This window comes from Cyprinodon tularosa, unplaced genomic scaffold (assembly GCF_016077235.1).
Source record: "Cyprinodon tularosa strain WSP-4 unplaced genomic scaffold, ASM1607723v1 ctg37, whole genome shotgun sequence".
Classification (NCBI taxonomy): Eukaryota; Metazoa; Chordata; class Actinopteri; order Cyprinodontiformes; family Cyprinodontidae; genus Cyprinodon; species Cyprinodon tularosa.
Genome location: NW_024039085.1, coordinates 1,550,310 through 1,671,467, shown reverse-complemented (window position 1 = coordinate 1,671,467; position 121,158 = coordinate 1,550,310). Strand labels below are relative to the sequence as shown.

The 121,158-nt window shown below is 38.5% G+C and overlaps 4 protein-coding genes across 6 annotated transcripts in view; 3 read left to right on the top strand and 1 right to left on the bottom strand.

Moving 5' to 3' along the window:
- Positions 1-2,243: 2,243 nt before the first annotated feature.
- Positions 2,244-23,765, top strand: vstm4a (V-set and transmembrane domain containing 4a). Its single transcript, XM_038296329.1, has 8 exons — positions 2,244-2,507; positions 9,007-9,456; positions 19,365-19,418; positions 19,499-19,606; positions 19,718-19,751; positions 21,938-22,086; positions 22,554-22,621; positions 23,234-23,765. Exons 1-8 carry the CDS (start codon positions 2,459-2,461, stop codon positions 23,384-23,386), a joined length of 1,065 nt encoding a protein of 354 aa, XP_038152257.1. The 5' UTR covers positions 2,244-2,458; the 3' UTR covers positions 23,387-23,765.
- A 4,231-nt stretch (positions 23,766-27,996) lies between these two features.
- On the bottom strand, positions 27,997-99,633 carry wdfy4 (WDFY family member 4). Its single transcript, XM_038296454.1, has 64 exons — positions 99,456-99,633; positions 98,393-98,650; positions 95,023-95,134; positions 94,304-94,428; positions 93,984-94,112; positions 84,512-84,701; positions 84,171-84,360; positions 82,396-82,556; positions 80,964-81,196; positions 80,727-80,860; positions 80,393-80,523; positions 80,098-80,199; positions 79,393-79,583; positions 77,798-78,531; positions 77,589-77,682; positions 76,367-76,581; positions 76,185-76,288; positions 75,389-75,599; positions 75,208-75,284; positions 74,919-75,137; positions 73,045-73,223; positions 72,723-72,954; positions 72,275-72,426; positions 72,073-72,184; positions 71,796-71,986; positions 71,557-71,709; positions 71,028-71,101; positions 69,474-69,635; positions 69,293-69,387; positions 69,121-69,214; positions 68,785-68,984; positions 67,905-68,071; positions 67,704-67,823; positions 67,443-67,616; positions 67,209-67,358; positions 65,851-65,977; positions 65,616-65,764; positions 65,214-65,452; positions 64,435-64,550; positions 64,155-64,346; positions 63,969-64,075; positions 59,439-59,516; positions 59,147-59,338; positions 58,424-58,490; positions 58,026-58,240; positions 55,670-55,818; positions 55,471-55,585; positions 54,661-54,746; positions 54,517-54,579; positions 49,100-49,142; positions 48,854-48,973; positions 48,426-48,549; positions 48,245-48,351; positions 44,919-45,069; positions 40,855-40,946; positions 39,619-39,828; positions 39,388-39,508; positions 35,839-35,996; positions 33,281-33,439; positions 33,028-33,207; positions 32,708-32,890; positions 30,998-31,085; positions 30,240-30,369; positions 27,997-28,311 (listed from the first exon to the last, which is right to left on the bottom strand). The coding sequence occupies exons 1-64, from the start codon at positions 99,474-99,476 to the stop codon at positions 28,248-28,250; spliced, it is 9,711 nt and encodes a 3,236-aa protein (XP_038152382.1). The 5' UTR covers positions 99,477-99,633; the 3' UTR covers positions 27,997-28,247.
- A 6,306-nt stretch (positions 99,634-105,939) lies between these two features.
- si:ch211-223a10.1 (palmitoyltransferase akr1) lies at positions 105,940-113,786 on the top strand. Its single transcript, XM_038296366.1, has 10 exons — positions 105,940-106,220; positions 106,669-106,804; positions 108,174-108,284; positions 108,365-108,497; positions 108,703-108,881; positions 108,978-109,051; positions 109,148-109,310; positions 109,401-109,483; positions 110,799-110,989; positions 111,081-113,786. The coding sequence occupies exons 1-10, from the start codon at positions 106,070-106,072 to the stop codon at positions 111,567-111,569; spliced, it is 1,710 nt and encodes a 569-aa protein (XP_038152294.1). The 5' UTR covers positions 105,940-106,069; the 3' UTR covers positions 111,570-113,786.
- A 144-nt stretch (positions 113,787-113,930) lies between these two features.
- Positions 113,931-121,158, top strand: part of arhgap22 (Rho GTPase activating protein 22) — a 21,079-nt gene continuing 13,851 nt past the window's right edge. Inside the window, exons 1-2 of one of the 3 annotated variants that reach the window (XM_038296362.1) lie at positions 113,931-114,196; positions 114,429-114,528. In XM_038296362.1, the coding sequence (XP_038152290.1) occupies positions 114,194-114,196; positions 114,429-114,528 (103 nt within the window). In that variant the 5' untranslated portion in view covers positions 113,931-114,193. Of the gene's footprint in view, positions 114,529-117,283; positions 117,605-121,158 lie in introns of those variants that run through there. The other 2 variants (XM_038296364.1, XM_038296365.1) reach the window with 2 other exon arrangements.

Below are 121,158 nucleotides of genomic sequence, written 5' to 3'. Positions count from 1 at the left end.
GGTAGGACAGGAGCTCTTGAACTGCTGTGCTGAATCCATACAAGCTTCAGCCTTACAGAGGTCATTAAGCAGCAAATGTTAACATAACTGACACGGGTCAAAATCGGACTACACCCTTATAAAAAAGAACTACAAAAAAAGTTACATGAATATAAAAAAAATGACTGAAATGTCTCGTTATAAAACCCAAAATATATGAAAATTTATGAATTGGCTTGTGTCACGCGTATTACATGTGAGAAGATAACGTTTTTGTTAAACTCTTTGAGGTAGACTATGCTGATGCAATCTGTCTCATAATGGATTGTGTAATCTGTAAGGTTCTTAGTAGTGAACAGGGACAATAGGAGTTCCCTATGCTGATGTATTCTCGCAAGAAAGCCTAGTGCTTCATCCTGCTTGCTCCTTCCTAGCTGCATGCACTATTTGGATAACACTTATTATTGTGACTGAGGACCCACTCCCACTGTGGCTTAAGCGTCATTGCGAGTCTTGAATTTCATCCATTGTCCACTACAGTTATCCCTACCAGACGATTTGTTGTTTCCTTGTTGACATGATTCACCACCTTCAGGACAAGTAGTTCCCTTCCCAAACTGAGGGTGGCTGTAGTGATACTCTCAAGTGGAATGTCATAACAAATTTGACATTTTACCAGTTAGGCCTACCATTAACTGACAACTAAACACAGCATTAAATACTCACATCAATGTACTAACATTAAAGATGAAAAATACTAAATTAATTTCTTTTGTGTTTTATGGGAGAAAAGGGAAAGTTATGTTCTTCTTCAAGTCATGTATAAGTCTCCAGTGTAGCTAAAGATACAGGACAACTGCTCAACAACTTTCATTTGTCTATTATGCAGAAACAAATTGTTAAATTAGACAGCATACGTGTGTGGTGTGGCTATGGCACTCTGGGAGTAACAATTTGACTGTCAACATTTAGATAGGAATAGATACAAAAAGCCTTTGGCCAGTTACCTAAGTAGGTAGATGCAGCAAAGTAAAACGCTACAGAAAAATTAAAGAAACTGTTTACACTTAATAAAACAGTGAGCCTGAAATGTGTTCCATCATTTGTGGATTTAATTGAAGTTATACAATCATATTGCTTATAGGAAAACATAGTACAGCAGGAAACATCATGGGAGAACTAAAATATCTAAACTCACATGAGAGAAGCAATCTCAGACCAGAACAATAAAGTACATATAGTACTAAACAACCTTCAGACAGAACAGAATAAAATTAGATAATTTTTTAGGGTATTTTATCCTGTTTTTCTTTCGTTACAATTAATACAGTATTTAATTTCCTAACAGAAAAAAACAACTTTAGTCTACTTCAAAAAACAACTAGAGTAACCATACACATAAATAATACTGTATAAACCATATATTGTTATGGTCTTGCTTGCATATTACATATCCTTGTCTTACCATTAAAGGGCCTTTATCTGTTAAGTTTTATAATGGATGTGCTGTTGCTCCCCTGAGAAGTAGTTACCTGCTTTGACCACTGTAGGGCAGAGGAGAGCAGATCCCAAACTTGAGCATAGGATACATGAGAAGGATGTTACATGGGGAATCTTAAATTACGTATCACTTTAGCAGATTTAAACACAACCTTTAATTCGTAACATCTAAGATATTATGACTTAGGTTTAGGATCCATAGTGCACACTCTAGATAACATCTGTGTGTACATGTCCTAAAATTTAAGTTTAGATGGGATTAAAAACTCTAGGAACAAAGCCAGCACACTTTCCACTGATTCCATGCCTTTCATAAGAATCATACATACTGTCTGAAGGGTTAAATGTGTTGTGTAATTTCATTTGGCTTTGGCAGAGCTGAAAGCCAGCAGAAGCCCTGGCTCAGCAGTTTAGCCTGCCCAATAAAGCAGCAGGCTTCATACCACTGGGACAATCTGACGACCGCAGCCAGAGACAAGCCCATGCCACTCTGTCCAGCAGCCGGAGACACAAAGACGTCCCGCTTCTGTGTGTGCATGAAGAGAAAGCTTCAAGAAAAAAGAGTACATGTTGTGCTTAGACAAACTAAAAAAAATTCTTTTTGAATATGCAAGAGGGGCAAACCCTGGGATAAGATAAATCCGTCACCTATGTGTTTTTGGGTGTTAGGCCGTGATCCAACACCCACTCTCAGGAACACAGGAAATGACATTTCCTACGTTTAGGAGGACACACAGGGAAAGGCAAAGAGAGGTTGACTGAGACATTTAGAGGGGAGAGCGAGGGAGAGAGTGGGAGTTTCTAAGTGGGAACAGAGCTTTTACTGTTTCATATTACAGAGAAAAGAGGAGAAAGAGGAGAAGAGTTAATGGTGGGTAAGGGCTCTGGTGGGTTGTGCAGCCAGCCTCTGTTTTGAATGTAGCTGCTTGTGAAAGTGCAGGGCAGTTGTCTGGGTTTATGGATTCGCAGACTGTGGAAAATGTACTTCTCTATAGTGGTCCTTGTCCTGACTAAGACTCTAGTCACAGGTAAGTTTATTTTGTCTGCAGCAACAAAGCTCAGCGGGAAAGTAAGGTAGGGGGGGTTAAGAGTAGCATTAGTGCACACTGCAACATACAGTATGGATTCAGTTTTAATCTACAGTATGAAAATAGATTTTTTATTTAAAGTGCAAGAGTTAAAATCTGCATTTGCTCTGGTTGTTTTGGTTTTATGCATTTAAAGTGAACCATATGTGCTTGTTTTTTTTTTGTGTGCTAGACTTGTTGTTCTCCTGATTTATGACATCTGTTCAAACCAATCATCAAATACTTGTATATTTTACAGCCACATAATGTTTTGAACCATATGATTTGACCCTATTTTTAAGTGACCACATACCTAAAGATGGAAAAATGCCCTGTATAAAAAGGGATTCCTGATCAGAAAACATTTTTTTAGTCGTTTTAAAATGTTTGGTCTCTGTGATCTATCAGAACTTTTGAATCTTACAAACAGTCATAAACTTGACAAAAAATGATTTTTAGTTGCTTCAGCATACATTAACCTTTCTATAAACTTAGTTTCTGGTTATGATGATGTATCATGTGATGCTTGACATAACCAGAGACAGACTCCTAAATGACACAACAAGAACAACAAAAAGCAGCAGCAGATGTTGCCAGTTATCCTGCCTTTGTGGATCGGGTTTTACTGCACTGAGGATGAATGTTTCCCACCTGTAGCATTTCTTTGGTCATCCAATCGCTGATTCAAATTCTGTTTTACACACATATGTCCCAACTTCCATCAGAAGAAAGAAAAATTATGTAGAGAGAACCATGATAGTAGTGAGGAGAGTTTGATTTGTTGATTTCACTCTTGAGCTCTTTTGCTTTTTAGCGGTACAGACGAAATTCCCATCTGGTGATGGAATGAGACATATAAGCAGAAACAGTCATACTTTATGCTGTCAACAGCATAAATCCTACAGCCCACTGCTGGGGTGGGTTTATAACTTAGTTTCTGTTAATGCTACAATAAGATGTAAATGACAGGGAATAAATTGGTTTAAAAACAAACTCAGACACTTCCATGTAAGACATATTTTCAACTCCAGTAATTTCCTAATTGAAATAAAGCAAGAAGAAGTCACGCAAGCTGAGTCATTCTGTGAACATGAGGCCTATCATGGCATAGGGGCTTGTTTGGTGGATGGTTTCATTAAACAAGGGACACACACACGGAAAAACTTTCCATACTGATTTAATTCTTTTTTTAACTTGCATCAAATGTGTCAATTATTTTTATATTTATTTGAATGTAACTACAATGTAATTTTTGTAGGGTTTCTTCTTAGGTGATTGCTTTCAAAAGTGCTGATTTTTTGGAGGCAATTTCACATTTTTTTGCGTTTCTTAGATTTCTTTAACTCTTCTTACACAGATAAAAATAAAAAATTATGGAGGCAAATTGTTACATAATGGATTAGAAAAGATACAATTCCTAAGGAGGTTGATGAAATTAAAATAATCCCTGGACTTTTTATCAGAGGATGTTTCTGGTATATGGAAGCAGAAATATATTCTGGAGGTAACTAAATAGATGAACACTCTCCATGATCAAAATGCAGAGAAAGACATGAAGAACAGAGTTTTTGACCTAAAACAGTATACAAGGATAAAGGATAAAGAATGTTATTATCAATGCTTTAGCTTGGAAAAAGGGTTGGTAATCTTCTTAATGTCATACAAATATGCAACAGAAGCAATATATAGATCAATCATTTTAAAACAAAGCCAGTTTCAAGTCAAATTTATATGAGCCACATTCAAATGGCTCCACTTTTCTTAACTACAAGCATCATGGTGTTAACAGTGAAATAAAAATAACATCAAATAAAACATCTTGAAAAGCATGAAAAACATTTTAATAAGCCCAATATGGTCTCCTATTGTGAATTTTTCTTTTTCTCAGTACTAGGCCTGACCTCAGCAGGCCAAGGCATCTTTAGCCATATTATTTTACCTAGTGCCAATCTTCCCCCTTACACAGGTCCAGAACTGTAACTGGGATAAGCACAAAAACGAAAAAAAAAAAAAAAAAGTCCTAGTTATGGGGAGGTTTAAATGGGGCAAGTGGTGCCCATGCCTTCCTCTGTGGCAAAAGTACTCACTTTCCATACTTGAGTAAAAGTACAGATACTTGTGTTAAAAAATACTCTGGTAAAAGTGGAAGTACTGATTAAACTTCTTTACTCAAGTAAAAGTAACAAAGTACAGGCTTGTAAATTTACTTAAAGTATAAAAGTAAAAGTAGAAACCATTTTATTAATGCCGTTGCCTACATTTTAAATGGATGTCTGCCAATAGGACTAGATCTCCGTTGTGTTCATTTTCAATCATCTCGTCGTCCATGCTACTATGCTAACGCCACCACCACCAAGCTGCAATGATTTGCCGCCAATGAATACCGCCGAATCTGTCGATTCATCTTGTAGTGGTGCGTCAAATGCAACGCAGATTCCCATTCCAATTAGATTGAATTTGATATTGATGACGTGAAAAATAATAACGGTAACTCCATTGAAATGATTTAAAACTAAAGTAACGAGCCAATTTTTTAAAATGTAAGGAGTAGAAAGTACAGATATTTGTGTAAAAATGTAAGGAGTAGAAGTAAAAAGTCACCATAAAAATAAGTAGTAAAGTAAAGTAAAAATATCAGAAAAATCTACTTGAGTACATTAACGAAGTATTTGTACTTTGTTACTTCCCATCTCTGGTGGCCATCCTGGGTGATCCCATGTAAGCATAATTAACAAAGAGTACCTCCTCTAAACCAGAAAACTAGCCAACGCATGGTCAAGTGATTCATGAAGCGTTCAATAGTTTCAAACATTTCAGCACTGTCATTCAGTTTGAGTGGCTTCTGATGGAGCAGAATGCATAACAAAAACAACAACAATTTGCAGACATCTGTATGACAATAGTTCAATAAGTAATTAATGAAATCGTTGAACAACTGATTCATATCTGTAACCTCTCTTTCCAAATGGGTACATTTCCAAGCAAAATAAAAGCTGCAAAAATCACAATGGTATATAAAACTGGACATTGAAACCTATTTAGAAGTTATAGACCCATTGCTCTACCTTTACAGTTTTCAAATATTTTAGAAAAAACTTTAATTTGCAGACTGGAAAATTCTATTGATAAACTCAAATTACTTTCTGCAAGTCAACATCAATTTAGATTGCAGAAATCCAGAGCTTTGGCAGTCCTGGACTTATTGGAGGAAATGACCAGCCCTATGGATTAAAATAAGTTTTTCAATTGGTGTGTTTTTTTTTATTTTATTTAAAAAAGGAATTTGAAAAAAATGATAAAAAATATATTAATCAAAAAATTAAAGCATTATGGTGTTGTGGAGACAATGAAGAGCTATTAAAATAGGCAGAATTTTGTGAAAATTGGTAATTATCAATCTTTGTACTTAGACTTTGCTTGTAGTGTCTCCCAGGGGTCAGTATCAAGACGGATCCTTTTAATTCTCCACATGAAGTACATTTTTATGGTTTCAAAAGCATTCACGTTTGTTTTATTTTCTATAGATGATATCAATATTTTTGGTACAGGTGATTATCGCACCTGTATCGCACCCATTATTGCTTATCGCACCAGAATAAAGTTAATTAAAACTGATTTGACAAAAAAAAAATGTCCTTGAATCTAGAAAATAATAAATTTAGTTTATTTTTAAATTTTTACTAAAATATAGATGTGAAACTAAGAAAAGATCAGCTAGAGGCGAATGGAGTAAATTAAATATGTTATCTATGTCATTTTCTAGGTGTGATTATTGATTGCAAGATCTGATGAAAGCCATGCATTAAATATGTTTAGACTAAATTATCTAGAAGTGTTGCAATTTGTAGTAAGGGAAAACTTTTCTGAAACCCATACACCAGGTATGGTAAATTCAGTGTAGAAGTGCAGGGTAACACCTACAGAACCTCACTCAAACCGCTATGCATGCTGCAGATATGAGTCATCAAGATAATTCGTAAGGCTGTCTATCAAGACCACACTAATCTATTATTCATTCAGTACTGATTGCCTAAATTCTGCGGTTCGTCAGAATTTCAGACCTCACAATTAATGTACTGTATAAAGCTAAAAATAAACAGCTGCCAGGCAACATACAAAAACACTTCTGCTGAAAGAGGGACGTATACAGTAGTTACAGGGTTAATCTATATTTCTAAATATTACATTCTGACAAAAAAAAAATCCCTATCCATGTAGGACTAAAACCAGTCCAGTTATGTGCAAGAAATGCTGACTCAGTGTTCCAGGTGCTCTAATAATGTTTGGTGATCAACAGTCTGCACTAATGTCTAGTAATACTAGCACTGTGGTTTCTTCCATATTCTGCATTTATACAGATGTTATTGAACACCTTGATAAGGGTAGCCTTTACATCGTGATGGGCATATTAGCCTGTTTGGAAGGCATTGAAGCTGCTAATTATTGCTAGGAAGGTGTTTAGATGTTGAAATACAGGTTTTTGTATAATCTTACTTATGAAGGGGAGGTTTGAGATAGGCATGTAGTTCTGCAGCAGCAGCTTGTTCAAGTTGCTCTTTTTCACAAGGAGTTTGATAATTGCTATTTTTAAGGCCTGTGAGGAAGACTGAGAAAGGGGATGTGTTTATTATTTGAGTTTAATCAGATGTGATGGCAGGCAAAGCGCAAGGAAAGCGGTGTGGATAACCTCCAGAAGGCATGAGGAGACTCTTGGGGCCGGATTTATCAAAGGTTTGCGTGTATTAAAACGTGAGCTATTTCACTGCGCACGCTAAAAAATGTACAAACTGATCTATCAACAGCGTGCTAAAAGCATTTGATCTTTAAAACGTGCTAAATAGCGCCTGTGATCCATTTAGTACTTTTTCTGCAATGAATATGCAATATGGGGCGTTTACACGCTAAAGTGCGTCTTGTGGGAGGAGAACATGTAAATATATTAATTTAGCACTCGCAAAGTGATTTATCAAACTTGAACGCAATTTTGCTAACGGTATCTGACTCTATATTTAACACGTTTCAAAAGAAGGTGCAAATGGTCTGTATGCGTAATTGCGCACACATGGCAGCGGTTATTGTCGCAAGAAGGAGACATGGAAATGAAGCAAGGAGACGCAGAGAACGCATTTTTTCACTCCGTGTGAATATTTTTGGAATGAACGAGGAAACGATCATCAAAACATATCGTTTATCCAGCATTGCCATTTTGGAGCTGTTGGGGGAACTCCGAATGGATTTGGAGCCAGCCACAAGGAGGACCCACGCAATACCAGATACCACAAAACTCCTTGCAACATTGCACTTTTTTGCATCTGGGTCATTCCAGCGTACGGTTGCAGCGTGAGCTGGGATCTCCTAATCTCGTTTTTTCAGAAGTGCTGTCCGACGGGGTCGGGGTTCTCCCCCTGCGCCTGTGGAGCAACGTGCCAAATGCTGCGGGGATCTCATCCACAGTCACAGGCCAATACAAAACACCTGTTTTTTTTTTTGTTTTTTTTTTTTACTGCAGCACATACCACCTTAGGGAATAAAGGTTGCCAATTTATAAATAAATATATATATATATATATATATATATATATATATATATATATATATATATATATACTTATTTATTTTTTTTTGTTGGGGGTCACTGTAAGATTTAAATTTCTTAATGCACTAGTTTGTACAGACTACAAACTACTTTGCCGCAAACCACAAAACGCGCAAAACCATCATTTAAATAGGGCGTCTCCAACAGTTTTGCACCTTCCACCAGTTACGCAATCGCTCTTGTTAAATCACCCGCAAACCATGGTTCAGCCCCTCGCGCAAAATTCCACTTTGCGAGCGCAAATTACTGCACGCAAAATTGGATCTTGATAAATCCGGCCCTTGGTGTACTATTTAAATTTTTGTAGTTTATTTTTGTCAAATGTGGATTATTTTTTAAGATTAGTCCTAGCCGGAGACAACTTTGGTACTGGACTTGATATGGATGTACTTCTGTGTTTTTTCTGTGAAGAAATTAGAAAATTAATTGCAGTCCCTGGTAGAGTCCAGTTCAGTTTCTACAGTCACAGAAAGGCTATTAACCTGTCCACCGAGAAAGTTACTAATGATCTCAGAGAGAAAAAGAGTCTCTCCTTATAGATGTTATAGTGATGGGAAGATAGACGGCATTAACTAATGAAACACTGAAAAGGAATATTGTTCTATATTTCCAAACACAAAAAAAAGGGATTTTAGTCTCTTGAGCCTAACAGCAGCTTTGTTACAACTTACAGCCACAACTACATCAAGAGCTGGTTCCACAAAGTCCTCTCATCTGGATGGAATACACATTCATTGAAGACTTTTCTGATTCATGCTCATTTATATATTTTAACGACAAGGATCTTTTTCATGTTGTACACACTATTGTGCACATTCAAATGAAATGTGTGAATGACCTCTACTCTGTTTTTTTTTCCAACAGAGGTATGTCACGCTCTGAACGTGACAGTCACCCCTAGGCCTTTGGTCTTAGTCGCAGAGAGAGACAATCTGACTTTGTCTTGTCAAGTGTCGGACCGCAAGTGGAATAGCAGTGTCCTCATTATTCGCTGGTTCTTCTCTCCTTTGACTTCTCCAACTCTGCAGCCGCCTCCTCTTCCAACCACTTGTCCCACTGTCCTCTTACCCTCCCAGTTTCTGATTGTGAGGAGAGGCATAAAGAAAATAAACCAGTATGGAAACTACAGCCGTCGCTTCCCCAAGCAGAAATTTCGTTTCATTGACGATGTGGCAGGAAAAGTGTACCAGTTACTCATCGCCAACGTCACAGGAATGGATCAGGGCTTTTATAGCTGTAGAGTTCAGGAGATCCGAAAATACAGGAACACGTGGAGAACCTCCTCCAATGGCACCAGCACCACACAGCTATCAGGTAACTGAACTCTGATGTATTTTTTCCTCTCACTTAAACTTTGTTTGAGAAAAGACCAAAAGAAGGGTGCTGACTATAAGAATAGAATAGAATAGAATAGAATAGAATAGAATAGAATAGAATAGAATAGAATAGAATAATCAAGGATTTTAATGCTTTTTGTAAATAATGATATTTCATATATTTTAAAGGCAAGCGAGAAAATGCTGATGTGATAACTGCAATTTCCTCCTCCTAAACGGGCTCTCTAACTCTCTCACATTTTGCTGGAAACATCCCGCCTTACATATTTAGATCTGATCTCCTCTAGCAATATGAAAATCCTAAAAAAAAAAGGTATCTTCCATTTAAGCTACAAATTTAGAGGTATATGGCTAATTGAGTATTTCAAAGATATATGGGCATTGCATTTTATGATGTCTCTTCCTCTGTTTATTTAAAAGGGGTTTCCTGACTCTTTGTCTCATGTTAGATGAAGCCAAGTCCTCTAATTGGCTGATTATACTTGTCAGCAGATTTAGCTATTTGCTTTCGTTTAAATGTAAAAAGGAAATAATTTGGGTCTTTAACTGAAACCCAGGAAACCTTGAAATAAGTTAGGTGTCATTATTGGTAGAGAGATATTCATTTCAATTCAGTTCAGTTTATTTATATAGCGCCAATTCACAACACTTGTCATCTCAAGGCACTTTACAGTTCACCAGATCATCCAGTCAAATTGATTCACATTCCAGATATGTGTTGATAAGCTTTTCTTTGTTATTTTAGATTGTTTTAAATAATTTAAAGAATCACAATTTAATTCATCCATCGATGTTGAGGTTAATTAAGAAAAGTATGAAAATAGAGGATAAGTGTCCTGGAACTTTGAGAGTCATATGTCACATTGTCATATGCAGCCCGTTATGTGTTACCGGTAGTTTCCTTATCTTAAGCTCTGTTAAAGTTCTCCCTAACTATGTAAGAAAAATACATGTCACATTGGGATTTTACACCACTATGCACAACAAAATTTGATAAAATCCCTAATGGCCATTATTACTATTAACCTGTAACCAAAAATACCCCAAAGTTCAGCTTTAGTTCAAATAGCATGGCAAAAGATTCCTCATTCCTACATATTATAATAGTAAAAGTGCCCAGCACATCTGGCCTTTCTGCTCAAAACAGCTCTTTAACAAGCCGTGAAAAGCAAAGGGGGATTTCTGCGGTAATTATTCTAAAAATGCATTTCAAGGAAAATACTGTAACCACAAAATTCACTCTAAGCTTTATTTATACTGCTGAAAGTTATGATTCTTACATTATTAAAAATATAAAATCCATGTTTTTATCTAAAGAGCAGGAAATACAACCAAATTGTTTTTTGTTTGTTTTTTATGTAGAAGTATGAGGGATTAGGTGTACCTATAGTGTATGTCTGAGTGTGACCCCAGTCCTCTGGCATTTCCATCCCATAACAATGATCTCACACAGCCAACAAAATCACTTTGTATGAACACGTGGGGAAAAAAGGTAGAGGTGCTGAGCAGACAGTGTTCTTCAACTCTGTAACAAATTACGTCAGCACTTGGGGTTTACTGTTCTTTCATTCAAGTCACCAGTCTCAGAGAAACATTCCTGGAGAATTAAGTTTCAGCTGATCTAGTGAAGTTCAAGTCTCCTACAAGACTCAATGAAAAACACTGAGGAAATCAAATTATAAGATTCTCTGAAGAACTTACAGGAATTACTTTAAAAAGGGGTAGTTCAATAGATTTAAACTAAGATGATCTTTAGATAGTATTTATATGCAGAACATTTATTGAATTTCGTGGCTAATTGAGATGCTGTTTTCTCCCTGTAAGTCAAGTTTTTCACTAAACCCACACAATATACAGCCTTTTCTGAAAGGTTAGCTTTTAAAAGCTTTAATCCAGTTGGTGAGCTTAACTATATGGTTTGTACTGCAAGAAAACTACATCTTTATCACATCTGTGTTGGTAAACGTGACCCATTTATACTGTCATGCAGTTCCTGGCAACAGTTCTCATAGGGCCGGATTTATCAAGATCCAATTTTGCGTGCAGTAATTTGCGCTCGCAAACTGGAATTTTGCGCGAAGGGCTGAACCATGGTTTTCGGGTGATTTAACAAGAGTGATTGCGTAACTGGTGGAAGGTGCAAAACTGTTGGAGACGCCCTATTTAAATGATGGTTTTGCGCGTTTTGTGGTTTGCGGCAAAGTAGTTTGTAGTCTGTACAAACTACTAGTGCATTAAGAAATTTAAATCTTACAGTGACCCCCCCCCAAAAAAAAAAAAAAAAAAAAAAAAAAAAAAAAATATATATATATATATATATATATATATATATATATATACACTATATTGCCAAAAGTATTTGCTCACCTGCCTTGACTCACATATGAGCTTAAGTGACATCCCGTTCCTAATCCATAGGGTTCAATATGACGTCGGTCCACCCTTTGCAGCTAGAACAGCTTCAACTCTTCTGGGAAGGCTGTCCACAAGGTTTAGGAGTGTGTTTATGGGAATTTTTGACCATTCTTCCAGAAGCGCATTTGTGAGGTCGCACACTGATGTTGGACGAGAAGGCCTGGCTCTCAGTCTCCGCTCTAATTCATCCCAAAGGTGTTCTATCGGGTTGAGGTCAGGACTCTGTGCAGGCCAGTCAAGTTCATCCACACCAGACTATGTCATCCATGTCTTTATGGACCTTGCTTTGTGCACTGGTGCACAGTCATGTTGGAAGAGGAAGGGGCCAGCTCCAAACTGTTCCCACAAAGTTGGGAGCATGGAATTGTCCAAAATGTCTTGGTATGCTGAAGCATTCAGAGTTCCTTTCACTGGAACTAAGGGGCCAAGCCCAGCTCCTGAAAAACAACCCCACACCATAATCCCCCCTCCACCAAACTTTACACTTGGCACAATGCAGTCAGACAAGTACCGTTCTCCTGGCAACCGCCAAACCCAGACCCGTCCATCAGATTGCCAGATGGAGAAGCGCGATTCGTCACTCCAGAGAACGCGTCTCCACTGCTCTAGAGTCCAGTGGCGGCGTGCTTTACACCACCGCATCCGACGCTTTGCATTGCACTTGGTGATGTATGGCTTGGATGCAGCTGCTCGACCATGGAAACCCATTCCATGAAGCTCTCTGCGCACTGTTCTTGAGCTAATCTGAAGGCCACATGAAGTTTGGAGGTCTGTAGTGATTGACTCTGCAGAAAGTTGGCGACCTCTTCGCACTATGCGCGTCAGCATCCGCTGACCCCGCTCCGTCAGTTTACGTGGCCTACCACTTCGTGGCTGAGTTGCTGTCGTTCCCAAACACTTCCATTTTCTTATAATACAGCTGACAGTTGACTGTGGAATATTTAGGAGCGAGGAAATTTCACGACTGGATTTGTTGCACAGGTGGCATCCTATCACAGTTCCACGCTGGAATTCACTGAGCTCCTGAGAGCGACCCATTCTTTCACAAATGTTTGTAAAAAACAGTCTGCATGCCTAGGTGCTTGAATTTATACACCTGTGGCCATGGAAGTGATTGGAACACCTGATTCCAATAATTTGGATGGGTGAGCAAATACTTTTGGCAATATAGTGTATATATATATAGATATATATATATATATATATATATATATATATATATATATATATATATATATAAAAACAACAAAAAAAAAACAGGTGTTTTGTATTGGCCTGTGACTGTGGATGAGATCCCCGCAGCATTTGGCACGTTGCTCCAGAGGCGCAGGGGGAGAACCCCGACCCCGTCGGACAGCACTTCTGAAAAAACGAGATAGGGAGATCCCAGCTCTCGCTGCAACCGTACGCTGGAATGACCCAAATGCAAAAAGTGCAATGTTGCAAGGAATTTTGTGATATCTGGTATTGCGTGGGTCCTCCTTGCGGCTGGCTCCAAATCCATTCGGAGTTCCCCAACAGCTCCAAAATGGCAATGCTGGATAAACGATATGTTTTGATGATCGTTTCCTCGTTCATTCCAAAAATATTTACACGGAGTGAAACAATGTGTGCTCTGCGTCTCCTTGCTTCATTTCGATGTCTCCTTCTTGCGACAATAACCGCTGCCATGTGTGCGCAATTACGCATACAGACCATTTGCACCTTCTTTTGAAACGTGTTAAATATAGAGTCAGATAGCGTTAGCAAAATTGCTTTCAGGTTTGATAAATCTCTTTGCGAGTGCTAAATTAATATATTTACATGTTCTCCTCCCACAAGACGCACTTTTGCGTGTAAACGCCCCATATTGCATATTCATTGCAGAAAAAGTACTAAATGGATAAGAGGCGCTATTTAGCATGTTTAAAAGATCAAATCCTTTTAGCACGCTGTTGATAGATCAGTTTGTACATTTTTTAGCGTGCGCAGTGAAATAGCTCACGTTTTTATACACGCAAACCTTTGATAGATCCGGCCCATAGTGTTTAAACTTTTTCACATTTTTACCTACAGCGACTAACCTATTGTTTTAATCTTTTAATAGTTTTTTTTCCCCTGATGGATTAACACACTTTTTTTGCTTAACTGTAAAAGTTAAAAGGATTTATATCTGGTTTTGATTTATTTTGACAAAAAACACATTTCATGAAGTGTGGCAGGGAAAATACCTATGGGGTTTGTGGAACCACCGACTAATGCAGTGATAGCTGAAAGCCCTTTTAAAGTATGTCTATCAGTTTTGATCAAGTGATATTTATGCCATTTCTTCTTCTAAGAATAGTTTAGGCTGTCAGATCGGATAATGTCTGTGAAAGGATGTTTTTTTTTAAAGCCTTGGCTCTATTTGTGGAATTATGTTTTGACTTTGACTATTAGGGTTGTTGTCCTGAAAACAAGTGAACCAGTAGGAAGTTGTATAGTCTTTAGCAGCTTTTCTTCCAGAACAGCCCTTTATTTAGCTCTATGCGTTTTCCCCATTGCTTTGACCAGCTTAGTTTCCCTGCTGAAGAGCAGAATCCCCAGCCGGATGCTCTTAACGCATTTCACTGTCAGTATGGTGTGTTGAAGATGATGTGCAGTGTTAGATTTGCAAAAGACAAAGGATATTGCTTTTCTGTGTATGCCAGTTGCCACTTTAAACCTGGGTAATTTTAGAGGTCCTTAATAATAGGATGAGTCTTGTAGAGTGCAAGATCAGTTTACCAACCTGAGCTGTGGGTATCTCAGAATAAGGTTACCAGATTTCTGAAATCCAATTTGGGGACATTTCCAGCTCACAGATGAAAAGAAATACATATAATACATATAGAAAACGGGCAAAAGGATACTTTTACCTATTTATTAATATTTAAATAACAAAAATTGAAGTGTAAAATAATTTTCTGTCTAGCTTCTTCATGCTCTGTGTTTTACTCTTCTAAGTAGATTTTCCCCCTTCTCTTAAACTGCTCTTTCTGTCAGTGTCCCTATTTTCCTCCACTCTCATTCAGTCTCCTTCCTCTCCTCTCCTATCAATTGATATATCAAATAATACAATCAAAATCCCTTCCAAACACATATAATCTCATCATACATATTATGATTATTATTATTGTTGTTATTATCTCATCTGATTAAATACTAAAAAGGCCGATGTCACCACAATATTTGGAGCTAAAAGTAAAAATAGCCTAATAAATGAACATTAAACGGGTGGTTATCTCCTCCTCCATCATTCTCAGATCGTGCAGATCTTGTCTCATTCAGTTTCCCTGTTACTGTCTCTTATCTTTTATAATGAGGAACTTTCATATATCCAAACTGAGTGGTAGAAAAGTAGACCTAAGGCTAGAAGTCTTTGCTCATAAATCACAACCATTAAACAGCAAAACAGTTTATAACTCTACTTACAATAATTATTTAAAAAAATAATCTAACAACCCACTCATTGTTCACGTTCCATGTAGCGGAGATCAGCAATGACTGTCCTTCCAGATCTCCTAAATATGACATATTATCTCACAATTATGAGATAAGATCTCATAATATAGAGATCAGGATCTCATAATTATGAGATAAAGATATTGTAATTACGAGAAAAGATCTCGTAATTACGAGATAATATCTCGTAATTATGAGATAATGATCTCATAATTATGAGATAAGCTGTCAGAATTTTTTTTTTTGGTGAATGCAATATGCTTCCGTACTAAAGATCATCGATCAGTTCTAAAATCATCTCTAGGCCAACCCTTGTTGATCCCTGGAGAATCACAGTACCAGCATTGTACCTTACAAGGATTTTTCGATCATTCTGTTATACTTTATCTGAGTCTATTTACTCATGCAAGCTGCAGCCAAAGTTCTGTCTTACTTTTGTTGATTAGCTTGGTTTATGTTACATTTCCGGTCCTCCTCTTTAGTTAAACAAAAAAAAAATCAAATCCCTATTTTTTAGTAGCCTGGAACCATGAACCAAACATTTATCACAATGATCATTCCGATTCAAATCCAATGAACGAATTAACACACCATAACACTGGGCAGCTGCGTCCGGATGTGATAATTAACTTTCTCGTCTTTTTTAAAAGTGGTGCGCACTGCTCCTCATCTATACGCTAACAGCTGCCAACTAGCTAGTTAACAGCTGTTTCTGCATGGTCACTCTCTTTCTACGATAATAACAGTCTACACACTACATTTTCCTCCTCATTTTTAAAACACTAAAATCGGGGACATTTGCAGGGACAGCTTTAGCTGGGGACAGGTGGTCCAAAACGGAGAAAATCCCCAGAAATCGGGGATGTGTGGTCACCGTACTCCAGAATTAAACATGGGTCTAATGGCTGTTCATCTGATAAATTCTCTTCACACCAACCAATCATTAAGCAGATAGCCACCTGGTTTGCAGCAGTGCCACACTGTTGAAAAGTTCAACAAATATGAACCCTTTTGTCAGGGTTTACTTTCTGCTTGCTTTAAAGGAGAAAAGCATAAACTTTCAGGTCCAGCAGAGTTGTCTGACAACGCCCTGCCCTATATTCAGGGCACACGAAGGAAGCCACGGAACCTCAGGCATCTCAGGGATGCATTGGCCACAGAGCCAGGGAACACAAGAGCTGACATTATAAAGATAAAAAATGGTGGTGGTGGGGGGGGGGGGGGGGGGGGGGGGGGTCTACAAGTCAGGGAACCCCTCAGCCTGCAGTTTCCAACCTTTACTTAACACTTGAATTGATTAATTATTCATATTCCACAGATTCTGCCAAAGGAGACGGTGGTTTGCTTTCTTTCACATCTCTTCATCCCAAGTCAAATCATTGACTCTCAATGATTGTCTCTCAGCTACAGCAGATTTTCACACCACGGGGTTACTGGGTATTTTCCACATCTTTAGTTTTCCTTTGTGGTTGACTGCAGATGAGCACACAACTGTAACCTGTTCATCCAGGGCTGTATATGTATATATATTTAGCATAAATCTGGCATAATTTCATGAACCGTCAGTATTTTGCAGCCACATCTGCATAGCATATGGAGGTATAACAGCTTGCATAGTCAACCTGTTGACCTCAGACTGTTTCTCTCAGCTTGCTCTGTTTGTGGTAAAACAACAAAGCAAGTGTTCTCAGATCTGGGATTTGTTTTTATTAGTCTATATATTAACTGTTCAGCTTGAAAAGAGACACTCACTGTTTTAGGTGCTGTTCTTGTAGCTCAGTTTGTCTGGAGATATCTATTTATTGAGGACAATAAAAATATCTATTATTTCCTCTTTTAACACAGTAGTATCTCAAACTATAAAATGCAGAAAAATCCAACCTTTAATCAATAACTGTTAATTTAATGGGTGAACATTTGGCAGATATGACAGGGTTTTGTCCTCCAGCATTTCACCATGACTGAAAATACACAATATATTTTCTCTTGCTCATCAAGGGTCCTAAATTGTACATTTCTCTCTTTTGCTCAGCTTTCAGGTTTTCTACTTGGTGTAGGTTGGGAAACTGCAATGACCATAGAAGATGGTTGATTTTATGGTCATGAACCACTCTGCTTTAACTTGGTTTTATGTTTTTGATCAAAATGCAATAGAAAGATCCAGATCCACCTTCAGACAAAGACCATCAGGCTTATATTATGAGTTCAACATACTCTTTATATTCATCCTTTAAAAAAAAAGAGCTCAGTTTTAGTCTAATGTAACTAAAGCACCTGATTTTTATTTGGAGTAACTGGTAGTGTTTAGCAAAATGGATAAATTGTATTGGTAGAATAGATAAAGATCTCTCCTATTCATGGAGAGCTGGGGTTCCCTAGATGATGCTCTTTGTTGTAGTTCTCAAAAATCTTTGAAATCGTACTCACTGTTTGTTTGGAAAGATAAACACATCTCCCTGTCTTGCCTTGGTTGTAAACACTGCACTCAGACAGATATGGACAAGTTCAGGCCAGATGCTATTATTTTATAAAAGTTTTCTGAATCATGAAGATCAGGTCATCACTTCCTTATCGGTATGTGCTCTTGACGTACCCATTCTGAAGAGTTCTATGTAACTAAACAAAACCATCAATTTCACAAAAGTTAGCAAAATCTTTACTAATTGCAAACTTTTTCTCTACCAACCCAGGATCTAAGGAACTAAAATTCTCATAAATTTTATTACAAGGAGATTGACCATTCATCCATCCATCCGTCCGTCCATCCATCCATCCATCCATTCTTTTTTTTTCTTAACAGTGTCCTGTCTGGCAATGTGGCAATAAGAATAATTGTCTTGATGCCAAAAACAGCCCAACAGATTTTACTTTCACAAGTGTGGCAGTATGGCAATTGCCATATTGCTCCAATTGTTTCATGCATATAAATTGCTTTATTATAATTATGCAGGGAGTTTTACAGTTTATATGGACACTGCAATGTAAATAGAGCAGAAAAACAGAAGAAGAAAAAAGGAAAAAAAGAAAAAGATGAAAGAAAGAGGAGATAGAAAGGAGACAATCCATCCATTCTTTCATTCATCTATCTATCCATCCATCCTTTCATCCATCCGTACCTTCGTCTGTCCATCCATCCATCCTTTCATCCATCCTTTCATCCATCCATCCATTCATCCATCAATCCAATTGTCCATTTGTCTGTCCGTCCATCCGTCCATCCATCCATCCATCCATCCATCCATCCATCCATCCATCCATCCATCCATCCATCCATCCATCTTAACATTTTGTAAAATTAAGATGGATTGTAAGCTGTTGTGAAGGCCACTCTAGGTTATGGAAAGGATTTTTTTTTGCAGTTTTTAGGTTTAATCATTTAAAAAAAATCTAATTTATCATGCAAATTAAAATATTTTAGGAGGTTTTTTGTTAATCATGGCTTTTTATCACTGATGTTTGCACAGAACTCATTTTTGCAAGTTCAACTCTTCTATTGTACCCGATGGGAAATTTAGTTTGTAAACAGCTCCTTAGGAAGGAACAGCACAGCATTAAAGAACCCACTCACATCATTCATCACAGAGTTCCTGAAACAATATGTGACTTTACATTAAAAACACAGGTACGCTTTTGGACAGGGAACTAAGCAGTTTTTTTATTTCAAATTAGGTTTAATGTGACTTGAATTCACTGAAGTTTAATTTGATACATTTTCTACTTGTTTATATTTATCAACATATATCTATGAATCCCCATGCAGAATAAAGAGACATCTTCGCATTTTTATCCAAGCACAGTTGCTCTGATGTTTGTGGGTATCCCCACTGTGGGTCTGGCTGATGCCTGAGCAGTCACAGCAGTGGTTTGGTTATTTCCAGAAACCACTAAGGTTGCTTGCTTCATTGGGTCAGCACCCACAGAGATCAGCAATTTATAAAGGCAGACATGGAAATTTTATATTCTTTATGTGCTTTTTTTGCTGACTTAATGCATCATTTTTTCCTACAGTGCACTTTAGTCCTGAGGATGGCAGCAGTGAGGGGCTGTGGAGCTTATTTGCAGGTATTGCCTTAATATCTGTTTTTTTTTCTTTATATCTTTAATCATGCATTGCTGACATGTCACTTTTGTCTCTGAATTAGATGTGTATATGTGTGCTGTGTTGATCTGCTCACTGGGCCTGCTGTCCATCTTCTTGTTCTCCCTCTTCTTAACTGGCCAGTACTTCTACAGGCGACGCAGGCTCAAAGGTTCACCCCCACTTTTTTCTGTGCACTACCGTCAATTTGAAATTTTACTGTCACCTATAGTTGTTGTAACAACTATTAACAGAGACCAATGTTCTTCTGATTTTTCCGCAGCCAGTTATCTTTTCGTCAAATGTCCAGAAAGCAGGTAATACGAGTGTTTATTAAAACATTTAGAAAACATTTTATTAACAGTGGTAAACAAAACAAAAAATTACATTGCAAACCTTGCCCAAGAGGAAAAAATAGCATCAGGAAATGTGACCTCTTGGTTTTACAGATTAATTTTCCAGTACTGCTCCATGACATCAGGAAGACCTGCAATTTCAATAGAGTTTTAAATAATGTGATGACTTGTGTTTCCTTCATCAGAATATCCTTGCAAAATGTTGGTGAAGATTCTCAGTTATTCAGGTCATAGTCATTCCAAAGAAGTTAAAAACAATCCACTGGACTTTGTTTCCAAGTTTGCAGATGTTTCGCTTCCTATCAAGGAACCTTTTTCAATTCATAATCGAAACCCCTACTTAGAAAGAACATAGAGATATTTGTTTTTAATCTTCAGTACACTTCAACTATGAGAGAGAAAAAAAATCCAGAAAATCAAACTGTTGTATTTACAAATAATGTAATTGTTAATTATAGTGGGAAATATTTAGTCATAAATGTTCTATAAGTCTCCACCAGTTTTGCTCACACTGTAGTTGGTGTTTGGACCCATTCCTCTATGACCACCTCTAGAGCAGTGATGATTTGATGCTGTCGCTAGGCAACGTAGACTTTTATTTGCCTCCACAAATTTTCTATGGGGTTGTCTGAAGACTGGCTCGACCACTCTAAGATGTTGAAATGCTTTCTACAGAGCCACTCCGTCATTGTCTGAGTGTTTGGGATCATCTTCATACTGAAAGAACCAGCCACATTGCATCTTCACTGCTCTCACTGATGAAAGGAGGTTTGGCTTAAAATTTCACAATATATCGCCCAATTCCTGATTCCCTTAACGCAGATCAGGTGGCCCATCTCTTTTGTGGGAAACCAGCCCTAAAGAGGATGTTTCTACCTCTATGCCTCATTGTGTTCTTGGGACGAAACTCAGCATTCCTCATCCTCCAAAAAGCACAAGCAAAGTTTGTGCCAAAAAGTTCTATCTTGCTTCCATCGGACTCCATGATATTCTCACAGTCCAATTCTGGATCATCCATACTCTCTATTTTACACTACAATGTGATTTCTTCATTGTTTTATCTTAATTTTGTCTCTCATAGTTGAAGTATGGCTAAGATAACAATTATGGACCTCTCTCATCTTTCTAAGACATACTTCAACAATCAGTGACTGAATAATGCAGCTGTATTTATCTGATTGTATCATCATAAGTAGTAACCATTTTAGCTTTTTATACGTCAATGTAACACTTATGTTACTATAATATCTTCTCATCCTTCAAATGCAGTTAAATATTTTCAGCAATGATAGATGTCAGGAAAAAAACCCACATGTGGTTCTAAATTTGAATATATAAACATTTTTAACCTCTTAAAATTCACTTCAAGTCTGATCCCTGTTTGTGCCACTCTTTCTACAAATTATGACAGCATGACTTATGATTAAAAAAAGACACATTGCTTAAAAGAGCAGCATCCTTTTTGTAGTTCTATGTCATGTAATTTGCCATTAAATAAATCAGCATGTGCTCCGAGATGCCATGATGGAATAAATGAATAAAACAGGAGTTATGTAGAAGTCAGTGAATCAATGCAATCAGCGGGTTTTCCTTAGATAGAAAATGTTGAACCAATCTGGTTGCATGATCTAGTTAAATAGTCTCTGTAAAGTGCCTTGAGATGACATGTGTTGTGAAATGAAGCTGTATAACCAAACTGAATTGAAAATTAGATTAAAGATCTACAATTTTTGGTGTGAAAGATAATTTGATAATATATAAAGAAATATTTTTTTTCGTGTAATTCCTTCACAAATGATTTTTTTTATAATTAAGATGGTACAGCAGTGTAGATCTGGGTAGACAGAGACTTTATTAATCTAACCAGGGGCAATTTGTTTGAGCAGTACACGAGACAAACAAAACAAAGATATTAAAATAAATAAATTTATTAAAAATACATATATAATAACATAACAAATAAGATGATTAAACAAGAAAAAAATGTGAGATGGAGTTTTAGGACCACAATTATTAATATTAATAATCAATTAAAAAGATTAATTAATAATCTTTTTTTATGCGGGGGGAGGCTTTATCTTTAATACAATAAAATGACAAACCAAGAGCTCCAGGTAATCTTTGTTTGCATTGTGTACTCTTCCCAGCTCTGGAGAAACTGTTACTAGCTCCAGTAGTTGCTCCAGTTCTCCACCAAGAACACAGAGAAAAGAGACGAGACAGCAGGTTGACAGAGGACCACCAGTGACCCCACCTAGACTAGCTGAAGAGCCACTGTTTCAGCCACCAGTCAGAGGTATGAGGCTCTTTTCTTAGAAATGATCCCTATGCTTTCTGTGTTTAGCCTCTTTGCCCTGCAAATTCTGTTGAAAAGCTTAAATCTCAACAGCAATGGACATTAAAAATAAACACTTGCAGCCCTAAGTGTATTCCCACATTTACCCCATTGCAAAAATAAGTTTGGTTCAGTTTTCCCTACTTTCTTTCTAAAGGTTAGGTTTCAAGTCACATTCCAAACACAGCTGGAGGCATTATAAAGTCTCAAAGGGCAGCAAGAGGTCAAAGCGATATATTAGTGACACAGAGCAGCAGTTAAATCTAAGCTCAGACTAAAAGATCAAATGATTTTTTTTGTTTTTTTACTGCTCTAAACAACATCTCAGTTCAGTTTAACTCTGACTTCCAACACACATCAGCATTTGTGGATTAAAATCTCCAGGCTGTTGTTTTCACTAAATTAAGTTTCTCACATCTTTCTTGCAGCGCCTGTTGCAGCAAAGAGGCCGCAGAAGCCCAGAAGGTTGAAGACTCAGCCAAGGAGATCTGCCACTGTAAGTACTCAGTCTGCTGGATGCTTTTAACAAGCACCCACAATAAAAGTTGGAGAGTGCCTCATTACGCATGTTTTTACTCGTATTCTGTTCTTCAGGAGCAGAGTTATTATTGAAATCCATACAAGGGGGAATATGTTTGACGACTGCATGATTGTCTACCAGAGTTTATTGCCATCTCCTCATTCAGTTATGAGCTTGATAATTCTATTTAGTATTGCTTCAGAAACTCAATTATTTACTTAGATTGCTTCATTGGCTTTATATCTACAATAAAAGCCTCAAATGAGTATGTACAGGGGCAAACCAAGAACCACCCCTGTCTCTGCTAGTGTTGTCCTTAAGATGTTGTTTTGACAAGAAGCATTGGAGTTCCCATGCACATATGGATTAGATTAGTGCAATTAGGCAGATCTGAGGATGCTGAGTAGGACGCCTTTGGCAGCAAATGTTTTCAAGTCAACTAAATGTTCCCAAAGCTCCTGAAAACACAGTGAGGCCATAGTTTCTGTAGCTGAGGAGATATTTTGCAGGGAATGCTGAACAGACTGGTCCTCATTTGTGGTATCTGCCTGTTAAATTCCTCTCCCATTTTTCCTTTTCTCTTCAAAGTCTCGAGTATCACAAGAAGACAGCCTGACGTATGCAGAACTGGAGTTGGTCCGACCGAGGCAGGAACCACCAGCCTCCTCCGGCCCTGATGCCACACCCACCAGCCCTGACACTGTGTATGCTCAGATCCTCTTCCAGGAAGAAAAGCTATAGAGCTGGCAGCTCGGTTCCTCCTGGTGAGGGCAGAGGTCCAGTTTTCCACCCAACAAACGAACAAAGCAGCATCTAAAGGAACATATTTATGAACTATGAGTATGATATTTAGCTTCTTTAATGAAAGATGCCACATTTGTGGGTAAGTTTGTGGGTTTTTTTTTTTTTTTGTTGGGCCTATGTTTTTTTGATAGCATTGCTGGTCTGTGAGTCTGTTTTTTATAGCCCTGATTTAGTGTTAACTTCTATCTATAAACCTATGAGACTGTGCTCGAATAAACTATTGTCCGTGAGATTTTTATGGCACCATCTTGACACTTTAACAATCAGCTTTTGAAGTTAATTCCTTATTACTGTATTAAAACTCAGTATTAATAAATATGCTGTGGTCTGAGGTCTTTCATTTGTAGAAGTGTAGATTTAAATGTTAGTATAACCTGGAGCCAAAGTTAAACTGCCTTGCCTTTCTATGGTGAGACAGATATGCTGCAAAGATATATAAAACTCCAGCATCCATGTTCAATATACTTTTGTAGTGGCATATTAAGCTCCATCTCTTTATAAGCGTAGCAGTAAAATGTGCATAAAGCACTGGTCTCACAGTGGAAAGTCAGTAAGTGTCTGATAGTCAAAACAAGCAAAATAAAGAGGAAATTTAACTGGAACTAAAAACATCAAAACTACATCTCACTCCACATACACTAATGAGCTATAGAGTCCTGCTAATAGAGCAAAATTTTCATAAAAAATATTTCATTAGAATATTATGTGTATATATATATATATATATATATATATATATATATATATATATATATATATGCACTTTTTACTGCTTCGCTAATAAAAAGATGGAGCTTAATATGCCACTATAACAACAGTGTATTGAACATGGTCTCATAGTGAGACTGGATAATCCCTGCAGCCGGTCTTTCAGTAAGACAATTACTAAAAAAGCAGGATTGAGACAAAGGAGGCCGAGGAATCTAAATAAGAAACAACCACAGAAAAAAACATGCATGCTTGGTTCCCTTTTTTTCAACAAAAAAGCCCACAGAGGAAAATCCCCAACCCATGTTATTCTGCTGCAGCTAACCACTAGAGACAAAAAATAAAATAAAATGAATGGAGTTTTTTTTAAAGCAGATGTAGGACAATTTTATGTCTTCAGAAGTATCAAGAAAGACAATGCTCTTTTTATAAAAGTTCAGATCAATATTGAAGTAACCTAGGACCTGAAACCAGTGACATGAGGTTTTAAGATGGTGCAGTTGTAAGTACTATATAGCTTTTAAGGTGTAAAGGACAAATTTCAGTTTTTTGTCTGTATTTGTTTTGCGAGAGATCATTAATTTCAATGTAGAATTACAATTTGTACAATTTTGTACACCTCATCCCTGTAAAATATTCCTGGCTTATACAAATAAAGTGAATACTGAACATATCCTTCACTGCTAAAGAAATTTTATTTTTGCTGCAATAATATAATTATAATACTATTAGTTTTAGAGTTTTTAAAGACAGTCTCTGTTAAAATGTTGTCTTTCCCACAGCAGAAACTCTAGTGACATCTTCATTAAGTATACATCCAGAAACAGCTGCACCTGGATGGTAAACCTGGAGGCTAGACAGGAAGAAATCAAAAACTTCTCTTCATCAAAACATTTACATTTAATGCAAACACTACTTTATAAACCTTTAAATTTCTGTTTGCCTTTGTTGTCATTTACACAGAAGCCAATGATTATCTATACTGAAGCTGATGACTCTACATAGCCAATGGAGGACAGAGGCGATACAATAACCTGTGTGAAACCTATAGAAAATGGATCATGTAATGATTTGATCATGTCATTAGTGTTGTAATTAAATGAGAAAAGATGCATAAAAACCAATAGAATACACCTTTTTTAAAGTATGTTTGCTCTTTATGCTACAGCACTTTTAGACTGCACTTTTTCATGTTACTGTTAATTTGTGAATGTCCTCTTTCTACTGAGCTACTTTCTCTCTATCACAAACATGTTGCAATGGCCCTACATCTACAACCCCATCACTAATGAGAAATGGTATCAACATTTAGCTATTTGCTTGTGTGTATGAGTGTGTTTGGGAGTGAAGGTGGGTGAATTTAGCTCTACACTTTGCATTTTCTTTGTACTGAATTGTGCTATACAAATAAATTTGCCTTGCCTTACTGTAAACAAGCTTTCAGCATAACTAGGAAAGTGCTAAATCCCTTTCGTCCATTTCCCATTTTCAGCACAGTATGTGTTAAACAGTCATTTTACCAACTCCTACAACCATTTTCCGTAATGACGTCTTTGCAAAGAACTGGCTGACACAAATAAGATGCTGCCTTAAATGTTCAAGAAATAGAATTTACATACAAAATTATAATGTTTTGGAGATTGGAGTTATTTGACCAGTCCAAATTAATCTTGATCTAACCTATCTTCCTGTTAGGTTTATGTAGCTTTAAATAACTAGTGTCAACAAATAAATGTGGCAGGATTAGATACCCTTAATACACAGCACTTTGATAGTTAAAAATGTTTTATGGCAGTACTTGCAGTTCTTCATGATATGCATGCTCTGTTGAGTGACATTGCAAATATAACATTGTGTAGTATAACATGCAGCCCTAGTTTTCTGCCTTATATTTAGACCCAAAGTGCTGACATACAGGGAGACAGCAACTTAAAGAGATGTGAGTGCAACTACTAGCCCTACTCTAAAAAACAGAAAATATTATGAATCTGGCAACCTTGTTATCAGGCAAATATATAATAATAAAAAGAAAAATAATAAATCACCCTCTGCTGTTTTTTTTAGTTAATTATTTCATTTATATTTTTAAGTGGATCTGACATTTTAAATCCAGAAAGCACTTAATACAGAGAAGGTGGAGGGTGTGGGCCAGTTTGTGAAGGTCACCATGAAAAATGGGATGAAGGTGGAGGTGTCTGCAGAAAGAGAATGATGCACATCTACACCACTCCTCTAGCAAGTGAGAGGGACCCTCATCCCCCACAGTTCATACTCACTGACTGGGTTGAACCCACTAATGACTACATTTATTCAAATTAGACTAATTGTAATCATGGTTAATAATTAGCTTTACAGTGCATTATAATTGGGTTAGGCTACAAGATGGTTCTGCCTAGGTGCAATAATTTATTTGATTTAATTATTCTGAGGAACCCAATGGTCTGACATCTCATATCATAAAACCAGTGGTGTAGAGAGAATGGAGATGGCTGTTGTCTTTAGAGAAGGTCAATGCCCGCTCTCTGGGAAAATTATGAGGATTATTTTCTACTCTATTAAGCCACTCCACTTAGCACAATTAGCCACACACAGAAAGGTTAAAGAGAGGGACCCCGTCCTCTATGATAAAGAGGAGCGCTTCATTTGCTTGAGAGTCACAACAACAGAAATAACACAAGCAAGACTCCAGACTCTGTAAGAGTTACCTGATTATTAAAATGTAGATGTGCCCAGATGATTGGCAATCATCAAGAAAGTATAACTTCTATACCAACGGTTTGGCATAAGAAAGAAGAAATTCCCTTCTGTAGTTAACTATCCAGAGCATCTCCATTCACAGATTTACTGCTCCCATCCAGAGTGGCTTAAAGGAAACTGTAAACATGACTTGTTAAGGCTTTCTTTTATTCTTTTATTAAGGCAGTCTCTGTAGAGTTACCATGTGCAGATGATCCTGCAATGTCGTGTGAGACGCTCACAGCTGGGGAAAACATTTTATATCCTAACCTCATTTTAAACTTTCCCAACAACTAATAACTGACCCATCTGTGGTGTTACTGTATATAAAGTGTGAACTTTCACGTAGTCTTCTGTCAAATGGGTGAGATCGTACGATGATTTTGTGGTTATTCCCTCAGAGATAGATCTAAAGAGACGTTTGTCTTCAGGAAACCAGAAACATGCAAAGAATCTGCAACAAGCATAAAACACCCCCCGCCTCACTCCACACACACACACACACACACACACACACACACACACACACACACACACACACACACACACACACACACACACACACACACACACACACCACACACACACACAACTTCTCATCGTCTTCACCAAGAATTATGATCTGAGGAAGTAGTTAAATTCTCCTGAGTACAAAATTACCAGGCAAAGTAAAAACACATTGAGAAAAATATCTGATAAACATCCTGAACTCCTCAAAGCAGTAATCTAAGAGGAGAATGATAACTTGCATTGTTTTCTAGTATCCTGAAAAAGTATCCTGAAAAACTACATATAATTACATAATATAGAACTTTATATCAGTTGTTCTTCATTGGGAAAACTACTTTACTACTGTAATATTTTGTGCTTCCTTTTCACAAAATCTGGTTTCAGTTTGAAGCTGACCAAGTTTGTTATGAACTTAAACTATCATCTGTTTTCAGTCCTGCTATAGCAAGAAAAGATCATTTTATTTTTCATTTGTACTTTTTTTTTATTCATGCCAGCCTTTCCCCGTATCCATCAGGTTTCAATTTAAGGAAGCCTGACCTGTCTGTTCTTGATCTCCATCAATCGGAGGCACAAGAAATTATCTCAAAGGATGGTGCTTCATTATTTCATTTACATTCATTGATATGCATTATTTACACAGAGAAGAACAGAAATAAAAATGATTATAAGTGGGAAACGTGTTTTATGTGTAACTTCTCCCATTGTAACTAGTGCATCTACAATCCAGTGAACGTGAAGCAGTTCCCACTGTTCAGCAGGTTTGACACCTGAGATTGTTGAGGAGTTTTTCTGTAAGTCTATTTTCTCATGGGAAAACAGAAATATGGGCTGCAGGCGCCAATCATTCACAGATCCATGTGAAAACTCTGCCCCAAGAATCTCCAGCAAGCAGGGTTGCATGAGTCCTGCACAGAAGAAATTAGGGATTTTGTGAAGCATTCTGGAATTTCCTTCAAACAGCATGGAGAACATTTTTTACGGCATTCTGGTAAATGCCTGATTTCACATAAAATAAATTAAAAACATTTTATTACTCAAGAAAAATTTATTTAAAGTTCCACATATGTTATAACTGAGCAAATCAGATGTCTTTGGCTTTTCAACAGATTTTGTAAACAGTGCACTTTATAAATATGAATTTTGTTTTGTTTGGTTTTAAAGAACGGTGGTCAACTTTTAAAATAACCATAAAGGTAATAGAGGTGATTCCAATTTATTTAGATGCTTTTTATCACAAAGAATCATGAAAAAAAGATTATGCTGAAATTGATTTATGATTTATCAGTGTGGTGGAGGACTTTTATGGCATTTGCAAAAAAAAAAAAATGGATCTGCTTGATTAGATGCAAATGTCATATTAGATTAGGCTCTGCTGTTTTTACAGACTCTTTTCTTTAACTCTGTGGCTTCATTATGTCTTCATTTTCCTCATTACGGATAATTACAGTTTGAATGATCAGAAAAAACTTTTTTGTGATTTAAAAGCAACAGTTTGATTGACCTTTAGTTCATCTGTAGTCTCAAAACTCATTTATCCACACTTAAATACACTTGATATTTAAGCTCCATTAAATTATCTCCTTCTGATTTGCCATTAGGGCCCTGTGGAAGTACCTTCCACCAATAAAGTCAGAATTCTGACACACATCAGAAATAAAAAAACATTTTTTTTTTAAGTGGTCATAAGTGCACATGTGAAATAAATACAGATATTAGCAGTTTTTTTTCAAACACACTTATGTAAACTATTCTCTGGGCGTATGTTTCATGTGCACAGATTTAATACCAGGAGCTACCTAATATATTAAAGCATGAGTGCTTGCTCCTTCTCTGCACTTGGGGCTTTCTTTCTAAACGCTTGTAGATTATCTTCTGCTCATGTGCGGATATATTTATTTGTGCTCATGTCAAATTTTTGTCGCTTTTGAGAGTGGAACCAACCAGAGAATGTTAGCTGGCTCTGATTGGCTACTTTTTAGGAAATCTCACCCCTTCAGACAGAACAGTTTTCTCCCTCAATGTGTTTAACAAAGCATCTTCCAGTGAATGGCTGTATCGCAAGTATTTATTTTAAGAATTTCGGCTGAATTCTGATTCATTTGCAACTAGAGCAGATATGGAAAGCCAGAAGGGCCACATTTGTAAAAATATTAAAATGTCAAGATTTCTATTTGCAGATGTCAAGATTTCAAAGCTACTTGGAATGCAAGGATCTAATGAATAAAAATGTATTTTATCCTAAATAAAGAATAAAAACATTCTATTTAGCTTATTTAGGTTTTAAGTCATGGTTACCATTGACTCTTTCTATCTCTGGCTTTACAAATCAAAATGTTTTTTGCTCCCCAAAAATGTCAGAATCTGCATTTTTAGGCCCAATTTGACCAAATGCTTAATTTAAATATAAATCAGACAAAATGGAAATGTGAGGGAAGGGGGCCCTTATCTTGTTATTTTGTCTCAGACCCAAGCTGCAGTCAATACTGCATAAAAATATGGCTAATCCTAGAAATGCCAGTGAAAATAGGCAGCCTGTCAACGGTTTTCAGAAGGCTGTGATTGTTATAATGCCTAAAACTAGTTTTCATTTTTAATGAGATATTATAAAAATATATAGATTATAACAGACTTATTTTTTTTTAAGAAATGGTGCTCCTTTGATTTTGTTTTTCATCTTTTAAGAAACCCATCTCATTCTTGATCAAAAACAAACTTCTCAATTGAATTCAAATAATTTTAAAACAAAACCAGCCAAAGGTATGAATAACAGTGTCGATCACAGCAACCAGCCACAGCAGAAACATAATCAGCTGAGAGTTTGTCTGCTCTGTACCTGGATATGGCCAGAGCAGTGATGGCGGGGCTATCGTTGGGGCGGCGTTGGGACAAGCTTGGACCTCTGCTCAACTCCCGACATAACATCAGACATCTCCTCCAGCCTTTCCCCTGGCCTGAGGCACTCCCTGCAGATTCATCAAGAGAGTGCATCCACTTACTCCAAAATAACAAGTAAGCTTAACGTTGTGGCACCCAGATGTCCTCACAAAACAATTAAACTGTACATTAACGCCTGTCCATCTGCAGTCAGCGGGCAGTAAAAGGGAGAAAATTCCCTCAAATATAAAAGCTTCAGGGTTACGTAAAGACTTGTCTCAATGTAATTGGAAAGCATAATACTCCTATGAGGTGACGTGAGGCTGTAACCAACGTATGCTAAATTGGATCTTGGTATTATTGCTTTCTAAATTATACAAACACACACACATGCAAACAGGCACGTCAGCAGAATTATTCATCAGTGTTTACAGCCTCTATGTTTAATAACTTTATAACAACATAATTCTTGCTAGCCCTAATGCTAGTGAGGGATAGGGTGAGCACTATCGTCTGGAAAAGACGGCTGTTAGCTCTGAGATGAGCAGTTAAACTCCATCATAAAGATTTATTTAATTAGGATGAAGATGACTTCTTATTCCACGGCTGCATATGAGCCGTTTTCAGAGCTTTCTTACACTCAACCGCAAACGTTACCTGAGCCGTTATGAATAAAACACACACGCTCATTCTTTATAGGGCTGTCAGTAACATTACCATCTCTTTCTATCCGGTCATGCCCTGGGGACATGGGCTCTTCTGGAGGGCCAGGTAATTGTGTTCTGGTGTACTCTGTCCTCCATATCTGTATGAGAGACACATAACGAGTGGCAAAATTATAGACATAATTCAACATAATCACAAGAACACTCACACTTTCATGCACTCACCTGACTCCACCAGTGTAATGATATATTAAGGGTGGTGTTTGTGCATGCATTGTGTGCACGTGGCATGGACACACACTCCCCAAGTAAAGCACAATTCAGATTTTGTGGCTTTGATTGCGAGGAAGGAAGCAGCATGTGTTTATATTAATCCTGAGTTAAAACACTCAGCCGACACACACGCTACCTTTATGCTGTTATTAATAACCTCAGTGGACATTCAAGCAGGCATGTGTGAGAATAATATCAAAGTAATGACTACATAGCGGAATAGTAGAAAATACACTATATAAAAAGGAAATAACTCGGACGTACTTTACTGTGCTTTACTGTGCTACTTTACTGTGCTCTTAATGCTTTCATGAAGGTGGAGACATTATACAAAGTTTTAAAAACTTTTAGCAAATAATAACCTAAAAATTCAGACATGCATTTTTAGTCAGCTTCCATCAATAGTTTTTGGCCTGCAAGTTTTCTGGGAGGAGACCTTTTGCTTTAAATGTCGAAAAACTGATATCTTCAGTCATTCTTTTTAAATTTAGCTCAGTGAGATTAAATGGAAAGATTTAATCTGACTCAGCTACATTGCCTCCGATTTGAAACTGGATTTAGATCTGGGCTTTAACTAGGCCATTTTAAAACATCATTCGATTCAAGCGACTTGATTGCAGCTCTGGCTGTATATTTAACAACTAACTGAACCTCTGCCCCAGGCTGCAGCACCCTTTTCTTTCAGGACTGTCATGAACTGCATGTTGCTTTATATAATATTATTATTATTATTATCTTTTTTTTTACTTTGGTCAGTTTCCCTGACCCTGCTAAATAAAAACATCCCTACATCATAATGCTGCCACGTCTATGGTTTAGCAAAGAAAGCATCTATTGAGGGTGATGTACTGTTTTTACTACATTGAGTCTTTGCATGTAGGTGAAAGATAAAAATGTTATTTGTCCAGAGAAGCTCCAGATGCATGCTGCTCCTCCTCCATCAGAGGGTCCAAAACCTTTCAACCTCTGGGTGATGTATCCATTCTAGTTATGTTCTGAGGGTCAAACTCCTCTATAAATAAATTGTTTATTAGCACATAAATTAGGGTGATTACAACAGCATCAACAACCAACCTATTCTCTTTTTATCCATATATAAGTGGTGTTTTTTTTTATATTTTAATACTATAGCAAATATGATACACCATAATTATCCTTAATGTTTTATTTCTGTAGAGGTTTTTAGACTCCAGGTCCAGTTTCGAAAGCAATGTCGTACATAACCTACTGCATGTAAAACTGCAAACAGGACTGTGTCTCTTCCACAGTGGCCAATTTTTTAGATTGCTCTAATAATAGTTGTTGTCTTAATAAATTATCTCACTGGAGTTAAATCCATTTTATAACCTAAGCCTGCTGTAAACCCTTCCACAAATGTACTCTTGGTCTGTCTGCTGTTTTCCTTGATCGTCATGTTGCTGTTTGTTTATTTAAACGTCATGCAAGGGGTATAGATACTGCTGCAGAGCATTATGCCGTCAGAACTTACCCGAATAATGCCATCAGCACATCCAGTGACAATAACATTCCTGGAATCCCACTCATGTCGCTGTGTGAAGGTGACACACAGGATGCCTGCTTCAGGTCCGCAGGAAGTTCCAGTGCATGCCAGCAGCTGTCCCTTCATGGTCCATAGGTAAAGCAAAGGTCCAGCACAGGACACGATCTCACCCTTGGACAAAGAATCAAGGTGTTGATATTCAGAGACATACGCACAGGAGTGCACAAAACACATACAGGGTATGCTTGCTGTCAGCATGGAGGTTTTCCTCCCTTCTCCATGACAACAGATAGAGAGAGAAGACTTACGGTGAGATCATTAATAGCCAGTGCAGAGATGCTGCTTGTGTGTCCTACTAACTGGGTGACATAACTCAGCTCCTCCAAATCCCACAGGATGCAGGTGAGGTCAAGGGAGCCGCTCACAATCAAGCTGTGGCCCTCAGACACAGCAAGGCATGTTACAGCATCTGTGTGACCGTATAAGGGCTATGAAACACAAGAGAGTGAGAATAAAGCACTGCCACTTTCCCAGAGTGTAAAAACAGGCAGACGGATTCACCTGTCTGAGTCTCATGTGAGTGAGTTTGTCCTTGCTGATGGCCACTTCCCACACACAAAGAACAGTGCTGCTTCCAGCGGTGATGATGGTGGTAGTGTTGGGGCACACGGCGCACAGCGTTTCACCCCAGTCACACAAACACTCACTTACTGCAAAGTACTGATGGAAAAAATCATTCCTCTGTTATTGATACTAAATAATCAAAAATGAACATTATTGGAACACATTGTGAGACTACCTATCATCAAAGACAATTTAAACCCATTAAAGATGAATGTATAAAAGTAAAATAATAGCTTTACTATGTGTATAGGGATGTTTTTTAAGGATAAAAAAAAGGATTTAGCAATAATACAGTGGATTATAATTTATTGGATTTTTACAGTATGTAAAAGAAAATGCAATTTGCTTTATATACCAGTGTATTATTTATTTGCAATCCCTGTTGAAATATATTTAATTAAGGTGAAAACTTGCTTCTTTTCTATAATAATGCCTCTTCCCATGGAATAGGTCGATTACATTTTCTGGATTGTCCAAATGCAAATAAAAAGGTAATCATTATCATAGCTCTAAATGTCAAATCTAATCTGAATAGTCTACACCAAGATACATACAGTTTGTCATTAGCTAAACGTTTCCTGTATCTAAAAGCAAAAACTGATACTATTAGTTTTCCATAAAAAGAAAAAACACTGTTAAGATTATACTTTATTTTCTGAAAGGAGATTTCATATAAACTCTCATCTGGTTTGCTGAATAACAATCTAACAATTTATTTCAGGTTTAATGGAGAAAAGAGGATATGAAAGGGGTCAACTCACATGCCACCAAACATAATATGAGATATATATATATATATATCCATGATGTTTATTAGCAAGTCTTCCACCGTATGCTAGAAAAAATAAAATAACTATAGTATTCTTTAATTACCTAAACCACATGTTTTTCTCTTTGGTCATTTAATTAGTAGAAAATTCACATGCACAGCTTTATGCATCTCTAATAAAGACAGAGTGGTTCTTTATGATGTCAAGTCCATTGGAATAATGTTTCCTATATGTATGAATCTACATCTTTACAAAAAGATCCTAAATGCTGCTGTATGTAGGGTGGATACAGAAAACCTCCATACCAAATCATCTACCCAGCCATTAAACATTCCTATTGTATGAAAGATGTCTATATATTTTTCCTAATAATTTCAGCATGAAGAGCAACCTCTGGAACTTATGTAATATCAGTAAATTAGTTCCAATTAGAAAGTGCAATTATGGTAATAAATTTGATTTCTTAAACCCTCATTTTATGTTTTAGATATTTTTTATTACGCGTTCAATTATTGTTCTATCATTTTTGTATTTTTATAGTCAATTAATCTTGCTATTTTATCACCTCATAGGATAACGGCCAAGACAAACAAAGCCAATAAAAAAGGAAAAGAATAATCTAAAAACTCATGCCATTGAGCTGGCATTGAGTGGAGCTGATTAGAAGAATTTAAATATTTCTGAAATCATGAGATCTTTTATGTTGCTGTGCCTGCTGTCTTTATCAAGCTCATTTATCTATGATTAAGTGTAAAACATCTTTATGTAAAGGATTCTAAAACAGTACGGTAACTGTAAGGTTTTTTCATTTCAAATCTCTATCGCAAACCAGAAAAGAGTGTTTTTTTATTGTAAGAGTTTGCCATAGCATGTAAGTCAGACATGCAGTAAATGCATCACTCAACTTATACAAATCAAATAACCGTAAGCCATGGCTTTACAAAGGTGTGCAGACACCTTCTAAAAGGCCAGATTTCTGCATCTTTATAGATTATAAAATCTTCCAAATCCCTTCCACCTTTAATGCAACATTTTATACACAATCCAATGGGCTCTATGCACAGCTCCACTACTTCCTGAATTTAAAGCAGCTCCTTTGTTTCCTGTCTTTCATTACTGGACGAACTGATTAATCCAGGTGTGTCTGGCCAGTTACTTAGGTCATACACACCTGGATTAATCAGTGCATCTAATCATGAAAGACAGGAAACAAAGGAGCTGCTTTAAATTCAGGAAGTAGTGGAGTTGTGCATAGAGCCTATTAAAATACGAATTGAAGGACATCCTTGCCCTGATGAATATCTTTGTAGAAAGAGTTAAATGTGATTCCTTCGTGCCCTACTGTTAAAAGAGCTTAACTAAATGATGAAAATTAGTATATTTTTTAGAGAAAATCCTACAGTGAAGTTTAATTTGGAAATCCGATTCATTATAACTGCTATCAGGAGTCGATAAAGTTAATAAAAAAACAATGTTTACTGACACTGAAACATTACTTTAAGGCAGTGGTCTCCAATCCTGGTCCTCAAGATCTACTGTCCTACAGATTTTAGATGCATCCCTGCTTCAACACAGCTGAATCAAATGATTGATTACCTTTTCAAGCCATTCATTTGATTCAGCTGTGTTGAAGCAGGGATGCATCTAAAATCTGTAGGACAGTAGATCTTGAGGACCAGGGTTGGACACCACTGCTTTAAGGCCACTGTGCAATACAGAACACACCTTCTCTGTAGCATAGTTTCCGAAGGCGCAGCTGTTGTCTGGGAATCCCCAGCTGAAGAAGCAGGCAGATGAAGGCAACACCAGTAACCGTTTTTTCTCCAGGACCAGGACTTCTTTTTCCAGACATAATATCTGACCTACTGGACCTCTTGGCAACTCTGCAATAACAATGGTTCCATCATTAAGAGAAGAATGACTTGATTTTTTTTTTTTTTTTTTTATAAAACCACCCGTTGTTTTGCTGAGCATAAAGTGTTACAGTATAAAGTAAAGAGTAAATGTAAAGTGATTACATTATAGGTGAGATTCTGTACTGTAATCTGTGAACTCATATGGCCAAATAAAATCAAAAGCTCTTCAAAAGCATTACATTAAAAAGTTCAGAAGGTCCATGAACTTGTAAAGAATTTTATTAAACTGACCAGAGAAAATTAGATAATTAAAACAAGATGCAAAGGCTTTGTAATAGGGGCTGCCTGCATCCTACACAGAATTAAAGCAAGCAGGTGTTAGTGAGGAAACTTAGAGGCAGTAATGGTGTCTCTAACTGACCTATATGAGCTGGAAAAGGCCGAAATCATTAGATCAATTTACCAGATCCATGTCTAAAGTCCCTAGAAAGAACCTCCGTCTGCACTGATCTTAGTGTTCTTCCTCCTATTCATCTCCATCTCCTTATTGATCAGATCAGACACTCCAAGATTTAATATGAAATGTAATATGCAGGAATCTCTCCCTAAGCATTCACAGATTCATCTCCTCTCTCTCAGTGGGCCTGTAGGGATATTCAGATTATTAAATAGAGCTCAGCTGAAGAGTCATCTCCATATTGTAGCTACAACAGCCAGCTCCTTCCACCCTTCTGTAGGATAAATTAATCTATGTGCATTCTCGATGCATTTCAATCATTCCCCGGAGACCTGAGTATATCCAGTGTATAATAACAGACATAATGGTAAGGTTAAAATTAAAAGAGGTACGGCAAATACACTGATATATAGTATATCCAACAAAGATGGATTTAGTTTCATTATATCATGCAGAATATATCCAAGGTGCGGTCCATGGGTCATTAAAGGCTAAAGAAGTAACAAAAAAGGCTAAAAATATGCTGCAAAAAATGTAGATATAAGTAAGTCATTTTTTTCTGAAAATGAGTGATTTTCTTTCTTGGTGATAAGTGAGACCCTTCGTCAATGGAATAAAATAATTGACTATTGGAATTAGAAAAACAACTGCAGTCACTTATTTCAAGTGCATCATATCTAATTATCTTATTTTAATGGTTAAAATGCTCATTCCATTTGCAGATCAACTTATCTTCCAACTCAAATTAAAGGTACACTATGCAACCGGTGTTGATTTTCCAGCGAGGCTCCCCCCAGAGGGTGAAAGTAAAAGTGCACTGTCGTAAATATGCACAGCTGTTCTCCTGGTTTCTCCGTCAAGCCAGGCGCGGTTGTTTTGAGCTTAGCAGACAGGCGAACGCAACGAATGCACACACTGGACGCAGCTGGCGCAACAGAAGCAGCGAGTTTACATGCAAAGTCAATGGTTGACGCGTGTCAAGGCGCAGCAAAAGGTCCCGCGGCGCGTTTTGAGCAGCAGGCGCAGCGCATCTGAGCAGCTGAAGCAGCGCGTCGGGCGCGTTTAATGCTACGTTCGCTTTTATTATCCTGCTGCCTGCAGTTTGGATTATTTAGATGAAAAACACCTACCAGCTGCCGCGTACTTTATTCCCACTGATCACAGCAAATATAGCTGCAAGGCAGAGAAAGGATAGTGAAGCTCCGCCCAACGCGCGTCAGACACACTTTTGCACCGCGCAGCCAGAGCAGCAAAGCTGCTTCAGTCGCGCGTCAGAACTAACTGGTACAAGCAGCAAAAATGAAGCAGCAGACGCGATTTTGCTGCGTCCGGTGTGAAAGCAGCGCTGCACAAAGATCGCCACTGTGCTAGCAACGAGCATGCTTTTAACTGGGGGCGTGTAGCAGTTCTTGCCGTAAAGCAAGACCGACTCTCGCGAGACTTCTGAGCCTGTGGGTGCGGGTCGGTGCTCCTGCAATTGCAAGTGCGGTATTTCCCCCACAGACCACCAGGGCGGCCGAGAATACCTTTGTTCAACCTGAAATGACTCATTTAATCATCCAAAACGTTATGGAACACATTAATTAACTGAAAAATGTTGCATAGTGTGCCTTTAAGGGTAAACATACATAATTAAAGAAATTTTTACTCATTTTCACAACGTTTCTGCAGAAAGAATTTTTTTGATGTTAACAAAAAAAAATGCTTTTTTTTCCTAGACTAAGGTAATGGAAAAGAAAACGTCTGCTTTTTTTTTTTTATAATGCAAATTTGTCAAACTCTTCTTGGCTTCAGGTTAAGAGTAATTTAGCAAAACCATCCCCCCCCAAAAAAAATCTGACCGCTTTGCTTCAACAAAATACCATCTATTTAGTTTACTGTTGTTTAGGTAAAAGAAAATAAGATGTTTTTTGTTATCAAAAAATTACAAAAATTGAAATTTTAACCTCTGTAGCCAAACAGTACTTTAGACCTGTCAATGTTGTTCTACAAGACAAACTTTATAAACCACTGCTCCATACTGTTAGGACAGAAGGGCACAATGTTAAAATAAGGGGTCAGAATAGTTGGAATTAAAAAGTTAAAAAAGATATTTAAAAGTAAAACAAAAAGTGTCCAGTTAAGATTTGAACAAACAACAGGAATGACTGTATATTTAGATAATATGAGTGTGAAATTATCTCACAAGCTGGATAAAACTGAACTCCAGGCCTTCAGTTTAACAAGTCAGTCCTACAGCATACAGACAGCCCATCATGATCTAACAGGTCCGCTGAGGAGCTCAGAGCGAACTTAATATACCCTTCATACACGATCCAGAGATTTTTATGTGTCTCTTTAACAGAAGAGTTTTGTTCTACAGCTACAGAGACCGACCCAGGGTTCGGACCCCTTTCACACTTAATTTAAGCAGGACACTGTGTTGTGTTTTTTCGTGGCATCACAAATTTATTCTCTGAAGCTCCAAGTTCATCTCACTTTGCAGTTCAGAGACTTTATAGGAGTGGTTGACTTTAACCCCATTTCCTCACGTTATATACAGAGATGCAAGATGGTCCCCTGGTCCAATTTAAAATGTTTCCTAAAAAAAGGGTAAAATAACCTGACCTAAAGATCAACAGAAATCTGTGGATAGACTTTAAAGAAATGCAGTGGACACTGGGATAACTGATTTTGCTGAAACTTGAAGCCTTTTCCTGACAAAACAGTCAAACAAAAAAAAAACATACAAATTTGGAGCAACAAGCATCAGCAAATTTTAATTAGTACCCAAAGGAAATTACTGAGCACAGACAAGAGTGCCAACACTTTTATTCCTACTTTAAAAGTAAATTATGACAATTAAATACAATTTCCTCTGAAGCAAAAGCAAGCACGACATTCATAATAACACAAGCCCAAACCCAATCTGCTCCTAAAGCTTACAGCCCACCTGACCTGACTGTGGTTGTATAGCTGTACCTCTGAACGGTTCTGCAGATGTCTTTAGTTTATCCAGTTGGAAAAAAAATGGAGTCGAATGCGAGGGTGAAGACCCATCTTTCTTTGAACCACTGCGAGGAGGATGAGGCTTGGTAAAAAGCTACGGGAACAGTATAAAATATGAACCACAAAGACATTCTATTTGCAAAAAAACAATATGCATGAATTATTATTAGCAAGAAATAAGTAGATATAATATAGTGTTGTTACCTGTCTGGGAATTTGGCCAAAGTTGCTAACATATCCTAAGATTGTACTCTTGATCATGGGGTCTTTTGCATATTGTCGTCCTCTCTGGGCATAGAAATAAGGGTGGAAAATATTCACACTTTCCACTGCAGCTGAACCTTGTTGTCTGTAACCAAAGATCAGGTCGATCCACAGGTGGAGGCGAGAGCTCACATAGTCACTTTCCAGGGCCTAGCAGGAGTTGGAGTACAGCAAGCAACTAGTTAAGCCATATTACAGAAGTACTGATGCAATCTGCAGACATAAGAATCATTGTGGGACAAAACAACACAACGCACATTTGTAATATCAAAGTTTACTCCATGCAAGAATTCTTTGCAATAGTGAAGGCGATTATATTATACAGGTGCACAATGATTTCTTCTAAAAGTCAATTTAGCAGTCCAGAAACTGGAGAAGGCTTAAGAGCTGTGTTATGAGCTTGTCTTCATGTTGGAATTAGAGAATGATTTGGCTGGAATTAGCCAGAGATTGGTTTCGAGGAGTTAATAAGGGAAAGTGGGCATTATGACCAGCTACATCCTTGCTGTAATAAACCCATTCTGAAAAAGAAAACATAACAAGGATATTTTGTCCTGAGTTAATTTGTCTGTGGGAGAAAAAAAAAAAAACAATCTTCTGAAGTCACTAATTTTATGAGAATGTTAGAGAATACGAGAGGTTCAGTAGATTATAGAGTGATAAGCATCATAGATGCCTCAGGAGTGAAAACAGGGAGGGTCACACACACAAAAAAATCATAGCAACAAAGATACACAATAAAAGAGTCTGACAGAGAAGAACAGAGAGAACATTCAGCCAATTAACAGCTGAAATAATGGCTTTATGAAAAAAGAGAATCCTTGTGCCTGCATGAATCACTTTAAATAGCAAAGCTGTCAGAATCCAAACCTTACAAACATGGCTATTTAGAACAACACTGATCATATTCACAACACAGCTGAAAGAATCTAAAGAATAAAACCGTGGCTGTTAGGAAAAAGCTCTTCTAGTGTTGCTGAAAGAATGAGAGCAAACAGCTATGCTGTCATGTATACAGTGGACATTTGTTTAGAGATACCAAAATGGAGAACTTTCTTTCTAAATAAATCAGACTGTATTGACAAACATTAGTGCCTTTTGGGAAAAGTCTCACTAAGAACTGGTCAGGCTGACCAATGGGAACAAAGGAGCCTAGTGAGGTCAGGTGTTACTGACCTCTCGATGGATCCTAATGAACTCCTGGGGGTCACCTTTCGCCCAAGGAGGCAGTTCAACATCTCCCAGAGCAGTACCGTCCTCCATACAACCTGAAATCATGTAGACATATCACATCACACAGTGGGAGCCTAACTGCAAACTGTGCAGCTTTATAAAAAGATGTAAAACATGTTTAAAACAGTCAGTCAATGTAGAAAATAATGCCAAGAATACTGATGTAAAACATTATTTGGATTTTTGTTCATATTCATGAAACAGAACCTAATGTACATCATATTTGACGCATTTATTAGCAACTCTGGTGAAAATATGAGAAAAGCATTCAAAGAAATTCCTCTTTTATTGGAGATGCATAATCTCACTTTGAAACTTTTTTTGAAGAGCACTTCAACCTTTGGTTATTGCTTAGGGTTATCAACCTGAGAGATCCAATAATGATCCTTTTTTAAATTTTACTTATGGAGGTCTATACACTTATCTAGAACCGTATCTTCTAATACTTCAAAGAGTCCATAATACCATGTTCACTAGATCCTCAATACTAAACGCTACACATAAAGTGCATTTTTATTGCCTCAGTTTTACACCAATCCCACCTGTAGTGTTTCTTGTCAAAATGCTTAGCCCTACAACCTTGTCAAATTAAAGCCTTTCCTGTGCTTAGTAGAGAGAATGACACACTCACATTGCCTTCATACTACTACACTGCAGCAAATGAAATGTTATCGCCACAAAACCCAGACTGTCATTGGTATTTTGCAAACTGGCCTGCACTATTCAAAAGCCCTATTTATATCACTATAACACAATCAGCACAACTGCAACTCAAATTTTACAGTCGTGACTAAAACACAACATTCCTGTATCAGGCAGGCAAAATTGATGAAAGGCTTTCTTTACCTTAGAATGCTGGACTATTACACTGATAAAACCTGACCTTCTTCTGAGAACAGGACACGTTTATGACAAATACATGTCATTCCCAGATGGTCAGTTTTTAATCAAAAAAAGAGCGAGATGCTTAATTCATGAAAAAGCAAGATACCCACTCACACCACATCACAACAGTTAATTCCACACCACTGATCCCAATATAGGCACATTATTCCGAACCGATGGAATTTAAAAGTTTACAATTTAAAAGTTTCATAGGTAAAGACAAGAGGGCTCGATTTTCCTTATAGTACATTGATTTCTTCATCTTTAGACCTATGTGACATGTTTTTAATACACCGGTTTACATGGCAAGATACTAAGCGGTGTGATGCGGACTTCAGTCTCATCTAACTCAAGCACACAAGTTCAGTTAAAGTCCAAAGAGATTGGGAATAGTCTGAGGTTTGTATTTGCAAATGTTTTTTTTCTGTTGTGCTTTAGAGATCGTGTGTTAGAAAGTGTTTAACTATTTGAGACTAATCCATTTTCTATTGAAAATCAAGGGGTTTAAATAGTTAGGACTATTTTTACTTTGGTAAAAAGAATCTGGGTATTTTGTGTGCATTTGTTTCCATTACTCTGAAAGGCTATGTAACATTTATTTAAATCATCCTAATGACGTATGGGCATGTGGTGAGAAAACTACCCTTCACCTCCATCCCAGTGGTAATAGAAAACAAATGCAACTTCTGTAATAACGTGCATGTAGTATTCAAATTTAAGTAAGCATTTTAACCAAATAAATCCTTAAAAACTATACATATGATTTTTTTGTGTGTATAGTGTTTTTTTTTTTTTTTTGGCATGATGCTTTCACAGCTAAGTTGCTAAGATCTTTGCGGGTGAGGCATTCATTAAAATCAAAGTTTGCAATTTTGCATGTTTTTGTGTTGTGGGATGATAAACCCCAAATAAAGGAAATAACGTTAATAAACACTTTAAGAAGGTCCTGAAGTCAGCGGGTGTAAACTGCTGCATTGTTTTCAGCCCCGGAAATGAACAGCATCATACATAGGATTGCGGAAGTACATTTACGTTGCCTGGTGCAACAAGCCAATTGGAGCTATATAAATTAACTGAATTGAACTGAGTTTTAAAACATGAAGAGGAAGATGCTTAGACTCATTTATGTGGGTGTAACTTTCAAAAACCATAACAGGACATAGAAAAACAATTATGTTAATAAAATATGTCTACAACGATGTTTGGTCGGGCTGTTTCCTGTAATTTGAAAAGATTTTTCCCTGTTGGTTTTGGGGTGTGTTTTTTTTTTTATAATTTGTATTTTAATAACAGCAAACACTCTACATTTTAGTGGTGGCCTAGTTTGGTGTCCATGGAGAGAAGAGTGATGTCTGTGATAGAACACAAAAGATCTGATTCTGTACAGAGCATCCCCATCTGAGTATTTCCTAAAGTCAAGATTTTTATCTCAGAGTGACACCACTGCCATTATTTTAGAGTAAATCTTTCTTAATTTATAAAAGAAAATCAGATGATAGATTCCATTGGTCAAGCTCTTTCTTTGAGGTTCTATTGACTTTCGCTTTTTATATCTTTCAAAAGTCGGCAGACAGTAAACAGGGTTAGAGAGAGGGGGGAAGGCGTGTGTTGTTGTTATGTGTTCCTTAATAGCGCCCAATGGCTCAGACATTTCTACCAATAACTTCCTTTTCTCTGCCACTGATCCCTTTGGCCCATTGCTTCTGTTTTCAATCCTTACCTTCTCACAGTGAAAGAGCTTTTGTTCCCAGTAACTATATCTACTCTGTTTTTACACCTAGCTTGTACTGCTGGCTCAGAGCAAATCTGTTAGAAATTGGATCTATTTGTCTTCTAAAGCCTTAAAGTGCTCATACCTAAAATGAATGTAGCTCATAAAAGAAGTATTATTTTTATGCAAGTGATGAAGCTCACTAAATATAAGTAAAGCCTGTTTGTGTTTGCTGCTGTTTTAATGCTGTTTCAAGCTTATTAGCTGCAAAATCTTTGTAGCAAACTGTGTTAAATACAGATGTAAACACACAGTTATTCTAAAATGTAGCCTGATCATGGATTTAAAATTAGGTTCCTGGGGTTTAAATCTAAAGCTTAGACCTAATCTTACTCTCCGTTACAATTTTATGTTGTTCACATTGCAATATCCAATTGATTTAGGGAATATGATACATTTTTTATATATGGTTGCTATTCTGTGATAATTTGGTTCTCTTTTGATCATATTCTGTATATTATAGGCAAAAAAATCAATGGCTTTTTGACATCATGTCTGGGTTTGAATATATCTGTTCCATTTACCTGTAGATTAAACTGACTAATAGTATTCCAACAGTATTATTTCCTTATATACTTTTTAAAACATCTTTGATAGGGTATATCAGCTGCAGTCTCTGACCAATCTATTTGTGTTAATTTACCATATCCGATTCACTTTGGTACAAAATCAAAAATGACACATGACAACATTTGGAGCAAATGTGAGCTTTGTGAGACAGTTCAAAAATGTATGTTATGTTTGAATTAATTAAAATATATTTAGCATCCTATTCAGTGTCTTTAATGAGTGAGTGAACTTTTTTTAATTTCCAACACCCATGTATCAAATTCCAACAAAGTTAAAAAAAAAGTTAAAAACAAACAACTGGACTTTGTTTTCCAAGTTTGAAGATGTTTCGCTTCCCATCCAGGAAGCCGGAAAATGTCTTTTGAATTTCAATTGAGAAAGCTTCCTGGATGGGAAGATGAACACCTTCAAACTTGGAAAAAAAAGCCCAGTGGTTTATTTTTTAACTTTTTAATTTCGTTGAAATGACTATGACCTGAAAGACAGAATCTTCATTAGCACATGTATCCAATATTACTATGAAAATATATAAAACAGATATAAAAAAAAAACTTAAATGATGATCAAGGTTGTGTTAACAAAAGAAATTTTAAAAAGACCAAAAGCTCAAAATTATATCTGTTGACAAATCTCTGCAACCAATAACAAAAGTTTGAATAAGTTGATGAAACTTCTCTGATGCCTTAATATTTTACACGTTTAGCCCCCTGCCTTTTAAAATCAAGAAACAACACATGTAGGTTTGGTATTGTAAACAAAGAGAAGCGTTTAAGAGCCTGACCCAGCTGGATGTGGTTGGAGTTCAGCAGAAAGTCTGGCAGGTAGAAGAACTCTGGTATCAGTTCCCTGACGTCTCCCATGTTGTCTCTGGAGGAAGACTCCCACTCTTTTCTTATGCTGTAGAACATCCGTTCAGGGATATCAAACCCTCCCTGTGATGGGATGAAAAATACCACTGTCAGACATCCAGCACGCTGCCAGATTCAACTTTAAGACAGGCAAGCTGAAAAAAAAAGTGAAACAGTGTAATTTTCTAAAATGAATCAAATATTACATTGTCCACATAAGCACTGGATATGTGCTGCTATTAGAAGAACGCTTTTCATCATCATGTAAAATTCTATAATTCCAATGCAAATCTCATGAGAAGGAATGTAATTTGAAATAAAACAATTACCTCAATGAATGAAAATAGCATATACAGCAGTAAACTCAGTTAAAGATGCAAATTCAGTTATGGATATTACTGCAAGCCCGTTATGTGCTTTAGAAGGCAAAAAGGCTTCCCAGTTCACCAGATGAACATCTTTATTGCTTTATTCAGACTATCAAATATGCATGCCTTTTCATTATAATCAACCGGATGCTCGACTTTCAATTGCCAACATCTGTGGCTATTTGGATGGGCTTCTTTTATGTGCTGTTTGTAATTATTTGCATATATATTAAAAATATCTATAATTTGCTTTCAGACTAAAAAGTAGACGGTTGAAAATTGCTTATATTAAATCCATGGTATTAGCAAACTAATGTTGGAAAATAACTTTAAAAATAACATGATGATGAATGTCAATAAGAATCCAGAGCACTTTGTTTCGAAGACAACACAAAACAGACTTCAAATGTTCCATTAATCCAAACAAAACATGCAGATAATTGTATACTTGTTTTCTGTATATAATTTACTATTACAGCAACTTATAATTAAGTCAAGTAGACAATATTTATTGCAATTAATTTTATTTCTCTTAAAGGAATAATACACCCAAAACATGATTAGCCTTCATTTTCTACTCACCCCCATGCTGAACAACACTCTGGAGTACTTTTTTGATATCTCAAATGCATCTGGAGATCTGGGAGGCTTCTTGCTGTCTGCTGACATTCAAATAATGGAGGTCTATGGTGCCCGAGACAGAAAGGTCCATAAAATTCCACAAAAAACGTGTCAATATTCTTCCATACTGCTCGTCCAATGTATTCCAAGTGTCCTGAGTGGGTAGCATCCAGAATTTACTCGAAACGAAGTCATTTAGAATGTTTTTAGAGCATAAACAGTAGTGTATAGGATTTCCTGAAAGCGCGCCGGCGCGTTCATGACGCTACGGTTTTTTTACGGAACTTTCAGGATGCGCTTTCAGGAAATCCTATACACTACTGTTTATGCTCTAAAAACATTCTAAATGACTTCGTTTCGAGTAAATTCTGGATGCTACCCACTTAGGACTTTTGGAATACATTGGACGAGCAGTATGGAGGAATATTGACACGTTTTTTGTGGACTGTTATAGACCTTTCTGTCTCGGGCACCATAGACCTCCATTATTTGAATGTCAGCAGACAGCAAGAAGCCTCCCAGATCTCCAGATGCATTTGAGATATCAAAAAAGTACTCCAGAGTGTTGTTCAGCATGGGGGTGAGTAGAAAATGAAGGCTAATCATGTTTTGGGTGTACTATTCCTTTAAATTGTTTAAAGCTTTCCTTGTAAGCTTTATCGCCTTTGATACTATTATTTAAAAATGGATGTAAAGTCTTGCACAAGTATGAGTACTTTTATACCTTTTTACTAGAAGAACCACACATAATTGTATACTAAATTAGGATTTCAAGTGTTGTGCTGGTTCTATACAATTGTCAGCTGCGTTGAAAGACAATGATTGTGAGGAGATTTTGGAGAAAGGGTCTTATGTCACACAGTGAGGAAGGATTAAGGATGGAAGTTTGTAATGTCTTAAGACCAAAGATACCTTTAATAATTATTTGACAGTTTCAGAAGTTTAGAATGATAGGCCGTTTCTCAATATGCGTTCTTGAGCGTTCTCGTGTGCTCGTGTACTCGTTACACGTCATCAGCCTCAGCCCGAGTACCGTTCCAATTCTCGAGAACGCCAGATCGAGAACGCACCAAATCCCTGGATGTTGTTCTCGCCCCGCCCTCTTTATCAAGCATGCATCAGAGCAGACTTGTGCGCTCTTCAAACTGACCGCTTCCCCAGAATGCCCCGCGGCCGCAGCTTGATTCGAGACAGCGCTCACAGTGGTAGGTTAAACATTCCCTTTTCTGCTGCTGTTGTTCTTCAAAAGTACGTTTTGAAATCGTTTGAGGCGATAACATTATACATTTAAGCCTCCCTGTGTGGCCTGTTTACAGAGTTAGTACGAAATTTAAAAAAAAAAGTCCGACGTTGAGCGGACCAGAGTGACCAGCAGACCTCTGAGGGTAACCGCAGCCAGGGCTAATGTTACCCCATCTGTAGTGCACTTCTCTCTGTCTAGTTATGTGTGAACTACCGCTCGTTCTGATGGCGGTTTTTTACTTTAAAAAAATTACAGAAATTGGCCGAATTAAATGTTTTTTAAGCTTTAGAAATTAAAAATATTGTTTTCAAAATGTTTTGTGTAGGGAATAAATAGTTTTGACTGTTAAAGAAACGCTCAAGAACGTTGCATGTGATGACGTCACGAGTACGCTTCTGTTCCAATACACATACGTGCTTGCGTGCTTGCGTTCTCGTCAAGTCCGATCTTCCTGCGTTCTCGCCAAGAACGGACTTGACGAGAACGCGAGTACATACTCGCGTTCTCGTGAATTGAGAAACGGCCATAGTGTCACAGTGGGATGCCTGCTACAGGCCATCCCTACCTCTTTACCTTCCTTGGCCGGGAGAGGTTAAGAGTAAAGGATTTTACCTTCATCCTCCAGAATCCCATGTGGCTGTCATCAGATTTCAGCAGCATTACAGAACATGCTATTTATTTTCTGTTGATTATGACTAGCTGTTGATAGCAATATGCGTTGTTACTGTTTTATTGCCCAGCCTCTTTGAGTCTTTTTATTTTGAAAAACATTTGACAAAGTGAAACGGTTATAAATACAATTGACAGGAGCAGTTTATGTTAAATGAAATATGTGCATTTAGAAGAAAAGTGAAAGTCTGAGCACTTTTTTTCAAATTTGTTAAATTACTTTAAAGGATCATCTGCTTCTAGATATATAAAAACGCAAAACTTTCTAATTTGTTTGTTGCATTGTATCATGTGAGCTTATAGGTGTAAAGAACGTGAAATTCTCAATTTCAACCTTCCCAGATATGTTTGGCCTCACCTGAAGTGCCTTAAAAGTGTGGGAAAAGGGCTCCATTCTTACGAGGAAGGAGGCCACAATGATGGCAGAGGAGTAGTGGGTACAGTAGTGGCAACGTGTTGACAAAGCTGTAAGTGAGAGACAGCCATATTAAAACAGTAAAGAAAAAAAAAGGAAGAAGAAGAACAAAAAGTAAAGACACCTTCATCCTCTGTGTTTTCCACCTCTTCATATCTCTCCACAAACATCTGTTTCCTCTTCTCTGTCTGAGCTCCCATTGGCTTGGACAAGTCACGGAAAGTTGAGGCATTCGACAGATCCAGTGTCTATTGACGATGGAAATTAATTAAAACTAATGCACAATAAAAATGTGTAAGAATGGGGAACTGCAATGATTATAAACCAAAGGGTCATTAATAAAACAATCAGAAATAAATTACACAGATCAGTCATTCTTTAAATATTACTTTTTTTGAGAAAACTATTAGCAGAAAGGAAAGAGCTTGATAGTAAAACACTTTTTCAGTTCATGTTATTTCTGTTCCAAGTTAAAGGAGAGGGACTGAAGCCAAAAAGCCACAGTTTGCAGACCCCTGGTCTAAAACAGCAGTACCATGGGTTGGTTTCTACCTCTGATTGATAGTCAGCCACGATCCAGGGGAAAACTGGATACTGCATCAAATCATTGTATGTCCTTCCAGCAATAGTGTTCAGGTGCATTAAATACTCAAAGTTGCTCATCTCGCCTTTCTAGAGAAAATCAAAACCAAGAAACAGACACCAAACTTTGTAAAATACAGGTTCTTAAAGTACTGTAAGTGTAAAAAGATTTAACTATTATGTAGTGGAGATACGCTTCATGCGTTTTTACTTTACCTGCCATTTGACAAGGGCTGTCTTTTCAACCACTGGCATTTTTCTGAAGCACAATACAAACAAACACTTTGAATTAGCAATAGAGCCAGAGCAGCCCTTTCAAGCACACAATTGCATTGCTTGCCCTGTTGCCTAGCAGCCAGATTTAACCAAAGCCAGAGATGAGAAGCAGCAGCAGCAGGAGCAGCAGCACTTTAAGGCTTTAAGGACGTAAGAAGTTTGTGTACACATCTGTAGGAGCAGTTAAAGAGGTAAGTTAGCAGGAGAATCTCCACCAGCGTAAGTTAGAAGGATTTCACACGGACATAATTGTGGTGTTTAGTTAAACCCGGTCGACTTATTCCTTCAAAATGTTTCCTGCTTAACAGCTCAGAAAACAAGACATAGCTTATCATGGATTTTTGCCCTGTCTGTAATATCTTACCATATATTTAGTAGAACAGAAACTAAAAAGTGCAGAATTGGAGCAGTTAACATTCACTGTAAGTAACATGGCCATAAAGTCAAAGGACCTCAAGTGCTAAGCAACAGTAAAAAACAAATAAGGAGGGTTCAGCATTCAAATTTCAAGTGTTTTTAGAACTTAATCAAATTCTGGACACAGGGAAAATTAAACAGCTGAAATTCAAAAAAGTACAACCTTTATGTGAAACATTTCGAATTAGAATTGCAGCTGAATTTTAATATGAATGTAAAGTTAAATCTAAATATTTAAATGCATTGCATAAACAGCTTTTTTTTTATTCTATTTTAGGTATGTAGGATAACCAAAATGATAAAATTTTGCACTTCACAAAAAACATATATATATTAAAAATAATATAATCTTTTGTAGATATTTTCCCCTGTTTTCTTTAAAACCTGAAGCGGATAGGTAATGTCAATGTCAATGTCAAATTTGTTTATATATAGCACTTTAAAAACAGGTATAAAACTGCACCAAAGTGCTTTACAGAAAAGACAACAACACCAACAAAACAGAATGTAAAACACTGCTTCATTTAAAAGAATAAAAATAAGTTTTAAGAAGCTATTTAAAATGATCCAGGCTATGGGCGGATTTAATTTGAAGAGGTAAATGGTTCCACAGAATTGGAGCAACAACAGAGAAGGCCCGAACTCCTTTCCACTTAAGTCGTGTCTGAGGTACTGTCAGTAATAATTGATTATTAGAGCGTAGACTTCTCGACACAGACTGGAATTTTAAGCTGTTAAGGTTAAGCCCAGTGTTATCTAGACCTCTGACAGATTCAGGTTTATATTGGTTTATCTATAGCTATATTGACTGATTATTCCAACTTCAAACACCTGGAACTCCTTAACAATGATGTATCTCAAAGATATAATATCCATAAAATAAAGGGTTTATTGAAATGCAAATAAAAAAAATCCCACTGATTACTGATAAGGGTTTGAATAACTTTTGACAAAATATTATTTCATAAAATGTAAAATAACATTTATTCTTTTGTTATAAACTTCATCATAAACACAGTCTGTCTCATTTAAATATGTATCAATAAATGTACATTCAATTATTTTGACTTGGATTTGTAAATCCCGAGTTTAAATGACAGGTTATGAGTTCACAGGGATCACCGCTGTCATCATTTCATTGCAACACTGAGCCGTTTTTGTAAAAAAAACATAAAAAGATATATTACCAACAACACACATTGGGGCTAGTGTTAAGCATGCAAGCCATCAAATACTATGTCAACGAAAAAGTACCGGGTAGCAGCGTCATACTGTGTGCATGTTTTGAGTAGGAGGAAAATAGTTAAATAGTTTGCATCATTATAAAAGAACATAGGGTCGTAATATTAAAAACAACAACCCAAGACATGAGCTTGAAAGATAAAGCTTGGGCCTAAACTGGACTTCTAAATGCACAATGAGCGTTAGCAACAAACAGACACATTACTTAGAAAGTGGCTTTAAAAAAAATTATAACCAAGACAGAATCAAAACAATGTGTGTGAGCAAGTCACAATTTTGTCTGGAAAAAGGTGCAAAATGTATAGAAACTACTTGAAAAAAAAATGTAGAAGGATACTAAAATCTCTGCTATGTCACAGGTATCTGCCATGCAACCGTCCCTCACTGCAGCGTCTTCAGCTTGATTCCAGTTCCTGGTACAAATAAGATGTTTCTTGTTCTCTTTGCCTTTCTTCTGGCTACCTACTTACTTTACAAAAAGGCCCATTAGTGCCTCAAAGACCTTTAAAAATGGCAATGCTTGCTAATTTTATTCTGACATTTATCAAGAGAAATAATTTTGGTAATGTTAACTGAAATCTAAAAATGATATGAATGATTTAACCCAAGACAAAAAAAAGTGTAAATATCTGTTTCAAAAAAAAAAAAAAAATTAGTTTAAAAGGTGAGTTTGTATTTTAAATGTATCCACCGTCTAGCAACGACCAAATTATTTTGTAGCTCTGCACTAAATCAATCATTGCATTTGGCTCGGTTTGTGTTATCTAATTGGAGGCAATAATTTCATGCAATAGTTTCCTATAGGAGGTTATAATAGGAACAAGCACCAGCAGATAACCTCTCTCATCCTGAGGATGATGAATGAGGCAAGAGAGGGCCTTGGGGTGTTACGCAGACACAAACAGAAACACACCTTGCTCTTTTAGACAGGGAGGGGAGAAGAGCAAAGCCCTCATTAAACTCCCAACATTCCCCAACTATCATTTATCAAAGTCCTGATTTGACTCTTTGTGTACACAAACACGCATATAACACACTGCATGGGTGACTGTCCAAATACACACACGCTATTTATGATCGAAAAGAGCCCAAAAACAAAATCAGTTGAGTGTTGATAACATCAGAGCACTGTGTTTCCTTGCTGTCGCCTCACTCCTATTGTTCCCCTGCATTAGCCTTAATTAGAGAGTAGTGCTCTTAAATAGCCCCATGGGCAACTGAGGGTGAGCACACTAATGCAGAGACAACGCTGTGACACACATGCTGCTCAACTTCTCATTCCTCAGAGTGCATGCTTTCCCCGCTGCCCCCGGCCATACAAAGACCCTTGTCTTTGAATAAATCACATCAGCCAAACATGCACGTAGTTACACATTAACATACACAAAACACATTCATTTCCTAGAGTACTGCACGCATGCTGTAGATCCGAACATGGTGCTTTAAAAAAAGTAATGTCCAATTAAAGGTTTCTTCTGTTCTTCTATTTCTAGCATAAAAAAAATATGCTCAGTAAATAAGAAATAAAAACATGTTCAAGTGACGATTCTTTTTTCATAATGATGAAAAAACATATTCATACTAACCTCATCCTGTGCAAAAAAAAAAAAAAAAATGATTTTAACCCTCAAACCTTTAAGTGGACATTGCTACCCTCAGTGGTAACAACTACCTAGAAGCAGTTCTGATGGCTATCACAATTTTGGCCCAATTTATTTATCTAACTTGTTTATACTCAGTCGCATTAGGGGATTTTTAAGCATAACTGGCCTTTTAATAGTCACACCACAGCATTTCAATTTGATTTAAATCTGTATTTTGAATAGTCCAATGCAAAACCTTAATTCATCATGGGATTTTCTTTTTTGAATCAGATCAGCTTCTTAATCAAACTTTGGTAACAGCCTAATTTTATCAATAGATTGACCAGAAATTCTCTTTCAGGATTATTCAGGTAGATTTCATTGTTTCTTTAATAATGGGAATTTTCCAGTGGTAGCAAATCAACCTCACACCATCATACTACCAGCACAATGTTTCACTGCCAGTGGGATGTTCTGTTTTATGTTTTTGTTTTAGGTGAGTGTTTGTTTGTCCTATGACACCTCGTTTCCCAATTGTCTTGTTGAATCTGGCCTTCACTGAGGCAAGGGAGGTCCTTAGAGCTTTAGATGTTTTTCCTGAGTTTTTTTGAGCTCCTGAATAAATCTTTTAGGCCTACGTGAAAAGGCGTTTTTGGCCAGCCAGTCAGAAAGATGCCCTACTTTTCCATGTTTTCTCCTTTTCACTGTGGTCGTGAGCCTTGGAAACTGCTTCCTAACCCCTTTAAGGCTAATATATAGTTGTTGATTTTTCTAGATATCTTCATTTATTTTTGTTTTTTCCAGTCACTTTCCTGTTATCAAACATCTTGGACTAAATCACTTCTTGACTCTACAGGTCCATCAATTATCAAGCCTAAGGTGAGTACCGATTTTTTAAATTTTATGACATAGCTTGAAAGTAATTACTGTTTCACATGGGCCAGGTTGGTTTAGACAGATGTATTCCTTTCATTATGGGTGTTTTATCTACTCAGTTATTTTTGTCAAATATTAAATTTGGTTATAATGAAATATTAAAGTGTAAGAGCAGATGTCAAAAACAGGAAGCTGAAGTAATCTGCCGGATGCTTTTCTTTGCTTTTCAGTACGATGCCCAAAAAAAAGCAAACAAATAAAGAACAGGTGACCATGAAGTTTGCCAGGAAACAATTGAAGATAACTATGGACGGAAGCTATAGACTTACACTTAGCAAGATGAGATTAACCACTGCCCCAAGATGTCTCAATCTAATCCAGGTATCTGAGCTGAACCTTAGTCGCAACTATATCAAGAGGCTTCCTGATGACATTGGGAGGTTGACATCACTCAAATGGCTTGATCTACACACCAACAAGCTGGAATCTGTGCCCGAGTCCATAGGCAAGTTGGTGGGACTTACTCACCTCAATCTATCAGACAACTGCCTAAACTCTGATGGCTTACCATCCTCACTGGGTTTTCTCTGCAACTTGAAGACTCTCAACCTTGGACTGAATCAGCTAAACTCTCTGCCTCCCACCTTGGAGCGGTTGGACCAACTCCAGGAGTTATCTCTGTTTGATAACCTTTTTACTAAAGTACCTGATTTTGTAGAAAAAATGGGAAACCTCACCAAGTTAAATCTCAGAGGAAATCCTTTAACATCTGCTCAAGCCAACACTGAGAAGACGAGCAGGAAGCAGGAAGCAAGGAAGTAAGGAAGCAAGACAAGTTAGTGGTGTTTGACAGCAGCTGTGAGAGCATAGGGATGGATTGATGACACCAAATTCTGTTGCTGCATTGACCCAGGATGTTCTGAGAATTAACGCAAAGAAGTGAACAGTGAACTCATCAACCATCACTGATTTGACTAAAATTGAAGAAGCAATTTTAAAAGCAGTTCATTTGAATTTCTAAACAATTCATTTGTGTTTTTTACACGAATAAAACTGATCTGATACACCAAATAAAAGCAGTTCTTTTTACAACGTGATGAGTTTTAACCTCAGACAGAGCTGGCTGAATGCCAAGTGTTTCTCCTTGGAGCATTTAGGAAGTCTCAATGTTAGACTCTACCAGCATCATCAAAAGGACAGTAGTGAGTTTATAAGGAAATAAAGAAAGATAGTACTTACTTTGCATTAGCGATGACCTCAGCAACTGCTCTGCCTTTTAATGCTGGCACCACAGTGCTAAGTCTGAAGAAAAAAAAAATTAAAGGTCTAAGTGAATTGTCTGACAAAACCTTTACCATCCATGTTTAATTCAAACCTTGTTACCTTTTATATGCAGAGACGTGGTCTTTATTCAGGAATACAAGGAATGCAGAGTGTCCATTTTTCATGAAAATCTCAATGGCATTGTCCTGATTCAGCAGACAGATACATTGGATTTTTAACAAGAACATGATAATATTTGTTATCTTATGTTCATGTGGAGCATCTGAAACAGCTGCACTTTTTCCACATTTTTTATTATTTTATTATATTTCCTTATTCCAAATGGTTTTAAATTAATCAAGGATAGGGTTTTGAAAAAATATGGAAATGTGACTTCTTAATTTTCGTTTATATTTTTTAATTGTTTAATTTTTGTTCGGATTTTTTTCTTTTCATTTTTTAAAAGGTTCATAATTTTTCTTGAACTGTTTCAAGAAATAATTTTTCATGTAAAGATTAAAAAAGCAACAAAAGATAACTTGTAAGTATTTAATATAGATTCATGTATAGACTATTGCAGGAGTGGTGGCTTTGTGGGGCATATACTGTAGCTTGGAATCCTGAGGTTCTGAGTTCGAGCCCCACTCCCACAGACTGCCACTCTGAGCAAAGACCCTTAACCCCACACTGCTCTCCGGGCACCTCTCAATGGCAGCTCCCTGCTCACCAAGGGGATAGGTTGAATGCAGAGGTAAATTTCTCCAAAATTAAATCAATAAAATTCAATGAAAAATATATATATTTTTTTTTTCTTGTGTTGATTATGCTCCAAGTTTCTTTTAACCAATGTGTAATACGTGGAAAAATTCTCTTCAAATTTGTGTTGTTGTGATAAGAGGAAATATCAATAAGATTAATCTGATGACTCACCTCTAAAAGGAAGCGCATGAAGCGAGCCTCCTTTATATCCTCATAAAGCCAGCGCCTGCAAGTGGCTGACGGCAGCTCTTTGCTCAGCATGGTGGAAATAAAGGAATCCTTTACGCTGGCAGATGTGGACATAGAAGAAGCCCTGTTTACTACATTATGTTGACCTAAGAAAACTGCAGCACTAGGAGGGTTGATGTACCTGCTCTGGAAGTGTGTCCTGCAGCAAACATCTCCAGCAGAGGTCAGAGTGAATCCCTCACACAAGAGCAGACAGTCCTTCCCAAAGAGCAGCAATCCTTCAGTCACCCGGAGGCCACTCACCATCACCACAGACATCTTTGCCTGTATCTGCACAATGGGAAACACATAGACACCAAATCTGTTCACAACTCTGCTAAGTATGAATCTGAAGGCTTAAAATAATAGGTTTTGCGGATATGACAAAACTCAGTCTTCTCCTAAAGGTTTTCATAAGCTTGAGTCACGCAGACCGAAAGATCTTTGACTTCTAGGGGTAAGAACTGAAATAACATGACAGAGTCTGATTTACCTATTCAGAATTTTAGCCTAAATAAAATTTCAGTTTTGGTTCAATGGTATTGGAAGTTTCTTCAAAATGCTACATACACTCCAATTAGATTACCAGGAAAACAGCTGTTTTTCTACTTTATTATCCTGTGTTTTTTACCCCAAAACCCATCTCAAGCTTTTGATGCAGAATAGCTCCAAACTAATCGTCTGACTAGACCAACAGTTCAGTAAACGTCTCAGGACATATCTGATAAACTTCCTAAGCTTATGTTTGCTTCTTTTTTTGGCATCACTCACAAAACCAGTACGCATAAACAGACAAATGTAAACATGTGGGGATCCAAAGACGCCTCTCTTTGCCGCACTTTAAACATTTTCTTCCCCTGTGCTACCATCCTGTAGGTGCTGAGATGAAAGTGGATTGTCTAGCCTGGCTACTAGAGATGGAACTCAGTTAAAAGTCAGATTTAAAGGGCGATTTTGCTTTCCCACACTAAATACATGCACTTCGATGGAAAAGTACACAGTTAGTTTGAGATAATGCAGCTGCAACAAAGATTTATCTTTTTAAGGTCTCATGCATATCTTTATTGAGGGTACCAACAGATGTGTCTATACACTGAGCCCCATATAGGAAGCTCTGTGCACACAAGAGCATTATTATTCTCTGAGGGCATTACACGGCAGACCTGCAGGAACTTCTTTACTTGATTGATCGTTTTAATCATTATTAAAAAGCGAAGTTGAACACTTCATTATCAGATCTGATTGATGGGTAGGAGAAGGACCAGCCCCGTTTCTTCCTGGGCCACAGTGGATCCACATACTGCTCTCAGGGCTGGCTGTAGCTAATGCTAACTGCATCGTGATAATGCGTGGCTAATCTTATTGTCTCTCTTGATTTCACAATGAGTGGATGCACCTGGGTGGCTTAATGCTGCGAGTCCACTGGGAGGCAAGCATCCTAAAAAAAAAAAACACCCAAAAAAACATATGGGGTCCCAACAAACCCGGAGGGCCCCCACAATTTATACTAATCAAATCAAAGTCCCTTCCCCCAGACACGCAGCCACACACTTTGTGGACAAGGAGGAGGTCCTGCTTGGCCTTTATTAGGAGAATTAATCACTGCCACAAACACAATAGCAAAGCTGATAAGTGATCAGAAGCTGTTGTCTTAAAGCACGCAGAAACACACTATGATGGATGCGATCACTTATCATGTGAAGGTGTTTAACAGGAGTCAAGGTGAGTGAGTCCTCACTGGACTATATCGTTTAAGATGACATCAGACAGCACATGCTGTCACACATAGCAAGCAGATTAAACTAGCAGAATTTATTATGAAAAATTAAATCCAAAACAATAAACTGATTTCCTTATCTTTGGTCCAGACAGATACGCACTATCAGCTTGCAAGCGATTTAGCTGGCGATGTGGAAGGAGGGAAGAGGAGGACTTTTATTGACTGAGAGCCTAATGTCAGACCATTGATTTCTCCCCACACACATTATTGCCATAATCACACTATTGGCTCTGGCAAGCTAATTATGAGTGGGTCTCCCTTTGTGTGAATGTTCGGCTGTGAGTGTGTGTGCATTTTTCAGAGCTAATGACTGTGTTCATTTGACAAGAAGCTCAGCGGGAGACGAGTGCTGAACCACTGCAAGACAACAGGACACACCAGCACACATCACACACTCACTAAGCGGATGGAAGACAGCTTGCATCACCTCCTACTGCTTTTATTAATACTTCTGTCAGAAACATTAAAAGACGCGGCTGGTTGCCGGAGCGATCAGAGGGCCCTGTCAACATGCGCATGGTTTCTAACTCTCTGTGCTGAGCCTCAACATTAAAATATTTTACTAATGAGGAAAGATGAAGTCCTGATGGCAGCGCTGAGCTTCTGGAATCCCTTCGTCTGCATCAGATAATTATGAATGTGAGTATTAGAAGAATTGGGAGGAGATGCACTTGTATTTAGAGTTGGCAGACCGAAACGCCATCCAACGCCACAGTACCTTCTCTCCAGAGTGCAGCTCTTGGAGGATGATCCGCATGTAAGGGCAGTCTTGTGTGCTTGAGCAGGGTTCAGGGGTGAAAAGGTCAGGCGAACCCTCCACGATTGACGGTGTCTCATTCAAAGCTGGGAAAAACGTCAGACGCTCACAGCTCTGTTGTCCCTCTGCTTCATCATCTTTAACCTCTGTGTCAATGTCACACAAGATCTTTGGTTCTGTAAAAAAATACATTAAATAATTCATTTTTGAGGGGCCAAGGAGAGATTTGAATGATAATATATGTAGGTTTTAGTGGCATCTTGTGGGGAAATGTCAAAATGCAAGCAAATTTCTAATCTACCATGGTGCAAATGTAATTCAGGTTTTTAAGCTGATTCTAAACTTTAAATCTTCTTTACCTGTATCGTCATTTTCCCCAGTATAGGTCTCTTCAGATCTTAAACCTAGACCCAGTGCTCCAATCAGCTGCAGTCAAAAAAAAGACGTTTGGCAATTTTAAGTATCACAAAATCAAAGTTAAAACTTTAAAAATAATATCTCAAATTACAACCACAATATCCAATGTATATCTTCGGAACTTTATGAGATAAATCAACAAAAAGTAAAACATAACTTAAAATGAAAGGAAAAGGTAACATGATTTTAATGCATGCTGATACACCAGACAAGAAGAGCATTTATCAAAGAAGGAACCAGAGGCTTGATGATCCCCTTCTATTTGGAGGATCATGCATTTGTTGTTTCAGTGTCATGCTGTTGTTCAGCAGGGAGCTAAAAAGGAGCTAAAAACCCTACAGATTTAGAGATTCTCCTTCTCATCTGACAGTATGACTCTAAGCAGTCAGCTAGAAAATAATTAAGTATAAAACACATACCCATCAAAGTTCAGACCTAAATTTTCAGATGCACTGGAACTAAAGAATGCAAATAGTACTGATGTTTAAATATAAAAATGGTCTATCTGCTTCTGTAGTTGTACTTTGTGTTGGTCTACTGTTTACAAATAAGATATAAAGAGATATTTAGGGTCACAATGTGTAAAGATAATTATGAGTGAATACTGTTGCAAGCCCCAGTTCTTGTTCTGAGTAGGACCTCGAGTCTAATCTGAGAGGCTATACCCGTTTGGATTGTCTCATGGCTTTTCTTCGTATGCGTAGCTTGGTCCTATTGGGTCCTTCAGCAGAATCTTGTACCCAATCTTTGCTCAGCAGCACCCCAGGGCCTGGGCCGAATATTGCTCTCTCCCTCAGCAGCTCGGCCTCCAAATGCAGCCACTGAGAACTCACACGTTCCCACATGGCAGTTTGCATCTGGGGCAGAGAGGAAACAAAAAGTGACAAAAATCACTGGATAGAAACCAATTTTTTGGGTGTCTGAAAAAAACCCTAAAGGACAGATTTCATGCCCAACCTGTAAGTGGTTTGTCCTCATGTTTTCAAACATACTGTGGCCTTGTTGGCGATGACCCTCCATGTAGGACAGAAACTCCTGCAAAGAAAAAAAAAAAGAGCAAAAACAGCTGCAAATAAAAAGAGATAAAGCACAGTGATACGTTTAAGCAAAGACTGCGCCCACACTCTCAAACAAATAAATGCAAACACGCATAATGGTGTTGTTGTCTCCTCATGCAATTACAATGCATTCATACAATTACATCTGTGTTAAATTGCATTCACTGGGCAAAACAAGCTAGTGGCAACAGTCCCACAATAACCTTGTGTTCAAATATAATCATTTGTTGGTGTGATCTAATTAACATTAACATTAATATCACCGATCCTCTCCACAGCCAGAGCCAAGGTTAGTTTCTATGAGCACCTTTATTGTGTGTGTGTGTGTGTGTGTGTGTGTGTGTGTGTGTGTGTGTGTGTGTGTGTGTGTGTGTGTGTGTGTGTGTGTGTCTGCGGGTGCTTTTCTTTTCTTTTTTTAAGGTCGATTAAAAGAGAAAAGCAATGAAAAACTCCCCAAACAGAGCCGTGTGTTGACACTGCACAATGCTCTTGTTCGACACACTGGGATCATATTCCGACTGTTAACTGCTTCATTAAACCCATCATCACAGCGGTGTTCGCTTGGAGACTACTGAAACAACATGTGTCCATCTTCACAGCTGACCCAGGAAAGCCGTTTAATTGAGTGAGCGAGTGCGCAGTAACTCTTTATATCGAGTATTATTTACAAATGATACTTTTTTTTTTGCATAGGGTGGAATAAATAAAAGGATTAAAAAAATTATTCATTTATTTCAAAGCAGCACAATAAAGGAAAAACACTTCAGGGGAGCAGATGCACCAGTTTTAGATGACTTACACGGTGAACGTGTTCATAGAAGTGAACAAACTTTGACAGGCTCTTTGTTGAAAAAAACAAATTGTTTTCTTAAATGGCCGGCTGCCTATCCAAATGAGAAGTTGCACCGGGAAGGAAAATAGAAGATGAATTTAAAGTGAGATTACAGAAAAATAAGGAATAATGAAGTTTGCAGACTAGAGGCACGTTGCGACAAACAGCAAGTTGGCGTCATCGTCTCTAATTTCATTCCTTCATTTGGACAAATATAAGTAATATATAGCATTAATTACCCTATTTAGCAGATAGGAACCTCATTGGCTTTTTAAAATGCTGCATTAAATACATAACTCATCTCTTCCCTCTGCAATTAACATCAGAACATCGCGCTCATTTCCATTTTAATGACTTCCCAACAATACGCCACCTTTGACGATAAGGCAACATAATGTCAACTTCATTCTGAGCTGGCAGTGAATGTGTAATGAACTTAACGTGATCATTAGTGCTGTTAATTATCTTTCTAATATGAGGACACAGATATGATTATGGAAACTGCAATCGCTGATGAAATAAATCTCTGGAAGGATTGCACTGAAGCTTAACTGAGGACAAAGTCTGCTTATCAGTTTTATATCCTCCTTCATTACCTACAGTAGATCTATTGAAATGGTTATAAAAATAGGTGCTCTAAAAAGACCCCCTGTCAAAATGCCAGCTTTAGTTTAACTTAAAAAAAAAACTTTGAGAATTATTTTGCAACTTACTCTGCTTTTAATTTAAAATAAATCCTATACAATTAGAAAGTAAATAAATAAACACACAGCTGGAAAAAACTGGCTGTCTAAATCTGCACATCCTCCAGACTAGAGTTACTCTGATACTCCTTTTCATTTAGTTTTATTAGCTTCAAATTTTTCAGAGCTAAACTGGATGTTATAAATGTTTTACTTTTGGTTTTAAACCTTTCTATAGCTCCCGGAAAGCTGAAAATCCAAGCATATCAGAATAATTGTGTCGATCTGAAAAGGACTTTTATAAAAGGTGCGTCCTTCAAAAAAGGTAGAGTGGACAAGAGTTACTTAAAAACCGAAGGAATGCTACTTAAGATTACAATACGTCGAATTGAATCATGGTCTGCATAGTGGGGCAGTGGGTATTGCTGCTGCCTTGCAGCATGACGGTTTTGGGTTCAATTCCCAGTCTGCAGCCTTTCTGCATGGAGTTTACATGTTCTCCCTGTGCATGCGTGGCTTCTGTCTTGGTACTCCGGCTTCCTCCCACAGGTGAAAAACATGAGGTTAATTGGCTTCTCTACATTTTCCTTAGGTATGCATGGTTGTTTGTCCTTGCGATGGACTGGTGACCTGTCCAGGGTGTACCCCACCTCTCGCCCCAACAGTTGGAGATAGGCACCAGCGTGTCAGAAATGGATGGATGGAATTGAATCAGTTCAGGGTATATACCCTGTAAACCAAGTCATTACACATTTTAATTTTTACCAGATTTGTTTGCTTTAAAAAAAAAAAAATTTACAACTAATGTAGGACAGGCGTGAAATGATCAATCAAGGTCTCGTTTTAACAGGAGCGGGTTGAGAGCCACCATAAGCTGGACCAAGAGACTATGTTACACTTTACCGCACATCATAAGCTCACAAGTTGTTGAATGGAAGTCATAAGTTTATGATCCACAAATTAAATAATGGCTGTTATAACTTCACAGTGGGGGATGAATGAGAAGAGAGAGGTGCGGCTGACCATAGCAGGTGATCATTTCCACACCTCTCATTTAAACACAAGCAACATTCTGCAAAGTTTAGGCTTCAAAACTGTGCCAGGATGAAGAAATAAAACCTTCCGCCATCCTCTTCCCTCCGTCTCAGCTAGAAAAAAACAATTCATCACCTTCTCTGATAGCCTGTCAGGAACTGATATGATAAAGAACAACATCAAATGAGTAATGTTTTCATCAGATTGCTACCACTGTAATTGCCAACATGATTTCTGTGGGCAAGAGACATGCACAAACAAGAACGTACACATACACTTTTTTGGGGAGTGCAAGACAGACACACAGACGCTGTAATTTCATGCCTGTGTGCCTGAGTAATATGTCCCTGCTCCCTGCTCCAGATGGCTCAACGTCTTAAGCGTTGTGGGGGAACTAATGATGTGGGCCACGTGTTTTTGGGGGGGAGGGAAAAAAAAACCCTACAACAATAAAGGCGTCTTTAACCTTCAGCAGCAAACAGTGTGCTGAGGCTAGTGTTCCCATGGATGGGCCTAACAGATATCAATTACAAAGCCCACTCAGGGGCAATCAGCTGTGATAATCCAAATCTATTTAAAGAAATAACCCCCCCACCTCCCGCAGGGCTGGACGGCCCACAGCACAAGCAGATATGTGTCTCTCGATGGGATTTTGCTGTAGTCTTTTGGGATCGTAAGGCACATGGGAGAACGTAACAACCCCTGATAAGTTAATAGAGAGACAAGTGTGTCCTGTGTGGACAAAGACCTAAAGTTGACCTAAGTTGCCCTGCATTAGCCCCAAAGGTTGATACTGGGCCTATGGTCTACCTGTTGTTTTTGTTTGTGTGTTGTTGATTTTTCTGAAATGATGTGATTCCTGTATATGCCGTTTATATTACTGGCTTGAAAATATTTTTTTTGTGTTATATCTCTTTTGAAGCCTTTCAACGTATATGTAGTTAGTTAGTTATTATCAACAAATTTAACAATTAATTAATATTGCAATCTATGTTTTGACTTTCAGTAGTTAATCAATAATCTAATTTATTAACTAATTTCTAACATGTTATATATAATAACTGAAATTGTAGTTATAGTTAAAGATCTAATAAAAGGAAAGACATTCAGATTTACCAACATTTAAGAACTTAAAATTAACTGCATAGTAACTTTGATTGTACAGTAACTGAATTACTAACTCTGTAACTGTTTGGGAAAGTAGCTGCACTGCAAAAATATTCTGAAAATGAGTTAAATTTATTAAAATAAGTGTGTTTACCCTTAATTTGAGTAGGAAAAATAAGATGATCTGCCAATGGAAAGACTCTTTTTACCCTTAAAATAAGACACATAGATATTATGCTCTTGAAATAAGAGACTGCGGTTTTTTCTTATTTTAAATGTAAATTGGCTTATTCCATTGGCAAAGTGTCTCACTTACATGCTCAATTTAAGGAAAAAAAATCATTTATTTTCAGAAAAAAATTACTAAGATTTACATTTTTTGCAGTTGTGTAACTATAACTGTATACGGCTTTGCCTAACACTGGTCACAGCAAAAAAATAAATAAATAAAACTACAAAAAAAACACACAAGATGATGATGCCCCCATAATGTGTGCCTATCTTTACAGTGATGTGCAGTTAACTTTTTTAGAAAGCATGACTAATAGCCTAGTTTGGTAACAACAGACCAAAGCATCCTCTTTCGTATGTTTTCTGCGTCTCCTATGTGACTTTCCGGCTTTTGTTTAATGATGATCTTTTTTTCATACCACTTTATCATGAAGAAAAGATTTCTGTACAATTGAAAAAAATAGCTGACCTCATTTGAAAACCCTTTAGCATATTTCCTCTGCAGTAAAAAAATGTTTTTGTATAAAGATGGAGAACACACCTCTGTTTTTATTGACTCTTGACCTTTGCCCAAAGCAGAGCGAAGAACACTACTGATGGCATTAAGTGTCCTCTGAGATCTACTGGCTGCTTTCATCTTCTGAGAGTCTGAGAAGACATAAAAAATATGAATAGCACTCAGTCAGCCTTTATCACCCTCGCTGCTTTCTGTCAAGTGCAAGCTTACCTTTATATAGCTGCCAGGCTTTGTGTGCCATCTCCTCCCACAAAGGACTAATTTCCGTCATGTTCACAGGTTTTGTCTCAATCCTAGCGCTTGCTGAGATGTCAACCTTGAAGCTCTCTTCAAGCATGTGCTGCCTTTCTGATATTACCTTTGACCAGCAGGCCTCGGCTAAGGACACCAACTGTTTATCACCTAAAAAAAAAATTAACGATATAAAAAACAACTTTTTATATTTTGTAAAGAGACAGATACTTAAAATTTTTAAGAAAAAAAATCAAACCTGTTGTGATGTCTGCTCCATTGCTGAGGGTGGACGGGGATTTACTTCTGTGAGTTAATGGGCTCGACTTTTTGATGTGACCCTTTTTTGCCACACATCCGAAACCTTCTGGATAGCTATAAAGAAAAAGTGCATTCAATTTGCTAATCAATCGAGGAGTAAAATACAATCATTAAAGAGTCAACAAGGCATGGTACAGTTTGTGGTATTAAGAGCCTACCAAGGTTTGAATCAAAATTGATGCCCATTGTTATTTTGGTTTACAATTGTTTTAATAAGGGACCAGATAGTTTATCAAAAAATTATTCTGCTCCATTTAGTTTAAATGACATATTAAATCAACACAAATAAAAAGGCTGGTCAGTACAGGAACAACTATACAAAATTAAAACAAATATCAAGGGAACCAAAAGGGTTCTGTTTAAAACAAAAAAAAGTTTTTAATATTTATATTCTTAACTGTGTGTATAAGCATGCTTTTATTTGCCTGAAACTTCACCGCCATTACACCTAAATTTCACTACAGTGGGACAAGAAAGGATCTCTAATTCTACAGACAGGAAACAAAGCCGTAATAAAAAAATTTAAAAACAAAATTAAATTTAGGAGCCGTGTTACATAATTGTTCGCAAGTTAATCTATGTGCAGCAACATATATTTCTGTCTTAAATTAAATTAAAAACACTTTGCTACTGTGAAAGGAGGGACTTTTTATTTGGGAATATTATACAGTAATAATCTAACGCTGGCTCATGTCTAGATTTCAATCCTTCCGTTACCTGCCGGAGCGAATCTGTAACAGACAGTGAAGAAGGCAGGTGATGAAGTTCACGTTAGCGTTGTAGGTCGCCATGAACACATCCCATCGTTCCATGAAGGTCTGCAATGCCACAATGACATTTTCTTTCCCTTCTTGGGATTGTCGTGGTTGGGACAGAAAGTAAAGAAAGACTTTATTGGTGCACGAGTACAGAGAGGACACCGTTTTCTCCCTTTGAGAATGGGCCTTCCCCACAGCCTAGAAGTAATGAACAGAACAATAGGACAGAAAATGCTTCAAAATTCTGGTCAATATCAATTTTAATTCCAAATATGGGTAAAAGGGTATTCAAATAGACCCAGAACATGTAACTTTGAATTCATCTAATGAAGTCTGTAATTGCCATTTGTCTCCCTCTCACCACCATGATCTGATCTGCAAGGAAGTCGAGTAAAATTTCAGAATCTCCGGTAAATATTCCATTGTGAAGTTTCTGCAGCAAAATCCTAGCGAAGAGCACCACGTTCTCCATCAAGGTACCCATTTCTCCCTCAGGTCTCTGATTGCCGTCTAACAGAAAAGGCAAAAAATTATGATAATTTTATTTCTGTTTATTTCAGATTTAGATGAAGAACAATAAGTTGTTCTTCTGTTACCTTGTGAGGTGAGGTGGGTGTTGTTATCATCCTCATGGCTGAGCACATGGATGATGTTCATGATAAGCTCCACCAGCTCAGACTGAAAACTCTGTCTCTGCTTGGGAGACATGCCATCAGGGTAAAACTAGACCAGAAAAACAAAAACAAACTTTCACTAAACATCAGGTGTAAAGATGATTGTAAATGCATTGCAGGTGAAGCTTGTTACGATGAAAACCCTGATGAGGGTTTGAGCAGTTTTTGAGCTTTCTTGCACCCTGATTGTGAATAACTTCATAAGAAACATATAGCACTGACTGGTTTAGTAAATGAGCATAGAGTGGCACCTTCTGGAGAAAAAAGAGCTTTGCAGAATTGTATTAAACTGAAGAGGCGTCATTATTAACAGAAGCACATTTGTGGTTGTGAGCATCACTTGATCCTGACTGGGATGTGCAGTTTCAATACTACAAGGTAAATACTGCGCAGGCCAGATCTTTACATACGCCAATATTAAAAGTAACAATTGATTATCAAAGAATTTCTGTATTAGTCTAAGTTTTAATATTTAGTTATATCTAAAGGCTTAGGCAATTACACTCCTAATAGAGACACATTTATGTTAAATTACACTTGTCTGTTGGTTAGGTGTAATTAAGCTCATCTATAGTTTAAAACCACCCACAGGGAAATCTACATTTTGTGATTTCAGGGTTCAAGTGTTCAGATGACACAAAAGCTGAGATATATCAATATACAAACATAAGATCAATGCTTGTATGCATTTGGATCTGATAACTCTATAGAATCTGTCAGTTATGGCAGTGGTAGCATCATTCTGGGGATTTGCAAAGTGGGTGAAATAATGATGGAGGACTTTCTCCCGCTAATAGAGGAACTGTTACATGGAAGACATATTAACAGTATAGAAATGTTAAAATACTGCTGATACATCACAGTTAAAATCAGCTATATAGCTGAGACGTAAAAAACAGGACAGATTACATAGGAGTGTGATTTAATAAGCATTTACTTCTACATAATATTTTAAAAAGACAAAATAGGCTCGTTTTATTTCTATCAGTTTTTCACCCACAGCATAGCCTTTGTTAAAACGTTTAAATACCATCGTTCTTCCACACATTAATAAAAGAAATTGCAAAAGAACAATTTCTCCAAATATCGGTTTTAATGTGCATTGAGCCATTATCAGTATATCTAATGAGATCTAATTATTTAAAATAGGCCGAAGCTGTGTTGCATATTTATTCTATCCTGGAAAAATTGATCCAAGAAATCATTAAAAGTCCCAAATGATCCAAGCATTTACTGTTTCTGTTTAGCTCTGTGAGCGATTATGTCGGATTTGAAGTTACCTCCAGCAGTAGAACTACAGGATGTGTGCTGGAGCCTGCAGACACATTAAGAAGACTGTCCATCAGCAGAATACGCATAAAATCGAGCACTGGCTTCCTGGTTTGATGAGTGCTGGGTGCGTTTTCTCCCTCACTTGTTGTGAGATTAACCTGAGGTAAGACAGAAAATAGGAATTAAACCATAGATATTACAACATGAAGACAGTGTGATCTAATCACAGTAACACAACACACCTCAGAAATCTCCACAGGATAAACAATGCTAGCGAGTGAACGCAGGAAGTCAGGTGATGTCCACAGAGAGTCTCTTGGTCGCTGGTTGTGGAGGAGACAAAGGAACTGCATCACACTGGCCGTTAGCTGCACCTCCCATGGTGCATCGCCATCAGATGGATCTGCAGAAAAAGGCTTGAAAAAAAGCAACATAAACATTCCCTTTATTGCACGTCTCTAATAATATCAAATATTCTGGAAGATGCAGGCTCTTCTTTCAACCTGAGATATAATGACTTTAAGCAGCTCCAGAAGTATTGTAGCAGCTTCAACACAAAGCTGCTGAACAGGACCTTCCAGCTGGCTCTCAATGAAAGACTGCAGAGCATCATCCAAGCTGACCTATACGTAAGATTCAATGCAACATAAAAAAGAAAAAACTGGAAGATAGAGGAGAATTCACAAGCATACATCGGAACCCACCTCTCCCTCTGTATGGTGACTCGTAGTCCTCCCAAGCAGAAGAGCAGCTAAAGCTTCATAAACATGTGGTAGGCGAGTGTGTCTGACTAAGAGTTCCTGGAGGACATCAAAACCTGGACACGAGACGCTGAGGGAACCTTGGGACCAAGTTTGAGCTCGAAGGTTGTCTGATAAGAGGCAAAGAGCCAGTGATAGGAGTTAGACTTTTTAGCTTTTAAGATTTATGTTAAGAAAGAACAATTAGTTGTTATTTTTGAAAATATGAGCTGGCCTACTCTCTGTATAGAATCAATGATGTATCATCAAGATAACAACACTGTAAGTATGCTGCATAATGTTGGAGTTTTACTGTTTAATTTTACCAGAATTTCCCCATTGTGGAACAATAAAGGGACTTTCTATTATATTCTCTAAATTCTACTCTTTGAGATACAAAAGTAAAGCCTAAATAAATATGCTGCTATTTCTATCCAGAGGATTTAAAGCATTTATGAACAACTGACTTTAAACCACCAGCTGTTGAATTTACAAAATGGATCAAGGGCATAGTAATAATGCAAAACTTATTTAGAAAGAGCCTAATTGTTTTGCCTTAAAAGATTAAAGCAGATGGATACAGAAAACTGAGCACAAACAAAATGGTGCCATACCCGAAACATTTGTTTTCCAAAATAAAATGTTAATTTTTGTTGTTTTGGGTGGTAAGAAATTAGCTCGTGTGTTTCACAAACAATAGTTAATTTGACTCTAAGCTTCATTAATCAGAACAAAAGTAACACAAGCAGGGCATTTTTTTCATAAGTTGAATAAAATCCAAAATACATCAAATGGAAGAAATTAGACAATACAGTAAGTTTAAAAATGATCAAAGTTTGTTTACCCATGACAACAAATGGTTCTACACCCTCTAGCAGTGTTCCTGGGATCACACCCTCTCTGAAGCGGCTCTGCTGGCCTGGACTGGTCAGAAACTGGGTCAGCAGGATGAGGCCCAGTTTCAAAGTGGAAGGGTGGAGGTGGGCCTGAAGGAAGAGCAGGAACCAATCACTGCCGAGGGACTGAATTACAGTTGCCTGGTGACTAATTGGGTAACAAAACAAAACAAAAATATTGTATTAATAGATTAATATTCCTTCCATGATATGATTTAATGTCTAAAACTATATTTGATTGTTTCTACTTATGTTAAGCAAAATGTTAAAGTATTGACCCTTACTTTTTTTGAAGGTTGTCTGATTTGAGGACTTCACTAAGTACAAGCAGCATCTTGTTGCGTATGCAGATGATGTTGGCTGGGCCTGAGCCCTGAGCTACAGAACAGAGAAAACAAATCTGGATCAGTGACAGATTTCCATATATCACATATAAGTATTTCTTTAACCTTTTACCTGACATGTCATTTGAAAGTTCCCCATCCAATATATCAGTGCCTTCAGATTTTTCACAGCAAGTAGGGAGGGTGTAGACCAGGAAAAGCCCAAGCCTTATAACGCATGAAAAGAGAAATGTAGAAACAATTAAATAACAATATAGGCTGTTAGTATTTAGCAAATACATTTAATAAATTACCTGCTTATGTCCAAAGAAGTCAAGTGAGCCTTTAGCAGTGAGCTGACAATGTCAGAAATAATGTCAACCCTTTGAACGGTCACAGCTGGATCACACAGCTCAAACAGTAGCTTTGGCACCAGACCGGCGCTGTGGATGACCGCGGCATTCCTCCCGTCACTGCTTGGTTATGATGAGGGAAACAGAAACAGCACCGATATCAATCACAATCTGTTCCTGCAGACAGAAAATCTAATTCAACAATCCATATAAGCGTTTAGTCCTCTTCTCAGCCTTCCTGGCTGATTCTGTTGAATGTTCCCTTGACTATTTCTGCTCTACAGTTCTGTGACATTGATGACAGGATTCTGTGTGCATTGACAGAACAGGCAATAAAGGCTGTCAATTCAGAACAAGGCACTATTTATCGCTTTACATGAGTTGTTGGCTGTGAGAATGGACAGTAAATTTGAATAAGGCTCTCCAACTCCGGTCCTACCGCCTTCTAACATTTAGATACATCTCTGTATAAACACAGCTGAATCAAATGATCTATCTTTCTAGCATCTCTTCAGGTCTGACAAAATACTTTTTAACTAGACGCTCATTTGATTCAGGTGTCCTGGAGCTGGGATGTATCAATAAACGCAGGATAGTAGACTCATTTAATCTCGCATGTATCCATCCATCCATCCATCCATCCATCCATTTTCTTCCGCTTTATCCATGGCCGTCTAAGCAGTCTAAGCAGAGATGCCCAGATTTCCCAATCCAAACACACCTCCTCCAACAGCTGTTGTTGGACCCCGAGGCAACACCAGCTCAGAAACATAGTCCCTCCAGCGTGTCCTGGGCCTTCCTTGAGGCCTCCTCCCAATAGTGCATGCCTGGAACTCCTCCTGAGAGAGGCGACAGGGAGGTATCCAGGAATAGAAGCCCGAGCCACCTTAGCTGGCTCCTTTTGACGTGGAGGAGCAATGACTCTACTCCGACCTCCTCACCCAATCTCAAAGGGTGCACCCAGCCAGCCTGCGAAGACAACTCATTTCGGCCACTTGTATTCGCATCCTTGTCCTTTCATTCATTGTCATTTCCCAGATCTCATGACCATAGGTGAGAGTGGGAACTTAGATGGGAAAAGCAAGAGCTTAATCCCCTGACTCAGCTACCTCTTCACTAGGACAGTCTGATACAGTGATCGCATCACTGCAGACGCCGTACAAATCTGGCTCAAGCTCCATCCATCCCTTACTCGTGAACATGATCCTGAGATACTTGAACTCCTCCACTTGAGACATGCTTCACTTTTGCTAAATGTATTAAAAAGCGTTTTTCTTTGAAAAGGGTGGAAAACAAAAATAAAGCAACATGATCTAACCACAGAGAGTTTGAGCATAGTAAGAAAAGAGTTGGAAGTATCAAGCTCCTTTGTGAGTCATTGAGAAGAAATTGTAGTTTTTGTGAGGCCTGGAAGACTTCCCCATGATTATCAATGTTACAAAGAATCTGGTTTGCCATGAAACTTCCAAAAAAAACACAGACTGACAGTCACATGCTGTTAACAGGGGGAATTACCTTGAGGAATTCAGGAGTTCAGCAAAGTAGTTTAGGACTGAGAGGTCTAGACTGTCTGGTGTTTTCTGCCACACCTGAAATATGGAAAAAGGAGAGATATATCACATCAGTTATTGTTCCGTTTTATGCAGTTAATAAAAAGTTTCATGTTGTTGCTTTAAGGTATAGTGGAGGATCTTCGCGAATTTCTGAAAAGACCCGCCCTCTCCACTTTAAAAAAAAAAATGCACATGCACAACCCTGTACCCACTGCCAAGAGGGAACGACTATTAAATACGTCTGAGAGCATGCACAATTAAATTTCTCCCCATGCATGCTCTATTTAAAAGTTGCTGCTTGCATTGCTGATACAAGCTTACTTTCAAAAAGAAGATTTGCAAATTTTCCACTATGTCAGACAACCACGTAGGATGGCCTCACCTAAACATATCACCAGAATGATTTTACTATTAGGAGGACGCCTTATTTTGATGATCCGACTAGTAAAAGAACATCTTACTCTATATTTTTAACTATTTTTTATCAGTACCTCCAGGTCACACAGCAGAGCCTGGAAAGCAGGTGTGTTCTGCAGGTAACCAGTTCCACAGCTCATCTCCAATGAACTTGAGAGACACATAGCAAGCTGAAAGGTTCGATGGCTGACAAGACTGCTCTTCGTCTTTAGTAGGAAGGCTAACAGCTAGAGGAAAACATCAGAACAGTAAGCACATGTTAATGCAGACAAAAAGCAACATTACAGCATTGCATCACTACGCTCAGATAAACCTTGTATCCTTCGATGCGGTTCATTTCTTCCTGCATTGCAGTGTTAGTCTCGAGCACTGAAAGAAGAACTTTAATGGCTGCATACAGCGAGCTGTCATCTGGCGCCATTGCAACAAGACTGAGAACAACAGCAGGCCCACCTACATAAAGAAAACCACTGGAAGCTGACCTGGGGATAAAAGTTCGAACACCTGGCAAAAAACAGGGAGATTAAAACATAATGAACATCAGACAGAAGGACTTTTTAATGGACTCAGTAAAACCTTAGAGTGTTCACCAAAATGTCCAATCAGGGCAGCTCCTATGGTGCGAGCTGTACCACTCAGGTGCTTGCTAATGTTTTGTAGGAAAAAAATAGGAGTGGTGTGATCTCGAGATGTTATCCCCATCTGCAGTTGTACATAATTAAGGCAATTTGTTTTTTTGTTTTTTTTTTAAACAACAGAATCGTTATGGGGAAGGTTCTTCCTCAACCCTACCTCTTTAGCAATCAGTCTGGAATCCACCTCATTGTAATCCTCCCTGATTTGCACCACAGTTGTTAAAGTGGAAGTTACGGGGTTGATGCCAAAAGAAATCCGCTCCTCCGGAACCAGCCTGAGTGGAAAAGTCTCTGGATTCGGATCAAGACCTGGACACAAGGGCAAAGACATGTAACGTAACAATGTTCTAGATCAACACTTCTTTTCATCAACTCAGTGATTTCATAATCAAATTTTATCAACTTTAAAACTAAGAAGATTGATTACTGTTCCTGCATTGCAAAAGAACAAGAACCTCTATTGAGAAAATAACAGAAGGAAGTAAAATCAATGTTTAAACAGACAAATATTCCCCATTACTAAAAGAAAAGTGAAAAAGAGCAAATTTAAAGATTTTACTTCCTCAAAACAAAACAATAGATGTGCTCCAGAAGCACAGACTTACCCGTGTTGTGCAGAGCCAGGAAGTTCCCTAAATATGCGGTGCCTTGTGTGTAAACAACACCCACACCCTCTACGTTCAACACCTCTTCGAACAGGTAGCAGGGACCCACACGCCAAACTAGAGCTGCGTGATCTTTCCACATTACTGGTGTTCCTATCAGACCATACACATCGATCACAGCTGTGGGATCCATGGAGACAAACTGACCTGGGAACGGCTGAATATACTTCATCTGATGATAGCAGGTATAAGGGAATGAGAAGCTATGATGGAATATATATATTCAGACCATGCACCCCTCCCCCTCTCTTCCCCCATCTACCTTTCCTGTTCCCACTGGCTTTCCATTGATGTAGGCTGAAGTCACGCAGCTTTTCTTCACATCTTTGGCCAAGACGACAGCCAAGTGGTGCCATTGGCCAGGGACCAACATGCTTGAGCAGCGGAACCTCAGTGACGAGGGCAAAGAGGTTGGAGTGCAGACCTCTGGCTCCATCATATCTGCACATACAGGTGCTGGTCATAAAATTAGAATATCATGAAAAAGTAGATTGATTTCAGTAATTCCATTTAAAAAGTGAAACTTGTATATTATATTCATACATTACATACAAACTCATATATTTCAGATGTTTATTTTGTTTAATTTTGATGATTACAAATGACAACAAATGAAAATCTCAAATTCATCATATCAGAAAATTAGAATATTACTGAAGACCAATAAAAACAAAGGATTTATAGAAATGTTGGCCAACTGAAAAGTATGAACATGAAAAGTATGAGCATGTACAGCACTCAGTATTTAGTTGGGCCTCCTTTGGCCTGTATTACTGCAGCAATGCGGCGTGGCATGGAGTCGATCAGTCTGTGGCACTGCTCAGGTGTTATGATAGCCCAGGTTGCTCTAATAGTGGCTTTTAGCTCTTCTGAATTGTTGGGTCTGGTGTATTGCATCTTCTTCTTCACAATACCCCATAGATTTTCTATGGGGTTAAGGTCAGGAGAGTTTGCTGGCCAATTAAGAACAGGGATACCATGGTCCTTCAACCAGGTACTGGTAGCTTTGGCACTGTGTGCAGGTGCCAAGTCCTGTTGGAAAATGAAATCTGCATCTCCAAAAAGTTGGTCAGCTGCAGGAAGCATGAAGTGCTCTAAAACTTCCTGGTATGTGGCTGCGTTGACCCTGGACCTCAGAAAACACAATGGACCAACACCAGCAGATGACATGGCACCCCAAACCATCACTGACTGTGGAAACTTTACACTGGACTTCAAGCAACGTGGATGAAGTGCCTCTCTTCTTTTCCTCCAGACTCTGGGACCTTGATTTCCAAAGGAAATGCAAAATTTACTTTCATCAGAGAACATGACTTTGGACCACTCACCAGCAGTCCAGTCCTGTTTCTCTTTAGCCCAGGCAAGACGCTTCTGACGCTGTCTGTGGTTCAAGAGTGGCTTGACACAAGGAATGCGACAGCAGAAACCCATGTCTTTCATACGTCTGTGTGTGGTGGTTCTTGAAGCACTCACTCCAGCTGCAGTCCACTCTTTGTGAATCTCCCCCACATTTTTGAATGGGTTTTGTTTCACAATCCTCTCCAGGGTGCGGTTATCTCTCTTGCTTGTACACTTTTTTCGACCACATCTTTTCCTTCCCTTCGCCTCTCTATTAATGTGCTTGGACACTGAGCTCTGTGAACAGCCAGCCTCTTTAGCGATGACCTTTTGTGTCTTGCCCTCCTTGTGCAAGGTGTCGATGGTCGTCTTTTGGACAACTGTCAAGTCAGCAGTCTTCCCCATGATTGTGTAGCCTATAGAACTAGACTGAAAGACCATTTAAAGGCTTTTGCAGGTGGTTTGAGTTAATTAGCTGATTAGAGTGTGGCACCAGGGGCCATCAATTTTGAACCTTTTCACAATATTCTAATTTTCTGATATGATGAATTTGAGATTTTCATTTGTTGTCATTTGTAATCATCAAAATTAAACAAAATAAACATCTGAAATATATGAGTTTGTATGTAATGTATGAATATAATATACAAGTTTCACTTTTTAAATGGAATTACTGAAATCAATCTACTTTTTCATGATATTCTAATTTTATGACCAGCACCTGTAAGCTACAGATAATCTCTCTGCACACTTCTGAGAGTTAGAAAGACAGACAAAGACAACCTCTGCCTTCCTTACCCAGATATGTGAATGCTTCCTCCTCTGTGGAGATAACCAGGCAGCCATCATAGGCTGAGAAAGAGATTGACAAGCAGATGAACTGTTGTTCGGTTCGGGACATGTGGCGCACTACTGACAGCAGACGGATCGGATGGGAATCACAAGCCGAGCTGAATCTGTTGATCTGGAACCAGCAGGTAAACGACAGGCCGGCTGTCGGCGGGAAGCCTCTGCATTCTTAAAAATTAAAGGGAAATATTTCACATTTTGTTCACAATTAGTTAACGTGAAATGAATTATTGCTTACCTCCTCCAATTCCACCGGTTGAGATGGAATCAGCTGTAACACCTTTCACCGTAGCTAAAGACGGCAGGAAAAGACACCTAAAGCAAACATTAAACCATGTTAAAAAGTGTTGGTCAGCACATATATTACTAAATAAAAATAAATATATGTACCGGTATGTACTTTTTTGAAAACAACTCACCCATATCCACTCTCACTCATATCAAACTCTACAAAGGCAGGAGAAGAAGAGACCCGGTGGGGTCTGAAGGTGCGCGGTGCTGTAATGGAAACCAGGCTGACAATCTGGTGGACAGGGATGGCAGAACCAATCGAAGTTGTAGGCTGCAGCAAGCTAAAGGTCCGTTTCAGTTTCTTTGGTAATGATTGAGCATCAGCCTGCGTGTTCTGATCTGGTTTAAGAAAAACTTTCAATAACAACTTGATTTCTGTATCATTTCTGAGAGGCAAACAAGAAAAAGGGTTTTGGAAGAAATCTGATGTGGGCCAAGCTGCAAATTGGTGGATGGTGTTTCCCTGGTCTATCCTCTCAGCTGGCAATAAGATTTTAAGTTTGTTAGAAGAGTAAAAACAAATGGTGTTTAAGTCCAGAGTTTTGTAAAAAGTTTATTCACACAACTAATTAGACAATTTTTTTCAGTGTTCATGGTACTATTTATTACTAGATGATTTATAGCTTGTAAAGAGCCAAGAAAATCCAAACATTTAATTCAAATAATCACCCTTGTAATAATGATTTAAGAATTATTCTTCTTGCTGCTCTTGTTCTGTAATGTATCAATATCTGTTTTTTTGCTATTTTAAATTAATGAAATAAAATTAAAAAATATTAATAAAATAAATGACTGTAAGGCCATTAGAAAAGTCAGCTAATGCTGAAGAAATGTAAATCAATGCATGAAAGAAATATTTTTAGGTGCCTTACAGAGGCTCAAAAAGTTCTACAACAATAGTGTAATTGTAAAAAAGATGTCTACCTTTTGAACATGATGTCTCAAGCGGTGGGTTAGTTTCCATAAGAACCTGCTTGGGCTTTTGCTCTGCCAAGCACATTAGAGGATCACCTAAACACAGGAACCGTCTAAAAGGAAACATACGCTAAAGTTTAGCAAATACAGCACACTAAAAACTTAAACCACAGACACGGACTGCACCTAACCTGAAATCGGAACCTGAGATGGCCTGGGAGGAGAGCTTCTCAAACATCCGCGTCACGGGTAGATGCAGGGGGTGGTTTGGAGACAGCAGCATGCTGCGGCAGTCGGTCAGGAGAGTGGACACCAGTCCTCCCTCACACATGATCTGTCGGTTTCGCTCTGATTTGAACATGGCCAGTATGTGGTGAGCCAGTGAGAACTGGACTTCCATGGAGAGCTGAAAAAAAGAAAAATGGGGCTTTAATGGAAGATGGATGAAGAAAGTCAAACATGATGTTACATTCAAGTATTAGCACTCGGATTTTTATAGTATTTTATTCAACTAAAAAAACAGGCTTCAAATGTTTTAATTGAGATTTAAAGTGAACGATTAGATAAGTATGTAATATACAAATCTGCATTTACAACAGAAGGTCTCCTTTGGTGTGACCTACTCCTACATTTAGAGTGCCTTTTTTCTTTTCTTTAAAAAATCAATAGATAAATCCCTGCTCTTCAACCTTGTGACTATAAACTGGTTATTTGTTGGTATATCACGTCTAATTTCTATAAACCTGCAGTAGATATGAGCTATTAGATATTAAAGTGAAGTTAATAGATGAATAGATGTGAAAGATCAAATATGATTACTAGTGAGAAACTACCATGAATACAGGCTCTTGTCCTTCATGCAACAGTCCAAGTGATTTATAAATGTTAACCTGTTTTTTATTAGAATATTATTCTTTTCTGTTCATATTTGTAATTAGGACTTGTTGGGCTCAACCATTTTGCCAATACTAGATAGTTTTTTCTATTCCGACCAATATTATGATTATATTATGATTTTCCTGTGCACTATATCAATGTGTTACATCAGACTTTCATTGTTTTCATGACCTTAAAGTTTTTCTTGTCTGGTGTCCATTGTTGCAGGACTTTACTGTTACTGATGTTTGGAAAAGGGCTTATTCCTTGCCTGAATGGAACTTAATGCTAGGTGCAACTTTGTATTCCTTGTCAAGCCTATTTAAGTCCATTACTGCCACCTAAAAAGTGGGAAAGTCACAGTCTTACTCTTATTAAATATGATGTGATCAAAACTGAGTGCTGCTGTAAACTTGAAATTTCATTTGTTAATTTGAGATTATATTGCAATTAACTGTCGAGCCCTATGACAATTATGTAGCCCCTCTAGGGATTCATAAGCAAAACAACTGGAGTTACCCTTGAGAGACAAGTTACCTGTGGATCTTCTGGAGCAAAAACATGAGGAAGGAGAGTCATGATCACTCGTACTGCCCCTGGATGAAGAATCACCTGATCGCATGTAAACCTACTGTAAAACATAAAAAATAAAAATCAAGTCTCAATACAACTTGATTAACAGCCTTTGTTAACTTGTCTATTAAAAAAGTTAACTTGTAAATTAAAGAGCGTATAATTATATCTACCTAAATTGGGCCACTGTGCTAACTGTTGGACTGGGTGCCATGGTTTTGGAAGTTCCAAGTTTCTCCTCCAAACACTGTGGACCGAATCCTGAGAGGACTGACGGAGGTCCAGAAATAAAAACTGCTTCACATCCTCCATGAGGATGTGAAGGTTCATGAAGTGTCTCCCTATTTTCAACACACTCACCATCAGATATTTGCCCCAATTGTAAAACCTGAGGAGAGTAGGTCCCTGTGGCAAACTGGTCGAGGTAAGAGAGCAGCCGGATACACGTCTGAAGAGTCTTTGGCAAATTTTGCTGCGGCGAACTGGAGCAACTGCCTGGGGTTGCCAACGTTTCAGCTAACTCAACAAACTGCACAAAGCTCTGCCTTGGACCATGGTTTTCATCTGAGACCATGGCACTGGAGAATTCTTCTCCCTCCCACTGATGACCTTCAAAGTGGAAGCAGCCCAGCTGGAGAAGTGCATCTGAGAGCCTTTCATAGAAACCTTCTGTTTGAAAATAGTGTGCATTTACAATGTGAAGATGGACAGCCAGAGCCATGATATGCAGCGTGAGAAGGAGGAGTTCCAGCAGCTGGGGATGCCCCAGAGTTTTCCATATTTCTCCTTTCGGAGGGTCTGAGAGAGCTCCTTCCATGTCCACCAGCAGAGATAAGAGTCCAGAGAAGCCCCCTGCCTTCCTAAAGGCGTCCCAGGAGTTGGGGCTCTCCAACACTCGAAGCACAGACTGGAAAGAAAGAGTAATAAAGACAAACATTTAAAATACAAACATCCAAGCAAATGAGCCCAAATTGATTTGACTGGGCCTAAGCTTTCCTTCAAGTCTTGACTTTTGGAAAATCTTAGTCAATTAAAAAAAAAGTGTCATGAAAAACAGATGAAACATATAGATAAATCATAAATCATTTCTTGTAACCAGTTTTTGGTGGTGAACAAAATCACATTATTTCTATTGAATTTGGAAAGCTAATCCATCAGGTAGGTAATGTGGGAGACATAACGCAGGGAAAAATGTGATTAAGTGAAACTGGAGTAATCACAATGGCTCTCAACACTCGCCAACCCAGGTCGTAGACAATCTGATTGCCACCTGCTATAACCGTGTTAGCACTAAGAATTGCTCGCATGCACGCGCCTGCTCGTGCACGCCGGCACACGTGGAGAGACAAAGAGCATCCGTGTGTGAGCGCTCCTTTTCTTGCCATCTATAAAAATGGACACATACAGTAGGTGTGTAACTTAGTTAGGCTTTAATGAGATCTTTGTCCCATTCACTGATCCGATAGAGGTGGTAATCTTCACAGCGCCACAGCACAAAACTGCCGGCCTAATCAAATCGGTCCAGAGTTAACAGCTAAATCAGTTTTAGCGAATCAATCTGCATTTGTCTGTAATTTCATCAAAGTCCCACATGCGCAGAAAATAAATTCACAAGCTTATCATGCTTTAAGTGCATTACAAATTGTTACAATTGAATATGGAGCAAGACTGCATTTAGAGTTTAACTCGAACCTCTGTACATCTGAGTTAAGTGTGTGCGGGAGGCCGGGAGCTGTCATCTATGCTTGTCTGGGCATGAGCAACATACCGACAAGAGGTCCAGCTTTAACCTGAGCTCCTGCTGCATGGAGGAGCAGAGGGATCCAATGGCTGTGCTCATGAATTCATCAGGGTTGATTTCAACGAGCTGCTCCAAAATGCTGAGCGTCGGAGCACGATACTGATCATCATCCAAGAAGATCTTTATGTAAGGCACCATTCCAAGATCTCGCAGTGACACTAAAAAACATGAGGAAAACGCTTCAATCAATAATTATACATTATTCTATATACAGGTGCAAAAAATGTTTTATTGAAATTGTATACAATGAATGAATGGAAAAAACACATATAAAGTGGCTCTATTGATAAATATACCTGCATGATGAAAAAACAAAGTGCTACACAATAATCTGTCAGATTAAGCAACAATAACATAAAACATAATTAAATCAACTCAATTTGTAAACTGCATTAATTAAAAAAAAAGTTTTACAACCTAAAGAAGAAAATACATAAAAATAAGTTAGGCTAAATATATACTTGTATAAAAAAGATACTATATACCTGTATGCAAAAAATAGAATGTGTAATCCTTTGTTTACCTCTATGACTAAAACAAAATTAATTATACTTACTTGTATAGATAAAGAAATAATTAAGATCATATCCATTTTTATTTATTGAATTCATCTCTATATTAAGGATTCATTAATGAAATTCAGTAAATGATTGAATGAATCAAATTAAATACCTGTATTTTTGATAGATCTCAAAGTAAGAGTTGAAACAACTTGAAGCATGCAGGTAGTTAGTTGCCTCTCATTTTTCTCCACACACTGAAGATGAAAAGGATCTAAAGAGCAAAAGAATTGTCCGTTGAGAAATATAACCTTGTTTAGAGATTTTTACATCCTAAGTGCACAGAAATTGGTGTGTATAAATAAAACTTTAATATGAGTATGAAGGAAAAATGTTTTGCTAAAGTTTTCAGATGTTATGTTTGAGAATTGTTTCAAAGGTCAAGAAATTCAAATGCTGGCTCTCACTCTCTTTGGACGGAGAAACAACGCCAGCTTTCCTCAGGATCTTAGCCCTCCTGCGGAGTTCTCCAAGCAACAGTTCGAGTATTCCCCAATCACTTAGCACCTCTGTTAGCATAGTGCTATGCAAAATCATCCTACAAAACAGTGAAGAATTTAAGTTTTTATTCAAGCTTTTCAGATGAGACAACGAGAAGAAAGAAAAAGTGATGTTAAAAGAATTAAAAACTGGTCACTAAAATAATCTAATAAAATAACCTAGGTAATCTGCCTCAGCCATGAAAAAGAAAGAAAAAACAAGAAATAAAAAAAATAATCTGAAATTCCTTTCACTTCTCACTTGTAAAAACACTGGAGCGCAACCAGACTAAATTCTGTCCCTGCTGCTCCACCTGTCCCAGCCCAGTTCTTCTTCAGTACACCCAGCAGGGCTCGCAGTGTCTCATGGGGTATATAGCTCATCTTAAACACCACCTGGAAAACAACGAACAAAACAAGCCGTTAAAACCAAGAATAAGAGTTTAATGATTTAAAATATATATATATATTTTTTTTTTGTAAGATTAAAAGCTCATACCTTTTCCAGCATTGAAAAGAAGATTTTCTGGACAGGCAGTGGTTTATGGGACACACGGGCAGCTACCTGGGCCAGTGACTGGACAGTCCACTCTAAAAGGAAGAAGTTAGCAGGATCCTTCTCCCAGATCGACTGGAGGGTTCGAAGGAGCTGACAGCAGAAAAGAGAATCCTGGGAATGCAGCAATGAAGCCTGCAGCAGGTGGAAGGCAGGGAGGTTCTTTACAGCCAGACCTGGGCATTTTAAAATGCATCATTAGAATTGTTTTTTTTTTATGGTTATTTTTATATATATGTATGTATGATTTCAGAAATGGTAATGGTTTAAAACTATATTCTGGGGCGTGCAGGTGGAGCAGTGGTTAGTGCGCATGACCTATGTACAGAGGCCTGAGTCCTCAACCTGGGTTCGAATCTGACCTGTGATCCTTTGCCGCATGTCTCTCCTCCTCTCTCATACCCCCTTTCCTGTCAGCCTACTGTTGAAAAAATGAGCCACTGGTGCCATAAAAACTCAACAACAAAAATGCCCTCTAACAAACTATATATAAAAGTTTTCTGTAAAAAAAAAAAAAAAAGCGCTTTTTAATCCAAAAATACAAAGCATGAAGCCTCAAAAAACTAAGTTTTCTCTGCTTTGATTGAATAAAGCCAAACAGATTTCAGCTACAAATGCATAGGATGTATCATAAAGTGCCCTAATAGCATTTATTTTGTGCATTGTAAAAAATATTTGTATAATGTTTTACATTTCATGAACAAGAAAACAAACATTGCTTGTTTTAAGTAAACAATAAATCTGTTTAATAATGTGATTCGTTTCCACTCCTAAAACTGTATTGCATTAAGTTGGTAAAAACCGCAACTCATCCCTCTGCTGGAAACAGATCTCTGCTCCTTGATGTGATGGATGGCTGCTGAGTGGCTTGATCTGTGTATGTATATTACAGATGCTCTATTTATGAGCCCTGGATGGAAGTGTGTGTGTACGTGTGTGTGCGTCGATGATAGATGACTAGCTGCTGTAGGCCAGTTGTGAATGGATGTGGGGCAACCTAACAGAGTTAGGGGGGGAGCCTCCACTTCATCATCCCAGACATAATCACCTCAGCTTCCTGTTAACCTGAGGGAGGCTGCAGACTGCAAAGGGGGCAGCAGAACGAGGGATGAGGAGTCAGGGTCTGTGGGAAATCAGCCGAGGGGGGTTGATGCAGTTAAGCTGGATTATACGAGGGCAAAAGTGCAAAGTAGGGATGAAGTGTGTGGTTCCTCTGAGTGGGCTCTCCCCTCCCTGAAACCATCTTTGCTGAGCCATGCATGTGAAACTAATTACTACTTAGTTTGGAGAACACATTTGTAAGGAGTAGCTGGTAGTTTATCCTCATGGTACAAGAAGAGATAATAAGGTAGGGTTTTAGAAAGACCTGACCTACCTTTAGTGAGTGGCGGGTCAAACCTGAAGCCAGCAGGCTGGGGATTGGTCACACAAAGAGCCACTTTCAGCTCTGCTTTCCCAAGAAAAGTAAAAGCTGCGATCAGAGCCAGCAGTTCCCCCACAGGCTGAAATTGATCCAAGGGAACACCATCTTCACAGCTTTTAATTGTAAAAAAAATAAATAAAAAATTGGTACATTTATGTATCCTTGCAATTCATTTGTCATTATACAGTAACTAAGGATGCTAACAAATCTGCTCTATGGATGCCATAAAGATACTCTGTGTAAAAATAAATGCACTCTGCATACTACAGTGCCAGACAAATGTGTTCCTTCCCCTTATCATTTCTTTCATGTGATATTTCTGTTATACATGCATCAAGCGGTTAAAAAACATGGCTGTAAGGCATTGCAATCTGGGACTGCTAGCCCTAAAAAGTAAGCACTATAGATAGCATGCAGCACCATGATGCATGTATACAGCGCCTCAGATCACTAGGTGTGGTACGCTTAACTCTTCTCCAGAAAAATTCTTGTTAGACAGATTCCAAAACAGTTCATCTAAAACCAAGTTTGCGTTTACCGTCTTGCATTGTTTTGTGAAGTTAAGAATCACCAAAACTGGAGATTTATCTCACAGTGATCATAATCAAACTTTCATAAACATTCACACTTGAAGTTAAGTTGCAACCATGCTATGAAGCAGCTTGGTTATTTTTTCCATTAAATATAGGTGGGGGAAAAAATTGCACTTCTCATACTAATTGCATTACATGTTGTTACTTGATGTTTACTTTTTAGGGCGAAGGATGCAATGCAGGGCATCCAGATTTCCAAAACTTTTGATGCATGTATAAGCTCAAATTCATTCAATTTAAACCAATGCACAACATTTTCCTCTGGTGAATTTCGACCTTAAGCTGATGTAGAGGCGTAACCAGAAAATGTTTATAAGGGTGGCCAGGCAATAACCAATGTACACTGAGTGGTGACCGAAAGCAGATCAGCACAACAACCTCAGGGTCAATCTACACTGTTCCAACAGGAAAATGAATGAGCAAAACATCCATATTTTCTAAAGTCTAAATAAAGATAAACTATACTTTCCTACAGCTTTTGCTAACAAATAGACACATATTTTAAACACCCGTGATTTCTAGATAAAAGGTATAGTGGATAAAACTTTCAGTTTTATTGTCATTACTTACCTACTTGTATCAATAAACATTCTGCCTAAAATTGTATTTACAAGCACTAATATCTACATTAATCGATTATTTGATAAGTTTTTATTAAAATTGTTATTTATCTATGATTTCACTGAAGACTCCTAGATGACTTGCAGAGACACATTTTCTCTTTACCCGATGTAAGACAGAATCTAGTTCTGAAAAGAGCATGAATTCTGTACTTGTCCTCTTTGATGTTAGTATATTGATGTGTATAATTAACCACAAAAAATTTAAATGTTAAGAATATTCTACTTGAGAGTATTACTGCTGACACCATGTATATTAGAGGGGAAAAAATGGTAGGGGTGGCCACAGAGGTGGCCAATGATTTGCTAAGGGTGGCCATGGCCACCCCTGGCCCCCATCTAGCTCCGCCCCTGAGCTGATGCAAGTTCTGTGTAATCATCAGATCATTAGAGTCATGTTTTATCTCATTTTTGCCACCAGAGACAAACCACAAACAGTATGAAGAATGCAGTGTGGTATTAGTAGAATTAAGAATGTCTTTGCTTTCTCCATTTTGCTAATGTATAATCTCACCGTTTAAGGATTTTTCTCAGGGCCTTGTAGCCATTGTTGTTGTCAAACTCATTAAAGAGTGCTGGATTCAGGTGATACGTGTCTCTTACAAAGCCAAACACAGCAACCGCCACCTCAGCTAGAAGTGATCCTGGGACTTTGGCTTTGATGTGCAAAAGGTTCTGGATACAGATTCGTACGCAGTTTTTGCCTTTGGAGAAAAGGTCAGAGATTTACACAGACACAAAAAAGGGAACCAACCCATTGCGAAATATGTTCCTACATTAAAAACACATAAAAATTTAAAGAATTAAAATAAAAGGGAAAAATTATAAATTTGCATTAGCTTTTGGTTAACTTACTTAACAAACTTGGAACAGTTTTGTCTGTTGGAACGGAAGAGACGGCTTTGAGAACACGTGATGCCTGATGCCTCCACTGTGGACTGGTCTGATCCCATAATGATGTGAGACCAATAATGAGACACTGCAGCTCCTGGGTCTCCACCAACTGTTCCACATTCTGTGGATGCTTGCAGAGTTGAAGGAAAATCTACCAAAATATGTTTAGGGGGAAGAAGATGAAGTTACTCCAGGACTCTGTGCAATATTATATCATACCCAAAAGAGATAAATAAAAATAAAAATTTATGCTACATTTTGAATGAAAAAATTCAAAAGAAAAAAAATTATGCCTAAATATTGTACTAAGAATTCAAACTTTCAAGATTCAATTTTTAAAAACTTATCTTATGTTACTTATAACTCCAGCATGGGAAGCTGAATTTTCCAGAGGACAGAATTTAGTATTTAATGAGGTTATACTGCAATTGAATTGTTCCCAATTGACAGCATGTGTCTTCCAAAAATAGAATACATTAGATAGAGAGAAATATATACATGCATTGCTGTTGGCTTGTACTGTTACATAGCACAATAATTATTTGAGGGTCCTGTTATTTTGTTATCTTACATAAAGAACATTTACAGTAAGATTTAACATCATTCCCCTAACTTAGTGTGAGGCTCAAAGTCCAAATTTAAAAGCAGCATCAGTATCATGGCTAAAACTACTGCCATCACTTATTTTTTTAATCTCTTCGAAGGAAGAACGAGACGTTTTTATGCATCTCAAAATATTTTTGATCCACTGAGTTTTCAGCTAGTCAATAAAGCATTTAAAGCTACAGTGTGTAATTTTCAGCGACATCTAACATCCAGACTGCAGACCGCAGCAACATGAAGAGAATCTTATACCAACATAGTCACGTGTGACCCCCGGTGACACCGGTGTGCCTATATAGTCACGTGACAGCGACAGCTCAGTCCCTTAATCTTCTCGCGAACACACAATGATTCCGAGGGACCGAGCGCTCTGGCGGTCATCCGGGATTCATAGAACAGTAGTTACAGTCGTAACTTTCGTTCTATTTCATCCCTACTGACCGCCAGAGGCGGTGCTTAAAGCACGGATGACGATTACCAACAGAGTCCTGAGGAATCACACACAGAAACAACAACCCAAACATGCCCACCTCACTGGGAAGATGGCGTGCGCTGGGACAGGATCCCCTGCATTGGGTGAGGGGTGGCCAAGTTGACCCTGTAAAACCTAGCAAAGGTATTCGGGGATGACCAAGAGGCTGCTGAGCAAATAGCCTCCAGAGTGAGACCAGTCATAGCGGCCCATGACACACTGACACCCCTGGTGGAATGGCACCGTACACCAGCGGGGGGTTGGAGGCCCCGCTGAATGTACGCCTGTTCCACTACATCCACAATCCAACGCGCAAGGCGCTGTTTAGAAAGGGCCTGCCCCTTGCGGGGCCCCGCGTAGCAGACAAACAGATTATCTGCCTGTCGGAGAGAAGCTGTGAGACTGACATATGTCCTCAGTGCCCGAACAGGGCAGAGAAGCTCATCAGGCCCATCTGTATCAAGGCGAGCAAGCTGGAGGGGCACAGTGTGGCTCGCGGGTGAAGCCACTTTAGGAAGAAACGCCGCATTAGGCCAAAGAGTAACACCCGAACCAGCCGGGTTCCAACGGCAGCAGGACTCGTGAACAGACAGTGCATGTAGTTCACTCACCCGTTTCGCCGAGGCCATGGCGAGGAGAAAAGCTGTCTTCTTCGACACACACTCAAGGCTTGCCCCCGCCAATGGTTCATAGGGAGGAGAGCGCAGGGCAGCGAGGACAATAGAAAGGTCCCACACCGGCACAACAGGGCGTGTGGGAGGGTGCAAACGCCGGGCACCCCTCAAAAACAAGGAAACGTCCTTGTTACGACCCACCGTCTCCCCACTCACCACCGAATGCCAGCAAGAGATGGCAGCCACATAGACTTTTAGAGTGGATGGAGAGCGACCTTGAGAAAGCAGTGCTTGAAGGAAGGTTAAAATAACAGAAACAGGACAGTGTACAGGGTCCTCACTTCTTTCCTGACACCAGCGGCTAAAAGCCTTCCACTTATGGGCGTACACCAGACGCGTGGAAGGGGCCCTGGCGTTAGTCATCGTGTGTCTGATGTCCCCGCCATACTCCGAGAAGGAAACGCCGGGCCCTGCAGTGGCCAGACCCAGAGTCGGAGGCGACTGGGATTGGGATGCAGGATCCGACCGTCCAGCTGTGACAGCAGGTCCTTCCTGCAGGGAAGAGGCATCGGAGAGCTGCAACAGAGCCTGTGCAGCATCGGAAACCAAGTCCTCCCTGGCCACCGAGGGGCCACCAGAAGGAGCTGATGTCCCTCCTGAAGGACCCTCAGGAGTGTTGGGCCTATCAGGGGAAGTGGCGGGAAGGCGTAGAGGAGTGCCCTCGGCCAGTCGTGCGACAGCGCGTCCTGACCTAGGGGACTGGCACTGTCCGACAGGGAGAACCACAGCGGGCAATGTGTCGTCTCTCGGGAAGCGAACAAATCTACGGCTGCTCTCCCGAACCTCTCCCAAATAGTTTCCACTACATCCGGGTGGAGCCTCCACTCCCCGGGTGGTGGACGCCCCCGGGATAGGATGTCGGCAGGAACATTCTGCACCCCCGGGATGTGGGTCGCCCTCAGGCTGGCAAAAAGAGGGGCTGCCCAGGTCAGAAGCTCCCGGGTCAGCCTCAGTAGCATCAAAGACCGTGTTCCCCCTTGATGGTTGATGTGAAAAACAACCGACGTGTTGTCCGACCGCACCAGGACATGCCTTCCCCGCAGGACCGGGAGGAAGTGCCGCAGCGCGCGGTGCACAGCCTCCAACTCCAGAGCGTTGATGTGGTGCCGCCTCTCTTGTGGAGACCATGTCCCCCGAGCGATCTGTCGCTGCCACAAGGCCCCCCATCCTGTGGTGGACGCGTCGGTAGAGACAACTTCCCAACGGGATGGCAGCAAGCCCAGCGGAACTCCCCTTATCATGAATCCTGCCTCTCGCCACTGAGCCAGCGATACGAGGCATTGAGGGGACACCTGCAATTTCCTGTGACGGTGTGACGCACGAGAAGGATCCAGCCTCAGGCTGTTGAGCCACATCTGCAGTGGTTGCAGAGACAGCAGCCCTAGGGGCACTACAGTAGCGGCAGCTGTCAGCTTCCCCAGCAGACGGAGATAGAGAACAAAGGGGGGCGCCCGACCGGGAAGAAAGGCAGGCAGCATCTGCAGAATGCTCTCGACACGCTGAGGCGATGGGCGAGCAGTCATGGAGAGAGAGTCCATCGTGATACAGAGAAACGTTACCTGCTGAGACGGAATCAGGTTGCTCTTCTGCCAGTTCACACAAAGACCCAATAGGTCCATGTGATCGAGCAAGGTGCGCGTGTCTGCAGCAGCTTGAGCTGTGGGCGCACAGACGAGCCAGTCGTCCAAATAAGGCAGGATCTTCAACCCTCTGGCCTGCAGAGGACACAAGGCCGCGGCCATGCACCGAGTGAACACACGCGGGGACAGAGAGAGGCCGAACGGGAGAACCCTGAACTGAAAATGCCTGCCCTGAAATGCAAAGCGGAGAAAACGCCAATGCTGTGGTGCAATCGGGACATGAAAATATGCGTCCTTCAAATCGACCAAGGTGAACCAGTCGCCTGGGGAAATTGCCTGAAGCACGTCCCTGATGCTCAACATGTGGAAGGGGATGGACTTCATGTAAAGATTCAAACCCCTCAGGTCCAAAATCGGGCGGAGTCCCCCAGTCTTTTGGGAATTAAAAAATACTTCGAGTAAAAGCCCCCTGGGTCCCGCAGGGGGTTGACGGGCAAAATAGCACCCTTGGCCAGCAAGGTGTCTATTTCTTGGCTCAGAGCCTGAGCTTTTACCTGGTCGCGAATCACCGTCATCCTGACTCGACCAGGGACAGGAGGGCGGCGGCGGAACTGTAGCATGTAACCCCGGGTAAGTGTACACACCACCCATGGATCGGACACAAGAGCGGCCCAGCAACCGAGCTGCTCCGGGGTAAAGTGTCCCACCGCCGGTCCAGTGACGTCATCTCCGAGCCCCCCTGCCCTTCGGGGGGCGGGAGGGTTGCTGAGTTGCCCGCCCAGGTTGAGGAGCGACATTAGCTCGACCCCTCGGTGGATCGTAGTGGCCATGGGAAGGCCTGGCCGCAGGCCCTGCAGCAAACCGTGGCTGCCCCAAGCAAGGTGTAGTCCGGGCAGGACAAGCATATGACAGGGACACAGAGGCACTCCTAGTAGGACGCTGCGCTCGTCTGCGATGCAGACCGGCCAACTGTTGCCTGGTACGCGAGGCCTCGGCCGATCGTTCCAGGGCTGCAAGTGCAGCGGAGCCAAACAACTCCCCAGGAACAACTGGAAGGCCCATCAGGGTCCTTCTACATGCCTCCGTCAGAGGAGACTGAGCCAGCCAGACCTGGCGACGTGCCTGAACAAGGGTAGACAGGACACGTCCAACCTCCCTCGACAGAAGAGCAAATGCATGGAGGGACGCATCCATCAGTCCTTGGGTAGGTGCGTCGATCGCGATGCCCTCCAAGGAAGCCGAGAGACCGAGTAATAAATGCGACAGGGAATTCCCAAGTCGCCCCAAACGAGCCCCAGAGTCATAGGCTCTACAGAGCAGATCGTCAGTGACACGGCACTGAGGACGAGGACACCTGGCATTGGCCCTCAAAGCCTCATCCGGCGCCACAATGAGGGAAGCAATGGCTGGCTCAACCGAAGGCATATGGCCCAAGCCAAGACTGGGCGCATCATGCATGGCCGCCAGTGCCCTGCCGTCAGAGGTCAGCCTCGAGAAGGCCTTAGTGTCTGTCCAACAGGCATGGAGCTCCTTCACATACTCTGCAGACGGGGGAACCATAAAGGACGCCCTAGCAGTAGGACGCCGAAAGAAAGCACTGGAAGCCGCAGGTTGGTCCTGTGGAGCATCCAGATGCAACCGGGCGAGGGCAGTTCTCAGAGCGCCCACTACAGAACCATCCTCCTCTGACTGAGAGCCAGAAGAGATATGTGAACCGGCTTCTGAGAGGAGTGAGCCGGAGTCAAATTGATCCCGAAAATCAGTGCCAGACGCTGCCAGGGAAATGGCATCATCTTCTAAAGCAGAGACTCCCGAACCAACGCTATGTCCTTGGTCAGGGTCTCCAGACATGTCAGCGCCACGCTCGCCCCTAAGGGACTCAAGCAACGCCTTCATCCCTTCTAGTTCAGAAGCGAGCTGGGCCACCTGCCCAGATATGCCCTCCGGAACCCTGGGGCTCCTCTTGCTCCTTTTCCGTGGAGGCCTCATAGCCTCAGAAGACACACGTTTCACAGGCTGGCTGGCGCTTCGAAGGCCAGCCAAACGAGCGTTACGTATGGACAAAGGCAGGACAGAACAATTAGGGCATGCCGCATCAGTCAAGGCCTCTTCCAAATGATCCAGGCCCAAACAAGAGGGACACAGATCATGCCCATCCTCCAGCTGGAGAGGGTCCAAACAAGCTCTACAGCACGGCGCGTCCAACATGTCACGCTCACAGGGCTAGGTCAGGTCGAGCCGAATTCGCCACTCTTGACACTCACCGAGCGGACAGATCGGGAGACCCGGTCGAGCAGAGAACGCCACCAGGGGTTCCCCAGCAGCAAGGCCACAAGAGAACTAGCCAAGCACGTTAGCAAAGTAAAAGCAAGCCCGAAAACGGCTGCCACGGTAACAAAAGCAAGCCCGGAAGCGGCTGCCAAAGTGAACAAACAAAAAAAAAAAGCAAGCCCGAAAGCGGCTGCTACGGAAACAGAAAAGCAAGCCCGAAAGCGGCTGCCACAGAAAACAGAAAAAGCAAGCCCGAAAGCGGCTGCTACAGTAAACAAAAAAGCAAGCCCGGAAACGGCTGCTACAGCAAAAAAGCAAGCCCGGAACGGCTGCCACGGTAAACAAAAAAGCAAGCCCGAAAACGGCTGCTACAGCAAACAAAAAAGCAAGCCCGAAAACGGCTGCTACAGCAAACAAAAAAGCAAGCCCGGAAACGGCTGCTACAGTAAACAAAAAAGCAAGCCCGAAAAACAGCTGCAACAGTAAACAAAAAAGCAAGCCTGAAAACGGCTGCTACAGTAAACAAGAAAGCAAGCCCGAAAAACAGCTGCTACAGTAAACAACAAGCTGGTCGGAGTCAGCTAACGCCGAGGCACCAGCAACAGGGAGTCACGGTGAGAACGCGTTCCCGTTCGCCGTCGATAAGAGAAAAAAACTTACCAGACGAAGAAACCAAGCTGTAAATAATGAAAAGCTTGCGCAGCCTCTGGAGGGCGAGATGAGCCTCGCAACTCCGACCAAAGTCTCGAGGCTACCAGCGACAAGCAATCAGTGTCGTACCACCTGTTCAACCCGCATGCGAGAAGATGAAAAGGGACTGAGCTGTCGCTGTCACGTGACTATATAGGCACACCGGTGTCACCGGGGGTCACACGTGACTATGTTGGTATAAGATTCTCGACCTGTGCATGCGCAAGAGTGATCATTCGTGCTTTAAGCACCGCCTCTGGCGGTCAGTAGGGATGAAATAGAACCAGCATTGCGTGTTGATGTCACAGAATTACAGAGTTTAATCCAATATAAGACAATGCATAAACTTAGAAATAAGACAATGCACAAACGTACACCAGAAACTGCAGAACTACGGAGACATACATTCAATTACCTGACATAAACGGAGAGAAGGAAAGAAAGCAAAGACGTACAAAGACATTTTTGGAGAGTTGCAAGAGCAAATCTGATTTTTTACAGGTGCTGGTCATAAAATTAGAATATCATGAAAAAGTAGATTGATTTCAGTAATTCCATTTAAAAAGTGAAACTTGTATATTATATTCATACATTACATACAAACTCATATATTTCAGATGTTTATTTTGTTTAATTTTGATGATTACAAATGACAACAAATGAAAATCTCAAATTCATCATATCAGAAAATTAGAATATTGTGAAAAGGTTCAAAATTGATGGCCCCTGGTGCCAAACTCTAATCAGCTAATTAACTCAAACCACCTGCAAAAGCCTTTAAATGGTCTTTCAGTCTAGTTCTATAGGCTACACAATCATGGGGAAGACTGCTGACTTGACAGTTGTCCAAAAGACGACCATCGACACCTTGCACAAGGAGGGCAAGACACAAAAGGTCATCGCTAAAGAGGCTGGCTGTTCACAGAGCTCAGTGTCCAAGCACATTAATAGAGAGGCGAAGGGAAGGAAAAGATGTGGTCGAAAAAAGTGTACAAGCAAGAGAGATAACCGCACCCTGGAGAGGATTGTGAAACAAAACCCATTCAAAAATGTGGGGGAGATTCACAAAGAGTGGACTGCAGCTGGAGTGAGTGCTTCAAGAACCACCACACACAGACGTATGAAAGACATGGGTTTCTGCTGTCGCATTCCTTGTGTCAAGCCACTCTTGAACCACAGACAGCGTCAGAAGCGTCTTGCCTGGGCTAAAGAGAAACAGGACTGGACTGCTGGTGAGTGGTCCAAAGTCATGTTCTCTGATGAAAGTAAATTTTGCATTTCCTTTGGAAATCAAGGTCCCAGAGTCTGGAGGAAAAGAAGAGAGGCACTTCATCCACGTTGCTTGAAGTCCAGTGTAAAGTTTCCACAGTCAGTGATGGTTTGGGGTGCCATGTCATCTGCTGGTGTTGGTCCATTGTGTTTTCTGAGGTCCAGGGTCAACGCAGCCACATACCAGGAAGTTTTAGAGCACTTCATGCTTCCTGCAGCTGACCAACTTTTTGGAGATGCAGATTTCATTTTCCAACAGGACTTGGCACCTGCACACAGTGCCAAAGCTACCAGTACCTGGTTGAAGGACCATGGTATCCCTGTTCTTAATTGGCCAGCAAACTCTCCTGACCTTAACCCCATAGAAAATCTATGGGGTATTGTGAAGAAGAAGATGCAATACACCAGACCCAACAATTCAGAAGAGCTAAAAGCCACTATTAGAGCAACCTGGGCTATCATAACACCTGAGCAGTGCCACAGACTGATCGACTCCATGCCACGCCGCATTGCTGCAGTAATACAGGCCAAAGGAGGCCCAACTAAATACTGAGTGCTGTACATGCTCATTCTTTTCATGTTCATACTTTTCAGTTGGCCAACATTTCTATAAATCCTTTGTTTTTATTGGTCTTCAGTAATATTCTAATTTTCTGATATGATGAATTTGAGATTTTCATTTGTTGTCATTTGTAATCATCAAAATTAAACAAAATAAACATCTGAAATATATGAGTTTGTATGTAATGTATGAATATAATATACAAGTTTCACTTTTTAAATGGAATTACTGAAATCAATCTACTTTTTCATGATATTCTAATTTTATGACCAGCACCTGTACTTCTGTGTAGAAAGTTTTAACCTCTTGTATTTAATTTATTCAAATAAGGCTGGCTTTTGCTCCTCCAACCAGGAGCTATCTCTGACACTCAGAAAAAATTAGAGCTTCCCCTAATTTACGGCAAACATCTGGCTAAAGAAAACATGAGATAAGACCTCACAGAATAGCTGTTGGAATGCGGGGGCCTCTCCTACCATAAATTCTCAGGACAAACTTAAATTCAGTATTATGGTTCAAGGAAAGGTTATCTTCACAAACTTGTTCAAAATTAAGAAATATGTTCAAAATGAGAGTGCTCAACATACCTTTTACACATGCCATAAGATTAACTGTATTAAAAACTAAAAATAATCATTTTTCTTCATTATGTATAATATATTACATTTCTGACTGTATATCCCTGTAATTATTACACACTGTAGCTTTAAGAAATGTCTAAAATCAAAATATTAACATTATGTGGGCACATAAGAGAAAATTAGCAAAGACTCAATTAGCCTTTAGTCACTTTGCAATGAAAAAAAATAAAAATAAAACTTATTCTGATTATCCCCAAATTATTTATTTAAAAAAAAAGCCGAGCAAAAATGTCTCCAACAAATTTGGAGAAATTTAGACAACAGAAGCAAGTAAAGCTGCATACCAAAAAAAAAGTCTTTAGTATATGAAAAACAGATTAGCAAATTGCTCTTTGGTAATCCTCAAGGGGAAGAGAAGTTTATTTTTCCGTTTGATTTTTATAGAGTAATCCAACCAAACAGGAAGGGAAAAAAAGGACTGTAAAATTTTTCATTAGGTCACACTTTTCCCTTGCTATCTGGAGCAAAACCCCAGATTGCACATTTTATTTACCAATTTAATTTGATACAGTGAATGAATAATAAAATCCTTGCATTAAAACAAGAAAGTATTCAAGAAAAAAAAAACTCTTATTACTGAAACCACTGTTGTTCTCCTTTAAAATCGAAGTATAAATGAGAGGTTGCACATAAAACCAATGCCTTAAAACAGGGATTGATAGTTTATTGACCTGGGTCAAAGGCTCCTGGAAGGTCAGCTCTATGGCGGTGTTTTCTTGTTTCGCAGGAAGGCAAACCAGCAGGTACAGGCATTTCACCAAAGCAGCAGACAGCTCTGGGTTTAAACAAGACAGCACTGTCTGCAAATACATGAGCGCAATGGTAAATATCAAAATGTATTAAAGTAGAATGTGAAAATTAAAATAGCTTTGCTGTTGTTGCTAAACGCAGAATTTTATTCACAATAACTGCATCTACAATTAAACGTAACGTGTATTAATAACAATCATTATTATGCCATGTCAGATTAGAAGTGGTGACCATCACTCACTGCAGTGTCTGACGTGAGCAAGAGAAGGGACTTTAATAGCTGCCATCCAGAACATGTCTTTGCTACACAGCGTGCATCTTTATTTGGTCTTTTGAGGAAGTGCACCACCTCTTCACGGGCCTGTTCTAAAAATACAGAGAATAGTTAGCCACCAAAAAAAAATCACGTCAGTCTAAAGGCCAAAAGCGCTGTTACTTTACAAAGTGCTACTGCTACACAAGACTAAAATTAGCCACAGGCTTAGATATACAGTAAATTACTTATTCTAAGAGATCAAATTTGCATGCAAGTTTCCATTATTGCAAGAAGGAACACTTCTTTATAAATGCAGGCAATCAGCAGATACCAGGCAGAACTGGTTTGGTCAAAAAAAAAAAAAAAAAAAAAAAAAAAAAAAAAAAAAAAAGAGAACTATGCTTTTCCCTAAAGAAATGTGTCCAATCCAAAGAAAAATCATCACAAATATAACTATCTATGATGGGTAAGAGAGTAAAAGCAATAAATTGGACAAAACACCATAAAAAATAAATAAAACTATTAAGGAGAAGTTGCTTATAAATTGTTGCACTTTATTGCTGTCCATTTATAACACGTTTACTAACATAGAAAATGTACTGGAAAAAAGAGAGGAAGGAAACATAAGTAGGCAAAGGAGGTAGAAAGTCCCTCAGCCTTGAATTGCTGGCAGCAGATTTGCTGATATGAGCAGTGGTTAGAACCTGCAGGACGTCCTTCTAGTCTTTTGTGGATATTCTGGATGACAGAGTCAGCAGTGAGAGCTGCAAGGCCTTTTATGTCGGCACCTTCCAATTTGACACCATCCTCACAAACCTGCAGTTAGAGAAAATACAGCAATACTAAACGCCAATTAAGATATTCCTGTTAGAAATAATTAAATACTGCAGTTTTATAGTAGAGATTCCTGTTATTATACTGTATTCAAAATGGTGTTCATTTTAACAAATGCTGATAGACGTTCGAGATTAGACAGATTTTATTTGTCATTTTGTTTACACAATTGTAAAACAAAAATATCTTTTTTAAAAGTGCAGCCTTGAAAACTAGTAAAAATGACAAATGATAATTTTACAGTTCACACACACACACACACACACACACATATATAATGAGCAAATATAATAAAATACAATAACCCATTTTACAAAACATTCAGCAGTCTAATGGCAGTGGGGAAGAAACTGTTGTGGAATCTGCTGGACCTGCATCCGCTTTGAAATCTCTTCCCTGAAGGCAGCAGGAAGTACAAGGAAACGTAACATTTCAATGGTTTTATATTTGATGGTTGCCTTACTGCCTGGCATTTCTTTTGACTTTTAACAAGAGTTTTTAAAATAAGTTCAAGTGAGCAACAATAAATGACTGTTTCTTAGTTATCAAGTTTAATTAGATGTTTCAGCAATAGAAAAACAAATTAGTTATGCTTTGCTTTAAAAAAATATATTGGAAGATGATTATTTGAACTCTGGGTGAATATAAAATGTCTTTGAAATGATTACATCTCTTGTAGAGGATGATTGTTTCTAAACTGAGAACTATGTAATTGTTTGAATTAATGTGTTCCAGTAGCCTGCCATGGCCAGAAGTGTATAAAAGCAAACAAACAGCTTGTCGTTCTGAGGGATTGGCAGCAGGCTACCATGATAAAATGCTACCTGAATAACAAGTAAAGTTACAAAATTGTATTAATACCAAATATTCCACACTCCATTGTCACTGGTAGTATAAACTCAGTTAATCTATCATTTTACTTGGCAGGTCGAGTTAAGCAAGAGATTAGCCTTCAGAATAGCACTAAAGAATAGTGCAATATATTGTGCAATAATCTCACTTTTAACAAGGTTTGCAAACAATGTATCATGTTATAATTAACAGAAAATTGATTTTCTGTTCGGTCATAATAAACCACTTTCTGTGTCTTCTGATCAGATGTTATTTAGTTAGTTTTATGAAGTTAAAACCCAAGAGCAGCTCATTCATAATGTTAAGCAGGCCTTTGAATTTCACCCAGACTAGGTGGCAAAATCGAGACACACAACTTTATTTGGAGTCTGAGGAATTCAGAAGCCAAATAAACCTGTTTCTGAGTCACCTTTGTAAAGTGGTAGAGAGGTATTTGTTTTCTACTAAACACAGTCATTAAATTGAGGTGTATTTAGTCATGAACATCGCTATGATAGCTGGTACAGACCGATGTTCTCATGAGAAACAGCTGCTAAGTTTGTAAAGCAAAGGACAAATAACAACATAATCTTTTCATTTCTTCCATCCTACTTTACATCCTCCTTCTTCCCCCTTAACAAACGTACAACATACATATAATTTCTAAAACAGACAAACTTCTGTTATTGCTGAATTACGCTTTGGCTAAAATAACCACCCCAAATTGTTTTCTGTTGCCACAAAGCCCTAATACACAACAAACAGAATTATACTGTGGGTCTGATATTCAAAGATTTCAATTTGATCCTGTTAAAAATATATAACAAAATTGTATGTGCAATTAACAGGCATGTTGCAGCTGATCTACAAAGATCAGATACCCAATTGTAAACAGGTGCAAAATTAGTTTAGACCAGCGTATTCAAATAAGGAAATTGTTTGGCTTGCTTGCAAATTGGGTAAAAGATGAAAAAAATGGTAATAGCATTAAACTGAATATTATGTACTTTACATAAAAGTAACTAAAGTTGCTCAAAAAAGGTAAAAGGTTAAAATAGTTGGAGTTAAACAAAATGTAATATAAATCTTAAACCAGGAAAAAAAAAAACTGTAATTTATGCCCGAAAGGATCCTGCTTGTAGTTTTCAGCATAATGACTAATAAGGTTCTGTGGATTGCTTGACAGAGAATTCCTAAAACATTTGATAAAAGTCAAACAATTAAAAAAACAATTTAAAACAATATTTTTAACAAAATTCATTCTATAGATGCTACGTAAATACCTGGTAACAACTGCATAGATTTAAGCGTTTGCAATATATTTGAAAACAGGCATATTAGAGCACAAACAAATTAGATTATTTGTGCACCAAATCCTGATTCCTAAATCTTATTAAAATGCTTTTTTGTATTATAATTATTATTATTATTATTATTATTATTATTATTATTATTATTATTATTATTATATATTGGATATAATAAGTCCAACTGCCTGATTAAAGATGTAAAATAGCAGGACAAGTGTCCGACAGGGTAAATGAAAATCTGCTATTGCAGTCTCTCAAATAGTTTCTCTTCTACATTTAAAATTTTTTCAGAGTTGGTAAAAAAATGTTTACGAAAGGATTTTAATGCCTTAATATGTTTACAGAAAGCATGTTAAGGGAAGGTTACAAATATAAACATAAACTTTAGTTTTAAAATTGTACTTTGAGTAAAACCCCAAAGAGTGCACTGAAAGGTTAAACAGTCTTTGCAGTCCTATAAGAGGATATTGAATTAGACTGACTTTGCTGTTCTTTAGAAAGACCAGAAGATGTGGGCAAATCTCTGGTCATGAGACTCCTTCACCAGAGCAGACACAGAGCGGCACACAAACCAAAGACTGATTACATCTGCAGCTCCAAGTCTGGCCAGAGGTGTTGCACATACTCAGATAGAATTACCATGAAACCACGAGAAAGAAAGAAAAAATAAAGAAGAGAGAGGTGGATTCTTAACAGTGATGCTGCTTAGGCATGAAGAATGCCTCATTGTTACAGCAAATCCAAGGGGGCCTGAAGCTGTACTCTATTTCATGTGACAGATGCATAAACTCCATAAGTTTGCTGAGAAAAAATGTTCAGGTTCAGTTCAGGGAAAGTTAGAATCAGCTTATGGGTAAACATCTGACATACAGTAGCTAATGGTAATTTTAGTCCACATCACCTTAACCTTTTCAAAGCTTATTTAACAAGAGCTTTTTATCCATTTAGATTTCTTTTTGAAGAATAATCTATAGATATAGATTATCTATAGATTTTTTTTCCACTGAGTAATTAAAGAGTGACTCACACTGTTGATAAAAGTATTCCAACATTGAGCTGACCAAACTGTGATATCAAAGACAAACAATCCATTGTATACCTGTGTGTACAGATGAAGGACATTAGGTAGATGCTGCTCCAGTTGGGGTAAACGTTGATGACCTGTTTTGTGGTCATGGTTTGAGTATGTGTAAATTTCCATCTCCTCTAGCTGCTTTCTGAGCACTTGAAGGAGCTTAGAGTTTCCAGAAGAGCCCTCGACCTTCTCCTCCTTCAACTCCATCGACACAGATAACTCCCCTGAAGCACTCAGCTCTCCCGTTTCCTTATTGATCCTCTCTCTCTTCATAGTTTGGTCCTGGGGGACAAATAAGAAGAAATCCTGATGTTGCTTGTTCCTTTTTTAGGATGCCAAAATGTTTTGAAGATTGTGAGTGGGTCTCGCTTCATCATATTGGTTTGTCCCAAACAGAGCCCTCTTCTGTCCTTCCCTCAGCAAATGCTGGCATTGATGAATAACATAACAAACTAGCTTCTGGCTGTCACGAGCCATTCTTATGTACAAAGGTGGGCTCTATGAGAGATCAGCATGCTGTCCTCAATTCCTAATCGTCAGTAATGCTAATAAACCTCAATACTAAAATCTCTCCAGTTTCTCCTTTTTATGCCAGAGCTCCCATTGCAACTTTTAAAAAGGATCTTTGGGCAACAATGGCACAGATTGTTTATTCTTCCAGTATGCTGGTATGCAGCAGCAGAGTACTTCCTCTAACTGATTGCCACTGAGAGCTTTAAACAAAGACAACAGGTGATGCGATTTGCTATCCTTCTGCCAAACAGATTACCTGGAAAAGTGTTTCCTCATCACATGGATCGTTTCTTTGCAAGGTTTCTATTTAAAGTAAGAACATGATGCATAACGAGGAAAATTTTGCAGCAACAAGGTTATCTGATGAGCTGCATCAAGTTAAGAAACATATTTGTTGGAAATTTAATAACACATGGTATCATGTTTTGTGTTCAAAGTTTTTTTTTCATCTATTCTACCAATCACAAAAAGACAAGAATGCTGTGAAACATGTCAACTACTAATAAGAACTTTTCCGACATGCTTTTACACATTTTACAAGAAAAGAGATGCATGAAACAGAGAGAAACCATACCTGCAGCTGTGTGAGATCCATCAAGGGGTTTCCTGGCTACAAAGGGATATTGTCCTCTGTCTTGTGTTCTTCCAAGGAAGTGATTGGTCCAGCTGTATTCCCATGTCAGGAATGAAAGACAAGAAGGGACCTGCTATGATATGACGAATAACCCACAACACCCAGACCCTTTTGCAAAAAAAGAAAAAAAATTAAAAGAAACAAGAAACAAGCCCGCCCCTTACTAATCTGCACCTAATAGACTTTGAACAAGCAATGCAACTAGTGTCAGCTGGTTCAGGTCATGTGGTTTCTCACTTCCTCCAAGAAGCAGAAGTGAAAAACTGTTGCATGGCTGGTTGGACGAGGCCCTCCCTGCAAAGTTAAGAGCTGTTGTATTTAAAGACTAGTCAAGTCGGACATACATGAGATGAATCACATTTATAAGACTGAATCATTCACCAGAGTATGAATGACCCCCCCAGCTGCACGTTTATGTCTAAAACAATCCTGACCTCTGACAGCAGCTGGTAAAACGGGCCTGGCTGTGTGTATTTCTACCTCTCTGTCATTCTGAATAGTAACTCTTAAGCAATTTCGTGCCCCATTTGCAGTTCTTAATCAAAATACCTATTAAGCCTACCTTTACTGATCCTCTAGAAGATCAGAAACAAACTTGGCAAATAAATAAATACATTTCAAATGAGAGCAAGTAGGTGACCTTTAACAGTTAAAGAAAACATTTCAACAGATTTAGAGGTGGATCCTGTGAGAAAATTAATAAATTGTGAACTTGAGCAAAATGTGGGCAGTAAAATAAACAAGCAAAGCAAATATGAGTATACATCGCCATCTCCTGGGTACAAATGATAAAAGAGTCTGAAAATAACAAGGCAGCTAGACATTAGAGCCTACTAATCTCTCTATCATTCACACATCCAGGTGAGTAATTACTGTTAGATTTTAACAGAAAAAATTATTTTGATGTTTTATGCATATCATACAGTTTTTCAGATTTTCTCTATGTCAGGATTTGGTTGAGGTTTGAGGACCCAAATGCAGGTGGGTTTCTTGATGATTCAATGAAGTGTAAACAAACAACAGGGGCAGGGGCCTGTTTCAATAAGGAAGTTCAACCAACTCTGAGTTAAAACTTGAACTCTGAGTTGACTTATCCTGAGATTGGAAACTCTGAGTTTTGGGTTTCAGAACAGCTGAAATGAGTTAGTTCAATCAACTCTAAATTGACTGACTCTGAGTTAAGCGCGTGCACCACAACTATAAAAAGCCATTATCAATGGAGCACAGATATTACGAGTCAACAGCGTCAGACAAAAAAAAGGTGTGCATATTTCTCACCAGCAGAACTGGATGTACTTATGCAAGCATTTGCAGAATTTGAACATGTATTTAAAAAAAAAAAAGCAACACGGCTGCAGCGGCGAAGGAGAGAGAGTTAGCTTGGGTGAAAATAGCTGCTAGAGTCAATGCGTAAGTTTACATTTTAATTACTTTTATACAGTGTTGTGTGTAATGATTTAAGTTACTTAAGTCATATAAATACTGTAATTAAATTAAAGACTATAAAAAAATAGTGGATTTAATATCAAATTTTTAAAAGGTATATTATGATTTGAACTTTCTCCCTCTAGTTACACACTTTGGTCAATTTAAGATTAATTCATGCAATATTGTTTATTTGAAAGCATTAGAAGTCCAGTTTCTTGTCTCTCCTTGTATTGTTCAAGTTGTTGAGGTTGATTTGGGATTTAGAAAGTAATTAATAAGTAAGTAAAACAAATTAGTAAGTAGACCAATACTTTCTAGAGACAGTAATTATTACATTAATCTAATTAGACTTGTTGAAGATAAAATTTGTAGTTAGTAATTAAGAACTATTTCAGAGTAACTTACCCAGCTGTTATAATATCAGAGGTGAAACTGGAAGAACAGTATTTTATTAAACCTAATTTAGTTTTCATGGATAGGTGCAATCCTGCAGGCATCAAAAGAACATGGCAGCAGCTGAAAATGAAATATAAAAACATACTTCAAGCAGGTAAGCCTTGAGCACATCATGGGAGTAGAGTAGCTACCTGGCTTTACAAACAGGATCATCCATAAAAGGACATGCCATTTCATTCGCTTTGATGCGCTCTACGTGACTGAAATGTGTGCAATGAATACTGTATGTCCCCAAAGAATCAATGAGGTGTTTAAACACCACTTCCTCTTTAAAAAAGGGGAGGAGACCAAAATAGACTCTGGATTTTCTGAAGAAAACCTGCTCCCGACCAGGTTAGGTTCACAGAGTAAATTGCCATGGTAACTGACTCTGAGTATAAGTTACCTCTCTTTCAGAAACGGGCTTGACTTACTCTGCTTTCTCAGGTTTAACTTACCTCCCTTTCTGAAACAGAAAACCCAGAGTTTCCCTCATTTCAGGGTTAACAAACTCAGAGTTTTCACTTAACCTCCTTTCTGAAACAGGCCCCAGGTCTGCAGTCTGAGTGACTGTGTTTAAACGAAAATAACGCTGAACTAGAATCAGAGCAAACTATGCTTCTTAATGGACGTATTTCTTCAGTCCATTTTAAGGCCAGCATGATCCCAAACATTTGTAGACTGAAACTCTGACACTGATTCTTTTACTTGAGTTACAATAAAATTCTGGAACTATAAACAAAGCAACATTCCTATTATTTGAATCTTTTGAAGCATTTGTAAAAAAGATGACAAAGTCATTATTTCTCATCTGAATATTGCTGAACCATATTTGAATTAGAGATATTCTCCTTGTTTTTCCGTTTAAACAGCCAAGTTAAATCCGTATCTATATTAGGCAACAATGATGGGTGACTTAAATACCTAATAACTGGTTTACCAACTTTTATATTAAATAATTCTAGATCTTTTATATTATTATCTGCTGACCATCCAAAGGAATTTAATTTTTTCTCCCCCCTCCCCAACATTGTTTTGAAATTTCTTGGCATGTATGAGCTGCACAATGATTCATTACATTAAACCAGTAAGTAGAAAGTAATTGTAATCTCCTTAACTGTAGTGGCATTTCCTTCCCATTTCTACCTGTAATGCTGATGTTGGTGTTGTTCTTACGGCCCCTGTGTGACATGATGGGTCTAATACTTCTTGCCCACATGCAGAAACACTCACAGAGAGATAGTTAAAGTTTGAAAGTTTTTTCCTTTACACAAAAAGACAGAAATCGGGTAATCTCAGCTTGGTGGGTCCTGTGGCAAGGAATCCAGGTGCAACTGCACAAAAGGAGAGAGTGATAAGGTGAGTTCACAGTTGGTGGGCAAAAAATGCAGAAGACTGATGCTCTGTTCTTACTTGAACTAGCTGCTTGAGTTGGAGGGTGGTCAGAGGTTCCAGTTTGTGGAGGCCTTACCTGGTTGAAGGTGGACGAGTCGTTGGAGGGCAGACAGGTAAGTTTATGGTGGCACAGAGGAGCAGACTCTAAAATGAAAATGTTGATGTGGTTGGAGCTCAGAAGAGGTGAGTAGTGGAACTCTCAGCATCTCGAGAGGTTTTCTTCCAGGGCAGGAAGGACTTGAAAAATCCCAGAGGATCTTAAGGTTTCCTGCCGAAGATTCACAAGAGAAAAAAGGTAAGAGCATGAATTCGCAAGAAAAGTTCAGTGATTAACTCAGCAAAGCTCAGAGGAGCTAGAGTACCCAAAACAGGCAAACAGTCTGGCAAAGAGGTGATGACAGTCAGCTACTCCTCTGACGTGATGATTAGTTGCAGGTGTGGGTAGTTGAGACGTGCAGGCAAGCCCTCGTAGACAGGAGTAAGCATATGGCACCATCTGGTGGACGAATGGTGGAACTGAAAGAGAAAACTAACTACAAACTGGAACCACAACACTGTGCATAATCTAAATGCTGGATACTGAACGATATCAATTTTTTTAAGTAATGACTCTGATGCTGAACCAAAAGCAATACATCCATAATCAAAAACAGACCTAATCAAACCTGTATAAATTAATTTCAATGCTTTCCTCTCAGCTCCCCACTCATTCCCCATCAAACACTTCATAACATTTAGAGCTCTTTTGCATTTATCAATCATCTTTTCATTATGAACTTTTCAAGTAAGTCTTTCTTCCAACCATATGCCCCAAAATTGTAATTGTTTTACCCTTTCTAGGTCATATCTATAAGTTTTTAACTTTGTATCTTCAATATATTTTTTCCTTGTAAAAAACAAAGCCTTATACAGAAATCTTGAATCCCCATCTAAAGGACCAGTCTTCTATTTTATGAATAGCTTCTTGAACCTTTTTAAATAAGAGACCTACATTTTTACAAAACGATTGCCAGTAAACCCTTTTTGCACATTTTACAGTTCTTTTGACAAGAGCTTGTGATCTTATATATTCCATAAATGACTGATAATTTGGATTTTTCTTTAACATTTGAAATGCTTTATTTCGAGATTTAATCGCAAAGTCACAATCTTTTGTCCACCATGGTACTATTTTCTTATTCCCGCTTCCTTTTTTTGCTTTGGATGGGTTGTCGAGCTGCAACTAATACACATTCACAAACAGAAACATTTATGTTATTAAAATCTGACTTAATATGAACTTTTTGCATTTCTACATAGCTAATTCTCTTATATTTTTCCCAATCAGCATTTGCAAAAAACCCATCTTTCTATACCTTCACTATAACTTTGTTCTACCTCAAAGCCCACTTTTATTAGTATTGGATAATGATCACCTCCTATGGTTGAGTCTTTTAAAACTTTCCAATTATTGATTTGTGCTTTATCTTTAGATACTAATGTAGGATCTATTGCTGATTTTGATTCATTGCTAATATTAATTCTGGTACCAATTCCATCATTAATACAAACCAGATTCTGTATATCCATTATTTCTTCTATCACCTCTCCATTTGAAATATTATTACTATCCCAAAGTGTACGGTGAGCATTAAAATCTCCACAACAAATTACCTTACCGCTTATATTTTCAATCAATTCACCCCTTTCCTCTATACAAAGATACAAAGTTTTTGTTTTTGCAAGGATTATAGAAATTAAATATTTTAATAATTCCATTTTTAATCAAAATTTCTACAGCTAACATTTCTAATTGTTTCCTTTTTCCTATAAATCTATATTGAATTCCCAGTTTTATTAAGATTAAACATCCATCCCCACTTCCCTCTTCCCTGTCCTTTTGTAAACTATCATATCGTTTTATCACAAAATCTAATTCTGTTTTAAGCCATGTTTCTTGCACACAAATAATATCAGGTTTATTTTTCAAATAATTTATATAACCTTTAAACTCTTGTCCATTACTTATTAAGCTCCTAGCATTGAAGGAGAATCATATTCTCCCTCCCCCTGTTTTACCATCAATCTCTAGCTTTTTTTTTTTAATTAGTTCCCAAGAAAGATCCTTTGCATTTTTTCTGTTTTTTTGCTTCACTTGGTCAGTACAGTTAATAACATAAGCCATGAAGAGAATTAACTTATCCATTGTTATATCCAATTCTGACATAAATCTTTGGTTTTGCTCTGGTCTTGCACTCTGCTGATTCTTCATTCTCTGATGAATCTGTGAACCTGCTTGGATATTTATTTTTCTTCCAAAACTTTCTTTGTGTTTTCTGCATAGCTAATATTTTTAGCTGTGAAGTTGTTGTATTTCTGTTGCATGAAATTCCAAAAGCACTGAAAAACTTTCAATCTCTTGACCATCCACCGATCTCCAAGAAACATCCATAGGCATAATCTTCAGCCTACACATTTTTTTTTTTTGTAAAATAATTTCCTTTGAGGAAACATTTGTAAATGTTTTTCTTTTCTTGTGTATGATATTGTTGAAGAAATCCAAATATACTGTATTTTTAGTTATCAGATTGTTTAAAACTATGAAGGACCAACTCTGCCATATTTATGTCTATATTATTTTGACCCTCTAAGACACCCCCCTTCCTCGTTTACATAATGAGGCAGAAATGCATACAGAAATATAAATACGACAGGCAGAAATAAATAGGGTAAAAAAAATACAAAGGAAGAATAAAACAGACAAAAATATTATCATATGCACATAAATAAATACCTAAAAACTTAAGTCATAAATAAATAAGGTTGAAGATTATAACAGACATTTTATAAATAAGGTAATTATTACAAAGGTGAATAAATAAAGAAGCTAACTAAAAGAGATATATGCATTTATGCCTCACGGTATAATTTAATTTCTACCTACATTTATTTGTTTATTGTATTTTTGGGGGCAAATAGTTGTATGCTTATTTATTTATTGAGCATTTATTTATTTCTGTATTTATTTTTAAATATGGCAGAGTTGGTCCTCCATATTAACCATACATTTCACCATAATAAAGGAATTGCTCTACGTGTGATCCTGTGCTGCTATAGCGACCTCTGGTGACCTTTCCCTGCATGTATCTGTAAATCACGTGATCTGATTCAACCAATGGGAGGCCGAGGGAGCGGTTAACGCTAAACACAATGAAAGCTTCTGCAGTTTGCTGGGAAAGATGATCTCTCGTCCCACTTCGCATCATGATGTAATGCTGCTTTTCCCGGGGTGCTGATTTCTGCTGCAGTTCCTTTCGATGGAAATCCAAGAGGACAGATTTGGTGCAACGCATGCGATGCCGCTGTGCGACGACAGTGGTGGAGACATATTTGACTGTATACAAAGAGGAGATGTTGAACAGTGTATACTTTTCGTGCAAAATGATCGATTAATCCTCAAGCATAAGGGTAAGACACCATGCAATGTAAACTAAAGATTTGAAATCCTCCAAATGCTTCCAAAGTGGCTGCTACTACGACCTTCTGTTTTCCTGTCATCAACCTTTAGCCTCTTCCTTATATTTCTCTGGTTTGTCTATATTGTGTTTTGCATTGTGTTTCTGGCACGTGTGAATAATCTCCATTATGCAGCCTTCTGAGGGGAACACAGCTGCCATTGCACAGCTTCTCTGCATGGAGGATGATGCACCAGAGGGTCCATGTGTGGTTTTGTGTCATTGCCAGGAAGAGCTCTCCTCTGCTGCAGCTTACTGTGTGATGCAGCTCTTGTGATAGATAGCTGGTCAGCACAAATTCCAACTGAGTCGAAGCAGGCTTAAACCCATGAAAAGCCTTGTAACCATATCTTTTTCTGTACCTGAAGAAGAATGTCTTTCATGTGAATGGGTTTATTTAGGCTGGGGTGGATTCAGCCCTCTCCATTATGCTGCCCTCCATGGAAACCGCTCCCTAGTGGACTTCTTCCTCAGTGCTGGTGCAGACCCCAATGTTACATGTGATGCAGGGCAGACTGCTTTTCATTTTGCCTGCAGGTAAGTTGAAGCTACATACATAACCTATTAATCTTTCTCACATTTTGTCAGATTGCAAACCACAAACTTCAGTGCATTTTGGTGTTATTTCATAAAATGGCACTACTCAAAGTGCTTTGTACAGCAAAGTAAAACGGAACTTGGATTGAGTTTGTCTTACCTTTAGGCAACATGTCAGGAAACACATACTTAACGAACAGGGTTTAGTATGTTTGATGAAGTTTGATGAAGTGGAAACTGAAATGTTTTTACCTTTTGGCTGCAAAATCGCTGCAATCCTGCATAAAGCCATCAACAACATAAAAACTTGCACAGCACTTGAGATCTAGGAGAATCTTGGAGATTTGATTTGAAAACAATCACTCTATCAGCACAAAGCGACTTTGTTAAATATTTTAAACAGGAATAAACCCAAACATCCCATCCCACAGCCTGCAGTTGTAAACAGAGCTGAGTACATGCATAAATCAGTCCTGCAGCTGCATATAAGGAAGGTAACACTTATTATACTATGCAAAGTGGGAGGACAAAGCTGCTTTCTTAACATCTTTAAAACAAGTAACATATTAAAGACCAATAAAAGCCTAAAGATATCAGGGATGAAGCTATGGAGAGCTATTAGGCAGCATAATGAAATGATAGATTTTAAAATAGGATTGTCAAAGAAATAACTGCTGATAAAACAAAGACAGTTTACCACCGGCCATGTAGACCAGGTAAACACGGTGGTGGCTGCATCGTGTTGGGGTGTAAATCGAGTTGGTGTTTTTGAGATGAAAAAATTGATGTTTTGAAATAAAGACATGGTATTCTTTTAAGGTCTAGCGTGACAACAAGACTGAACACCCAGCAACAGCCATCAGTCCTGATTATGCCTTTTCTTGATGCCCAGAACTGAGATTATTAGGGGACGCACAAAAACGTCTCCCAAAGTCGGAATCCCAAGTTGAAAGGTCACTAGGTAACGCTCCAGAAACTAGAAAACTATTAATTCAATTCTGTTTCCAACTTTAACCTCTGAGAACAGCTAAAACTCTGACTCAAAATCTTATATAACAAAACCTGATTGAGTTTGAGCCACTTTAAAATGATGTGCAAAAAAACTGCAGCTGCTGCAAAACTGATCTCTGTTAAGTATTGACCATGATTGTAATAAAAAGCAGACTGAAGCTATTTGTAAAAACTTTCATCTGCTATTCTTTTTTTTTTTTTTCATCTTAAAATTCTGTGTTAGGGTGTGTTTGTCCCATGCATAAAACTCCAATACAAAACTTTCAGATTTGTGCTAATAACATGACAACACACAAAAGCATTCAAAGTATTTTTTTTTTTTTTTTTTTTTTTGCTTTTGCATGTGTTTCATCGACAGGCAGGGAAACATCTACAACATGCATAAAATGGTGCAATACGGTGCAGATTTGCGGCTTGTGGACTTGCAGGGGAAAACATCCATGCATCATGCAGTTACTGGGGGCAGCATGTAAGCAAGGAAAAATTTGTTCTTTTTTTTGTGTGTGTCTTTTTTCAATATATCCTCTAACTGTTGCTCATCTCTCTAAGAATCGCTGTGCACTATCTGTGGGAGACAGGAATGTTCCGATTCTCTGACACTGACATGTACAAGGTGACCCCTCTTCACCTCGCTGCATCCACCGGCAATCTAGACATGATTCGCTATTTGCTCAAAGACCAGGTATGAAATACACTAAAGGGGCCATGTTTTAACCTTCTACTCTCTTAGCTGTTAGCTTTATTATTTTTAAACAAACTTAATTAATCTATATTTTACTCTAACATGTATGTTTTTGTAGTTTGTGGTGCTCATAATTAAACCATGATTAAAAGAAGCATGAAACTGTAAAGCAGTTGCAGAGACAGCATTTTCTTTTCTTGTGTAGCGGTGGGTTGTGAATGCAGTTGACCAGCAGGGAGCAACAGCGCTCCATGTTGCAGCAGAGAGGGGCGCAGTAGAGGTATGCTGGACTCTGCTGCAGAAGACCGGCTGCTTTATGCTTCATCTGAGGAACTACAGCGGCCTCACCCCACTGGATCTCTGCAAACAGGGAAGAACCTTCAGGTAGAATTGTCGTTTTCACAAACTGAGATTTCCTGATGTAATTAAAGATCTTTCATGATGGTGATAGACAGCCTTTATTTACATTTTTTTTTTTAGACATCAGCAACTTGCCAAACTGCTAAAGCGGTACATAAACGAGCCAATACATCACAAGCCCAGAGAATCTGATGGTACATGTCACATTAGTTGGTCACTTTTTTTATTTAAACATAAAGCAACAAGGATTGTTTGTCAGTAGTAATTTTATTCTTTGTGTTAATTTCCAGCGCTATACTACTGGACGCTGCTTTTTCCATCTGTTAGTGGAGCTGCCATCCTGCTGATAGCAGCCATGTTTGGAGGCTATGGGGGCCTTGTCTGTGCTCTCCTCTTCCCATGGCTGGCCAGAAGCATTTTCACTCAGTATCACCGCATGACCTCGTTCCAGAGGTATTCACATGTCAAATATCCGGTGGTAGGTAACCAAACTGTTGTTTGTGTCAGCTCCCAGGTCACATATCTCATCTTATTTTCCCCTAGGTTAGCTAATCCAATATACCTGGGGACGCTACTGGCTGGTGTGATTCATTCCCTGGTGTGCTTCTGTGGAAGAATTATGCCTAATATCCTTAAAAGAAGTACCTTAAAAAGAAAAAAAAAACATTTCCCTTCAATCTGCAGGAATTGTTCCTTAAAGTTTTTGCAGTTTAATGTTCTGTATGCAATTGTTCTTTATAAACCTTAGAGTTCAACCAACTAAAGTGAGTAAAAATGCATTTTTACAAGTCAGATTTTACTTTATTGAAGTGCGACAGAAAACATATCCAACGAGCAAGGCGTATGTGGCTACTCACTTAGTAAGCTCACCTGCAACTGGAAATGTGATTAAAAAGGCTAGTTTAGGGCTAAACTTTTTTACACCTCGATGAGTAGTGATGGGGAGAGCAAGTTAAAAAAAGCGGTAAAGCTCAATCTTAAAGAACTGCAATAAAAGGGTTCCATCCAGGCTTGCCAAGATATTCATAATAAATGTTTTAGAACAAATAAATTTTCATCCCTTCAATCATGAAACTAAACTGTGTTTACTATTTACTACTGGGACCAGGAAGCATGTGCTTTGATTGTACTAAGAGAAAACTTCAACAACAGGTGTTCCTGGTGGGTTTGGTATGAGACTCAAAATGAGCTTATGGATAATCACGTTTTACTATTGTTAAGCATGGTCGAGGCTCTTTGGTGTTGCAGGTCTGTTTCTCTCCTGTAAGCCATGCAAGATTGAATTAACCTGCCTCCGCCAGATGGATTTGCTCCGCATATCCATCTGGAAACCTTCCGTTGAAGTAATTTTGGGAAGGGGCAAAAATACTGATTAGCTGATTGGCCAATGTTGGTGATAGACGGGCCAAATAAACCAATCAGATCAACGAAGCATATGACGTAACAGAGCGACGACGAAGAGGAGCCAATTGATAGATCAAACTCTTGCCGAAACCAGTCGCGAAAAGAGCAAAAACATCTTTTCCTCTGAGAAAAGCTTCCAGAGCAGTGTTTTGCTCTTCTTTCAGTGAAGAAATACTCTGTAATTCCGATAAAACTTGCTCGATAGCCACGCTAACGCTAGTTTCATCGGCTGAAGCCGCCATGTTCTTTAGACTGAACTGTCTCGCTTCTTGTTGCGTCACACCTCAACCCGCCTCAAAGCCAACGCTGATTGGACGTTCGTTTGGTGAACGGCTCTAAATTTTCTTCAACGGAGAATCTCCAGACTGAATAGCGAGTGAAATCTTAAAAGCTCGCGAGATCAGGATGGTCTCACAAGGCTAAGATTGCATAGCATCATGAAAACACCAGGACACATTCCAATAGCAACTTACTCAGGTAATTTACAAGTCAGTGTAGCGAATTAGAACAGACGGTTACATCCTTGACTTTTTGAATGTGTGTGGCCCACTAGCACTATCGCTCAGGTGTCCTGTGTCCACTTCTTCATACTGGTTAGTCTCTTCTACATGGTTCTGACTCAGGATCCCGGGGTTTTAGATCAAGCGGATGCAGATCCTCGGTTTTCCTGTATTGCTGACCTGGTGGAAAACAACCAGAGCCCTCACAGGTTCTGTCCGTACTGTGAGGTAAAGTACTCTATATTAACCCAGAGATGATGTTTGAGTGGATTTCTTCTCTGTTGCTCTGTTTCTCACCCTGTCCCTGCATTCCTCCTAGCTTTTCCAGCCGGACTATACAAAGCACTGTAAACTGTGTGAAGCATGCATCTTAGACTACGACCATCACTGCCTTTTCCTCAACCGCTGCATTGGCCGGGAGAACCACAGACTCTTCCTCGTCTTCATCCTCTCGTTGGTGACCGCCCATCTTCTTTTCATCGCCTCAGGGCTAAGTTACCTGTACGGCATCATGCCAGATGCCAGTCTTAGCTTCTCAATGTGGCTCACCTTGTTAGGAGAGGAGTTCTGGGTTGTAGTGTTGATGATTATGAATGCACTTACTCTCCTGTGGGAGGCGTGGCTTCTGACTGAGCAGTTTGAAGCCATCTCAGCCAGAACGACCACCTATTTTATTCACGGTGAGGTTGACGTAAAGCAGAGGCCACTGGGGCAACGCTTGGCGGTCGTAGCAGCCTTTGTACTCGAGGGACGCAAATCTCTTGGCCTCAGACAAAATAGAGAAGACAAAAATGCCATAGACATTTAAGTGATGGTTCGACTCTTACAAAGCTGTCCTGTTGATCTCAGCATTGTTGCTCATGACCAGATTTAAAGTCTCAGATTGTTCAAATGTAATGATAATGTTTTGCTGATTCCATTGCTATTTATGATTTTAATGTAGATTTTTCTGATAGCAGCTGGGACTGACCTAAGACACAAAGTGGTTAGAAAAACTGATACGACGAATTGCCAGACATGACTCACAAAACAGAAATCAGTCAGACCAATCCTATTACATAATCCCACTCAGAAATGAGTGAAGAAATAAAAATGAAACAAAGTGACTTAGAAACAGGGGTGTAAAGGAATAACAAAGTTGAATCTAACAGAGTGCACATAAGGAGACAAAAAAAAAACAAAGTCAGATTATATCTACAAGAACTTAAGCTTGAAATCTAAACCACATAAAACACATAATTTTGAAATGGATAACAGATTGAATACAAAGTCCAAAACACAACAAAAAAATATTGATACATATGAGGAAAGAAATTCTCTTAATTCTTCCATCTGCTGAACGTCTGCCCTTTCTGGGTTTTCTTTTAAATTATTCTCTCTTTTCTTAAATTTTTATTTGTTAAATCTATTTTCCAAACTTCGATCATCCTTTACTTCCGACGTTCATTTTAGTTTTACTTTTGTATTTTCTTCTTTTTCCATCTCCTTTAGTCTTTTCTTTCAGTTTTTTGCAGGGTTCCATATTTACATTCAGTCCCATGTAAAATCCTTTTCTATGCAATCAAGTAAAGTTTTGTTTTTATGCTTTAGACTAACCAGGAGCTCTGGAAATGTGGAAAAGTGTAAAAGTTATGAAAACCAAGGAACCGTGAACATACACCTGGCTGTAGAGTACATTTACCAGCAAATATTCTGACTGCTTTACTGAATAACTATGACTAAACATTTTAGTGGCCTTCTATACTGCTTCTTTGATGTGTTTGATTTAATTCTGTTATACGTTAAATGTTATTATTTTAAAGAAATTTATCCCATAAGCAAAACTTTTAGTGAACCCCTGAGCAAGCTTGCGATAGTAGTTAACCAACAGATGCACTGAGAGACTTTGCTTCTAATTTTATCCTTTAAGCTCATTCCAACCATCAGGTTTCCTTTGCTCCTGCTAATGAGACGTAATATTTAATGCATTCTGTTAAACGTGTTAATTTCCTAAATGTCCCACAGGACCATATTTCCAGGTAATAGATGATGGTCCCCACACCCCTCTGAGGCGGTTTTCTCTGGACTGTGTGAGTAGCTCATCATGTAATGGGATTTAGCCTCTCATCCAATGATGTGATGGAGCAGACCATATTTATTGATATGAAGTGCTGTTACAAGTATTTCCCTACAACTGAGTTGCCATGGTATTCATAGCCCTTGAATTTTCTTTACATAATGTTGAATTTCAGTCACAAAATTGACTTTATCTTATTATGACTTTGTGCAATAGACAGATACAGTGGGGAGTATTATATCTTTACTGTTTTTTTTTTTATGTTTATTTCCATTCAGCTCCCTTAAGATTACATTTTGCTGAATAACTTATATCTGACCAGGAACCTTTATTAACCACATATCCTTTGTTGTATTTAGTTCTCGACTCTGAGCACTTCTAACACATGGGGTTACTCAGGATCTTAGGTGTATGTGAACAGTTATTTAGTCTTTTTAATAGGATTTTTCCCATAACTCTCCTTTCTTTGATGAGAATTATCATCCTGCTGTGCATGCCCCTGCTTTATACCTCCCAAAACTCCTATACCCCTGTCCTATTTGGTGTTTTCCTTGGTCTTCCTGAGTTAAACCTCAGACCTTGACAGCTGCATTTCTACTAAGATTAAATTACACACTGGGTGACTGATTTGGTTACTTCTGAAGGCAGGAACAGATTTTATTTACAGGTATCAGAGTAAAGTACAGAAATCTGCCATACCTAATGATTTTTATGTAAAACTCATGTTAACTATTTTGAAAAGGAGTCATTTTATCAACAACTTCACAGTTTTGCACTATATTATTTATATATGTGAAATATAGAATGTTTTACTTGTATGTGTTTCGCCATTTTAAAATCCACACCTGGTTTGTGGCTGCTGTGTTCTATCCTAAAAACTTGTTTTGATTTTGTTTTTTTTTAAAGGATGTCATGTGTATTGAGGTTTATATGTGCAATTATGTTTATTAAAATGTTTTCCTTTTTGAATGTATCTTATCTTTCCTGAAAATCTGAGAGAAACAGGCCTGGTGAGGCTTATGATTTGCTTGTGCCCCTGCCTTTTGAAATATATCGATAAAGCATCATGAGCCACAGCCGTCGGGTTTAGCTAAATGGAGCCAGGAGAAATGTACAGTAATAACATAAGTGAGAGAAACCCATAATATAATTTTCTTTCAAGTCATCAGTTTTCACTTCTCCATCAAGGCATCTTACTTCCCCTCTGGATGATTCAGCGGAGGGAGACAACAGGAGAGCATCTCATCCAACACTGAGTTTTGTTTTTAGTAGGATTTTTCTTTTCTTTTTTTACAAATGGCCACCTATAATCAGAGCAGCTGTTCAGGACAATGTCTTAACATCAGGATTTGTCTGGAGAGCCCATCCAGAATGACATGGCAAGTAATACTCGCATGACAGGCTCTACTTCCTTCTACTAGTTTGTTAGCATCAGCATTCCTCAGCCACGTGTTATTTGTGTTAATTATAGCGACTATAGTGCTCTTTCTCTGTGTGAACATCATTTGAGTTGTTGTTTAGAGCTTGTTTATCTGGAGAAGTAATACGATTTGGGAATCGACATTATTTAGGCCCTGAAACTGGATTTTTGTGTCTGTGTCGTGGCTTCAGAAATGGTCCCATTTGAAAAGGACATATTGTACCAACGGGTTCTTTGCCATGAAGTCATCCAGGACTCTTCCGCTCAGTAAATATCCAAACCAACAAGCAGGTAACGCTCAGTTATTTTATTTGGTTCTATAAATATTTATATCAAGTAAGGTTATCTTTTTAATTGGTCTAATAAAGTATAACTTCAAAAAAATAACAGTAATAATTGTTTTATTATTAATGATTTAATTCTATTCCTCAATAAAGCCATTTAATTTATGAGCTCAGCTATTAAGTATTGAAAACAAAAGCTCTCTGTTTTAACAACTTCTCTGTTCTGCATTTTTGTGTTTCTCACTTGATGAAAAAACATTTATAGATTTTAACACATATTCAGTTCAACCGACAAGAAACAAGAACATTTCTCCCCTGAGTGTTGTGGATTCGACCACACAGACTACAGAGCCTCTGAGAACAGTAGCCATTTCTGCCACACTGTAAACCTCAGCCTGAATGAGTCAGGATCCTGGCTGTTGTTGATGCACAGAGCATAACTAGGATTGACACGAACTATACTTGTTTTTAATGAGCAATGTTTTATAGAAGTAAATTCTATGTTTATATATAACAAGTTAGTGCAGAACCTTCTTTCTGGGACTGAATTAAGCCATCAGAATCACTTAATTAAAAGTCAAATGATATAAGCTGTTATGTAGAAAAAGGGAAATATATAAAATGTTTACATTTTTTGCATCTTATTAAAAGGATACCTTCCTCATTCCACATCTCAGTTTATGAAAAGTAAAGTATCTTCCATTATTACTTGAATATTAAACTTTTAGCCTGCAACTTCTGCGATTGTAGCACCAGTCGCCTTATTATATTTACCCAAGTTGACTCATTTTATGGCTTAATACCTCACTTTGAGATCGGTGTGAATAAAAGATATCTATTCTTTTGAAGGTTATACATGCAAGACTCGGCGTTGTGTAATTTGCTGCTTTATTTGGCTTCTGCTCGTGTGAATATTACTGCAATATATTGTTTTCCGAACCAACCAGATAAAGAATTAAAAACATTTTTGTTTTAAAGAATATTAATTTAAAGCAACACCCAGAGCCTTACAGGTGTGCTTTTATACTGTACACTAAAGCCCTGGCGTGATGGAAATCTTTTTTTGCAATCAACAGATTAAAAAAAGTGTAAGTAAATGTAGAAACTTCACTTCAACTTATCATTTATACAACTAATGATCTCTTGAGGATTTTAAACCACCAAAAGCAGCATTCCTAAGCTTTCTGTGATACCACCAATGCACGTTCAGGTATATATCCTCTCTTGGTCCTTTCAGAGCGATACTCTGAATAGATTTGAAGGCAATTTAAAAAGCATTAGTTGACGAACTAAAAAGCTGAGTTAAGTTGTTAAAAAAGGAGATTCTGATCAATCAGATTTAGGCGGAGCTGAATGGCTTCATTCTTGCCAAGTGCAAAGTTACTGGGCCCTCAGTTCCTATAAGTATGGTGGTATGAACTTAAAGGGACAGTTCTCTGGAACTTCACAACCATGAAATACAAGGATTTTTTTCAAGCCAACATAAAGTACTGCTTGTTTATGAAGTAAAGGGACAATTAGGAGGATGGATCCCTCCATCTTTATCACACAGCAATGGAGTTTGAGTAGCTTGGTGTCTTCAGAGCAGCTGACAGATTAGGGTGCAGTCAGCAGGAACGCAGTCGCTGATCAGGTCGGATGTGTTGAAAAGAAGTCAGAGAGAAAATGGCAGTCCTTGTTGCAATTTGTTAAAACATTGGCATTTGGTGCTGATTAGAGGTAGCGATACATGGTAATGACTACATTTCTCTAGCTTAATATATAGCTTAATATATATCTATATTAATGTATAGGTTTTTTAGCCCTGATGATCATTTAAACTGCTACATATATCAGCCTCATTCAACCAGTCACACTCTTGCGAATGCATAATTCATACACCTGCAGATCGCTATGCAACAGTGTTTAGTGTCTTACCAAGAGGCACACTGACATGCCGGTCCTGGAATTTAAATTTCAGATTGTAAGACAACTACTCTTTTTACTGGGCCACACAAAAGGAACAAATTCACAAGCAGATATTTATGGTACAGCTTGTATCATGTATAAACAAGTAGCGACTAGCTTTGCCAAAATGTTCACTTTGTAAAACATTGTTTGTTTTTATGAATTATAACTTGGTGGACTCAGCTCTGGGATATTTTCATATCCTTTCTTCCCTGGAGACACTGTGGGATACCAGTGAGCTAAAGAACATGTCCAGGAAGATGAATGTTTGGGATTTCTTTCTTGAAATATTGGGTGCTATTTTAGCTTCTGCAGAAGGTGCATTGCCTTTTAATTTGCATTAAAGGCTCCCTGTAGTTGTGTTTTGATATGACCTACATAATGCAAGCAACTTTGGTTGGAAAAAATGGCCATTTCAAAAACTGTTGTGGGTTTGGGGATGTGAAATTTAATAGTTTATTTATTGGGGGGAAAAATTCACAGTATAACCTGCATAGTATAAGAATAGGAAAATTAAGTGGTCGCTGTAATGTCATGTCTACCACCTCTGCAACATTTGGTATTGAGAACATTCCCAATAATACAGATGTATTGATCTGAGGTTTTTCTGCTTCAGGCAAACATCAGACTAAATGCCATGGGCTCCTTAGGTGGTAGAGGGTAGAAAGAGGTTACATTAAGCAATAGGTAACCAGATATAGGACACACAGATGGACATATTTATAGGAGGTGAGAAACTGATACACAAGTGTGCTGCATAAGGCGGAGAAAAAGATAGGGAGGGAAAAGAGAGGGAGTGGGTTGGGCTTTAGGTATGAGCGAACAACAGCACATCAGGGCAGTATGACAGAGACCAGGAGTGAGAGGAACAAGGGGAGACGAGGAGGAGGATAGCGCATGCTTAAGTGCCTGTTAGTGTGTGTATGCTTGACTGTGTGCATGTACCAGCATAAAATCATAGTGAGATGCTCGGAGAGGATGAGGTGTAACAGGGTGAGGCTGCTGCAAGAGGCGCTAAGTGGGTTTGCATATGAGGGTTAGTGTGTGAAGAGAGGGATGCAGTCATGTCTCTGTGAGAGGGAGCAGCACAGCAACGGTAACCATGCTGAGCCCCAAGATAAAACAGGCTCGCAGGGGTAAGCATAATCCCTCCTCCCTTTTTCTTCATTTTCTCCTCTCTGTCACTCCTGCCCTCCTATTTCTTTCTCTCTCCATCTCTGCAAAGCTGCATATGTCTTTCTAAAGTAATCAGCCACATTAGTGCTTTCATTGATGAATGCATATGTGCATTGCCACAGTTAAATCTGCACATTATGTCAGTTTGTGTCATTGTTGTCTTTGTAAACTGTAATTTGTGAGATTTCCTTCCATTTTATGATCTAAAGTGCTTGATCCCTCAGTTTCCCCCAGTATTCAATGAGAGTTAATATGATCTACTACAGGGGTGATGTAATCTGTCATGTCTCCCACAATTAATTAAATCAATGCACAACAAATTTGATTCTGCTGGACATGGGTTGTAGTAAGCATGGCTGCTGGAGAGATTATTCAGTCTTCAACAATGCCCTGCACGCACCGTATTATTTTCAGGGTGTACCCCAGCTTGTTGGCTGCGGCTCTTGGCAGGTGATAAATCTGGATCTTGACCATCTTCCTCCTCTAAATTGCAACAGCTGACTGTCAAACATAGCTTATCTAATTCAGAGTAAAATCTATTTGTGTGAGCATCAGAAAAATTAAGGCTGTATAAATGTCCAAAGATGAATATGGAAGCTGTAAAACCTCCCACCTCAGATGTTTTAATGAAGCAGCATATAAATAGATGCTGTGATCTTCCTCACAGCAGGTGGTTCCTGGATCACATTAAAGTGGTTTGGATTGGGGTTGTTACAGTTCTCACCCTGGCATTTCCATTAAAATACTTTTCTTCCAAACTTTTTCACTTGAAAATGAAAATTATTGAGATTTTATTATACATTGGTGATTTTAAATCTGACTTGAAACTTTGTCTAAATATGAGGCAATGAAATTGATTTTTTTTTTTTTACTAGATATAAGTTATATATTTGCAATAATAAGCAAAAAAACATTTATTTTAGTGTATTTTGTGTGCGTTTTCCTTTGCTATTGATGCTGGAAGTAGATGCAAACAAGAAAATAAGGATTTCACAGTTTAAAAGGCTGTTTTTTGTTATTTTTTAGTTTCTTTGCTCAAAAAATGCAATGAATTCAATCTCTGGATTTTATCTCTGTTATAGGAAAATGAATGAACAACAATTGAATTTAGAAAGCAGTTTTTTTTTTTACAGTTTTGTAGACACCTGACAGATGATGGAAATAGTTAACTCGTGGGTTTTCTGATTGCTTCCCCCCTGAGGAGAGCTGTGGTTAGCATGAACTTCTAATGCGTTGGTATGGTCTGTTCACTGGTTCCAAAAAAGGGTTTTGTCTTTTTTATTTCTTCTTTTTATGTGTAAACCAACCAGCCACAGCTCAAATGACTCAAGATGAAAAACAATCACTCTCCAGATACCAGTAACGGCTGCATGTCTAGAATAAAATCAAATTAAAGTAGTAAGGATGATGGGGGGAAAAAATGCTTCTTCTTTCTTTTTCAGAGCGATGGTGCAGCAGCCACTTTCGTTTTCTGGCAACGCCTCCTGGCTTGCCATCTCAGTTTGCTGTAATGGTATTCTGCTTTGATTAGATTTCCAGCTCCTTTCTTCTCTGATTCGTTTTTAACGCAGTATCATTTCTGAAAAATTCAAACAGCATCATTAGGCGGGAGGTGCTCTCAAAGGCTTTACATATCAGGCTTAAAATCCCAATAAGTTTAAGGATGAAAAGCTGCCTGTGAATGTAAGCCCCTCAAATGGAGGGATGGGTCTACACAGCCTAGATAACATTCTAATATATGTTTTAAACAAACAGGGCAGGTTTCTTCATGTGTCAAATTTTATTTTGTGTTAGTTTTTTTGATAAACAGTCATATTCAATTCATTAGAATACCGGTATATATATTACAATTGGTCATTTTGTTAGATCAAAAGTACATTTTGAATATAATATCTACACAGGTATTGAACATATTGAGCCTGAATTTCTTTTGTGAAAATGTTTTGGTCTGATGTAATCTTAAGTCTAAGAGGAAAATCATAAGAATTGACAGAAATAAAGGCTTGAAAACCTCTATCTCTGTGTTATTGATCTATTTAATTTGTTTCACTTTTTGTATGAAGTAAATAAGATGAATTAATGTCTCAAAAACATTATAATTTAATAGATAAACTAATAATTAGTTAACTAATATTTTGGGATCACAATCAGAAAAAAATTATAATTTTCATAATAGTCCATGTAAAGCAAATAAAACAAAGCTACATATTTATAAGCTATCCAATACAATCAAGAAATCAATTCTATATAATATTTTGAAAAAAGTTATTAAATATTCGATGTAATGAAAAATAATCAACTATTTAAAACAGCTTTATAATTAATTAAATTTCAACATGCCTATAATTAGAAAAAGGCTTGAGTTTGTACCTTTTTAAACCCATTTTTGTTGTTACAATATGTCATGTATGTTTTTCTTCAAAACCTCTTTTCAGAAGTTTTTTGTATATATATATATATATATATATATATATATATATATATATATATAATGTATGTTTATATATGTGTCTATATATATATATATATATATAATGTATGTTTATATATGTGTCTATATATATATCTTACTTTCCACATCTTTTCTAGCTCCTCTTTTAGCCCTTGGTATTTCTCAAGCTTCTCGTGTTCTTTCTTCTTGATGTTGCTGTCGCTTGGGATTGCCACATCTATCACTACTACCTTCTTCTGCTGTTTGTCGATCAACACGATGTCTGGTTGGTTAGCCATCACCTGTTTGTCAGTCTGGATCTAGAAGTCCCATAGGATCTTAGCTCGGTCTTTCTCAACTACCTTAGGAAGTGTCTTCCATTTTGACCTTGGGATTTCCAGCCCATACTCATGGCAGATGTTCCTGTACACTATGACAGCTACCTGGTTGTGGCGTTCCATGTATGCACTTCCTGCCTGGATTTTACACCTTGCTGTTATGTGCTGTATTGTTTCAGAGGCATCTTTGCACAGTCTGCATCGGGGGTCCTTCCTGGTGTGGTAGACCCCGGCCTCTATTGATCTTGTACTGAGTGCCAGTTCTTGTGCTGCCATGATTAGTGCCTCTGTGCTGTCCTTAAGTCCAGCCTTTTTCAGCCACTGGTAGGATTTTTTGATATCAGCCACTTCTTCTATTTGTATATATATATATATATATATATATATATATATATATATATATATATATATATATGTACTCCGGAGTCAGCTGAGAGGTACAGTACCAGCAGGCCAAGCATGCTGCAGCTCATGCAGTTGCAGAGGCAAAAACTTGGGGCTGGGAGGAGTTTGGAGAGGCCATGGAGTTGGACTATGGGTTGGCCAATAAAAGTTTTCTGGCAAACTATCCACCTTCTCAGGAGGGGGGAACAGTGCTCCACCAACACTGTTTACAGATTGGGTGGGTAGCTGCTGACCTCGACTGGGGATGTTATGGGGCGGTGGAAGGAGTACTTCAAGGATCTCCTCAATCCCATCATCATGTCTTTCAAGGAGGAGGCAGCAGCTGGGGTCCAGATAGGCA

Bases quoted from the DNA above. Each gene is read 5' to 3' on its own strand.
- vstm4a (XM_038296329.1), top strand. From the start codon at position 2,459: ATGTACTTCTCTATAGTGGTCCTTGTCCTGACTAAGACTCTAGTCACA. The intron at 19,607-19,717 runs GTTCACCCCCAC...ATTTTTCCGCAG, and splicing joins CAGGCGACGCAGGCTCAAAG to CCAGTTATCTTTTCGTCAAA. The intron at 22,087-22,553 runs GTATGAGGCTCT...TCTTTCTTGCAG, and splicing joins GTTTCAGCCACCAGTCAGAG to CGCCTGTTGCAGCAAAGAGG.
- wdfy4 (XM_038296454.1), bottom strand. From the start codon at position 99,476: ATGGATCTCACACAGCTGCAG. The intron at 71,710-71,795 runs GTTTATCTGAGC...GTTTTCCTCTAG, and splicing joins ACCGCATCGAAGGATACAAG to CTGTTAGCCTTCCTACTAAA. The intron at 54,580-54,660 runs GTAACAAGGTTT...TTTTTTCTTCAG, and splicing joins CACGTCTCTGCATATAAAAG to ACTTAGCACTGTGGTGCCAG.
- si:ch211-223a10.1 (XM_038296366.1), top strand. From the start codon at position 106,070: ATGGAAATCCAAGAGGACAGATTTGGTGCAACGCATGCGATGCCGCTG. The intron at 109,052-109,147 runs GTACATGTCACA...GTTAATTTCCAG, and splicing joins CAAGCCCAGAGAATCTGATG to CGCTATACTACTGGACGCTG. The intron at 110,990-111,080 runs GTAAAGTACTCT...CATTCCTCCTAG, and splicing joins GGTTCTGTCCGTACTGTGAG to CTTTTCCAGCCGGACTATAC.